The sequence below is a fragment of the Alligator mississippiensis genome, chromosome 2, assembly GCF_030867095.1.
Source record: "Alligator mississippiensis isolate rAllMis1 chromosome 2, rAllMis1, whole genome shotgun sequence".
NCBI lineage: Eukaryota > Metazoa > Chordata > Crocodylia > Alligatoridae > Alligator > Alligator mississippiensis.
In genome coordinates this window covers 271202694-271346872 of record NC_081825.1, presented here as the reverse complement: position 1 = coordinate 271346872, position 144179 = coordinate 271202694, and the positions used below count along the sequence as shown (strand labels likewise).

The 144179-nt window shown below is 43.3% G+C and overlaps 2 protein-coding genes across 6 annotated transcripts; one reads left to right on the top strand and one right to left on the bottom strand.

Annotated features, from left to right (window-relative positions):
• Window positions 1-30532: 30532 nt before the first annotated feature.
• On the bottom strand, window positions 30533-56730 carry GPR65 (G protein-coupled receptor 65). 3 transcript variants are annotated; one of them, XR_002088468.2, is made up of 4 exons: window positions 56647-56730; window positions 54162-54373; window positions 46881-47053; window positions 30533-30800 (listed from the first exon to the last, which is right to left on the bottom strand). XR_002088468.2 is itself a non-coding variant. In XM_006271973.4 (3 exons), exon 3 carries the CDS (start codon window positions 46983-46985, stop codon window positions 45909-45911), a length of 1077 nt encoding a protein of 358 aa, XP_006272035.3. In that variant the 5' UTR covers window positions 46986-47053; window positions 54162-54373; window positions 56647-56730; the 3' UTR covers window positions 41575-45908. The 3 variants fall into 3 exon arrangements, 2 of the variants coding, with proteins under 2 accessions (XP_006272035.3, XP_006272036.3); XM_006271973.4 differs by lacking the exon at window positions 30533-30800 and having other exon boundaries at window positions 41575-47053; XM_006271974.4 differs by lacking the exons at window positions 30533-30800; window positions 54162-54373 and having other exon boundaries at window positions 41575-47053; window positions 56647-56724.
• A 6969-nt stretch (window positions 56731-63699) lies between these two features.
• GALC (galactosylceramidase) lies at window positions 63700-135005 on the top strand. Of its 3 annotated transcripts, XR_002088470.2 has the most exons (18): window positions 63700-63995; window positions 65340-65408; window positions 72678-72741; window positions 74403-74516; window positions 77485-77624; window positions 79591-79629; window positions 92212-92342; window positions 98158-98313; window positions 98541-98665; window positions 100705-100832; window positions 101308-101397; window positions 103644-103733; window positions 104957-105101; window positions 107229-107409; window positions 112818-112981; window positions 114789-114865; window positions 131417-131481; window positions 134780-135005. XR_002088470.2 is itself a non-coding variant. In XM_014596399.3 (17 exons), the coding sequence occupies exons 1-17, from the start codon at window positions 63756-63758 to the stop codon at window positions 118154-118156; spliced, it is 2097 nt and encodes a 698-aa protein (XP_014451885.2). In that variant the 5' UTR covers window positions 63701-63755; the 3' UTR covers window positions 118157-121061. The 3 variants fall into 3 exon arrangements, 2 of the variants coding, with proteins under 2 accessions (XP_014451885.2, XP_019337235.1); XM_014596399.3 differs by lacking the exons at window positions 131417-131481; window positions 134780-135005 and adding an exon at window positions 118013-121061 and having other exon boundaries at window positions 63701-63995; XM_019481690.2 differs by lacking the exons at window positions 92212-92342; window positions 131417-131481; window positions 134780-135005 and adding exons at window positions 87266-87393; window positions 118013-121061 and having other exon boundaries at window positions 63701-63995.
• Window positions 135006-144179: the final 9174 nt, after the last annotated feature.

Genomic DNA, 144179 nt, shown 5'->3' with positions numbered 1-144179 from the left:
AAAAGCCATCTCTTAGCTTTCATTCAGTTTTGACTAAGAAAAATAATAGGTAAGTTTTTCCATGCAAAGAACTAGGAAAGACCACTACAGGTCAAAATGTTTTTGACACTATTTGAAATCTCTGAATGTTTCTTGTGAATTATGTCCATGGCACCCTGGTTGCAAATAACTGCAGTAGAGGCTAAAGTCACCAAGGTTTATACCTGCCTAACCCTCACAGAAGTCAGTGGGAGGTAGTATTCTGGTACATTATTACCATTATAGATCTGGGTTAGGAGTGTATCTGCACTCTCTCACTTCTTAATAGTATCAGTATTTATTACTTGTATTTTACTAACACCAAGGCCCTGAACAAGGCTCAGCTATACCAGATGCTGTACAGATAAGTATTAGGAGACAGTTGCCTTTCTGAAGAGGTCACAGTCTAGGCTATGAAATGATACCATAACAGGTATCTCATAGACACACAAACTGGTAGGATAAAGCAGTATTAAAGCTAGCATGTTGTGTTATGCTAAGTCACTCGCTACATCCTAGCTTTTGGTTCTTTGGAGGCCACTCAGTTGGGGTAAGTTTGAAGGTAGAGATGGCAGTGTCTCTGTGGATTTTTCCATTGGAGCCATATAGTAGTTTGATATCTCCACCAGTTCTGCTGTCCTCCTGTGTGATTCTCCTACATTCCCTGGATATATTTTCAGCTGAGTTCTGCTATTCCATGATACAATGCTTTGGGAGCCATGATAGTGGCACTTAGGGCTAAATTCATTAAGGGACTTAGGAATCCTATAGGTCAATGGAGTTCCCTGTCCTGACTTAGATGCACAGATGTCCCATATGGTTCAGGGGAAGAGTTAAGCAGCTGAGAAGAGGATCTTAAGAAACCAACAGATCAAGTGAAATATTCATTGTCACAGGACTTGAACCTCTTCCATGTCAGTGCACTTCAGTGCCAAGTCTCCCTGTAGACTCTCTTGCTCCCCTCTGGGAATGTTTCATTATTTTAAAACAGCTGGTACAGCTTCAGCTGGAGAGACTGAGGGGAAACTCACACCAGAATACCCACTAGCCTGAAGGTAGGGGCACTGCCCTAGGGGGATGGAGAGCTGGGTTTGATTGATTGCATCAAATCAAGCAGCACAGGTATTCAAATTAGCTCTTCTGCCTCCCAGCTGAGTGCATTGACTGCTGGTTTACTGGGTATAACACACCATATACCCAGCCAGCCAGCCAGCCAGCCAGCCAGCCAGGCTTTATCCCCAACTACTTTTTATGGAAAATCCAAATACTCTGAGAACGCTTATCAGATTAGGTGCCCCAAGCAAAATAGGTGGGGAGTGTCTAGTAAGAGAATGTAGTAGGTATTTAGTAGGGCTGTGCAAAGCTTCCTTTGGTGGTTCGATTCAGAGGAGATTTGGCCCAATTCGGTGGCTGAATCTCCAAATCCAACTTGAATGAGAGGACCAATTTAAAGGTCTGAATTGAGAGCTTTGATGATTTGGGCAGTCCCAGGTGGCTGCAGCAGGAAGCTGCAGCTGACTCCGAGCTGGTAAGTACTAGGGGTGGGAAAGGGGGGGCCTGGGGGAGGGGACCATGTGGGGGACCCCTGACAGTCTCCCCAGCCCCCATCACATGGCTGCCCCCACCCGCCCCAACTCCTGGTACTTAAAAAAAACCAAACAAACCCTGGTGCTCACCAGGTGCTGCCGGGCAAGGGGCAGTCCCTGCTGCCCCCCACTGTCCCACGCTGCACGAGCCCCCTGACCCCCCTCGCTCCCCCAACACCCCCACAGGTGCTCCTTCCAGGCCAGCTCTGGCCCTTTAAGAAAAAAACCCAAGAAAAGCCCTGGGACTCACTGCTCCTGCAGCAGCCTCAAGGCTTCAGGGGGCTCATGCAGAGCCCGTGTGGGGCAGCAAGGATCACCACCTGCCTGGCATGTAGAGCCCTCCTGTATCATGGGGAAATGCGAGGCAGCAGGGATCGCCCCCCACCTGGTAGCACACACTGAGTCAGGGTTTCTTTTTTAACAAGTGCTGGGAGACAGGGCAGCCATTGCTGGACTGGGAGGGGGTGGGGGATGGGCCTGGCCTGGCTGATTCAGAGATTCAGCAGCAGCCGAATCTCCAAATCAGATTCAGCTGAATCGAATCGGAGCAGTGATTCAAATCACTGAATCGAATCACTGTCCCCCAAATCAGCTGAATTCAAATCCAAAGCAAATACTAGCCACTTTGCACAGGCTGAGTATTTAGGTGTGAAAGAATTCTTAACAGCTTGAGGGATTTTGGTGTTTTTAGGGATGCATCTATGTTCTGGATGCCACCTGCTCCTGCTTGCACACTTAAAACTTGGAAATGCATTGGTGAAGCCATTCCAGGGATGTCCCAAGTGGCCACTCCTGAGAACAATGGAAACTGAGGTCTCAAGAGTCAAATGGGAGATGTGCCTGGAGCAGCTTTACTAGTGCATTTTGTGGTTTGGAGAATACAAGGAGGAACAGGGAGGTAGGGTACCTGGGGGCATCCCTGCCACAACATGCTGAGCATATAACACAGATGTACCCTATATAACTACAGGGTGTGAGGGACTCTGATCAACACTGACTTACCACACCTGACCCTGACTAATGTGGCTGACCTAGTTCTCTGCAGCAAGACTGACAGTGGAGGGCAATACACACCCCTTTAAACACTCCTGCAGCCTCAGGCTGCTGGCATGCCTTCACAGTTCTCAATCTGTTTCAGCAAGCCTCACATTGCTGTCTCTGTTTCTCCTGACTTCTAACCTGGCTTTGACTTTCCTTACCCTGATCTTGGATCTCCTCTGAAACTCAGTGCTGGTTCTGCTCTCTCTAGTTTTCCTGGTATCCTTACTCCACTTGGCTTACTTGACCCTGACCTCCAGTTTTTCCCTGGAACTTGACACCAGTTCTCTGACCCCTGGTTCCTGACCTCAGCTTATGTTTTGGACTGCATCTCTTGGATCTCCCCTCTTGGCTCCGGTAACCTGTGTCTCTGCCCTGCTAACCTCCTAGCCTCTCCCCCCCCCCCAGCACCTATCCACAGGTCTGGCTGCCTACATCCCAGCCAAACCCTCACACAGGGTTAGGCAACAGCTGAGTGGGGATTTGGGGGATCTCAGTAATGCCTAAGTGTTGGACTCTGCCTAGAATGGCAAGTAGGTGCCTAACTCCTTTTGTGTCATTAGTCTTAGATGAAGATGGAATAAATTGCCTACACACAAAATGTGTGGGTCCAAAGCCTTAGTGCTTGCTGACTAATTTGTTCTCTTCTATGGCCTTTCCTGCCCAAAGAGATGATCTAGACTTGTATATTACTCCTCAGACTGACTGCAGTCAAATATCCCACACTTCACACCATAAGTAACTTGGTTCTTGACATTGTCAAGAAATTGGTTATTGATGTCTTCTGTGAACTCTGGTGCTAATGCACATGCCATTTAATCTAGTGTATCAGACAAGTAAACAGTGCCAGAATAGCTTGCCCTGAGACAGGGTAGAGCCTCTTTGCCATGCCATTATGATTCATGTGGAATCTGTATGTTGCACAGGACTACATTTGATCCAACAAGAGGGGCAAAGCCTCTGAGCATGAAGAGGCTTCACTAGCCTTAGCAAGCTGTGCAAAATTAACCCATTCTTTTTAATGGCTACTTTTTACCAACAAAAGACTATCTTGTGCTCTGTTACCAAATTTGCCCTTCACTTTGGGGTGCGTTCATTTATTAGGGATACTTTTCTAGGGTCCTTGTAATTCTATCAATGTGCTACTTGTGTTACTTGTGTTTCTGTATGGAGCTGTATCTCTCCCTTCTGCAAGTCCTTACCCCCAATGGAGCTATATTGCAGGACTTGGTTTCAGTGGGGCTGGGTTCCTCCAGTCACCACATCAGTCACACACACACATATATTAATGTGACACACCTGACCCGGCTGGGTTGATCAGCATGTACAGGCTGACACCCTCATGTGCCAGGAATCAGTTTATTAAGGTAACAATAAAATGCAGTCAGACACAAGCAACAAGCACACAGATGAACAGAATACTTCTGAATCCAGCTGGGTGTCCAGCTGACACCCTCATGTGTTACCAAATTTGCCCATTACTTTGGGGTGTGCTCATTTATTAGGGATAGTTTCTAGGGTCTTGGTGATTCTGTCAATGTGCTGCTCGTGTTACTATATGGAGCTGTATCTCTCCCTTCTGCAAGCCCTCACCCCCAGTGGAGCTATCTTGCAGGACTCAATCTCAGTGGGACTGGGTTCCTCCAGTCACCAAATCAGTCATACACACAAACACACACACACTAACGTGACACGCCTGACCTGGCCGGGCTGATCAGCATGGACAGGCTGACACCCTCATATGCCAAGAATCAGGTCATAAGAGCAACAATAAAATGCAGTCAGACACAAGCACACAGGTAAACAGAATCCCTCTGAATCCGGCTGGGTGTCCAGCTGACACCCTCATGGGCCAGCATTCAGTTCATAAGGGCACGTCTGAGTCAAACTGGGTCAATCAGCCTGTACAAGCTGATCCCCTTATGTGTTTCAAACTCAGCACGTCCCAATCTTTGGCCTCTTGATGAGCAGACCCCACAATAATTTGGGCTTCACAGGGATCTTTAGCATAGGTAAAAGAAGCGTTGCGGCAGAGCACGGGAGGAAAAAGAAGCAGAGAAGGAAAAATATACCCAATTACTACAAGTTTGACCATAAAAGCTATTTATTGCTAAGCATATGAAATATATAATAGTACTAGTAGTAATAGACATGCAAAAGAAAAACAAACACAAACAATGACAATACTACCCTGGTTTCACTAAGTATTTGGGGAAACTTAGCTCAAGCTTAACTAATAAAGTTCAGGTTCAGAAGTTTATGCCTAGACAGAAGAGAGAAAACGTTGGGGTCTCACCTAGTCCACGGTACTCAGGCTGCAAAGCTGACAGGCACAGTCCGTAGCACAATCCTTGAAGAGAGAGATGATCTGTTCTTCCAGCGTCCCAAGAATGACAGGGGATGGTGTCAGCACAGGAGTTTGCTTCTTCTTTCCTTTTCTCCCTCTTTCCTCCTGCTTCTTCTTTTTCTTTCTCTCTTTTCTTTAAGCACACACACTTACAGATTTTTATACCCTCAGTTCAGCTGCTTTGAAGCACCCTCAGTAGTGTAAATCATTGTCTTTTCTATTGACAAGGGGTTATCTGGTTTGGACCATCTCAGGAAACTGATTGATAATCAGGAAACACTTAAGATTAGGGAGTAACCCAAATACTTGCGAGCCAGCTTGAGATTCCTATGGATGGCAGATATACTGATGGGATATCTCATGGTTTCTTCAGGAACTATAGATAGCTTGCAGCATCAGGATTTGGGATTTTTACTTGTTGTGCACAAGCCTCAGCTTAGCATGACTTTTCCAGATCTTACTATAGTCTTTTAACAGACTTAAAGCAATTATTGGGGTGCTCATAACCTTTTGTGGAGAGGACTCCCACCAGTCATCTCGGGAAAGATATGACAACACCTGTAATTAGGGCTCCAGCAGGCTGGATGCTGTGATGAACCCTTAACCATTGTTCAAATGTTGCCCATACCCCCTCGGACTCGGTCTCTTGCCTCAGCATTCCCTAACCCGGCAACCGAGTTTTAGTCAATCAAGTTTAAATAGGCCTCCCATAGTGGGACTGGGGAATGTACGGCCCGAGATGCCTATTAAACTTAGAGCTGTGTGCGTGTGTCTGGGGGGGGAAAAGTCCTTAGCAAATCCAGATTAGAACTGGTCTGATAAATGCTGAGCTGGGTGTGTGTGAACATGGGTTGATTAACATTGGAAGCACAGATTCCCCATCATGCAGTGCTCTCCTGCTTCTCTGGTCCCAGAATTCACTGCAGTCTCTGCTTCAGGCTTTCTGTTTTCCATCTCTCATGTAAATGAATGGTCATCTGGTTCCATCTTGCATGCAAATGAGACCTAGGGCAGTTGTTTCACTCTTATCACCCTTATCTGGAGAGTTTTAGGTGCGTCTCTCACTGCATCTTAATCAGTTTCGTTTATGTAGAGGAGGGGAGGAAGGGGGGGGGGGGGAGTCCTTTGTGAGTCAGACAGACTGCATCTTGTGCCAGGGTTGCCCAAGAATACAGAGCTGAGGCGTAACACATGGGCCAGCATTAAGTTCATTAGGGAACATCTGAGCCAAATTAGGTCAACCAGCCTGTACAAGCTGATCCCCTTATGTGTCTCAAACTCAGCACATCCTAATCTTTTGCCCTAACTGTCCTAGTAGTGATAGCCTCTTGATGAGTGGACCCCACAGTATTTCTGGGCTTCACAGGGATCTTTGGCTTAGGTAAAAGAAGTGTTACTGTGGAGCAAGTGGGGAAGGAGAAGTAGAGAAGGAAAAATATACCCAGTTACTACCAGTTTGACTATAAAAGTTATTTATTGCTAAGTATATGAAATTTATAATGATACTAGTAGTAATAGACATGCAAGGGAAAACAAACCAAAACAATTACAATATTATTCTGGTTTTATTGAGTATTTGGGGAAACCTAGCTCAAGCTTAGCTAATAAAAGTAGGTTCAGAAATCTATGTCTAGAGAGAAAAAGAGAAAGAGAGAGAGCGAGAGCTGGGATCTCACCAGTCCAATGCACTCGGGTTGTTTGCTGACAGGTAAAGTTCTTAGCTCAATCGTTGAAGGTTAAAAAGACAACGGAAAGAGATGATCTGTTTCTCTCAGCTTCTCAAGAACAACAGCGGATGGTGTCAGATTTTTCCCTCTTGAAGCACACTGTTTGCTGCTTTTGCAGCCATCTTATACCCTTAGTCCAGCCTCTTCAAAGCATTCTTTTCATTGTGTAAATAATTATTTTTCTTAGTGACAAGGGGTTATCTGGTTTGGAACATCTCAATAAACCAATTAATAACCAGGAAAAACTTAAGGTTAAGGAGTAACCAGACACTTAGGAGCCTGCTTGAAATTCTTATGAATAGAAGATATACTGGATGGAATACCTCATTGTTTCTTCTCAGATGGCTTAGCTATAGTTGCAGCATCAGGGTATTTTACCTGTTGTGAATAAGACTCAGTTTAGCATGACTTTCAGATCTTACTTAAAGGGATTGATTACTTGGAGTGTTCATAAACTTTGTGTGGAGGACTTCCACCAGTCATCCCAGGAAAAGTATGACAGCATGTGTGGTCAGGGCTCCAACGGGCTGGACGCTATGATGAACCCTTAACCTTTGTTCAAATGTTGCCCATAACCCCTCTGACTCAGTCTCTTGTCTCAGCAGTCCCTAACCCAGCAACGGAGTTTTAGTCAATCAAGTTTAAATAGGCCTCCCGTACTGGGACCGGGGAATGTATGGCCCGAGATGCCCATTAAACTTTTCTTCTGCTTAGTTCTGGTTAGATGAGGTATATATGTGTGTGGGTGTGGGTGTGGGTGTGGGTGGGGGGAAATAGAAAAAGTCCTTTGTAAGTCCAAGCAAGCCGGGTGCCAGGCCTCCCTCAGGAAGACAGAGCTGGCAGGTAACAGCTCTCTTGCATTTTGCTGAGAGGAAGAAGCATCTTTTTTTTTTTTTTTTAATAATGGACTGTTATTGATGCCTGACAGAGCTCACCGGCAGGCATTCATGCTGTTTTTATTATCATACAATTATTAATATAATGTAATGGATCAGCTGTATTCCTTTCCATATATTTTCCAAACGAAAGTCAAATGAACTGTCAGAGAGTTACCAAAGCTAATATAGAGTGCATGGGACCAGTAAGGTGTTGAAAGCTTAGGCATGTGTACTACTCAGTGTCTATGTTTTTATACATTAAAAACTTGCTGGAAGCCCCTCTCCCCCGGATGATCGATGATATGATCTGGCCTTTAACGAATGACTCATATCTTACTTCTCAAACTGACTGGGGTCAAACTTCACTACAGTAACTTTGTTCTTGCTACTAAGTGAGGAAATTTGGTTAGTGCTGTTTCCTGTGCACTCTAGTGTTAACATACATGCCACTTAATCTGATGTATCAGACAAGTGAACAGTGTCCAAATAGCCAGCCCTGAGACAGGGTAGAGTGTCTCTCCCATGAACTATCACCAAGCACCTAGCAACTCTCCCAGCTAGCACTCATCCTGATGCACACTTACTGGCATGCATGTACACACACGCACACACGCGCGCGCGCACACACGCGCGCGCACACACACACACACAATTAGAAGTTTGATGTTTTCTGAAGTAATAGCCTGACAGTGTGTTGTGAGCTGGTGGGACAGATTGGTATTCTTAGTGGCAGCAAACAAGGACATTATTATTAATTGGTTGGATCTACAACTAGTGTAAAGTGTAAAGCTGCATGATTCCATAGTCTTCGGTGAATCTATGCTACATTTTGAAATGCCTTTAATACCTCGTGCAATGAGGGGTCAGATTTTCACCTGATTGGTCATTTTTAAGTGGCTTGCAGCCATGCACTTGTGTTTGATTACAGCTTTAAACTGCTTTCTATGGCTAGATTGGGTGAATGTTTTTACTTCTGTCTGCACCCGGAATTCTCATGTGGGGAACAGATTCTGGAACTGTTCAATTAGACTGGAATTGCTTGAATACAATGGAGCTCCAGGTCAATTTTTCCTCAGGAGGCAAGGGCCTAGTACACATCCTAAAAGGATTATTGAAGGTCTCGCGTAAATCTGGAATGAACTATTCTAATATCTTTCAGAATTGCTTCAAGTCTGAGCTCACAAAAGGTAGACTGATATATATTTGTGAAAGAACCACCTTCCCAAGTGGGGTTGGTGGACTAATTAGGTTAGACTGCAAACACTTGAAGCTAATATCTTTGGTGGTAGTTATACAAGTCGCTCCACAGGAAACAGAAGTTTATCTAACATATTAAGTATTACATTTATTGTACTTGAATTGCATGGGTGACTGCACAAAAATTTGTATGGTCTTCCTGGAAGGTGTGACACTAAATATTAAGCAGGTGAGTGCTGTCAGGGCTTGCCACTTATGTAAATGGACTTTCTTTGGAACATGCATAATTACAGAATTATTTCAACAGCCAAAGCCTGAGATATCTAGAAAATGGAGGGTTTTTTAAAAAAACGCACCAAAACAAAATACCCTCAAGTCTGTTGTTGAAAATCTAATGATTAAATGAAATCAGATCAAGAAACCAATTAAAGTGCTGAAGCTAAACAAATGACTTCATTTGAAGAAGGAAGTAGCTGTAGTATAGTTTGAGGGAAATAATTGGGTGTTTATACACATGCTTTGGGAGGTGGCAAATTGATATTTTTGTGGACAGTGGAGAACCTCAGTAATGTAAAGGAGGGAAGGATTTGGCTTTACTCATCATCATCATCTTATGCATCCTCTTGCTCTGCTTTGCCAGTTTACACTCTGGCCATTTTAAGATTGGTATGGTTTAATTTAAAGGTCTATACTTAGAGTTTCTACTAGATCAGGCTTCCTGACATTACTCGACACAGCCTTATCCTTCTGTGATGACAGGCTCTGTGGATAAAAGGAGAGCAATGAGCGTGATATAACTTGACTATAGCAAGGATTTTGAAATGGTCTCCCATAACTTCTCTTTAACAAGGTAAGGAAATACAAACTAGATGATAGTATTATAAGGTGTGTGGCAGGGCACTGTGTGTGCCTGCCACTTTAAGGGCCTGGAGCTGGCAGCCACCAGGTGCCTGATGAGGGCAGCCATTTTGGAGTCAGGGGCTGTCTATATAAACAGGGCAGTTTGGCTGCTGGAGGCCAGGCAACAGCATCGCCTGGCTGGAGGGTTGCTGAGATCATCAGGAAGTAAGGGAGGTGCTGTAGGGGATGGGAAGGAGGCTCCTGGTCCTGGGCATGACCTAAAACTGCACCCTGCTGGGAGTGGGTGGCTTGGTGGGGCTCTCAGTGGCGCGGGAGCCCCCAGGAACTGCCAGGCCAGTTACCACCCCGGTGAAAGGTGGGTCGGGGAGCCTTAACCCCTAGCCCCCACCACCGGGTGGGTAACCCCTGTGTGAAGGGCCCAGAGGGCAGACCCTGGGAGAGAGTGAGGGGCTAGAGACCTGACCCGAATGAGAGAGTACCCTTGGCTGGCCCATGCTGGGGCCAGGACCAGGACGGTCAAAAGGGCCAGGGGCCCACCGCGAGGGATGCCCAAGAGCCTGGGGTCCCGACTGGCCTGGAGGTGGGCCAGGGCTGGTAGCCAGAGGTCCCGGGGGGACCACACCCGAGAGGGGAAAATAGTTTTGTGGGGCTAGGTAGCCTGAATGAAGGCGGAGAGGCCGTCTGAGTGGAAGGATCATGGAGGGGTCCTGTTAAGATGATTCTAGGGGCCAGCGTGGGGGCTGGTGATTATTTGAACATCAAGATGCTATCTGCGAGGCTTGGGCTGCGGTATAGGGGAGGAAAGGAGCCGCAGAGAGCACCCCCTGGCATCGGGGCACCAAAATGGGTAGCCTCCCACTTAATTGACATCAATGAATGAATCAATTAACATCAAGGCGTGGCGGACGAGAAGGAGGGTGGTTGGCCCAAGAACAGGCAGGCAGGCCACGGAGATCGGCCCCGAGCAGGCCCCCTGTTACAAGGTGGTTACAAAATTTGTACATCATGTTCAATGAATAGTCATCAATAGCTCAATGTCGAGCTTGGAAGGTATCAAGTGGGGTTCTCCAGGAGTCTGTCCTTGGTTTACTATTAGTATGTTAATTAAGATTTGGATGACGGTATTGAGTGCACGCTTCATAAATTTGTGGATGAACCAAGTTGGGTGGAGTTGCAGACACTTTGGAGGATAGGGATAGGATTCAGAATGACCTGGATAGATTAGAGCAGGGGTTCCTAAACTGTCATACATGTACCCCTGGGGGTATCCAAGACATCTCTGGGGGAGAAATTGCATAATGGCAGATTTAATTTTCATTATAATAATAATTGGCATTTAAGGGGTTAAAATATAAACCATATGCTGGTAGGGGTGTGTGGGCAGCTGGTTAATCTGTAAGGGGGTATGCAATAAGAAAAATTTGGGAACCCCTGGACTAGACAAGTGCTCTGTAATGAACAGATGAAATTCAACAAAGACAAGTGCAAACTCCTGCACTTGGGAAAGAATAATTGCATGCACAAATATAGACTGGGGAATGACTGGCTGGGCTGATGTGCTGCAGAGGACCTGTAGGTTACAATTGACCATAAGCTGAACATAAGCCAATTGAATGGCAAAAAAAAAAAGCCAACAATGTACTGGGTTGTAGAGCTGTGTGATGCTTCGGTCCTTGATTTGATTCGGCCTGATTTGGCAGCCAAATTTATGAATCGGAATTGAATCAGGAGACCCTTTCATCTCTCCAAGTCAAATTGGAACCCTCCAAATCAATTCGGAAAGATTCGGCCATAGACATAACTTTAAATGTTTTTTCTACATACCTCAAGGTAGCAGGTGGCTCGTGAATGCTGAGATACTGAGGTGGATGGAGTGTCCCACGGGAGCTCGGGCATCCCCAGTGTGTTTGGCAGCAGACCACCACCCTCTGGGTCCTACTGCGGAGCCAATTCCTCAGCCAGCGGATCATGGTGAGGTCAAGGCCACAGTTTGACAGATTTGCCAAGAGGTGATCATGGGATACCAGATCAAAGGTTTTTTTGAAGTCAAGATATACAACATCAATTGTATATTGTCCAGGTGATAGGTCACCTGGTTCTAAAAGGAAATGAGATAGGTCAAGCAAGACCTACCCGCAACAAACCCATGCTGGGTATCCCTCAGGATATTGCCGTCAGCTAGTCTGTTAAGAATGGCCTCTTTGATAATCTTTTCCAAGACCTTCCCCAGGATAGAGGTCAGGCTGATGGGCCTGTAGTTTGCTGGATCTACTTTCCTCCCTTTCTTGAAGATAGGCATGACATTGGCCCTCTTCCAATCTTCGGGCACTTCACCAGAGCACCAGGAGTTCTCAAAGATCCGTGCCAGGGGCTGAACTATGATGCTTGTCAGCTCCTTGAGTACCCTGGGGTGTAAACCGTCAGGGCTGGCTGACTTGAAGGTGTCCAGCCTGTCAAGGTTTTCCTTTATGAGGTCAGCTTAGATGGGGGACAAGGAATCTCCCTCACCTGGGCCTTCCTGACCCACAGTGGGCAGGGGCATCCCATGGGACTGGTGAAAAACTGACGCAAAGTACCCATTTAGCAAGTTTGCTTTTTCATGGGCATTGGTTGTCAGTTGTCCCATTCAGTTTAGCAGGGATCCAGTGTTGCCCTTGCTTTTCCTCTGGCTCCCCACATATCTAGAAAGGGACTTTTTATTATCCTTGATATTTGTAGCTAGCTGGAGTTCCATCGCAGCCTTGGCTTTCCTGGTTTGCTCTTTGCAGGTCCAGACCAGAGCAGAGTATTCCTCTTTGTTGGTGGTTCCAGCCCTCCATCCTTTGTAGGTCTTCCTTTTAAGACACAGGAGGTTCGCTAGTTCCCTGGAGAGCCAAGGGGACTGCTGTGCCCTTTTGCTGCCTTTCCTCTGAGATGAGATGGATTTTGCTTGTGCATCCCAGGTTGCTTCCTTGAGGAGCAACCACTCATCATGAACTCCCCTCCCCTTTGGGTTGTGGCCTTTAGGGCCTCACTGACAAGCCTCCTTAGTTTGTCAAAGTCAGCTTTCCTGAAGTCAAGGACTTCTGTATTACTGACTGACTTTCCAGCTTTACAGCAGATGTTGTAGGTGATCAGCTCATGGTCAGTGTCACCCAGCTTCCTTTCTATCGTTAGGTCGCAGATTAGGTCGTCCCCAGTTGCCAGTACGAGGTTGTGCAGTGTCTTACCTCTCGTTGGCCTGTAGCAAGAAACCCTTTTGTCTGCCCCCCTCTCAAATGTGAAGCTCCTCCATATGGCAAAAGCCCCTCTTTTAGTATTTTCCCCCTTTTGGGGATGCTTTCTCTTTTCTACCTTTTCTTCCTTCCTCTCTCTTTTTTCTTTTATTATATTATTATTATTTTTATATAAGGTGTATTTGTAGTGAAAATAGAGCTTGTAGATGCTTTTACAAATGAACTTTAAGTTTAAAAGTAAGTGGTACCATGTAACAATGTTAGCAAGAGCAGGAATCTCTGTATGGAGCAGGTCCCTGAATGAATCATGGTTGATTGTGTAACACAGTAGCTAATCTGGATAAGTATGTTAATGAGCGACAATTAACATGTACAAAATCAGAGACCAAAGAGAAGAAAGAATCAATAAAGAGCCAGGAATTCCTGGAAACTTCATTGTTAAAGGTATGGAAGCCCCCGTTTGAACTAAACAATGGTGGAAACAGACCCTTAGGGCTGAAATAACCCCTGATCAACCACTTCCAGAGCTCTATTCATTATGGCAGTAAATCAATCAAAATTCATCAACGGACTCCCGAGACTGCACGTACATGCAGACGTGACCCCTGTGGCTGACAGCTGCCATCCAACAGCTACCAAGAGGGGCATCCCTCAAGGTCAATGACCCCTGGATTGTGTAAGCCCAAGAATTGGGAAGTCACCAAAGTCTGCCGGAGTGGGATAAAAGGCAGTGAAGAATGACCCCCAATGGTGCCCTCTTTGACCTGACCAGCACCCTGCCTGTCCTGCCAGAAGGACCAGCTGGTGATCCCCTTCTGCAGCAACATCGCACTGAAAGAAGCCTCAACTGACCATCGACAGAGGACTCCAGTGCTTGGGGATAGGTATATCTTGACACCAGTGCTTAGTGTTCAGATCTAGCTACTGTGAGTGTGTGTGTGTGTGCGTGAATGTGTGTGTGTTTGAGGGGATCAGCAACAAGGTTTATGGTCTGACTTTTGCATCCATCCAATAAACTAGAATTTTATGATGATCCTGTGAGTTGGTGCTTTGTAGTCAACAGGCCCGTAGACTTCCTGCATCAGATAGAGGTAATCCACGCATGAGAGACAGTTTAGTGACGGCTCGGATTTGGCTGAGCGCTCCTCCCAGGAGATGTCTGGGTATTTAAAGTCTCCCATGACAATCATGCACCAGGAGCGCACGGCCTCAGCTAATTCCCTGGCAAACTCCTGGTCAAGGTCTTGACCCTGGGTAGGGGGTCTGTAGTAGACTCCCACCATAGTATCCCCAGTGCCGTGTTCCCCATGGATTTTAACCCAGAGGGTCTCAAGTCGCCACTGTGGGTGCCAGTGTTGACTTGCAGGGACACATAGCTTTCCTTGACATAGAGAGCTACACCTCCGTCCCTTTTGTCCACTTGATCCCTCCTGTACAGGGTATAGCCATCTATACTTGTGGTCCAGTCATGGGTGGAGTCCCACCAGGTCTCCGTTATCCCTATGACATCATAGTTATTTGCGTTTAGCAGGAGGACAAGTTCCTCCTGTTTATTCCCCAAGCTCCTGGCATTTGTGTATAGGCACGCAAGTGTCCCCTTGGGGGCCCTTGCCTTGCTTACAGATTGTTCCAGGGCTGGGGCAGGGGTGGGATCCCTTAAATGCCTTGACCTGCTGGATTTGCAAGGGTTGCACAGCAGACCAGCAGTGGCAGTTATCCCGCCCCCAAGCTCCCCATCCTACCACTATAAGTAGTTATAAATTAAGTTGAAACCCTGTGTACATAAGTCCCCTTTTATAGTAAACATGAACTATTGTAATAGTGCTTTGCCGTGCATGTTGCATTACTTTAATGTTTTACACCATACGGTAATTGTGTCTTAAGTGTCTACATGTTAATACGGTATGGTTTAGGTCTGTGTCTGTAAAGTAATGTCAAGTAATTTCAAGTTTCCATCTTGTAATGTCAAACCTCCATCTTGTGTCCCCTGATGTTGTAACCTATGACTCATACCTACCCCTTCTATGTAAATTGGTTGCTGAATGAATGGGGATGAATGAGGGTGCTTGAGAGACAATGGCAGTAGGTCTAAAAATAGCTCCCTCTGAATGACCGAACCATCAACTCTATGACCCAACCATCACCCTGCATTGACCCTCCCTGGCTCAAGATTTGAAAGACAAAGACTACTGCAGAAGCCGCGCAACCCACCATTACAGACACCTGAAACTGCATGTCCTGACCTGGAATGCACATGCTTAGTGCACCAGGGGCTGTCCCTTGCCTGGGCAGGCCCCCTGCCACTGGGGTCATAGAAGGTCTGCCCCTATAAAAGGGGGCAGTGAAGACAGACCCAGTGGGAATGCCATTTTTCATCTGGACCAGACCAGCTCCACATCACACCGCCTATCCACCCCAGAGGCCCTGCTGGTGACCCCTTCTGGACAACACTGAGCTGAAGGAGACCTCGACTGACCATCCAGGATCTACTTTCAGCCTGGGATAGGTAGATATTACTCACACACTTCCTCCTACAATTTGGACCCTCTCCCTCTTCTGGACTTCAGCCCCTGCACCAAGCCTCTTTAACCCCTACTGCCACTCTGTGTGTGTGCATGTGTATGTGTGTGTGTGTGTGGGTGCAAAGGAACCAATCAGATATTGTGTCACCATCTCCCCTGTTCAATAAAACCACTGTCATTTGCAACCCTGAGTTAGGTCGTGTTTTACTGAATCCCAGTCCTTTCCCTATCTTAAATTACAATCTCTCTCTCTCTTGGCTCCAGCAACCTCCCCACCAATTTCCCGATCTCCTCTCAATTCCGTCTCCCCTTTTCTGCCACCTCTCAGCCTCTCCTGCTTTCCCACCACTTCTGCTTCCTTTTAGCCTCCCAGCCCCGTTCCCATCGCCCACCACCTCCTTCTTTTGTCTTTCTGCAGCCTCTCCTGCTTTCCTGCCATTTCTACCACCTTTTAGCTTACTGGCCCTGTTCCCACCATCCATCGCCTCCTTCCAGTGTCCTTCTGCAGCCTCTCCTGCTTTCCTGCCATTTCTGGAACAGGGCCTTTCTGCCTCCTGCCACCTCTCCCCACTTTCTCTTCCTGACCTTTCCTGCCCTCTCTCTCTCTCTCTCTTTCTCTTCTCTGGCTTCCACGCCCTGCAGCCCACTGGCCTGCTACCAACTTCCCCGCAGCTCCTCTGGGCTGCCTGCAGTTTCCCCGGCAGCTGGAGTCTTTCTCCAGCTCCTGGCACCGGCAGCCCCTCCCCTGTAGCTTTCTGAGGTCCCCAGCAGTCCCCCTCTAGCACCCACAGTTCCCCCTTAGCCCCTCCAGTTCCCCCCAGCCCCAGTTTCCCTCTCCTCACCTACCTTTTGGCTCCCCTGCAGCTCCAGCTTCGGTCCCACCCTGTGCCAGCTTCTCTCTGGCATGGCTCCCCTGTTCTGCAGGCTTTGGGTGTTGTCCTTTAATCAATTAACGTCAATTAACCTAAAGTAACCCCAAGCCTCAGTTCCTCAGCCAGCTTCTCTCTAGTCTACCGGTTCTAATCCTGGTTCTAGCAACTTTTACTCCCTACACTTTAACTCTCTCTCACCTTAACCTTCCCCCAAGTATCCCAGGTACCCCAAGCACACACATATACACTGTACCATCCAAGTTAGGAACTTACCTGTGTGTATGTGTAAGTGGGTGGTATCTGTGTGAACTGGTGAAATATATATGTTGTGTGCATGATATATGAATTAGTGATCCGTGTATGTGTACTGAGTGTGTGGGTATTGACAACTGATGGAATTGGTAACAGGTGTGTATATGCCTAGGTTGGTAATTTTGGATGTGTGTGTGCCTGAGTTGGTAGTGTGTGTATGCATGCCTGGTGGGAGTGTATGCACCTAGAGTGTGTGTGTGTATGTGTAATTGTACACCACACCCTCCTGTCTAACAGCATGATACTGAGATCCTGAGAGTTGGCCTGACCCCACAGGGCAACAGAAGGGGCCCCCATTTTTTTGTTTGCCCAGGTCCCCAGTAAATCTTAATCCACCTCTGCCCCGGAGACTTGTTATCATCATCAAGACATCATGGAGATGGCAAACAGAAAATGATCTTGCACTGAGTGATCACAGGTTGAATTCATTAAAATCTAATGGAAGGATAAATGTAGGTCTGAAACTAAAAGGATAGTAAAAGGGCAAACTCTGAAGTAAGAACTATTTAATTAAGTCATCTGGACTGAGGAACATAGGGACTTGAATGTGAAGGAGGCCTGGGATTTCTTCAGTTAAAAGTGGTTAAAGCTTTCAGGAATCTGTATCTTAAGAAAGGCAGAAAAACTTGTAGAAAGGGGCTCTAAATATAATTGGAGGGATAGTCATTGTTAGGGTGATGATATTTGGATCTTGGGGAGCACTGGGTTTGCAGCTGAATAAAGGCTTTTTCCTTTGTCTCAGCAAAAGCTGCTGGTCACAAGGTAGGATGATATATTAAAAGTAACTAACTTTGCAAATGCTTAAGTAAGCAGTTCCCTAACAATGGGATAGTGTGCAGGATACATGATTTCTTGTGTAAGAAGAACAAGATGCAGCCTACCAGCTATCATCAGGAGATAAAGCAGAAGCAAGACCATGGAGATGAAGGAGGAGTCAGCAAGAAACCAGAAAGAACCAGCAAGTGACCGAAAGAAGCGGAGGTCAAAGTCTTATGCATGCGTTTTTAGCAGAGAGGCATGTAAATAAATGAAATGCATAGGCAATACCATGCTAACAAAGCAAACAGTAAACAGAGGCGGAGTTTGAGATGGGAGGAGAAAATGTGTGGAACAGAAGGTGGAGTGAATGTTAATAAGCATGAACCAAGGTGTATAAAACGTGAAGAGAACTAATGTTCACTGTGGCTCCCTGGTTTGTTGTTTTTTTTGGGAGCTAGTCCAGAGCTGTCTCCATTCTGAATAAAGCTGTTGTGAGCAATTTGTGCTGGTGTTTGCTCCACGCTTGCTCTGGCTAATGAGTAACAGGATCCATGAGCAATTGGATCATCATCTCCTTAGTTGTTGGGCGCTGCATGGAATTGGAGTCTAACTGTCATCTCAAGAAGGACTGAATTGGCAGAATTGGCAGAGCAGGGAATGGAAAAAGGATTGATCCCCAGTGCAAGCTATGCCTTAGAGTTCACAAAGTTTAAGGATAAAGCAAGAATTGCCAGAAGTTCAGATGATTTAGATCTAGCAAATTGAAGCAAATAGCAAAAGGTTTTCCATTTCTCTAAATCACTGGCTGGCAACCTTTTCAGGCTGGGGGCTGGAATGACCCATCCCAGGTCAATGGTTGAGGACAGGTGCTATGACCTTCCTGCTGCTGCTGCTTCTCCTCACAGTGGCATGGGGAAGAGTCTGCCACCACCATACTTTTGCAAGCTGGCTCCAGAGGTTCTGCCAGCTGAATCCAGCCCATTGCTGTAGGTTGCTGATCCTTGCTGTAAATAACTAATGAATGAGGAAAGAAGAAATTAAGCCATCATGCAGTAAAATTAATCTAGACAATAGTCAAAAGAACTAAATGAATACTTATCTCAGTTTTTGATAAGGATCATTATATTGACTCTGTATAAAACCAAAGGTGGGGAGCATAATGAGAATGGGGTAAGAAAATGGAAATGACCAGAACAAAGATAAAAGCAAAATGTAATGTGTTTGTGCTTGGGTTAGGATGACTGCATAATCTACACTTGAGAATTCTGAAAAAAAACCCAGCACATCCTTTAGATCAGGTAATGGCCACTTTGAATAGCTATCCCAAATAATTAGAGAATAGCAAACGTAGTACTGTGATATATTTAAGAAAGGAAAAAAAAGATTCACATAATTACAAGTGTATTAGTTTGATTTCTTATCATATGTATATACTTATTAAAAGGACAAAGAGAAATGTATTTAAAGACATGAAGATAAATGGAAATAGACTAAAATGTAAAAGGGTTTATTAGAAGATGGTTGTGTTGATTTTGTTTGATCGCTTGGTACAAAAAGGTGTGGACTTATGAAGTTCACGATAAATGCTTGGAGGCATTGTCACAAGAAAAGAGGACAGGGATATTATAGAGGAATGAATAATTTTAATGACTGGAGTAAAAGGAATGTGATAAATCTGAGTGGAACAAAATGCATGGTCATTCACTTGGGAATTAACAACTAGAATTTCTGCTTTAATCTGACAGCCCATTAGCTGGAAATGACTGAGGGAGGGCCTGAGTGTGTCAGTTGATCACAGGGTGGTTATGAACTGCCAGTGTGATGTATGTGTGGAAAACACAGATGCGATATTGAAATGTATTAGGTGAGGTATAAGAGGTAGGAAAATAGTAATGCCATTTTACAAGGCACTGGTAAAACCTCATCTGGAATATTGTATACAGTACTGTTCCAGTCATCCATGTTCAAGAAAGATGAACTCAAAATGGAATGGATTCTGATAAGGACTGGTAGGGTGATTAGGGGAATGGAGAACCATTCAGAGGAGAGAAGACTAGGAGAGCTTGCCTTGTTTACACCACAAAACGGAAGCTGAGTAAAGATATGATTGCTCTCTAGAAATCCATCAGGGGTGTAATCATCAGGGAGGAAGAAAAACTATTTTAAGTGAAAGAACAATGTTGGCACAAGAACAAATGCATATAAATTGAGGTTAGAAATTAGATTAAGGTTTCTAAATATCAGAGCAACAAAGTTCTGGAATAGCGTCCTAATTTGAGAAAGGTGGGAGGCAAAAACTAATTAGCTTTAAGGTAAAGATTGAGTTTATGAAAGGGGCTGTATGACATGGTTATCTGTGCGGACCCTTGACTCAACTCAGGAGATCCCTGCAAATCCTGTGACTGGTTCCCTTCCAATCCATATCCCTCCTTTGATTTATGTAGTAATTGTACCTGTGCATCATGAGGATCTTATTACAGAGTGGACTGGGGTTTTTAAGACTGATAAATGCAGGACTAAAGGCTAGCCTGTCTCTTTCTACCTTGTCCCTGCCATTTCTGCTTGACCCTCTATCAGCCTGCAGTGACTCAGGACTGAGTGGTGTGGGATTCCTGCTCCCCATCCTTACTCAGAAACAAGGTGCACTGCACCAACAATGTCTCCAGATTCTGTCCTGGGGTGCACTAAACTCCTGTTTACATTTTCTGCCATAGTGGTTTTCTTCTTTTAAGGTCACACCTAATTCTATAAAGTTGTACTAAATGGAGGAAAATTGCCACCTAGTGACTGCAGTATCTCAGTTCACTCATTTCAGGCCTTTGGCTACAGCAGCATATTTTCGAACAGAGGACAATTGTCTTTACTCATGTTCTATGACACCTCGCAGAGACAATACATTGATTAATGCTTGACAATAATGAATTAAGCATGATAAATGTCCTAAATGATAGAAAAGTAGGCATTGCTTTTATTAAACAGGAAGTGATATGTAATCCTAGGTAGAGAGAAACTGCACCCCGTCCCTCTGCAAAATGATATTGGCCCATATTTTTTAAAGGTAGATCCTTGCACATATATTGATACTGCATGTGAAGACCTCCATTTGTTCTCAGATTGAGGACACCTGCTGAGCTGTCTGGAAAGACTACCACCTACCTATGTGTATATATGCACAATTACCTGATTTTAAATATTCCCACTGTTTTGCAAATTCCACTTTTGGCACTAGTATTGGCTATTTCTTGGAGATCAGAAAGTGATGAACAGTCTAGCTGCTCATTTTGCTTTAATGGTCAAAAGCCATCCCAAAACAAACACCCTAGTAATTAGTGTGGTTAAGACACACCAGATTATGTAGCCAATGTTCTGGAAGGAAGTGATGCAGCTAGGATCATGGGCGGCCACCTTTGACCCCTCAGTCTGAATGGTGTCCATTATAGCTGTGTCAACTGGGGGTAGCTTTGGCATGAATCCTGAATTGGACTTGGCCTCAAACTCTGCCTCTGGCAGCAGCAAGAGGCCTAATCACTTTGCCACTTCACCCTCTCATGTGGCCGGCATGGCATTAGAATAACTAGCTAGTAGGCCTGTGCCAAGTGGCTAGTATTCACTTCAGATTCGGCAAATTGGGGGGACAGTGATCAGTTTGGTGATTCAAATCACCATTGAATCAATTGATTCAGCCAAATCTGATTCGGAGATTTGGTCACCACCAAATTGGCTGAATCTCTGAATCGAACAGGCCCATCTCCTGCCTGCTCTCCCAGCCCTGTCAATGGTTGCCCTGCCTGGTCCCAGCATCCTGGCATTAACAAAAAAACCCAAAAAACCCTGCACTGGTTTCACTCACTCAGCTGGGCTGCCTCTATGGCAACCTCTGCCTCAGGTCTTTAAAAGTCTGGAGGCATTTTGAGCCCGGGGGCACACCAGCAGGCAGTCTGAGGCCAATGCAGACCCCTGTGTCCCCCTGGGCAGGCCATAGGCCAGCTGTCCCAGTCTGCCTGCACCCCGGTGTCACTGCCTGGCACTGCAATGCTGCACACCTGCCAGGCCCATGCTGTCCAGGCCTGCAGGCTCCTGCAGGCTTTAGCCAGGCCTACTAGGCCCAGTTACAGACAGCTTCTGGATGCTGAGGCCCTCTCCACCTGCCTGCAGCCCACCCTCAGCAGCCTGCTTTGAGCCTACAGATACTGTAGTGCATTGCCTCAGCTGCCTGGCTGCCAGTCCCATGCTGAGCTCCTGCACTTGGCACTGCAGGTAGCTCTCCAGGCCCAGCAGCACAGAGACAGCCATGCAGAGGCCCAGAGAGCTGGTGCGGGACGGACGTTCTCACACCCTGGGACCCAGGCTGCAGCCATGCTGTGTATAGCGGCATGGGCAGCCTGTCTGAGCCTCTGCTCCAGCCTGACACCCATGATGGCACATCACTGGGAGAGGGCCCCTCAGGCATCCAGCAGCTCGTCCTGCCAAGCTCCCTTGCTGAAGTCTCCACCAGCAGCTTGAGGAGCCCAGACCAGTACCCACCGCACCAGCTTCACAGCCCCAGCCCCCGCCATGAGGCTTGGCTGGCCATGTCACTCCCGGTTGCCAGCAGCACAAGCTCCTTCCTGGGGTGTGGAGGGTGGGGGGATGGCCAGATGCCTGCCTGCCACACCCTGCTATCCAAGGACACTGCCTGGAGCCACCCGCCATCACCAACAGCCAGGACTGAGTGGAGCCGCCATCCACACCAGCTCCGGCCATGTGGTTACGCCTGCGTTGCAGGGAGGGTCCTCCCTGCCCCAGCCCTGGCCTCTGCTCCTAGTCCCTGCCACTGCTCCCCCGCCCCACCTGGCCTGCCTGCACTACCCTGGCCCTGGGTTCTCCCGCCACAGCATGCAAGGAAATGGGAGACAGTGGAAAACTTTATTGAGCAGCCCATGCCCCCACAGCTAGGAGGGCATGGGCCTTTCACATATTGAGGAATGTGTCGATGCCCTCCTCAGCAGTGGGAGGCAGGGATGTGTAGAGCAGCCACAGGTAGCCCTCAGGCAGTGGTGGAGGTTGCAGGGCAGCCTGGAATTGCCCGCTGCAGCATTTTAGCTCAGGGTACTGTGCCAGATGTGCAGATGCACCTGGGACACCATGGCCATCAGCAGCAACAGTGTGAAGTGTGCAGGCCGGGAGCAGTCCGAGGCCCTGTTTTCGTGCGGCGGGCTGTGGCCAGCAGCCTGGACATGCCGGGTTGGGGAGGGCAGGCGGCATGCTAGAATTAGGCACGGAAGTTTAGCGGTTGATTTAAGATTATTTTACTTACACCGAAGATGGTTGCAGTGCAGGCTGGAAAACTTCCAGGAAAACTTCGCTTACGTTGCAGTTTCAACTCGACTCAGACAGAGCTCTGGATACACTCACACGAAGTTTGCTAGGCTTCGTGGAACTTGCACGCAGGGAAGGGTACGTCAAGGGATCAGGCGGCAACGGGGAGAGGCGAGAGGCTGATCAGACCCCTGTAGCCTTCTTGATATACACGCTGGGTCCAATAGGCTCCGCAGCGCTTAGAGATCTTCACGAGACGTGAAGTTCTCTTCCTCCTGATAGTCGTGGAGTCCTCCAACTTGGGTGGAAACCGCTCAAGCCTCTTATATGGCTAGCAAGCCAATCGCTAACCGCCACGTGGGAATAATTTAGAAACAGCCAATAGTGGGACACAAATCCGCATACGAATGGTGGGAACTCTTTGCACCGTGCATTTCTCTTTTGCAACCTAGAAATGCACCCTGCAAAGAAAGCTACGAGTGGCGGGAAATAATTTAGCAGTGCCGAAGCACACACAAACAAAAATCACACCCTTGGGTTGTGACATGAAGTAGGTCAGGTACTCTTTGGTCTGCACAAGCAGCTCCACATGCACTGCCTGGGACATGTGCAGCAGGGGTACACTCGGAGCAGAGCAAAGGTGTGTGTGTGGGGGGGTGGGGGGCGGCTGGCTTCAGGGCATCTCCCTGGAGAAGACCCCTGTGTGGAGTGTGGGGGCAGAGGAAGCTTCTCATCCCAAGTTATCTGGTAGTCCCACCCCCTGCTGAACTCAGGAGCTGTGGGCAGGGAGGGAAGGGGGACAGCACAGAAGACAGCCTGCTAGAGAGTTTGGGGGGGAATCAGTGGGGTCTGGAGCCATGGCAGCAGGTGCTGCCAGGAGCCTGGACTGTCCTGCCCTGGGAATGATGTGGGAGAGGCAGGCTGTCTGTGGCTAGCACCCAGTGGCCCGCTGGCCCCTCTGGAGTGAGCAGGAACAGGGGGCTGAACCAGTGGCTGCCTGGGCCTGGGCCTATTTACATGATTTACTATGGTACCTAGATACTCCTGCATACCTGATCACCTGTGGCTGGGTACCTCATGGCCTGTGGTACAGAGCTTCTTATCTATGAAATGTTGCAAACTCAGGCAGCTTTTCTCTTAGCTATACAGGGCCTGCAGCTGCACAAGGGGAGAGGCTGCACTTGGCAGCTGGGATGCAGCATCAGGATCACTGCCACTCACAGCCAGGGCCCTATGGATGTGCCAGCTCCAGTCGACCAGAGGAGGACCCTGGACAGGAACCTTCCTACCAAACTGTCTGGTCATGGCATTGGAGGACTGTTTGGTGGATACTCAGGCTTGGCAGGTGGATGATGTGACCCAGATGAACAGGTGGCAGGTGGATGACACAGCCCACCAGGACAGGTGGTGGGTGGAGGATATGGTCTGTAAGGACATTTGGCACCACGTGGACTGGTATTTCTGGGTGAAGCTCTGGCCCTGGAGCACAAGCAGATGGAGGTACTGTGAACTGGCATGTCTGGATGGAGCCTGCAGCCCTGGCTGGCACAGGCCTGGCAGGTGCATGGCAATGCGGTGCCAGGCAGTGGCACTGGGGTGCAGGCAGGCTGGGACTGCTGACCTGTGGCCTGTCCAGAGGGACACAGGGCATGAAGTGGCCTCAGGTTGCTTGCTGGTGTGCCCCAGGGCTCAAATTGCCTCTATGGCTTTTAAAGTCCGTAGAGACAGCCCAGCCCTGGGGCAAGAGAGGCTCCCAGCCTGGAGCACTAGGGCTAACCTGAGGCTGCCCCCCTAGTGGCACGGCTGACCTGGGAGCAAATTTGCTCTCAGGTTATGTCTACACATGTGTTACTGCATAGTAACTAATCGAGAGTAAATTTGATAACTGCTTTTGCATGTATCAAATTTACTTGTGATTGGGAGCTTTTACTGCATAGTAAGCATGTGCATGTGTATGTATGACCTAGTCGTATTAACTGAAACATGGTGGGATTCTATGCACAACTGCGCTGTAGACATTGTAGGTACAGATTGTATAGGTGAGACAGAGTGGGGAAAAAAGGCAGGGGTGTAGCTCTCTATGTTAAGGAACAGTACACATCTTCCATCATCAAGGCGGAGGTAGAGAAGGGGAATACCGAGGCATTGTGGGTCAGGATCTGGGGGGGCAGGGGAAAAGGACTTGGTAGTGGGGGTCTACTACAGATCTCCTCATCAGGATAAGAAGCTAGATGAGGTATTCTCCAGGCAGCTCTTAGAAGTCATTCAGGCGAGGGAGGCAGTGGTCATGGGGGATCTAAATTACCCGGACATCTGCTGGGAGGAGTAGATGGCCAAAACAAACTGCTCATGTAGGTTCTTATACTGCATGCAGGACCTCTACCCAACCCAGGTGGTGTCCAGTCCTACCAGGGGTAGCGCCTTGGTAGACCTGGTCTTAGCAACAGGGGACAATCTCGTGGGGAACCTGTGAATACACAGTAACCTGGGAGATAGTGACCATCACTTGGTAGAGTTCACTATCCAGCAAAGGGTGGGAAAAATATCTAGTGAGGCTAAAGTGTTAGACTTCAGAAGGGCCAACTTTAGTAAACTTAGAAAGCTAGTTAGTGAGGTGGTGGAACTCAAGAGCATCGAGCAAATGGGGGTCCAGGAGGGTTGGAGGTTTCTCAAGGGAGTGATCCTTGGGGCATGAAAGGAGTCTATCCCCTTACATGGGAAAGGGGGTAAGGGGATAAAAAAAGCCCCCTTGGCTGAACAAGGAACTCCAGAAGAGAGTGGGGCAAAGAAAGAGATTTGTAGGCAGTGGAAGCAGGGGGCAGGCACCAAGGAGAAATACACCTCCCTGGTGCGCTATTGCAGGGAATCAGTTAGGCAGGCCAAGGCAGGACTGGAGCTTAGGCTGGCTACAACAATTAAGGACAATAAAAAGCCCTTCTACAGATACATAGCGAGCGAAAAGAAGGCACAGAGTAACATAGGGTCCCTGCAGGACTAATCAGGGCAGTTGGTGCTTGACACAAGGAAAAATGGAGAGTTCTTCAATGAGTTCTTTGCTTCAGTATTCCTAAGTACTGATTAAGAGAATTCCCCCACCTTGAACATAGACAGATGTCCAAAAGGCACTGGACCACCAAAGGTTAGTGCTGACTTAGTTAACTTGGAAGGGCTGGACGGGTACAAATCAGCCAGCCTGGAAGATCTCCATCCATGGGTGCTGAAGGAATTGGCCAATGTCATGCTGAGTCGCTGGCATGGCTTTTTGAGTATTCATGGTGCTCCAGCCAGGTCCATGAGGATTGGAAAAGGGCCAATGTGGTGCCCATTTTTAAGAAGTGGAGAAGGGACGAGCCAGGTAACTTTAGGCCAGTCAGTCTTACCTCTGTCCTTCGGAAAATACTGGAAAAAATCTTCAAAGAGCACATTTGTGAAGGCCTAGCAGGGGATATGATGCTGAAAGGAAACCAGAATGGGTTCATCACAGGTAGATCCTGCCTGACAAACTTTATATCCTTTTATGACCAACTCACACACTACCTTGACACAGGAGCTAAGGCTGATGTCATCTACCTGGATTTTAGGAAGGCCTTTAACACAGTTTCGAAACTAGCAGGCTGTGGAGTGGACACTTACATGGTCAGGTGGGTGGCCAACTGGCTTAGGGACTGCATCCAGAGAGTGGTGGTGGACAGGTTGTTCTCGGCCTGGAAGGAGGTGGGCAGCAGGGTCCCACAGGGTTTGGTCCTTGGACCAGTGTTATTTAATATCTTCATCGATTTCGACAAGGGTGTGGAGAGCACCCTCTCCAAGTTCACAGATGATAGCAAGTTATGGGGCAAAGTTAACACACCGGAGGACAGGGAGCAGATACAGGCTGATTTGGACAGGTTGGATCAATGGGCAGAACAAAATAGGATGCAATTCAAGAAAGATAAATGCAAAGTACTCCACCTAGGGAGGAGGTATCCCCACCACACCTCTAGGTTGGGGGATGACCTCCTCAGCAGCTCAGTGGCTGAGAGGGATCTTGGAGTCAGAGTCATAGCTGACTCCAGGATGAACATGAGCTGGCAGTGCAACAAAGTCATCAACAAGGCCAATCACACCTTGTCATGCATTAGCAGATGCATGACCAACAGATCAAGGGAGGTGATGCTCCCTCTCTATGTGGCATTGGTCAGGCTGCAGTTGGAGTACTGTGTTCAGTTTTGGGCGCCACACTTCAAGAGGGACGCAGAGAATCTGGAGAAGGTTCAGAGGAGGGCCACTCACATGATTAGTGGCCTCCATGAAAGACCTTACAAGGGAAGGTTGAGGGATCTGGATCGCTTCAGCCTTCACAAGAGATGTTCAAGGGGAGACCTTATGGCTGCTTATAAGTTTATCAAGGGGGGATAACAGGGAATTGGAGATGTGCTATTTACCAGAGCACTCCTAGGAGTAACTAGGAATAATGGGTGCAAATTAGTTGAGAGTAGATTCAGGTTAGACGTTAGGAAGAAATTTTTTACAGTAAGGGTGGCCAGAATCTGGCATGGGCTTCCAAGAGAGGTGGTACTATCACCTAACTTGGAGGTCTTCAAAAGGAGGCTTGATAGTCACCTGGCTGGGGTCATCTGACCTCAGTCCTCTTTCCTGCCAGGGGCAGGGTGTCAGATGTAATGATCTTTTGTGGTCCCTTCTCTACAATCTATGAAACAATCTATGAATCTATGTGCACAGTTACTGTCCAGTAAACTATGCTACTGCACAGCTAAGTGCCTTATGTAGTTGCACCCACTGTAAAAGAAATTCAGTGCTCAGGACAAGTAAAAAAAAAAGACATGGTTATAATTAGAGATGAACTCAAACCACAACCTGAAAGCCTTAACAAGAGATTACTCACCCTCAGACCTTGGAGGTGACTGGAGCTTAGGTTCAGTTAACTTTTCAACAAAGACCTTCTGAATTTTAATCTTAGATGCTAGCTGAACTGATGTCCCATTCTGGTCCTGTTAAGATCCTGCTGTTCAGTCAGTCACAACATTCATTCTCTGTTGCATTGTACAGTTGCTTAGACCTGTGCTAAATGGTAACAACAGTGTAGGGAATTTTTTATATTTCCTTTTCCCACTTTATTGGGATAAAAGAGTGAAGAGCAGCTGACATGTAAGGAGAGAGAGAATTTGAGGGGGATGGAAGGGAAAAAAGAGGGAGTAAATATAAAAGATTCATAAAGGGAAGGAATTAAGAAAAGGCAAGAAAGGAGTCTAATGCTCAGATATAGCTCATAATTGTTTGGTATGCAATTTTGATTTTTTTCCTATTAATTTGGGCATTTTTATTGTATATATTTAGGTTTATCAGACCATAGGGTAGTGCCAGATTCGTGAAACCATTTTGGCTACGAGGGCACCCCAAGCCCTGATGGTAAAGTTGGGGTCTTCCATATTCTGTTGTAAGAAAAAGCTTGGACAACAGGGATCTTCAGATGATGATAACATAATTGTTTCAGTGTTAGAGTGATGTAGCTGTGATGATCCAGGAATTATGTGAGAGACAAGGATTTCTTTGGGTAATATCTTTACTGGACCAACCATAGGTGGCGGGAGAAAATATTATTTCGGGGGGGGGGGGGGGGCCTGGGCATGGCCTATGGCAGCGGGGCGTGGTGGTGGTGCTGGAGCAGTGGAGCTGCAGAGAGCTGAGTGCATGTGCGTGCTGGCTTGGCTGCATGCAGAGCAGCACCGGGTGCTGTGGGATAGTGGTGCCGTGCTGCTTCTGCTGTTGCCGGCCACCACAAAATTAGTTTGAGGGGGCTAAGCCCTATTAGCCACAGCCTTCTGCCACATATGGGACCAACTTTATAGTTGAGAGAGTTAGACAACTTTCAAATGCAAGACACTCTTTCTCAGGTCTGACCAGAAATGCCAGTATACCAATAGCCATCTTTATAATATTATTATAATACTATATAATTATGATGATTATAATAATTATATTGTGTAGTTATGAATAGTATGCTATTATGATATTTAACATAATGTTTAACTGAAATATTTGTTTTTCCTATATGTTAGTTACACTGACTTTATACCAGAGGTTATATTAACAAAATCCCTTGTAGCAGCTTGAGCAAAATGTCCTAGTCTCTGCCTAATGCAGCTGGGGAACTGAGTGTGGTCAGTAAGAAACAACTGGCCAGGGCAGTGCAGCCCATGGATGATGACTGCCAGATACTGGACCCTGTTCTGGCCCTGATGGTTGCCTTCATGCTGCCTGCTGCCCAGTTTCTGACCTAGCCCCACCAGCCCACTGGCAGCCCCCTGCACCACAGCAGCAGGCCCCTGCCATGGCCTGGGGAAAGGTCCTGTGCAGCGTTTGGCAGCCAGAGGCCCCTGGCCCTTCTTCTGCTCCAGGTCCTGTGCCACCCAGCCCCAGCCTCTGTTTCCTGCCCCGCCTCCTCAGGTGCAGCCCCCCACTCATCACAACTCCATGTGGGTGTGGAGCTGGAGCTGCCCACACTGGGAGTCCTGGGACTGCACGCTGGCCCTGCTGGCTGTAGACAGCAGCTGCCAGAAGGGGAGCCACCACCACCAGGGGAGCACCAGCTGTTATTACCCTTGGGCGGGCCCCCTGTCCACCACATTTGCTGTGGCTTGCACACCCATGGGGGAACAGCCAGGCTAGGGACAGACATTAAACATAAACCAATTTAAATGATCAGAAACTGTTTTAAGACTGTAGTAGAACAGATGTTCAGTGCACATAAACTAGTTTGAAAATGGGTGAAACCAGTTTGAAATAAACCTGGTTGAATGTAATATCAGACTTAACTGATTTGGCTCAAACAGATTTATGCAATATCTGTCCCAGACCCCTTGCTAGTTTAAGATAAACCAGACTCCCCCAGCATCCCAGTATGCTCTCTGGGCTGGGCAGAGCTTTCAGCTCCACAGCTGAGCTGGCTCCTTCCTTCTGCTCCTGGCTGGAGCTCCAGCAGAGACTACAGGTACAGTAGGGTCTGTCTGGCTTCCCCCTGCCCTGCCCTACCCACCCTTTAGTGCTCGCTGCTAAACCAGGAATCCCCCACTCCTTCCCTCCCATCTCTCACAGGACGGGCCCCAGCCCCATGGACCCTAGGCATGTGGTATGCTAGCTAATGCCAAGAGGTGTCTGTGTCTCTCTCGAATTTCACTGGGACAGGCAGACAGAACAGTGGCCACATAGGGTTTTTGGAGCTAATGAACGGGTCAGCTGGTAAGCAGTTTAAGAAGAATTTGAACTAATGGAGAGAGGCTATTGTTTTGCTGATGAGATGATAAACATTGTTATCAGCTCCCTGCTTTCTTACTTTACTGTCAGTTTGCTGCAGATGGTATGAAGAAGCAGGGAGAGGGAGATTGAAAAGCTCCGTATCATCAACAGATGCATTCACTGCACACCCCCCCCTTTGTCCCAGAGTGCCAGCAGGAGTTTGGGGTCTGGCAACATGCCCGCTCCTTGAGCAGCTAATGGGGAAAAGCTTGGGACAGTGCAGGCAGGGTGGGAGTTTACACCCCTCCCTAATCAGAACATCCTGCTGGGGCCTGGCCACCTCCTCCCCCCTCAGCTCAGCACTCTGGAAGGGAAGTGGGGGCTGCTCTAGCACCCCCATCTTCTAGCCTTAACCACTGCAGACATGTGCCTTAATTTCCTCATTCCAGAGCAAATGTCTGTCTGGTTACAAACCGGTTCAGCGTAGCCAGGTTAGACTAACCTGTAAAGGTTGAATCAATTCAGGCTCAGGCTTTTGAATGTCTATCCCTAGCCCCAGAGACCAGGGTGCTGGCAGCCTGTCCCTAGGCTCTGCCCCCTAGGCACCCCACACCATGGCACTCCAGGATGTCACACAAAGGACATTGTACGTAGTTTTCACAGGGAATAAGTTTTTTTATTGTTGGTGGGTGGGGTGGGTGATGGAGGGGCTTTGTTTGTTGAGGATGGAGGGGGGCTTTAGTTGATGTAAGGGGAAAAACTTGTTCAGAACTTGAATGAGAAACGTGTTCAGTTTGGCTTAGTATTTTTCCATCTCATTCCCATTCATGAGGATGTATTAGCCACTGCGGAGCTTGCCTCTCAGCTCAGTTTCCTCTTCTGGGGGGTTTATAGTGGCCAGTACCCTTGGAGGCTTTAATGACAGTTGAAGAAGCTGCAGGCAAAGAAAAAAACTGTCTCAATTTCACACATCTCTATTGAGTATGTCACTGGAGAGCTTTATCAGCTTTGTGGACAGAGCATATCTTGTAAACCTAATCTGGTCACGCAAAGGGTGACCTTCCCCTTTCACCCTTGATGGGAAAGAAGTGAGGCAAGATTGGTGAGGTTGTCTTTGGTGACCAAGATGCAGACACCATCGCTGGGCAGAAAAGAGGCAGGCAGACAGCATTGGAAAAGCTGACTTCAACAGATATGTCTTCCTCCCCCATTCCCATGAGGAGAGTGACACTAGAAGAGTGGAAAAATTACATCTAAGTCACTAGGGCCCACATCAGCAGTTACATTGCCATCTTAGGTGCTTAGGCAGATGTGAGCTCACACTTTGCCTTCTCTTGGGACATGGTTGGAGGGCATCAGACATCACAGACACTGACAATAGCAGAATGCAGCAGAGTTTTTGGACTTCGATTGCTGCCACCTTTGCAAAAGAGCTCCTCAGAGATTCCTTGGTAATACCTCCAGTGTAAGCCCATCTGACACAAGCAGACTTCATGTAGTGGACAGAGGCAGATTTGGTAGACTTCTGGGCTTCTCAAGGACAATAGACTCCTCAAAGAAGGCCATTAAATGGGAAGGGAGAAAATAAACCACCTAGCTTCTTTGGTGGCAAAGTGGGCTGTGATAACCTGGAGCAAGTCCTGAGACTCAGTTTACCTCCCGCTCATATGGTCAAATTTCTAAAGGGGAAAAAGGGGTGTTGGTTGTAGCCATGTTGATCTAAGGACATAGGCAGACAAGGTTATATAGAGGCATATAGAGAGTCTGTCTCTATATATAAAGGGGAAAAACAACTTTTCAATGAACAGTTCCCTTGCTCACGTTCACAGAGTGCAGCATGACAAATAAACCTTAGTGTCTCATTTCCCTGTGCTCTTGTAGAATGCAATATGGTACATAGACCCATGATGTGTTCTTTTCTGGATCTTAGCTTATACCTCCACAGCAAACCCTACATAGACATCCTTGTCTGGCTACTCAGACAGTGATTCTATATATACAGTTCCTGTGTGGTTTAGGTAACTTGGAAGGCCTTGTACAACCCTGTATTGTTTGGCCCTTACGTTTTTGCTCGCATCTTTTTTTGCAAAGATAGGCAAAGATAGCCATGCTGTTACATAAAGGGAATCAGAAATATAGGATACAATATACAATTTCCTAGGCATTTACCTTGATGTACCATACTGCAATCTTCCTTTCCCATCTGCACAGAACTTTATTGCATTGTGTCAGTCTAATTCATATGTTGCTATGGGAACACATGAAACAGTGAAAGTGATAAATTCTGCACTGCAGTATGAAGGCATTGCTGCTTGGTCCATATTTAAAGTTGCACACATATATAACTATGGTAGGGTATTATCTCCCTTGAGTATGCATTTCATCACTGAATTTACAACTCACTGCAAAGAAAGAATGAGTTTTGGGAAAAGTAACGAATCACTTTGGGCAGTAGTTCAGAAGCTAGCAGTTTAAAGTGAGCTCCTTTTAGAAAAGTAGGTTTTGGTCCTAACATTTTCTTTGGTTCCTGGCTTGATTACAACAAATCCGTGTTTAGGCTATGGATATATGAATCTTAAGGCATGAGTAAATCTCACTGTAGGAGCTATATACCAATGAGAAAGTTGTGCATGGAAAAGCAATCATTTGAACAGAGGACAAATGTAGCTGTCTTATCCAAGAGTAAATCTGCCACTACTAGCCAAGGCTACATTGTTTTTAGAGGTTGTATCATGTGTTCACAGCTTTTTTTTTACACCAAGACTGCTTGACTTGCCAGGGTGAGTGCTTCCTATTATCTATGGACTAAAATTCAACACCTGATTTTAGAGAAACCCCAGGTATAGGTTTTTTAAAAATCAGTTAATTACATGTATTAGCAATTTCTAACAGTTTCTGCTAACATAAACCAATAGAGATTGTTTTCCCATAAAAAAGCTATTTGTGCTGGCACCATGTAACTAACTCTCATGACGTTATCAGGAGTCTTGAAATATCTGTGTCATATACCCTGACTCCAGATGCAGCCTGGGTGCATCTCTAAAACAAACATTCACTTTCAGTATGCTCTCATACTTTTAGGTTGCCCTTCTGCCTCAAATCCCTTTCGGCTATGTGCTGAAACTAGCTGAGACATGCCAGAGGCCAATTCCTTGGCCTATGGTGTCTCAGCCCTGTGCCACTCAGGCCTTGCCACAGCCCTTGGCTGAGGGGATTTTGTCAGCTAGAAGGATTGCATCCCTCCCCAGTTATGGTCACAGAAAAGATGGACCCCCCTTTCCATAGAATTGGCAAGCCTGTATGGTCAAATACTCTGGAATCACAGTTATTGCTGACAACAAGTGTTTTGTATAAAAGATAATAAAAGATTTTTATGAAAAGAAGAACAAGCATAAGAAACCAGTAACTGTATGTTGAGAAACAAATAGCTATGAGAATAAACAAAAGAAGAAATCAGAACAATAACCTGTTTTACCCTGCATCTTAAAACCAAGAATGCAGTCTCCACCCAGCTCACCAGTGTTTTTCCAAACCTAAGAAAAACTGAAGACCAAGTAATTCTCTCAAGCAAGCCTCAAGTATAGCTGCTTAGGTAGCTAGTCATATATGTCACCTCTTGGATTCTTGTGGGGCTCCAGCTATGCATAGGATTTGCAGGGACCTCCTGAGTTGAGTCAAGTGTCCACACAGATAACCATGTCATACAGCCCCTTCCATAAACTCAATCTTTACCTTAAAGATAATTAGTTTTTGCCTCCTACACATCTCAAATTAGGAATCTATTCCAGAACTTTGCTGCTCTGATATTTAGAAACCTTCATCTAATTTCCAGCCTTAATTTATATGCATTTGTTCTTGTGCCAACATTGTTCTTTCAATTAAAATAGTTTTTATTCCTCACTGATTACACCCCTGATGCATTTCTAGACAGCAATCACATCCTTACTCAGCTTCCATTTTGTGGTGTAACCAAACTCTCTTAGTCTTCTCTCCCCTGAATGGTTCTCCATTCCCCTAATCACCTTAAGGCTATCGACAGACATTCAAAAAGCCAGAGTCTGAACTGATTCAACCTTTGCAGGTTAGTCTAAACTGCCTAGGTTGAACCGGTGTGTAACAGAACAGATGTCCCCCTGAACTGAGGAAATGTGGGCACATGCCTGCAGTTGCTCAGGCCAGGCGTCAGAGGGTGCTAGAGCACAACCTCCACTGCAGGGGAACTGTGCTGGAGGGGCATAGCCAGTACTGGCTGAACTGGCCAGAGAGGGGTTTAATTCCCACCTTTCTGTCCCACCAGCAGGTACCCGAGCTGGGTCTGCCAAGTGCTTCCTTCTCGCTGCTGCATTGGAGGGCGCCATGGTTCCTAAGGCAGAGGGGGCAGTGAGGGGAGTTATTCTCCCCTCTATCCCCACTGCCCTGTGGGGACCACAGCTGGGTCTGCCCGCTCCGACTGCCGCTGCTGCCTTCCAGCGGTGGAATAAGCCCCCTCCTGTCTCGTCTGCTGGACACTGGAGGGAAGGGGAATAACATCTGTCCCTGCCCCACCAAGGGGCCCTGCCAGCTGGTGTCTGGCCCCACCAGGTGAGGGCTGGTTGGGGAGCGGGCTTCCTGGGCCAGCTTGGGGGTGCCAGCAGGCCCTGAGCCCGGCAGCCGACACTGCTGTGCCCCCTCCCCTGTGCAGTACCCAGGGTTGCAGCTGCACAAGCAGCTGCAGGCTGGCTGGGGCAGGGGGCTGTTCTGTTCCCAGCTGCCACTGCCATGGCCACACCACACTGTGCTGTGGCCCCAGCCCCGAGCGGTGCAGCACCATGTGGCAAGACCTGCAGCTGGAGGGGAGGGGAGGGGAGGGGAGAAAAACAGCCCTGCCGGGCCAAGCCAGCTTCCCCTCCCTGCAGCAGTTACTCCCCCTCCCCCTCCTGCTGCTTCTGAGCTGCTTCAGGAGGTGGTGGGGTGCAGGGGGGAGCTTCAGCCCAGGCAAACTGTTAGCCACTTAAAGCCGTTAAGGATTGAAAAATTTATCTGAAAATCTCTGGAAAAGAGAGTTAATTCTGTTGCTGAGGAGACAGAACAAACTGAAAGGAACCCCAGGAGTGTGTGGGGCATTCATGGCTGCCAGCGTCTGACAGGTCTGGTTCTGACCTAAGCAGGCTGAAGTCCTATTGTTACTAGTCAACAGAACTTAGCATGATGAAGAATATCAGCATCATAGCTGGTGCCAAGCAGCACCCTCACTGGCAGTTTCTGCTGTAAGACCAAATTTGAATGGTCATGGATACTGCCATTTCAACTGTGGACATGGATGACTGGTGCCACCTTAGTTTGGGGGGGTGGGCATATGTGCCCCCCGCCCCAGCAACAAGTCAGTGACTGGTGGGGGGGTTCCCCCTGTGGCTGATTGCAAGATGGCCGATTGCTGCAGCCGCTTCTGGGAGTGCAATGGTGCTCCACTCCCAGGCCAGCACTTGCGCCGGGGGGGGGGGGGGGGGGTGCTGGCACTCCCACCTGCACCCTCACCCACTGCCTAAGTGGGGGGTACAGCCAGTCAGGGGGTGCACTGGCACTCTTACCACTGACTGTGGAAGTGACAGCACAGGCCTGAGGCATATTTGCAATGTCTTGGCAGGAATGCTTGTGCTCACATTACCTATCATGGAATGAAATGGGGTGCCTCTGTTTGTATGGTGCTGTGAGTTCTGCTCAATTCAAAATTTATTTCAATACTTTTGAAAAGTGAAAGAGTACAGTCACTCTACAAAACAACAAATTGGGTAATAGGAAGTAAAGCAACCACATGTTCTTGCAGGGAGAGATATCCTGTGATGTTTCCTGTCCCTAATCACACTTAGTGATAATAGTCCTGGTATCCTGCCCATGTTGTTGTTGATCAGAGTGTGTTACTTTGACAGAGCCAAAGAAGTGCAACCCAGTCTTAGTCTTCAGCTAGGTATATTGATCCAAAGGTGTGTACCCGATGAGGAGAAAGGGTCTGGATCCAGTGGGAATATGTTCCCCTTCCAGCAAGTTCAAGCGAATAGTCCCTCATGTCAGGACCCATCCCTTGTCAATGGAGTAATGAGTTATAACTACTCAATATTAAGCTTCAAGGGGATTTAAGGACAAACAGCATGGTTGCTCCAACTGGAATTTGAGCATGATGGTAGCATTAGTCCCCCTCCTCATGATTAAAAAGCAAATAAATGAGGCATTTAGTTATAAAAAATTAAGTTGGTTTTATATCTTACCTGAGAGACAGTACAATGTATCAGCTCTAATGGGAACCACTCACCATCCCAAGCCTTGATGGTGCCCTCACACCACCTCTCTCTCTATGTACTTCAGTTTCCATGTATAATGAATGTAGCGTTTAGTGTTCATATCTATATTTATGCATGATTAGATGCTGGCAAATTGCATGCGTTAAATTGCCATAACTCAATCTGCTATCTAAATTTCCCATCCAGAAACACTTCCTATTCTTGTAAAAATATATAAACATGTATATAAAAAAAAAAAGACATTTTGGTCCTTAATAATGGATCTTCCAGAAGTCGTTGCTATAAGCAATATTTTATCTCAAAATACTATATTTAAATAGTCATTTCCTAAGAGCTGCTTCAATTCCTGTCAAGCTTAAGATCAGGGTTTTTCTTTTTCTAAACATTTTACCCCATTTGGGGAAGGTGGAGCTGTTATCTTTACTCACTGCCTGCACCCTCACATCCTTCACATGAAAGCAAAAAAGAAAAGCTCTGGGTTCCATGTTAATTTCTCTTTCTTAATTTTAAGATCCCCTTGCATGATTAGTATTATAATTAAAGTGAACAACTTTCAGGGAGCAAACACTGGGGCACCAGTTCTGGATGTTCCACAGATGCTATTAGCCCTTGTGAATTTGATGGCAGCTAGTCTGTTTTAGGGTCCCATGGAACTGCATAGTTTGTGAATATTATCAGGTGAATATGACCTGAATGTCTGTATGAGGCGTTAGAAAAGTCTAGCACCATATACACCCACTTTCCGTTTCTCTTCCAAGAGACACATAGAAAGATAACATCTCAGTTGTTGATATCCTTTTAGAAGAAAATATGTCACACTATATTTGTATATCTGCGTATTTGCACCACTAAATCAGTATAACAAATACATGTGAACTTAGGCAAACACCCGCTTTCTTTTAATAGCTCACACCCTTACATTAAAATAAAGAATCATGCTCAAGATATTAAAAAGGTTTTCACTGATGGAGCTGTAATGACATTACTGGCATGATTCTTTGTGCAATGGAAAGAAGGAAGTAGCATATTTAACCCTTTTAATTCAAAATCATATTTTTTTTTCCTATCTCATCAAAAGCTAGACATATTTTGTGAGGGTTCAGGGCATGGAGGTATGCTAAATTTGGAAACAAAAACCACCAAGTCCTTTTGCACATGTCATTCAAGAGTAGTGAAAGGAGAATTGAGCCCAATATTCCTGAGAAGAATAAGTCAGGTTACTTTTAAAATCCTAAATGGTTTCTTATAAAATGTTAAATATGAAATGCAACCAATCAGCTGCAAGGTGGCCTAGGTTACTGGAAAATGTTACTTACATGGATTTGAGCAATTGCTTTATGTGGCAGGGCACTGTTGGTGGCTGCCACTTTAAGGGCCGAGCCAAGCAGCCAGCAGGTGCTTAATTGCTGCAGCCATTTTAGATCCATGGCTGCCTATATAAACAGGGCAGTTTGCTGCTGGCAGGCCAGACAGTAACATTGCCTGGCTGCTATGCTGAACACAACATCCTGGAAGTAAGAGTAGGAGCTGTAGGGGATGGTTTGGAGGCTCCTGGTCCTGGGCATGGCCAAAAACTGCACCCTGCCGGGAGTGGGTGGCCTGGTGGGGCTCTCAGAGGTGCAGGAGCCCCCAGGAAATGCCAGGCCAGTTACCAGCCTGGAGGAAGGTGAGTAGGGGAGCCTTAACCCCAGCCCTCATTTTCAAGTGGGCTATTCATACCATCAGAGCAGGGAAGGCCAGGTAAGCTTCAGGAAGCACCTGAGCCTGCTGGGGGAGTGACCCCTGTGGGGCCAGGCACACTTCAAGAAGCACCTGAGTTGGGAATGAGGGACCCCGATCTCTCAGTGCAGGCAGGAGACATAGACCCAACTGAGGGACTTGACTGGCCAGTGCTGGGGCCAGGACCGGAAGGGTCAAAAGGGCCAGGGGCCCACTGTGAGGGACGCCCATATGCAGCAAAAAAGCTTGGGGTTCCGACTGGCCTGAGGCAGGGCCAGGGCTTATACAGAAGCTGAAGGTCCCTTTGAAAGGGGCCACAGCTAGTGGGTGAAGGGGACGGTTGAGTTGACTGCCTGAGATGCCATGTGTGAGGCTTGGGCTGCAGTGTAGGAGTGGAACAGAGCTACAGAACCCTGTCTCCCCCCCCCCCCCCCCCCCCCGCAATATCAGGGTGTAAAATGGGCAGCCTCCTTCCTTAATTAATAACATAATAAATTAATAAGGCGTGGCAGGACAGGTGGGCAGTATGCCCAGAGGCACGTGGGGAAACTAGTTCTGTGGCTAGTCAGGGACCCCCCCCACATTGCCACACTTTATTAGATCTTTATTTGGTATTGGGATCATTTAGGAAGAAATTTAACCCTTTGGTCAGATGTGTACAGAGTATGGGGGTTTTAGTAGGAAGCATGATCATCTCTTCCTTGAATCTCTCAAATGTATTTTAACAATCTACTTCTTGTCCCTGTAGTGGTAGGACATTGATAGCATCTAGCATTCTTAATGTTCTAGAACATTATGCCTGGAGTTAAGCAAGAGGGTGTTTGTGCAGTTGTGTTTGGAATAGGCTAGACAGGCTCACATATAGTATGATTGAGATAGAGATGGAATCATAGAAAATTAGGGTTGGAAGGGACCTCAGGAGGTCACCTAGTCCAACCCTCTGTTCAAAGCAGGACCATCCCCAGCTATATTATTCCAGCCAAGGCTTTGTCTAGCCGGGTCTTAAAAAACTTCCAAGGACTGAGATTCCACAACCTCTCTGGGTAACCTGTTTTAGTGCTTTGCTACTGTGACAGGGGGCCTCCTGGGACCGAAGGTCTGTGGCCCGCCTGCCTGTCACCATGACAGGGGGGGCCTACTCAGGGCCACACTCTTCGTGGCCCACCCACCTGTCTCTGGACAACTGCCCGCCTATCTCGCCCACCACGCCTTTGATGATAATCAATTCATATATTGATGTCAATTAAGCGGGAGGCTGCCCATTGTAATGCCCCAATGCCGGGGGGTGCTCTGCGGCTCCGACCTCCCCTAATACAGGTACTCCTCATTTAACGACCGAGTTCCATTCCTGCGACTCGGTTGTTAAGCAAATTGGTCGATAAGCGAGGAGCCGCTCTGAGCAGCAAAGTGGTCCCCGCAGGACCGTGTGCTGGCAGCCGCATCCCTGGGGCGGGGGGCCGAGCTGCTCCCTCCCCCCCCTCTTGCCAGCACCAGGGCAGCATTTGGCCCTGAAGCCAGGGCTGGTGGGAAGAGGATGCTGAGAGCGGGGAAGGAGCTGGCACCAGGGAGCAGGAGGGAAGCTCGGCCCCGGCAGGCAGAACTAACCACCGCCCTTAAGCCCACCCTCCAGACCCATGCGTGTGGCTGCTCTGCGCCCTGCCGGCTGTCGTTGCGTGGGGCCGGGGGCATCATGCCTGCAGGCAGGTGGAAGCCGGCGCAGCTGCCCCGGTGAGGAAAGCTCGCTCCGTGCACCCCGCCTCACCCGGGCCGTGAGCGCGGGAGCTGTCTGCCCCGCCGTGCTGAACCTGCAGTGCGCCGTTTCCACAATACTGTACAGGTACTCCTCACTTAACGACCTACCTGCTCGGAGTACCGACTGCTCGGAGAGCTGGTCGTAAGTCCGCGCGGTCGTTAAACAGGTAGGTCGTTAAGTGAGGAGCACCTGTACCGCAGCCCAAGCCTCGCAGATGGCATTACGGTGTTCACATTGTCACCGTCCCCACACTGGGCTCCAGAATCATCCGTACAGGACCCCAGTATGATCCTCTCCTATCAGGCAGCCACTCCGCCGTCCTCCGGGCTACCTAGCCCCCCCCGAAGCCATGTTCCCCTCTCGGGTGTGGTTCCCCCAGAACCTTCGGCCTCTTGCCCTGGCCCACCTCAAGGCCAGTTGGGACCCCAGGCCCCCGGCTCTTGGGCATCCCTCGCGGTGGGCCCCCAGCCCTTTTGACTACCGTAGTCCTGGCCCCAGCTTGGGCCAGTCGAGGGTACTCTCCCCTTTGGGCTGGGTCTCTCTAGCTGCTCACTGTCTCTGGGCCTCACCGTGCCACTACTCCCCATCATCTAGGGGCAACTGCAGCACCACGCCCATAATCGTTCTCACTCTTGGGGTCCACCCTCTCTGGGCCCCTCACAACACTGGCCCATCTGGGCCCCCCAACAAACACATGGGTAACCCACCCAGTGGTGGTGGGAGCTAGGGGTTAGGGCACCCCAACCCGCCTTTCACCAGGGTGATAACTGGCCTGGCATTTCCTGGGGGCTCCCGCGCCACTGAGAGCCCCACCAGACCACCCACTCCCGGCAGGGTGCAATTTCAGGTCATGCCCAGGACCAGGAGCCTCCTTACCATCCCCTTGCAGCTCCCCCTTACCTCCAGGTCATTCACAGCAGCCCTACAGCCAGGCAATGTTACTGCCTGGCCTCCTGCAGCCAAACTGCCCTGCTTATATAGGCAGCCCTTGTGTCTAAAATGGCTGCCCTAATCAGGCAGCTGGAGGCTGCCAGCTCTAGGCCCTTAAAGTGGCAGGCACACACAGTGCACTGCCACACACCTCCCCCCTTAAATGGGGGCTCTCATCACCACCCCCCTCTCTTGGGGCTGCTCTCATTAGTGCCCCCTCACACCGGGGCTACGCAACCCGCTGGTTGCTCTCACCACTGCCCCCACTCACTGGGGCCGTCCCCTCACTGGGGCCGGGGTCATCGTACCCCGCACGCAACCCACTGGTTGCAGCTACCTTCCTGTTGTGAGTTTTTCCTTATATCCAATCTAAATTTCCCTTGCTGTACCTTGAGACCATTGTTCCTTGTTCTGTCATCTGTCTTGATGATCCTACCTAGAGCAGAGATTGGATTAGATGACTTCTAAAGCCCCTGCTAGCCCTAGTTTTCTATGCTTCTATGACTAAAGAGAATTTGGGCTGTTGGGAGAATGATTCTGCCCTCATTGAACTTCTGATGTATAGAACCAACTCCACTGTTATCATGCTGACAAGAGTACTATTACTGCCATCTTGAAAAGCTGTGCAAATATTAAATAACTATTTCTTAACACACACTTGTTGCTTTAAATGTTCTTATTGCATAGCGTAGGACATTCAGATAATGAGAGGGTAAATGACTTACTTTGTTTACCTGGTAGCAGCAATTCAGCATGTGCCAAAGCTGTATTCAAGTCACTAAGAAAGGCAGGATTACACATTGCACATTCCTGGCTCATGATCCTGTATTTAGCCCAGTCAGAGGTATAACAGGTCAATGTGGTGGCAGCTATTATTGTGCCCCTGCTCTTCAGTTATTATATTATGAAGCCCATTACTACCTTGTAATTAAATAGGATTTTTTACATGAGCTTTTGATTTTCTTTTTAAAAAGGAACTTCCTTCCTAAGGGTGTGTAGGTTGTAGCTGTGTTGGTCTAAGGACATAGGCAGACAAGTTTCCTTGGGTGAATATGATATCTTTTATTAGACCAACCCAAAAGGTTCCTAAGGGCAAAATTCTTCTCAAGGAGGTGTCCTGGTTCTTTGACTATAGTGTCATCAGGAGTTCAGTGCAGAATATGAAATAGCACTGTGTTTTCTCACATACAACATGTACCTCTTTCCCCACAATCAGTCCCTGAAACTGGGGTGCATGTTTTTAGCAGGAAAGTTGTTTCCTTTACTGGAAATGGAGACATGGTTCATGCCATGCAGCTACCAAGTTGGCTGCTGTTGGGTCTGCTCAGCAAACTGAAAGGGCTGAATCTTGAATTAACCCTCCTACAGCCATATCTATTGGCTGAGCACTGTAGCTTGTGCCCAAAGGAGCAAGAAAACTGTTGGTAGTATCTTGATGAAGCTCATGATGTAGAAACAACACTTTATTTACAGAAACTTATATAAAGAACTAACAGTCTTGCTATTGCCCTTTGCAAGGATCTGGGGCCACTGCAGGAGATAGTCAGACATATCAGGAAGTTCCTAATGCAACATGTCCTAGACACTCTGGCACTTCCAGGAGTCAGCCATTATTCTGAAAAATCTTTTTTCTCCATTCTGACTTCCAAAAACAAGAAGTATTTTATTTGGGTGTGCATTTTATGCAAGAAAATACAGTAATTGGCAGTGTTGGTAAAAAGAATTGCAGCATCAATCCTAGAGGAAGATGTTTATTCAGTTATTTCTGTATGCAGCACCCATCAGTGAAATAACCCCTTGCAATTATATGTTGAGCACAAGACTTGCAACATCCTTTGCTAAATGACAGTTCTCCAGGCAAACTCACCATCATGGGGATGAACAAACTTGATGAGACATTGAAAAATGTAGAAAAAATATATTTTCTTATTACATTTTTTGTTTTCTAAAAATTATTAGACAAACACAGAAATGATGCAAGGTACAACACGTAGCTGGCTGTACACCTTCAAAACTTCCCTGTAGCCCGATAGAAATGTAATTTCAGGCATAATGTCTGGGATTTTCAAAGTAGCTCAACAGAACAGGCATCTAAATTTCACTAAAATTTAATGGAAGTTGTGCTTCTTGCTCCCTCACACTGCTTTGAAACCTACATCCTATGTCTATTGTAAGCACAGCTGTGTCTTCAAACAACTTGAAAGATGATTCAGAAAATGTAATCCTGAACAAGATTAGACATGGGATCATGTGAGCAGTTTCAGATCAAGTTATTTGATTGTCATCTGGGGAAGTAAAAGCTTTATAAAAGCTTAGGACCTAATTTAGACACAGTATAAGTAATTCTCTTTTCATGCCACTAAATGAAGTGGAGGTATACTTACTCAAAGCTGAGCTAAATGCAGCCCTAATACAAGTAATTTTTTTTGTTTTGATTTTTCCCCATCTGCTTTTTAAAATAAAACATTTATACAAAAGAACTGTAATTTGCCATTGTAGTATTGTGAAATACTTTAAGGAGATAGGAGCAGTATCACTTCCCCATTTTATAGAAATAAGACACATAAAGATTTACCATGGGTCTTACACTCAAAATATATGAAGATTTCCTGCAACTGGTCATGCCGACACTGAGGTCTGCATGTGCAGAGCTTAAACCCGGACTAAGGCCATCCAGAAAAAGATGTATGGCAATGTCTATGTGGTAAATGTACTATGCCTGGCATAAGAGCCCTTAAACATGCTGAGCTGTTCTGTGTGGAAGGGTCCTTAAACTAGAATGAATGTAGTCACATCTGTGTGGCACTTCAGATGGGTTGATTAGTTCTGCTGAAAGACAGGGTCAGTTAGCTTGCCTTGGTACAAACCTGTCTGGCATGTAGCATAGGCACAGCTATACGGCTTCCTGTTTAGGAGGCAGCCTGATTGGTCACGTGCTTAAGAGTGTTGCTGACAAATAGAGTAATTTTACTGTGTAGATGGGACTTCAGACATCTAAAATGGGACTTAGATAGATTTTAGGCATGAGAGTCCAAAGTTATAACCTTGAATACCCTTGCTCAATAACCATGTAATACTGGAGGCACATAAAGCTCAAAACCATTTTACGTTTTGTTTATTTGTTTGTTTGTTTTTTGGGGTTTTTGTTTTTTTTTTTTGCTTTAAAGTTTCTTAGATACCCAAACCTGCACTGTACCTATTCTGACAGGGCTGAGCAGATTGATATCTTGCTCGCACAGTCAATGTCAGTGTTCCTTCACTTAAATCCCTTTGGTCTGGTAGGCATTGTCTGGACACATCCTACATATACCAGCAGGATCAGAGTCCATATAAAATGTAGTTGCAGTTCCTGTTTCCTTGTTAGTGTGTGGCTGGAGGAGGAAATGTCTGCTTTTTATATGATGGCTTAGTGGTTAGGACATTTGCCTTGGAAGCATGAAGGCTAGGTCCAATTCCTTCCTCTACCTGAAGAGATTCAGTGCGATGTCTCCCATGGAAGTGTCTAGGTATTAGTCTAGCAAGTCAGGCTCACTCTTGCTCTCTCTCTTTCTGGCCTAATCGATCTTGAATTCTTTTCTGTACTGTGGCACAAGGTAAGATAGGTTGGTGGAGAAGTCCCTCACTTGGAATAGGCAACAACATAACCTGGGTGATAGGCGGTTGAATCCCCTGAATATGAGGTGGGCAAGGAATTCAGGTCTCTCATTTCCTGGGCAAGTGACTGACTTTTTGGCTATTATATAAAAAGTAGGTACTATTTTCACCTGTCCTCTTATTTCTGTTTGAGTAAAGAAGTAAGCTCAGAGCTGTCCTTGATAAGAAAAAAGGTGCAGGTGCTTATCAGGAAAGGATGGGGAAATGTCTTTGAAACACTGAATAAATCATTTGAGTTGCAGAGGACAGGGTTTAAGATATGGGCCTAGCTAGTACTACTGGCTAGCTCTGTACAGCTGCCTGCTGACTGTGCTGACTTCAGTCTTCTTTCTGGCATCTATCTTGGACTCCATTCTAAGCGTCCTAACTCCACCCATACTTCGTGGACAGCCTCAGCTCCTAAAACTGGGTTCTGGCTTGTATTCGGGGGAATAGCTGCTTAATAGTTGGGTGATGCATATCTGACTTCCGGGTACAAAAATCCTTTAATAGATCTAGTCCATAGTGATTTGCTAAGCAAGAGACTGGAAGGCAAGGAATGAATGTCTTCAATCCCATTCCAATATTTTATCTATGTTGTGATGGCTAGAACTACCTTTTTGCTGCCAAACATGTATTCCCAGTTAAGGTCTTACAGTTAGGCTGATTTTCTTTCTGAGGGTATCTCACAAAGGTGTTGAGATACCCAAGTACAGCACTATTCATAGTGTTGTACTTCTCTGAATGGAACTTTTCAGGAGCCAACAGGCACTGGTACACTAAACTGCTTCAAATTCAGTGGAAGTGATTTCTTTATTATTCCAGTGTGGTGAAATTAAACATCTGCTTTTTAAACATGCTATGTGCCTAGATCAGGTTTGTGATAAGACAGCACAACTTGCATTGCAGTTTCCTATGTTGTTTGTTTCGTAGTTTAAATGTTGTGTGTGTGTGTGTGTGTGTGTGTGTGTGTGTGTGTGTGTGATGTGTATATGTGTTTAAACTATGAAACAAACAACATATATATGTGAAAAAACAAATGACCATAAGAATTTGTTGGGAAGATACTAATATATCATGCAAAAAAAATAGGCCAAAAGACAGGACCACTTAGATGTGGTCATTACAACTGAGAATAGTGAGAATCTTTTTTTTTTTTAATTTAGAAAAGTGTCTGAGTATCCGATTCATGGATGATATGAACAGGCACAACCAGTGGTATTTGCCAGGATCTATGTGATAGGGACATGTGTAAATTAAATGCACAAACATATGCTTTGACAAATCTTTCTATATAGCTGTCTAAGACCACCGTAGGTAGAGAACTTTTGCCTGGTGGTTCTCCATCGTGCAGCCCGATCTAGAGGTGTGCTACATAGGTTGGCTGAAAACATTCCATCAAAGATAGTACTAGGCCTGATTTACCGGTTCACTTGGGCTAGGTGTAGGTTCCATTGATTTCAGTGACTTGATGTCTCTCTGTGAGATCCCATGAGAGAATTTGGCTCCTATTTATCACCTGTAATCACTAAAGTATGCATTCTTCCTTGTATATGAAAAGCTGTTAAAAAATAGTCCTCAGCTACACCCCTGCAACTCTTCTGATTTCACTTTTCTCAGGATTGTTTAATTCAGTTTTAGTGGTGTTTACCGGATGTAAATGAGGGAACAATTTGGCCTTTCTGTATTTATTATCAACCCTTGCTTTGACAATTCATTATTTCAGGTCTTTTTAAAGGTGGTTCAGTTTCACACAAAGGTCCCCACTGGTCCCTCGTCTACTGCTCTTGGAAATAGTACTAGACACAACAACCGTCCTGGGCTGGCTTAACTCAGTGTGCTGCATAGAAAAGCAGCATTTGAACAAATTCAGGATATCTGTCCTCCCAGATTCACTTACAAAGCAGTACAGAATTGGGTCAGTAATACAGTTCAAACTTGTTAAAGCCAGTATGATCCTGTAAACCGTATACATATGAAGGGAGTCTTTAATGCTGCGAATGAGCAGCACAGCATGGTAGGGGGTGAAGCAACCAATGAAAGTAACAGTGATGCTCAGTAACAGCTTCTTGATTTTCCTTTTTTCTCTGTCCTCCGTGGCTTGATTACGTCTTACAACTCGATAAATTTTATAGTAGCAAAACAGAATGATGGTCAAAGGGATTGTGTGTCCTGTAATTATCCTGAATATGTTGAATCTGGCTTGCCAAGGTTCCATGGGGTATTTATCATAACATATTGTATAGTTCCTGAACATGCAAACGTTAGTGAATGTTTCATTATGGATCAGAACTAAGAAATTCAAGATGATTTCCAAAGCCCAAAAAAATATGCTGACAATCAAGGCGCATCTTCTTGAGCGCAGATGTTGGAACCTTAATGGGTAAACTAAGGCTAGGTACCTGTCAGCAGAGATGCAGGTGAGGAAAACAGCGCTAGTGTAAAAATTTGTTTGTATAATGAAGGCAGAAATCTGGCAGAGCAAGGAAGAGAACTGCCAGTTGTCTCCCCTCGATGTGTAATCAATCCACAGAGGTAGAATCAGACAGTAGAAGAGGTCAGCCAGGGATAAACTGAAGAGGTAGATTGCTAACTCATTTTTCTTCCTCACCTGCATGCAGGATACATAGAGGGAAATACAATTGACAGGAATACCAATCACAATCACAATGCTGTAAACAACAGGAAACAAATACTTATCCACCTGGTTATTTATATTGCATGTATTATTATTATCCATTGTTCTCCTGAGAACAATTCTTGGGCTAATTCCAGCCTGGGTACAGAAAAAGAAACACTCTAGTCTCATGGGTCACCTTCTGCTAATTCTCCAGAACCCAACGAAAAAGCTTCCATCCAGAACACTGAAATTTCTTTCTGTTACAAGAAAAAAAATTAAATGTCATTTGATTATCATTCAGTTAGCCTGATGTATCAACCAATACAAAACTAAAGGGGGGATCTTGATTTTCCACCCTGGCAATAGCCATGGCTTTCTGATTTAGAGCTGTCTAATTCTGGCATAAATTATAGTTATACAGAGACTGCCCTAATTTATGCTAGTGAAGGTTTTCTCTGACAGCCTCTCTCTCTTCTCTTCAAAGCATATATTTGTGCATTGTCCATGTCTCACCCTCAGATCAAGCTCAACATACCTTTCTTCCTTTGGTACTGGGAACTGAGGCTGAAGACTCCACCCCTGGTGGAAAGTGGTCTTCTGCACAGGAGACATTTTTCCCTGGCCACTTCAAAGCTACTTTGTACATTTTACCCAGCAATGTAAAGAAATAGCTAGCAGAGTTATCATTTCTTTTCTCATGTAACACCTGTAGTCTGAAAGAACTATTTCAAAATATAAAATGATAAGCTGTCTTTATGCATGGGACAGGCTTCTAATCCCTACTCTAAAAACCAGAATATTTTACTCATTCAGATCCAAGAATTCCTTTCTGCCATGTTGCCTACACGTCTTTCTGTTTATGTCACTGAGCATTGGATTAGGTTGACTCTGAATGCAGTAGTAACCTCCAAACAGAAACTGCTGATGAAACTGCAAAATTTTATTCTTACACTGTCTTCCAACATCGGTCTTTCATCAGCCCCATGGGACGCCCATGCCCGCTACAGGGCCGGGAAGTCCGGGTGAGGGTGATCCCCTGCCCTCCATTAATGCTGACTTCGTGAAGGAACATCTTGAGAAGCTGGATACCTTCAAGTCAGCCGGCCCTGACAGTCTTCACCCCAGGGTACTCAAGGAGCTGGCGAGCATCATAGCCCAGCCTCTAGCGCGAATCTTTGAAAACTCTTGGCGCTCTGGTGTAGTGCCCGAAGACTGGAAGAAGGCCAATGTGGTGCCTATCTTCAAGAAAGGGAGGAAAGTGGATCCAGCTAACTATAGGCCCATCAGCCTGACTTCTATCCCGGGGAAGATCTTAGAAAAGTTTATTAAAGAGGCCATCCTTAATGGACTGGCCGACGCCAACATCTTAAGGGATAGCCAGCACGGGTTTGTTGCGGGTAGGTCTTGCTTGACCAATCTCATTTCCTTCTCCGACCAGGTAACCTATCACCTGGACAAGGGAGATGAGATTGTTGTCATATATCTTGACTTCAAAAAAGCCTTCGATCTGGTGTCCCACGATCGTCTCTTGGAGAAACTGGCCAATTGTCGCCTTGGGTCCTCCACGATCCACTGGCTGGAAAACTGGCTCCGGGGTCGGACCCAGAGGGTAGTAATTGATGGAAGTCACTCATCGTGGTGTCCTGTGACCAGTGGGGTCCCCCAGGGCTCTGTCCTTGGACCCATACTGTTCAACATCTTCATTAATGATGTGGACACTGGAGTCAGAAGCGGACTGGCCAAGTTCGCCGATGACACCAAACTTTGGGGCAAAGCATCCACACCAGAAGACAGGCAGGTGATCCAGGCTGACCTGGACAGGCTCAGCAAGTGGGCGGACGAGAATCTGATGGTGTTCAACGCCAATAAATGCAAGGTTCTCCACCTTGGGAAAAAGAACCTGCAGCATCCTTATAGGCTCGGCAGTGCTATGTTGGCTAGCACTATGGAAGAAAGAGACTTGGGGGTCATCACTGACCACAAGATGAACATGAGCCTGCAATGCGATGCTGCGGCTAGTAAAGCGACCAAAACGCTGGCTTGCATCCATAGATGCTTCTCAAGCAAATCCCGGGACGTCGTTCTCCCCCTGTACTCGGCCTTGGTGAGGCCACAGCTGGAGTACTGCGTCCAGTTTGGGGCTCCACAATTCAAAAAGGATGTGGAGAAGCTTGAGAGAGTCCAGAGAAGAGCCACGCGCATGATCAGAGGTCAGGGAAGCAGACCCTACGATGACAGGCTGAGAGCCCTGGGGCTCTTTAGCCTGGAAAAGCGCAGGCTCAGGGGTGATCTGATGGCCACCTACAAGTTTATCAGGGGTGACCACCAGTATCTGGGGGAACGTTTGTTCACCAGAGCGCCCCAAGGGATGACGAGGTCGAATGGTCACAAACTACTACAAGATCGTTTCAGGCGGGACATAAGGAAGAATTTCTTTACTGTCCGAGCCCCCAAGGTCTGGAACAGCCTGCCACCGGAGGTCGTTCAAGCGCCTTCATTGAACACCTTCAAGATGAAACTGGATGCTTGTCTTGCTGGGATCCTATGACCCCAGCTGACTTCCTGCCCTTTGGGCGGGGGGCTGGACTCGATGATCTTCCGAGGTCCCTTCCAGCCCTAATGTCTATGAAATCTATGAAAACATGCTTGATGAAGGATGATCTTGAGCATGTCTTGTCCAAACACTCCCATTTATATTGCCAAACCTAAAAATGTGGTGAAGCATGTGGAGTGACTTTCCAGTGACTTTCAGGAACTTGTTTTTCAGTGTGCATGAGGCGTACCCTGCAAATGGCTTCAATGCTACATTTCTAGGTTTGGTGCCTGCAAGTAGAATCAGGTGAGTAGGGCATCCTCAAGAGTGATACTTCTCAAGAGCACCAGGGACATGGCGTAGACATGGTGTAGCCCACCACCATTTCGATGTTTATCTTGCTGGGATCGTTTGGTCCCTGCAGGCTTCCTGCCTTTGGCAGGGGGGCTGGACTTGATGATCTTATGAGGTCCCTTCCAGTCCCTAATGTCTATAAAATCTATGAAATCTATATCTAAAGCACAGGTGTAGCAGGGCATCTCCATGCCCAGGGTAGTCACTGCACACAGGGAAGCATTGCCTGCTGTACAGCTAGTGGTGGCCATCCACCCAGCCACTATCTGCAGTTATTTTTCTGGTTCCTCCTGGCTCTCAAAGGAAGCATTTGGTGCTGCTGTCCTGGTTGCCCCCTCACCCCACTACCTCCCCCAGTTACATCACTAACCAAAGATGCAACAAGAAGAGTAATTTAAAGTGGTTCCTGGTACCATGTATAGTATTCCCTTTTGCTGCTAACGTGTTTCAATCCTGAAATTCCAGCTCAGATGAATTTCTTTACTTCTCACGTCCTTTTTTTAAAAACTCTTGGAGGAAAGTCTCACTTCTCTGAGGCAGTCAATCTTTATTAATATCTTAGCCATGTTTAGTGAGAATATGACAGCTTCATGAAATCATCTTTCCAACACTGAGTCTCTTAAAGGAGATAGAAATAGCCCTCAGGAGAATGCCACCTGGGCAGAGGTAGTAGAAACACCTCCGCCCCCTCTTCATCTCACAAATCACCACCACTATAGACTTTGACTAGGATATGGGAAGGGAAAGATGGGAGCGACTGGAACATTCATTGTTCTATTTGGGGCTTTAGAAAAGGTGCTGTAAATTATCCTAGCATTTCGGGTGGGACCTAGCATATCCTAGCATATGGTGGGACTATCTGCCAAATCTATATCTCAACCTAGAGTTCAACCTGAACATTTCTGATTTTTTTCTCTCTCTTCCCCATTAATCAAAACATTTATATTTGAAGGTTAAATTTAAAACATTTATCTTTTGTCAAAATATGTGTTCCTTTCAAACTCATCCCCTGTGTTATTTTTGCTATTTATAGAAGTTATGTGAAATCATGTCTCTTGAATTTTTATCCTGGTTTCCTGTGCCAAGGCTAACACCTCTGTCCTGTGAAAGCCTCGTTGAGCAAAGTGTATGCTATTTATTCAGTCTGACACCCCCAGATTGCTCTGTCCTATCAACCATGCTAGGGCTTGAATCTTTTGGAAATCCTACCTCTGTATTACTATTTTCTTTTACTCAATTTCCTACTTTTGCAAACAGGAAGACAAATGTTGTTTGTAGACATTAATGATCATTCAGGCAGTTGTAGCTAAGAAATTGTGAGGTCAAGGATGCCATGTGATTGCATTAAATGGTTGTGCATTAAAATTGGAGGGTGTAGTTGCTAGCTGGACTTATAGGAGAAGTCATGATCTAGACCTCGGTGTTTTGACAGTTTTATTACAAAGTAGTTACAGTAATTTTAATCATGTGGGTGAGGGTGTGTGCCTATTTCCTTCTCAACCTGGTTCCACTATCTTCTGCATCTTAGAGCCTCTCCACCACAGTTTAGTTTTGTAGTTTCTGGTTTTTAGAGAGAGAAATTTGGGTGATTGTGAAGCACTCCCATCTCAAGCTCTGACTCTTGGATGCAAGAAGCATTCCTGTGTACCCTGACATGCACAGGAACAATGAAGTAGGCTTACATCCTCAAGAGCCTCCAAGAGGAATAGGATCAATGTGATCTCAGCTAATGTGGGGAAGAGCAGAGTGATAGTAAGACATATCTCTACAGGGGGCTGGAAACAACCATATCCTGGTTTTGCTGAGGGAAGACTGGGGAAGAGGCTCAAACAGGGCTCCACAAGGTCTCAGCTATGATAAGAGATGTGGGAGAGGGCCTCAGATATTCCCAAATCCTGGCACACATGCACGGAAGAGGAGAGCCTAAGGCTGACGGGTATTGGCACTTAATATTTCTCACTTATCTTGTCAGCCTTTCCAATGTCATCCATACCCATCCTCTCACCCTGTTCCCCACTGACTGGACCTCAGCCCTGCCATAAATTTCCTTTTTGAAAATAGTTTGATTACTGTTTTTAGTACTCAATTTGATTTTTCCAAATGCAAAAAACACACTTTGTCAGAATCAGGTACCTTCCTTCCTATCCCACCATCATCTTCTGCTAAGAGCTGGATTCTAGACAACTGGATAAGCATTAGCTTAGTCCAAGGACTACTGAATGTTCCCAGAAGCCACACCATGAATGTGAAAAATAGCAGGCAAAAACCCCTTTTTTCTACTTTGTACTGACTATGCGTAGGCTGTCTGGCTCATGATGTAGACTTACGTCTGTTTTGAATGCTAGCCTTTTTTGCATTCTGGTTTTTGTTTTCCTGCCACAAAGGTTTGCTAGTTTCACATTCAGGCCTACCATGGGTAAAATGAGAACCAAAAAAACTCAGAAAGCAAAATCAGAATGACAACCTTAAGAAAAGCTCTTTGTTGGGGAGCTATCACTTGGGAACACCTTGCTCAGATGGCCCCAAATTTGGATGCTAAGCTTGTCCTATGTTCCTACAGAAGTGTGAATGAGTAAGTGGGTTATAGAGCACTTACATAAAAGAAGGCATTCTCTATTTTTGTTTCAGCAAAGTGGGCATTTGACTGTAATGCTACAATTCCGGCTTTCATTGTTCTCTTACCCCCAGATTTGATAACTAAAGTTCAACAGGTGTACAAATAGGGCATTTTGGTTGCCATCTGGTTTTCTGATACAAAGAATGAAGTGTCTATAATTCATCTGTGGTTAGTCTTTGACTGTAATTAGAAAAAGAGAGCTTATGAAATGAGTGTGCTGCAGGGACAAGGTGGCAGAACCACTAAAGGGTAAATGAAGAGATAACTATAAAGAAATGTAAAGGGATCAGGTTTAAGTGAAGGTTGGGGCAAGGGGATTTTCTACCAGAATGAGCAATCTTATTCCGTGTTCCATGGAGTTCGCATATGTGGCCTGTGGTTTGTGCACATCAAAGAGAAACTGTTACGTAGATGTGTCTCCAATTCAATGTGTGTTCACCACAGGGAAGACTTCCTCTCTCAAGAAGGAGATAAAGGCAAAGAAACAAAGGAAGTGGCAGTTTGTGCAATCCTGTTGTCTCACTCAAATCAAGATTAATAGTTCCTTGCTATTAGGGCCACTAAATTCATGCATACATTTGAAAAACTTATAAGAAAACCTTGTCCAGCTATGCCTCTGAGGACATTATATTTTAAAAAGACAGATGGAGTGCACCACTAATTAAAACCAGGAATCTAGATTTAGTGGGAATGGCTAAAAGGCTCCTTTCCAATGTGATTTGCTAGTTAGACTTCATGGATAATAGGGGACTGTTACATTTAGGTCACATAGTGTTACTTGAAGCAGAAAAGCTCAAGCTGAATTTGTATCTTTTCTTTTACAGTCACTTTTCTGTTGGCCTTCATCTATTGTCATGCCTTGCTTCTGGACCTGCCTCCCGATTTCTTCATGCCAAACACCATCTTCTCTTTCCAATCTCTTAGTTGACCTTAGTGCTCCCTCAAATTTCCCTGTGCTGATTCACCTGGCTAGGAGTGTAGACTATAATCATTGTTGTAAGTATTGTATTTGTTTCTATGGGTTAGGGACCTTTCTTTACACTTATATGTAAAGTGACTTATGCAGCAAAGATCTGAGTTTGATACAGCTTTTTATGCAGAAGCAATGAAGGAGAGATTCAGAGGGCCCAAGTGGCATTTTCCTCCTCAGATGTTCTTTATGCCCTTTTTTTAATAGGTCACTCCACTTTTTTGGTATCTGTTGACAGCTACAAGGAGTACACGCTCTTGTTGCAGACATAGGGGTTATTCCAGGAGGCAGTTTCCTGTTCACTGAAGAACTCATTTCTAGTCCCTGACGATGTATTGGTGTTATGCTTGTGCTCTCAGTGGGAGAAGCCCATTAGAAGGGTATCATTCTGGAGCTGAACAAACCTCTGAGTGAATGACCTTCACCACAGTGTATGCAAGTCAGCCAATGAACTTCATCAGCAGCAAATGTTTTAGGTAATGGCCCAGATCATATAATCACAGAAGACTCAGTTCTTCCCTCACATATACTCTGTACTTTTCTGCAGTTGCCTGGGTCATCTAATGGAAGACTTTGTCTATAATGTTTATTTCTTAACCAGTCCTTTCTGCATGAATGAATGAAATAGACCCATAGCTTTCCTCTAGTAGGGTGGCTAATTCTAGTTTTTTATTATATTTTCTTACCCAGGAGCTTGTAAGCACCCTATGTAGAGTGTTAAGTTCTGCTAAATATATCTATATATTGGTTGAGCTGTTTTCAATTGCTCTGTTATCCATACTAGAATAGTCAAAAACTATCCTAACTATAGGGTACTGCTGTGTAAGCACAGATTCTGGGGCTGTTTCAGACTTGTGTGGCTGAGGGTAGAGTTTAGCCCCTCATACTTACATTCTCATTTCTGAATCAGAAATATTTCCAAAACAACAGAAGTGTGTAGACAGACAGGAGCTCAGCAACATTTCCCAGTTGGAGGGTGGTGGGGTAGCGGGGGTGCAGAGGCAGATGTTCATTAGTACATGGCCACTGCCACTTCTCCCCTCTGCTCAGCTGTGACATGGTGTGGTGAGGCAAAAGCCACCTTCTGCAAGAGCCTGTGCTGCCTGAATGCAGAAATTTAAAATATGCAGTAATGATTCAGGACAACATCTGGAGAAATGGACTAGAAAACTACACATTTCTAGGGCTCAATCACCAGCCCACAGGCCAGATCCAACCTGTGGAGCCATGGCATCCATTCTGCAGGGTTCTCTCCCCCTCGCCCTCCCTTTGGTATTAAAATTTGGCCTGGGGGAAAAGTGGCAGTGTTAATTGCCACTCCCCTGCTCCCAAATTTCTGGACCCACGAGGAGCCTGGTGGAACAGATAGCATGACCCTGCATGGTAGATTGGGTGTGCAGGGCTGAGGCTGATTTGGGCATGCAGGGCTGGGGCTACATGGCCCCAATCTGGCCTAAGGACTGGCCCTGTGCCACTCATCTGGCCCACAGTTGGAGCATGCTGTTCTAGGGTATTGCGAAGAAGCTGATAGGGGCCTTTCTAATCATTGCTGGAGAAAAGTCTATGTTATCTATGGTGTCTCTATTACAATCATTCTTGAAGTATTTGTGTTCTAAACACACTGTAATCTAGAGCCAGAGAACATTATCTAGAGAGCACTTGATGGATTCTCTTTGTTTGCTGCAATTTGAAAACAAAAGAATCAGCACAAAATTGCCCTTTCATTTGACAACAAACACAAAATGAAGGTTCCAGTAATGCTTTCTTTATTACTTTTCCTGAAGGGGCCAGATTGCCCACCTCAGTTGAAAAGGGATTTTTTTTTTATCAGCCAGGGGAATACTGTTGTTTTGGAAATTATGTGAAGACCAAGCAGACTCTGGGTAATGATTCTGTTTTATGAACAACGTGTTTTATTCAACAAATTCAGCTTTAACCACTGTTAACTGGTTTAATTTTTTTTTTAAACATCTGCAAAGGACACGTTTCACTATAAATACTACATTTCCAAATTCAAGATCTTAACATAATGTTTGTTACTGGCAGTTTTTAGCCTTGTGTGTGCTAAGCTGCTTGTAAAGTGTTTAGCTTTGTTGATAAGACAAAGGGGGAAAGAGCAGTGTTGGAAAAGCTGGAAGGTCAGTGAAAGCTGCACTTACAGCAGTGCAACAGCAAAACATCAGAAAAACAAGCAAAAGATACCTTGAACTTTCTCCTACTATACCCATATTTTGAATGGTCAATGGGTGATTCACATATATAAAATAATAAATGGCCACAAAATGAATCCCTCTGAAAGAAACACCTCAGTTATCTGGTTCTTATTTATGATGACCTGATCCAAAGCTCAAGTCTGAATATTTTCAAACCTTGATGCATTTGAAATCCAGGTCTGAATGGGAATTTTTATGATGATGACCTTATTTACTTACCATTTTTCAAAGCAGCGTGGTTTCTATCTACCATAAACCTACACTTAAAATGAACAGCACTTTCTTCTTTGCACTGTCACATTTTACTCAAACGTGTCACAAATTAAGTGAATCTTCAATAGGGATCCAAATGAGCCTACAAGAATGCCATCTTTTGTTAGCTAAAATGAGCTTAGCAAACTATTTGACAAACCATTAAAATAATCTCGATGAATAGTTCATATAAACTAAGTAACAGCACTTATTTTACCTAGCTAATACATAAAGAACACAAAATACATTTGTGAGGATGCAGCCTGTTACAAGTACATTTTTTTACCTTAGTAAAATATATTTTTGGTTTTGTGGATATACAGAGAGACTGTGAAAAATAACATGTATATAATGACAAAAATGTAATAAACTACTTTTCAGTTCATTTTATCTTTCCAGTGTTTCTCTTGTTTAGCTTTCACAATCTTTGGGATTTGGACTATAAGATTACTTCAGAACTGTGCCCTTTTTTGTGCAGAAAAAAGTGAAGAACAACAATCAGCTGACTTATAATTGCCCCATGGCAACATCACAGTGATAGAAACACTATAGCCTCTTTGGAAAATCCATATGAAAATATTTTAATTAGTTCTCCACTCCTCCATAATACACTAGAAGTGTTTCATGTGGTAATTCTATAAAAGTAGAAAACCAAGTCCACCAGATAAGCATGCTGTTTTTACACTTCTCTGCCTTCTGAAACACCCACTTGCCCTTCTGCTTCATGCCCTATACAGCTGTTATGTAGTACATGATAGTCTTTCTCCATGCCTTTTTGTCTCATTGTTTAGCAATATTATATGATGTTATCAGCATCACAGTAAGGGGGAGTCAACATGAGCTTTAAAGCAGCAGATAATACTACTATAGCAGTTAGATCCCTGCAGATTTCTTGGATGTGCTAAGCTTACCTCAGAAGCCATTGATTCCAGCGTTGGAGTTTCTACTGTGAAGCCATCATGCCAATGAACTGTAGCTGGTTTTGAGGAAGGAGATGGCTAAAGCAAAAAGAACCTAAAAACAGGAAACTACAACGCAATATACAGTGAAGAATGCACCAATGAGAAATCAGATTAACAGACAGGGTCTAAAATGTTCAGATTTTGTGTTTCCAACTATTTAGTTGGTCTAATAAAAGATATATTTACTCAAAGAACCCTGCCTGCCGGACTTCCCAAAAAAATTAATGGAAGAGGTTCAGCTCTGAATCTTTTAACAAATTATCCTAGATGCTATGAGACTAGGCATGGCTAATAAATTTGGAAGAACTTTCTTTGGTAGTTGGACAAATTATTTTTACACACAGTGATTTTCATAATTTCTGGGCTTGGTTAAGAATGATTCATTTCTGCTTTTGGGGGATATTGCTACACGCAAAGAAATGTAAAAAAAAAAAAAAAATCTGGCCTATTTGTCAGCCTAGGAGAACTGAAGTGGAATTGCTTATTTCAAAACTCTAAACTAAGATAAGATAAACAGAAAATTTGGGTTCTGTTGAATCAAAAGACAATACTAGACAGCCTTTTCTGTTTAAACATCTGATTTAAATACTTGGGTATTTTTTATGCAGAGAGGACAAGACAAAAAAGTTTCATCCATAGTGTTTACAGTTACTAGGCGATTACATTAAATCTGAAATCACTGACCAATTTTAGGGTGGAGAATGCATGCAAGCTGGGGTGCAGTTCTTAACCCGCAATGTGGTATTTGGCAGGTTTTTCTGCAGCTGTGGCAGAGAACAGATTAGACTCTATTTTGGAAGAAGTCTCAGTCCAATTTGCATCCTTCTCACTGACAGAAACATGACCTAGCCCCAGACATACTATTTACATTTATTTGCCTGTTCAATTCAGTGGCTAATAAGAATAAAGACTGCAGAGGTAGATATGTATCCGTTTTGCAGTGAAAAAGTAGTAGTTACTATCATATCCACACATTTTGCTCACCTTCAGAGAGCTAGCAATGGGCAAAGTGTGACTTGATGACCGTATGGAACAAATTCATCCACGGCAAATGCAGACATAGTTCTTAATGCCTTGTTCAAGTGTTGAATTTATCTAGAGGATGTGGAGAAGCTTGAGAGAGTCCAGAGAAGAGCCACGCGCATGATCAGAGGTCAGGAAAACAGACCTTACGACAACAGGCTGAGAGCTATGGGGCTCTTTAGCTTGGTAAAGCGCAGGCTCGGGGTAATCTGATGGCCACCTATAAGTTTATCAGGGGTGACCACCAGGATCTGGGGGAAAGTTTGTTCACCGGAGCACACCAAGGGATGACGAGGTCGAATGGTTATAAATTACTGCAAAACCGTTTCAGGCTGGACATAAAGAAGAATTCCTTTAGTGTCCAAGCCCCCAAGGTCTGGAATAGCCTGCCATTGGAGGTGGTTCAAGCACCTACATTGAACACCTTCAAGAGAAAATTGGATGCTTATCTTGCTGGGATCCTATGACTCCAGCTGACTTCCTGTCTTTCGAGCGGAGGTGGGGGCTGGACTTGATGATGTTCTGAGTCCCTTCCAGCCCTGATGTCTATGAAACCTAGTGTCTCAAACTATCTGCCGCCCATCTTGAAGTTGCTGTCACCATTGGACTGGGCCTTAGCACTAAGAAAGAAAACCTGAAAAAAGCCCTTGCTGTGTCGAAAAAAACACCATTATAGAAAACACCTAGAGAACATATTTTAAGTCTAAAATGTGTCATTATTTTCTACCTTTTAATTTATAAAGGGGCCCTGTCAGATGTTCCTGGCTGCATGTACAAAGACTTAGAGATACAAACATAATTTACCAGCAGACACCAAGCCTAAGATTTCCACCCCAAATCAAGATCTCTAAGAAACTTTAATTTTCATACAAAAGCACTAAGTTATAGGAGACTGCACAGTCAACTCTACTGAGCATGGACCTGAGCCCAGGAAACTGGCCCTGCCACTGACTCACTTTGGATGTTTGAGCAAGTCATGTAAACCCTTACTGGTCTGCAAATAAAAAGTTTTTTGCAAATGGGTTTACTCATTTCAATAGGGTGTGTGAAGGCTAATTATATTTTGTGATTTCAAAGCACAATATAGGTTTTAATAAAGGTTCACTGGGGTTATTAAAGAATAAGGAAGAAACAAACAGGAAATGTTAGTCAGGAAATTATATCATTTAGACATTCCAGATTTTTACCGTGAGGAGCAAAGCTAGTTGGCAAAATACAATTAGTGATCTATCTTACAGGACTAAATATACAGAGCCTGGTTTTCTACCTCTAGCTCTGATTTTGTCTACCTATGTGATCATGGGCAAGTCCCTGTACTTCTTTGTGCCTCATCTTCTCTGTATGCCAAAGGCAAACCTATTTTTGTAAAGTGTTCTGAGAAGAAATAGATGGAGTACCGTGTCAAGTTTTGGGCCCCCCACTACAGACAGGATGTAGACTAATTAGACAGAGTCTGGCAGAGAGCAACAGAAATGGTGAGGGGACTGGAGGACATGTCTTATGAGGGGAGGCTGAGGTAACTGGTCTTATTTAGTCTGGAGAAGAGAAGATGGAGAAGGGATGTAATAGCAGCCTTCAACTACCTGACAGGTGGTTTCAAAGAGGATGGAGTTAGGCTGTTTTCAGTGGCAGCAGATAACAGAACAAGAAGCAATGGTCTCAAATTACAGCAAGGGGAGTTTAAGTTAGATATTAGGAAAAACTTTCTCACTAGGAGGGTAGTAAAACACTGGGACAGGTTACCCAGAGAGGTTGTGGAACAGATTATCTAGAGAGACTGCTAGAGAAAGCCCTGGCTAGGATGATCTAGTTGGGGATGGTCCTGCTTTGAGCAGGAGGTTGGACTAGATGTGACCTCCAGAGGTACCTTCCAGCCCTGATTTATATGATTCTGTGAAAGCTCTATATAGGCTTATAGGCAGACAAGGTTCTTTGGGTGAATTTGATATCTTTTATTAGACCAACTTAAATAGTTGGAAAACAATTTTTAAGCAAGCTTTCGGGTTCAAAAACCCTTTGTCAGGCTGAGGAAGTTTCAGCAGTTGGTGTGTGCTCTTCCTGGATGGAATGAAAAGTAAAGAAGCTAGAGGCTGGGCTGGTATGCATACAAGATAGGCAGTCAGTGACGATGTAGATTGAGGAGTTAATGGGTGAGAGACAGGCTGGGTTGGGGGGAGAGGTACCTGAGGAGTCAGAAGTTAGGCAGGTTATAATGTGTCATAAATCCAATGTCTATATTTAGTCCATGATTTTTAGTATCCAGGAGGTTGATGAAGTGGAGTTCATAGGCTCGTCTCTGGGAAGTTTTGTGTAAGTTTCCTTTTGAGGTTCAGGACTGAGAGATTGGAGAGAGAGTGGTTTTCTTGTGAGAAATGTGCCCCCTACAGGAAATTGGGTATTTCTGTCTTTGATAGATTTCCGGTGTGCGTTCATTCTGGTGCAGAGTTGTTATTTGGTCTCTCCTACATATTTTCCATCAGGGCATTTGGTGCATTGGATGAGATATGTTACATTTCTGGAGGTGCACCTGTAAGATGCAGGACTGCTGATGGATCTGTTGTGGGGGGTAGTAATTGTGGGGGTGGTGGAGATGTGTTGGCAGGTTTTGCATTACTTGTCATGGCATGGTCTGGATCCATGCCAGGTGTGTTCTGGGCCTGAGGAAGTTTGCTTCAGGTGATGAGGTGAACGAAGTTTGGTGCTTGTTTGAAGGCTAGGATGGGCAGCTCTGGGAAGATCTCTTTAACAAAAAGGTCTTGAGTATTTATGTTTAGTTATGTACTATTTATATTTAGTTATTTATGTAGTATTTATTTTTTAGTTATTTATGTACCTGCTATATACAGTACACAATCACAAATCATGACAAATATTTTTTGTAATAAAATTAAAATATAGTAGGTGTTTGGCTTGTAGTGTATGATTTGGTTTTTATCTGTTTCTAAGATGGCAAGCCCCAACTCCCAAAAGGAATATTTGGGGGGAGGGGGCAGCAAGGGGAGCGGCTTCTGATGGCATGGTTAGGGGGCAGGACTTCTGGTCCTAATATGGTGACCAGGGGGTGGGGCAACTGTCAAGGCGGGGTGGGGTGGGGGGGCTACCTATGCAGTCCCCAGCAGCCTTCCGCCCAAAATATGTCATTGCCTCTGATCTATGACTAGTCCTGACCCAGTGCCCCTCACTCCCAACCCACTGATCCCTGCCTCCAGACCCCAATGTGTGGGGCAGGGTGTGTGTATGGGGGGGCAGGGTGCCTCCCAAGCAGCCCCTTGCAGGCTGGAACTGTAACAGCCTGCAAGGGAAAAACCATGGTTTCCAACATTTTTCTTTTAAGAAGAGAATCCATGTTTAAAGTTTATTGATCCATTTTTAAAATTTGTTCGTGATCCTTTCATATATTCTTGCCACCCATGGGTTGGGGAAGGCGGCTCTAGGCCTCTCCCCAGTTGGCCTGGATCAGACTCACTGACCCTTTCCCCATTTGCACTCACTACCACCCTGTTCTGCTTACTTATGGCTGCCCATGGTGTCTTGGGGAGGGTCAGGAGCAGGGAGGGGAGCCTACCCAGTTATGCTGCTGCTTTCTGGGTGGATTCAGACTGAGACCAAAAGCATCCTGCCAGCTGCTGATGGGCAGGCAAGTTAACCTTTCCCTCCCTGCTCCCCTGGGACAGACAGCCTGGCAGCTAGAAGAAGGGAGGGGGAGAAAAGGATAAGGAATGAGGCTGCAGTTGGTTCCTTATTCCCAGTTCTTCATTCCCAATTTCCAGTTCCTTATTCCCAGTCCCTTTTTCAAAGCTAATCCTTAGACAATTACAGGTTGTTAGTAATGAATTACATAAGCTGAAGAGTGAGAATTTAATCAACAATGTATATTTGCTAATTAAAATGTAAAATAATATAATGGATCAAGGGCTGGGATTATGGGTGGAAATCCTTTTGGGTCTCCCCAACACACGTCTCTGCCATCCAGGGACTCTCCCAAAAAGGCCTGGGCAAAGTCCTGCCCAACCCGAAGATCGGTTTCTGCATGCTTCTTCATCCCCTGCCCAGTCATGATCACATGCTGTTGCTCAGTCCCCATCCACACAACTGCCCCATTCCCCACCTGATCCTTATATGCACTGCTTGCTGATCCTCATGCAAGATGCTGCTCCATCCACCACCTGATCCCTGACCTGTACTACTGTCTGATCCTATGCCTAGCTGAGAACAAGAGTGCTGGTACTCAGATCCAAGATGAGGCATGTTTTTCCCCATGTTGAACAAGGGTAAAAAATTCATCTTGGAGTCAAGTAAATACAGTAATAAAAAGTTAATTTTGGAAAAATCAGTGAGTTTCCATGAGAAAAAATGAAGGAAAGAACATTTTTAATGTGGTTTTTCCTGTCAGAAAACAATTTAAATAAATGTGCTTTATTTTACCTTAATAAATAACAAATAAATAAAACACAGGCATAAAGTAGAACAAACTAATTTCAAATACATAACTTCACAACATTCATAGTGAAAAGACATGACAGGTGACTGCTTATCCAAAAATCCTCATATTCGCGTATATTTCTGTCTGAGAAGACTTGCATATTTAATAAGAAAAAAATAAAGAAGAAAAATATGTATAATTTTTAACATGGCTTAAACCTGAGTCAAGAAGTCAGTTACTGCTGTTATGTCCCATCATCCATGCTCAAAGTGATATGTATTCAAAAAAATCCTGTGCATCCCTGATTATGTTCTGCATGTTTGACTAAGGTTATGTTCCTTAGTGAAAACTTTGTATAGTCCTTATCTGCATTCTCTTATCTGCATTGGTATGCAGAGGGTAGGAAGGGCTACTGGCGCCTGTTTTCACTGTGTGTAGTCTTGGGTTATATGGTTTGATGTCAAAGTGCACAATTGTAAAAGGCAGGTGTGAGAGTGTAAAGTGAGGGCCAGGTTAAAAGGCAGATGGGATTCAGTGTCTACCAGCCTGACCCAAAACTTGGCTTTTGCATGCCAGATTGCCTACTGACAGGCCCCAGGGGCCTGAGTAAGATGGGCTTTAGGGCTGCCAATCCTCCCGGACTGGCCGGGGGTCTACCGAAATCAGCATTGATCCGGGTGACTAGTGAAAGCAATCTAGGGGACTGATCCTGTGAACAGGCTGAACAGTAAAATTAATGACATGATGTCATGTTGGGAAAAAACCCTCCTGGAATAGCTTCAGAGTTGGCAATCCTGGTAAGGACCAGCTCTGAAAAAGGAACCAGGAACGGGGAGCAAGAACCAGGGAGCAAGAAGCCAACTTCAGCCTCCTGTGGGAGCAGGGGCTGGGGGACCCTGCCAGGCCCCTGCCCGCCTGAAGGGCGCGGGCTCCAACCTGGAGCTGGCACGAACAGCCGCACGCGTCTCTGCGCCAGGTGTAGCCAGGCCCTCGCCATTAGGTTGCTCTGGCTATAAGGGACGACCCTCCCCTGCCCCCTAGGCAAGGGGCAGCCCGCGCGGGTGGTGGGCAGGGCTGGTTTGGCTCCAGGATGGTCAAAGAAACGAAGGGTGAGGCCAGGGTTTCCTAGCGCTGAGCTAATCGGACCAAGTAGCTGAATCCAGGTTTCGGAGACAAGACAGTCACAAAGCCCGTCAGAGGCAGGGCTCCTGCGGCCACATACAACCACGGCCCAGCAGCAGGAACCCGCGGCCCCGCCCCTGCCCTGTGCGCGCGCAGCCCCGCGGGCTCCCGGCGTCCAGCACCCAACATGGGTCCTCTGCAGCTTCGCTCTCCCGACCAGCCCGGGCCCGACGCGGCCGCCTCGAAATGTTCCTTGCCCTTACACAAGATGGCAGCTCCTGACTTCACCCTCCCCGCTTCGCCTGCTCATGAGGCACGTGACTGTTCCATAACGCTCGCGCTCTCTCTCTCTCTCTCTCTCACCTCCCCGCCCACAGGAGGGACGGCGGTGATTGGCCGCCAAGCTCCTCCCCGGTCAGGTGACCTGTGGGACGGTTGTCACGTGACACAATGGCTTGAAAGACGGCTGCTGAGGGTCTGCGGGGACTTGATGGCTGCGGGCGCTGCTGGCGGGACGGGCATGGCCGGGATCGGCATCGGGGCCTTGCTGTGGGGCTGGGTGCTGCTGGGCTGTGTCTGGCGCCCGGGCCTGTTGGGGGCCGACGCCGGCCACGGCCACGGCCGTGGCCGCGGCCGCAGCTCAGCCCGCGCCGCAGCCACCTACCCGCTGGACGACTCGCACGGGCTGGGCCGGGAGTTCGACGGCATCGGGGCCGTGAGCGGCGGAGGGGTGAGCGGGGCGGGGCGGGAATAGCGGCTGCTTGGTCCTTGTCCCAGCCGTGGCTGACTCCTGCCATGCAGCCCCACTTGGGCTCCCATCAGGCAGGGAAATGAGGGGGCTGGGGAAGGCAGGGAGATGCTCACCTTGGGGCATGGCCTGGGATCGTGTGCATTTGTCAGGTGGCTAATGGGGCTGCAGTCGTATCACTGTGGAGAGAGCTTGGTTCTGGGCTGCGGCTTGTAGCCCTGTGGAGCTTGTGCTGCTTCTTTGGTGTTTTTTTGAAGGCAGGGGTTCATGGCCAGGTGGTATGGTGTCCTGTCAAGGGTGGCCTGGGGTGTCCCATGAAGGTAGCCCTATGAGGTATGCAAACAGGACTTGCAAGATGAGCCCAAGGATCTTGAACAGGAACCCATGGCGTTAAAAACCTGTTGCAGTCTCTCCAAGTCCTTTGCAGGAGAAGAATTGCTCTTTCCAGAGTTGATGAGCAAGTGACAGTAAATAGGGCACTTTCTGAGAGGTGTCTCAAGTCTGAAGATCTCTGATCTGATTGGATCTGACCTGATCCAAGATTGAGAATCACTGATCTAAGGCCTGAAAGATGTAGGGGGGGTGTGACTTGCTCGACCTGGGGGAGCTGAGGTAGGTAGGTAGGAGACTCCAAAGGGGGATTCCTACTCCATTGGAATCCAGCTCAGTTCTATTGTGGATTAATTTATCTTTTTTTTTTATTTTACTTTTTATTCCTGAAGATGCCCCTCTAAATTGTTTAGAAATGAGTACCCAAATAATCCAGTGAGTTTTTGGGGATCTCCACTCCTGTAAGCCAAGTCCTGCTCTCCATCCGCTAGCTGAGCTCTGCCACAGCACCTAAACATAGCTGATTCAGAGCTTATCATTGGGCACATGTCTTTCTTTCCCTGGCCTTTGTTCCTCATAAACCCAAAGGAGCTTTGTTTCATGGAAGAAAAACACCATTAGAGTGACTACTGTTTGGCTGGGGAAAGGCTGCTGTCCTTATGTGCCTTTGCTCTCTCTCCACCCCCGCATCCTATCCCAGTGCATACTATCCTGCTGTTGCAGGCAGCTGAACAACAGTAGGCTGTGAACGTCTTGTGCTACAAATATGATAATTTGTGGTGACTTGTAGGAGTGGAAAACCATTTGTGTAGGTGGCTGGCAGGCTGAGCTCTTGGTAATAGGCTTAATTGCCAGTAGTCCTTGTGGGATTTTACTGTGGTGTTGTTTTAGGTGTCTAGAATCTTTACTAGGTATTAGTTTTATTTTCATACAAAAGAACAGCCCCACTCTCTAAATGATCTTTTTTCTCCTCTATGTACTTGTTCTCTTTTTCAGGCCACCTCTCGACTTCTTGTGAATTACCCAGAGCCCTATCGTTCTCAGATCTTAGATTATCTGTTTATGGTAATGTATATATTTATATTTAACTGATGTACTTCTCTAATCTGAGTCTTGGTATTTACACCTATTTTTAATGGCACAACAGTGTAGTGCATTATATTTGTGTGATATGGTTTTCAGTCAAATCTTGCAAATGTTATTTAACACTTTTATAGCACTCTTACAAGATTCCAGTTGATTAAATGATTTAAATAGTCATAGTGCTAAGTATATTCCTGTTTTCCTTTGTTATTTTCTAGTTGATGTGTCATCTGGTGGGTTATATCAGAAGAACTTTCAGTCCTAGCTTTTTCATTGATTCACTCTAACTTGAGCCACTCGGGTCTTGATTCTGTAAGCAGTCCTGCACGTGCTAACTTTCATGTACATGTGTTATCTCATTTGTGATGACACTCTTTGGTTGTGTAGAATTAACTGTTAGGGCGGTGTGAAGCTTCAGGTGGTAATTCGATTCGGTGGCGAATTGAATCTGTACCAATTAAAAGGTCTGAATCCATTTTTAAAGGTCTCTGAATCTTTGGAAAAGATTTGGAGAGCTTTGATTTGGGCAGTCCTTGGTGGCTGCCGCAGGAAGCTGCAGCTGTACTTGGAGCTGGTAAGTAGGGGTGTGGGAAGGGACCATGGGGAGGTGCCTGCCAGCCCCTGCCCACCTCTGCTCCTGAGTTTTTTCTTTTTAGCACTTGGTGCTCACCGGGTGCTGCTAGGATGAGGGGCAATCCCTGCTGCCTCCCACTGTCCCATGCTGTATGGGGGTGCTCTGCATAAGCCGCCTGCCCACTGAGGCTCCAGTCCTTTAAGAAAAAAAGATGGAGAAAAGCCCTGGGAATAACTGTTATGAAGAGTCAACGTCCTGTGAAGTTATGATGGAACAAATTGTACTGAAATGACTAAACAGTTGAGAGCAGCTTGGTAACTCTTGTAAGGATAATTCATATCTTGCCTTCTCTTGGAGTTATAGTTCTGGAGGTGATTACAGAGACCTCCTCTAATTGCTAAAATATTTGGGGATCCTGAGCTAGACATACAAGTTGCCTTTTAGTCTATAAAGTAGATAAAATGAAGGATTTGGTTAGCTGCCTCTGTAGATGGTAAGTCTTGAGCAATGGTAACATAAGAGTGTGGAAGGCCTTGTACAATGTGTGACTACTGAAAGCCACTCTAGTTGACCTGGGAGCTGTAGAGTATCCTTGCTCTCCAGCTTGCTGAGGGAGTTCCATCTTCATAAAATTAATATTCTAGAATACAAGTTTATGTTAATGTCCTGAATTCGTTAGTTAAATTGATATCCACTCTATTGTACCAATAAAGCTGCCCACTCTAAACCACATCAGACCCTGTTTATGTTAGTTTTGCCAGTGGAGCTATATTGGCTTACGCTGTTGGCAAGGGCTAGCTGCAGCTAATGTAACACTGCCAGTGCAAACCCCTGAGAGAGGACCTGGCTATGTTGACAGACAGCTTCTGTTGGTGGATCTTCACATATCTGGGGGAGCTGAGCTAAGTCTGGTGGCAGGACTTCTCTTGCATCTGTGTAAGGCACCTGGCTCTGGTAGTGCTGCTGCCAAAATGAAAGTGCAAGAGGTTCTGTAATATACAAACAAACACTTAATCTAGTATAGTCATAGAGTACAAAAATGGTTCTAAACACCCTGTAAGGTTGCACAGGACAACTGCAATTTGTGTTTCTTTAGCACAGTAAATGTGTCATCTTTGGGATAGCAAAATGTCACTTAAACATTTGTTCCCTGGCTTTAGCCACCTGGACCAGGGGTGTCAAATTAAAATTGGTCTACCTTGCAGGTACCATAATTCTTCACCAGGATCTCTTAGTTGGTTTACACTTTGTGACACCTTTTTGACATGCTAACAGCCATTTTCATTGCATCTATTTTTAAATTTGTGGACGTGTTTTTAACACACAAGGTATGAACAAGCTTCTGGCTAGCACAAAACTGATTTATCCTCATAAAAAAGAGGAAAAATTGCTTTTGTTCTCAAATGGAAAATGAGCAGAATATAAAATGATTTCAAAACACAAAAATCTTTTACACATGCCAATATATCACGAAGTGGTAGTCTTGCTCTCAGCACCTGGCACCTCTTTGCAGCATCTGGCTTGTCAGTGTTTGTTTGTAGTGATTCTGAGGCCAATTTCAGGATGATGTTCAGGTGCTTGTGACTGTCACTGAGTCCCTCATCACCTGATAAGATTGGTAAACCCATATGTGCTTGCAAACACACATTGCTGGATAGTTTCTCCCCTGCCCCCCCCCCCCCCCCCCCCCCCCCCCAAGGTATCAGTAACACTTGCGAATCATCACTGCTGAGAACTTGTCCTTCTGCGCAGTGTCATACTGAAGAAGAGTGCGTTCCATTTTCAGCTCTGCTTGTGAGGGGCATCCTCCACAGGGGCAGAGAACAGGGAAAAGTCTGAATTCTGCTTCATGGATTTGAATTTGTCTTGGAATTTGTAGCCAAGATCAATAGTCGTTATCACATGCGTTCTCTAAATGCTCTACCTTCAGTTCCAATGCCACTAACCTATGGGGAAATGTGTTACATTATACTGTAAGCTGTTTGAAACAAAGCTGTCAGTTTGGGAAAGAGACCTGCAAAGTATTGTGATACTTAGTCACAGCCTGGTTTCAGCCCGATTTCTCATGTTCAACCATATTTGGTGCCCTATTATGTCTACCAAGAAGTTGGGGTCCTGTACCCATATTTCCATCTTGCAGATTAGCCAAGGGTTTAATCTTTTCAACTCAAATACTTCACTCATGTTGCAGTTTGAAGTGTTTTAAGACAGCTCCATGAGTCAGCCAGGGCACTTCAGCACAATACAGCAATCCATGCTGAAAGCTACCACCTTCTAAGAGCCAGCTGAACTGCTGACGGTTGAAAGCTTTGGCTTTTACTGTGTTTTATCACAGCCTTCACCACATGGTCCATGCCCAGAGTTTTGGCATGGAGAGCATCCTGATGCAGAATCCATTGAAAAATGCAGAGCTTGTAGGCTACATCAGCACTTTGCTCTTGAGTTTTGCCACAAATCCTGCCTGCCTTTCCATCCACAACATTTGTTGCCCTTTTCCAGTCCACACCCAGTTTATCCAGAGCTGTGCTCACATTGTTGGAAATGTCCTTTCCTGTCATTGTCTTTCTTTGGTGATAGCTCCACAAACTCCTTTCTTCATCTACACACCAAAGGAACATAGCTGCCTATGCAACATCATTCGCATGCACTGTTATCAAGTGCTATTGAAAGAGAAGCAAACGCTAGTCTGGAGTGAACTCTGTAAATTATCTGATGAGTCATACATTCTATTGGCTACTGTGTTTTTTGAAGAGGCTGCCTTTTTAATTTTTTTGGTGGGGAGGGGCAAAAGCTTGCTGCTTCTTCAGGCACATCATGCCTGCAGCTTTTGCCATGCATTTTGAGGACTATAGGAAAGTAGCGCTGGAAACAGCCCACCTCTTAGGGTCATCTAGTCTAGGCCCCACTCAAGGCTGGATCATCCCTGAATAAATTATCTCCAGCAGATGTCTGTTTAACCTGCTTTCTGATTTTCAAGGATGGAGATTCTGCATTTTCTGTAGGTAGCCTGTTTGGTGTTTGACCACCCTTATAGTCTGAAAGCTCTCCCTAATCTCTAGTTTAAATTTCCCTTGCTGCACTTCGAAGCCATTCCTCCCTCTTCTTTCCCTTATGGCCACAGAGAAAAGTCCATCTGCAATTGCCTTTCACATATTTGAAGACTGTTATTCAATCCCAGCTCAGTCTTCTCTTCTCCAAATAACCCTAGCTCTTTCAGCCTTTTCTTAAAAGTCATGTTTCCCAGGCTCCTAATAATTTTTTGGGTATCTGTGCTGCACTCTTTCCAAGCTGTCCACATCCTTCTTGAAATGTGGGGCCCAAAACTGAACATAGGTGAGGCCTTGCCATTGCTGAATAAGGTAGAAGAATCGCTTCCTTTGATTCCGAAGAGACACTCCTGTTGATACAACCCCATATGCTGTTGACTTGTTGGAAAATGGAAAAAAACAAATCCCAAAACCTCACTGTTGGTTCATATTCACTATGTGGTACACTGTGTTCCTTTTCCCCCAATTCCTCTCCCAGGTCCTTCTCTTCAGGACTGCAGGCGAGTCTGTCATTCCCCAGTCTGTATTGGTGCATGCAGTTTTTCTGTCCCAAGCACAGGACTTTGCATTTGTCCTTGTTGAATCTCATTTGATAGACTGGAAAAATGGTCCCAAATTAATCCAGATCATTCTAGATCCTATTGCTGCTCTCTAGAATGCCTGCAACTCCACCCAACTTGGTATCATTCACAAATTTGTCACACGTGGACTCAATCCCATTGTTCAAATCATTGACTTTGAACAGTACTGGACCTAGGACAGACCCCTGGGGAACCACACTTGATAATCTCCAGGTACACGTTGAGCCATTGATGAATACTTGTTGAGCACGATGATGCAACAAGTTGCATATCCACCTTATTTCCTTTCATCTAGCCTGCATTTCCTTAGCTTGTTAATGAGAATGTTGTGGGAGCCTATCAAAAAGTTTGCTAAAGTTGAGGTATATCACATACACCTCTCTTCCCCCCTCCACAGTGCGTGGCACCTTATTGCTAAAGGAGATCAGGTTGGCCAAATGACTACTTTTTGATGAATCCATTCTTGGTGTTCTTGATCACCTTTTTTTCTTCTAGATGCTTCACAGTAGATTACCGGAGGACCTGCTCCATGATCTTTCCAGGTATCAGTGTTAGGCTGACTGGTCTGTATTTTTCGCTCATCTTCCTTCCTTTTCTTAAGGGTGGGTACTATACTTGCCCTTTTCTAATCATTTGGGACCTCACCTGACCTCTAGGGCTGCATACAGCCATACGTGGACATTTGGTTCCCCAGGGACAACTAGCAGTGGTGCACCTTGTTCTGCCAATACTTGTCCTTGTGGAATGCCTATGCTACACAAGCTCTGGCATGTGGCAAGTTACCCTGGGTGTGGTGGGGGGGGGGCTGGGGCTAGCACTGGGCTGGCCCTAGCAGCCTTATCTGGGGTCATGGGGGCTCGCCCAGGCTGCAGCTGCGTTACTTCTGCTGTGGTTGGCAACGGAGCACGTCTCTGGCAGGTCACGCTCCGGCTTTGGGCAGTGCGCTCTGCTGCCACGTGTGCTGCTCTGCTTGTTTTCCAGTAGGTTTTTCTGACCCCTGGATATCCAGGGGTCATAAAACACCCTACGCACTGCTCCCTTGCAGCTCAGAGAACAATTGACCATGCTATATGTAGCACTGCAGACATGTCTGTGGTGCCACATATCACGCGGCCTAGGAGTCCTCAAGGAGAATAGCTAATGACTCTGAGATTATGTTAGTCAGTTCCTTTAGTATGCTAGGGTACATTCTGTCTGGGCCTGCTGACTTAAAAGTAGGCTGTTGGGTCCCTGTCTTACTGCCAACTATGCTGGTCATTTGGCAGCTGCCCCTATTTGTGAAGCAAGTGAAGGCATTAAATATGGTTTCTCTGGTCTTTCTCTTACTTTTGGTAACTGTGTATTGCCCCTTTTTATTGCCTTTTTATGTCCCTTGCCGTCCCTTGCCAGTTGCATTTGAAATTGTGCCTTGAGATTCCTAATTTTCTCTGCATGCCCATGCAAGACTTGTGTATTTTTCCCTAGTACTATGATTCTTCCCTAGTACTAGCCGGCTTGTCTCCTGTTGCACTTTCCCTTCTACCACATCGATATAGCTTGCTTCTGCATCCTTAAATATAGTACAGCCAGCCAGAGTTCTTCAAGAAGTCTCTTTCAGCAAAGTACTTTGAAGAATCATCTATTTCTTCAGAAAGGACAGAGTAGTCTGTTGTTGCTGTGTCACTTGCATGATGCATTTATGTTGTGTTCCTTGGAACAGCCACTGTATGAGAGCTTCCATTTCTTTTAAAATGCACAACGCTCCTTGTCCACGTTCCTTGTCTAAGTTGTGATAGCTGGTGTACAGTTAACTCAAATATATGAGATGTGACATGTGCTTGTTATGCCACAGATGACTAATATTGATAAAATTGGATATGTCTTGTAAATAACAACACCATTACTGTTTCCAAATCCTTTCTATTCCAACTGCTGTGTGTTGCACAGTGTCACCTTACACGCAGAGTGTCAACTCTTCACGCATGCCAGCAGCTTGTCAACAACAACCCTGCGAGCTCTGTCACTTTTGTAGCACTCTTGCTATGTCTTAAAACATTCATGACATTCAAGTGTTTTCCTTTCTGGCCATGTTAGCAAGGCATTGAGAATCGGTGGAGATAAGGAGCAGAGAAATGGAAGGGCTTACAGAGAGGTGAGCCATGTTTGTAACACAAAACAAAAGGAGGAGGAAGGAAGCTGAGAAGGAGAGAAGAAAAGATGAGAGAGAGCAGGCAGGCCTAGGGGGAGATGCCCTGGCCTGAGAACACAGTTGTCTGATTTACAGCACTCGAGGAGAGTGAGGCCACCTTCCAGTTATCTTTGATGTTAAGCTCATGGAAATTGCTGAGAAACCCAAGAGGAAATTTTGAGGAAAAAACAGTGGATCGTATGATCCATCTCCACAGGCTGTATTTGGCCCGCAGGTTGCATATTTGATACCCCTGATCTAGACCATAGCGTAGCACAGAATGGCTCTGAAGATTAGCAAGTGGGGAGAAGGGGTGGATGATATCACGTATCTGTCTTTCCCTTTTGCACGTCCAATCTTCTGTGGATGCACAGAAGTTCCCTTTTACAGCTGCTTTTGTAAATTTAGAATATGACCTTTTCCAGTGGAATTAATTCCTTACTACAGATGTGGTAGCTAGAACCCTTCTGACTTCTAAAATGATGATACTCTTTTGAAATCTAGTCATATTAAAATTAACATGTCCCATGGGGTTTTGCCTTTTTGACACTGCTATTTTTTACACTTTGCTGTGCTAAAGAGCCATGCAGAAAAGGGAGAATTTACTGTGTAGGAGTTACAGTGAAACCGAAATTGAGAGCACTGTATTTGATGGGTAAAAAAACTGAAAAGAGGAGCAGGGTTGTAGGGAAAATTTCGCAAGGGATTATACTAGTGATGGTGGTAGTGGTACTAACAGGTAAAAATCTCCATATAGAAGGTAAGCTTCTGGTCCCTTCAAACTGGCATATTCATTTTTCATTGTATCTTTTTACGTCTACAGTAGAAATATATATTTATTGATGTTTCTTTCTCTCTCTCTCTCCCCCCCCGTCTCCCAAGCCGAATTTTGGTGCCTCTCTGCATATGCTCAAGGTTGAGATTGGAGGTGATGGTCAGTCCACGGGTATGAATGCATGGTTTGCACTTTAAACAGTTTGGTGATGCAATAGATGAAATACTCCTGGTTTAGATGGTACTTGTCTCTAAAATGTCAGTTCACTTGAAGGGCTAATGCTTGCCATGGTGCATATGGGACTCCACCTCAGAAACAAGTCAGTTGTTTAGCAAGGTTCTACTCTCATTGACATTGGAAAATCTGCCATTTTCCTACGAGCTGTGGTATAGATTACAGTTTTCATATTTGCCTGGGAGTCCTGCTTGGGGGATGGGAATGTAAACTTCCAGTTATGACACTACATTTTAGTCTACTTGCAACATAATCTGCCTTAAAATTCCATAAAATATTCTAAGGAATGCCTCACTTCTATTAACAAATGGTGAGAATTGGCCGTTTAAGGAAATGAAACCAGTGTTCAGATTGCCATAATGATTCAAGGGTTATACTTGACCTCATGTAATCTAGGTGTGCAGCATACTTGGACTATTAAAGAGTAGTTTATAAATTTAAACTTGTGGTAGTTGATGTCTGCAGGTTTTATCTGTGGTTGGTTCTTTCGTTCATTGCTGGGTTTCCCATTTTCTCCAAATACCTTCCCTAATTACATCTGCTGCTTTTGCAGCTCTTTTAAGATGTAGATGCAGAATAAAACTGAAGATCAACAGATGTGCATGCTTTTGGGTCCTTTGGGCCCAGGGTTTGCATGCATAATTACTGTAGTGAGTCTCCCAGTGTTTGAAGAAGAGAGTTTGTGCCTGAAAGCTTGCAGTTTTTTTTTCCCCCAACTACTTTAGTTGGTTTAATAAAAGATATCACATTTACCCAAAGAACCTTGCCTGTCTATGTCCTTAGACCAAAATGGCTACAACCAACAACTCTAATGATTGCAGTTGCATGCACAAATAGTTAACCATTTCTGTACATAGCTAGGTGGCATTGTATATACAGTGGTGGTAGTCCATTATGTTTCATTATGTTTCATTTCACAGCTTACAGTTTTGTGAAACCAATGTTATACATGTGAATTCCACAGTCTCCTCTAGGAATGGTAAAATGCCATAGAAATTGTAATGCAAGGTCCTACAGAAAAAGGGAACTCCCTTTGTCTATGAAACAATGTAACTTTAGATAGCTTCTCAGTTTCATAAAAATTCCCCACTCTTTTTTTTTTTTTCCCTTCCCCAATAAGCAAACATGTTTGAAACCTCTGTTGCACTGTTTCAGTTCCAGCATTTCTTATGGTGGTGAAAATGCTTTCTTCCTTTTCCTGGTTCAGTAATGTTAATGCTGTAATTGCTCTGTCAAAGGAATATTGAATATAGACTCAGCTTTTTTTCTGTCCCTCAATATTACTGTGGTAACAGAAGCTACAAGAACAGGTTGGAGTCCCTTTTGGAAGGAGGTGTATGGAAATACTAAACTGACAGTTTACTTAATATGATTACTGTACTGTACCTTATTTTTGACTAATAAGCTAAAAGTGAACAATTGCTAGACCTGCCTGTTCAGTCCGATTAGTTTATTTTACTTCACTCATTCTTTGATGTGGATTGAAAAGTAAGCTGTACTTGCATAATGTAGTGATAAGCAACATGGAAAACGCTGATACGTAAGAGTCTGTCATGGCACAGAGACAAGTTGCTAATTTATTTTCTTTCTCTATCTAGATGGTACTGAACCATCTCACATGCACTATGAAAATGATGAGAACTACTTCCGAGGCTATGAGTGGTGGCTGATGAAAGAAGCTAAAAAGAGGAACCCCAATATTAAATTGATTGGTAACTGCTTTAAGGTTCTGGTTTCTGGATGCTCTGTTTTTAAATGGGATTTAATACTTGATTCTTAATGTGCTTATTAATTTTAATGAAGCAAATTGGCCAGCTTGTCTTGCTCTTCCTGTTGAAGGAACAATATTTCAGCAGTAGATGTAGGACTGTAAACATACCTTAGGCACTGACTTCATATATGGACTTCCTGGGCCAGCTAGTGACTATGCTCAGACTTAATTACCAAACCAAAGCAGCTGGTGTGAGAAGCATGTTAGATAACTAACACAAGAGCTGAGTGTTTGAGCAACAAGTTAAAGTCCTACATTTGTCTAATGTATGTTCCATACTACTCTTTTACAGTTCCCTTGTTACGAGGCAAAGATGTGCCCTTGCAGAGGGTGATGGGGGTTTCTGCTCTGCTCCCTTGCTTACCTTCCCCCCTCACTCCCATTCTTCCTTTAGGGGAATCTTATCACAGACGGCCTTGTGGAAGGGGGACCACTGGGTAGGGTGTCCCTGTTTGGTAGCCAGCTATACCTGCTGTAGTTATCTGGAGCAACAGCATGGACTCTGGTATATGGCTACCCTTGATAGAGGGGCTGTCATGGAGCACCTAGACAGCATTGATTAACCGCGTGGGCTTCTTTTCTCCCCCGCCCCCCCCCCCCCTTTGCCCTACTTCCCCTGGTGCCCCTCATTCTTCATCCTCTGCTAGCACTGTGGGATACTAGGGGAATGATTTAATGTCCCCCTGTAGCAGTGCACCATGTGTATATGCTACTGAGCACTACAGAGAAGTTACTGTTTCATCCAGGTATGCCTTTGAGGAACTTTGCCATTTCATAGTGGCATTGTGGGGGAGGGGGTGAATTACACTTCTGTCCTTTCAACTTTTGTAATAATATAGAGGCTTCTGTAGCATTCCAGATGTAACATCTCACCACAGCCACAGTCATCTTCATATATCTGCTATATTCTCTCAACTACTGACTTTAGGAAATATAACTTGTTCATCTCAAGTTTATAGAAGTGTTGTGAGTGTCTGTTCAGTACAGACTGAGGTACCCTGAGTTCTATGATTTAGACAGTAATGGAACGATACACTGAAGCTGCAGTGAAAAATGCGTTACACAAATGTACGGTGTTATAATTGGTTCTGGCTAAATTTTAGTTTATCTGGGCACCAATTTTTACCGATGCATTGTAGCAGCAAGATGATGATGCCTCTTATGGCATGTGACTTGATTCTTGTGTATAACTCATTCATTTATATACTATGCAGTTTCCAAATTGAGCAGTTTACAGCGCTGCCCAACTGGTGACATGTTACAAAATGAGGCGTATTAATTGCCGATCTAGCCAGAAAAGCCACAAGTTTAAAGTGCATACAAATGTTCTAGATTTCTTTAAATACTAAAGAGCTATGGTTTACTGTTTTAATCCTCTTAAGTGATAAAAAATCCTTTTCCCAAACTATTGCAAAGCAGACTGCCTTTTCTGGTTTTTCCTGTCTGGTTTCTAGATTATTTGCTTCTGTCCATTAACTTCCTACTCCTAACAAATCTAGCTTACCCAACTCTCTCTTCCTTTTTTCACAACCTCCTTTACTATTCTAGTCCCTGGGCCAAAGTTGTCTGTTAAGTACTTTTTGCAATTGAGTGTTGCTTAATGATTTATAAAGTCTGCAAAATTTGAGAGTTATCTTTTGGAGTAAGAACAAACAAATGATCCAACTCTTTGTCTGAAAGGGGAACTGAACCAGAGAATGCAAGGGAAAACAGAGTAGGTTATTCATTTTGGAAGTGCCTCTGAACTGTAGTGTGGATCAGGATTTCATTGGTACTGAGACTTACGTGAACATGAAGTAGAGGGCAGGTCTTTAAAGAGTGCTCAGGAAAACATTTGATATAAGTGTGTATACTGAGCAGAGAGAGGGAACAGGATTGGGATCACTTTGTGCAGTAGCCATCATATGTAATAGTGTCAGAGAAACAGTGTATAGTTTTAGGCAAGAGTGTTCAGGCTTCTGTCAGTACCAGGATGAGGAGATAGCAGGTGAGGGAGATAAAAGGATTTAAAAATAATCACTGAGATGGAGTAGACATTCCCTAGAGGCAGACAGAGAGGTGGAGGAAGAAGGTAAGGGTTTAGATGTGGGCCTCTGGCAGCAGTGGAGGTGGTGGTTGTGGTATGAATAGGATTAAAAGGGAGGGAAGGAGAATGGCCAGATCTATGATAAGGAGGAAGAAGTGGATGTGGAATTTGTTTTTAAGGATAATTGCAGAGGTAAGTGAAGAAGGTAAAGGTGGTGGATTGTGGGGGTGAGATTGGAAGAAGAAAGAGGCAGGGAACATGTAAAATATGATCTGTCACTAACCCTTACTTACTGCTTCTAGACCATCTTGAATATCCAGTTAATTGACTGCTCTTTTCTAATGATCAGTGTTCCTGCATTGAAGCTGTTAGTAATCAAAAACTCAACAAATAGAGGTTTACCCTTGTCCAGCTTAGGTTCCTTGAAATGAGGCAACAATAATATAATAAAACTGTTCAGTGATGTGTTTTTTTTTTTCTTTACTTATGAGAGGTTGTATTACTTTTTTTTTTTTTTGAGGGGGGTTAGCCATAAGGATGGGTGCTGAGCCTCATTATATTTAAATAAGTGCTGTGAGTTTTACTGGACACAACTCTGACCTCAGCCAGTGAGGATAAGATCTATGACAGACAATGAATAACAGTTACAGGTTTCTATAAAACTATAATTATTTTTGCTAAGGTTGTGCTTGGGGTAGTCTCAACTAGTAGTCAGCAAAACTATGCTTTTTTTGTCCAATGGAAGTGCTGTTCTTTGCAGTGGGCATCTGACCCTGTGTCTTTGAACAGCATGTGGGAGAGGGCTTGTTCTTGTTGCATATTGATAAGTACAGAATACACATTTAACTGCTTTTGTTCATTTGTATTCTGTTTTCTCTTTCAGGGTTACCGTGGACATTTCCTGGATGGATAGGGAGGGGTGAGAACTGGCCCTATGATTATCCTGATGTCACTGTTTACTATGTTGTTTCCTGGATCTCGGGTGCAAAGCAATATCATGATTTGGACATTGATTATATTGGGGTTAGTAGAGCTTAAATCTTGGGTTTATTTGACAGTCTTTTTGTCAAGAGCTCAGGGACCAAGATTTGATTCTGTGTCCCTCTCCACTGCCTCCTATCTCCCATCACTCTTTGGCAGACAGTTAAAAATCCTCCATAATCAGAAACTTGTGCTATTACTCCTGGCTTTTAAGAGAGCATTTATGTGGACTGGCATTGTTTTACTATAGATGATTGCAAAGTTTGTTTTCAGAATTTGAGGGTTTTGGAATCCTATGGAAACTGTATCAAATGACCACTTGACCTTGACTTGTTTCATTTTACATGTTTTATGTGAAGGCCATAGGTTACTTAATCAAAATGCAGTAATTGAGGTGTGAGAATTTGCCAGGCTCAGGTTGTGTGACCTATCTTGCATATTGAGGTGCAGCCATTGCTTGGCAATGGACAACCACATTAGAATACACATCATCACACACTAATGTATCTATATTTATAAAGTATTGTGGAACCATGGAAACTGCACTTATTTTCCAGTTTAAAGAAATATTCTTATTCCTTGGATTAAGATTAGAAGCAGCACCATCTAGAAAACTGCTCTCAGATTGAGATTTCTTAGAAATGCATTTTAGAGGAGGTCTAAAAAATTCCAAGCAAACTGTATCTGCCTGATCTCAGCCCTAGTATATTTCTGTTGAAACTTGTGGGTTTTGCTTCTGATTTATTTCAAATTTCATCTGCTACAGGGATTGAATGCATTTCACTGTTTTATGGCAGGTGTTCCACATTTTAACTAGGAAGATGTGGAAACCAGGTTAACTATAGTTCTCTTACTAGTCCCTGGGCTCCAGTGAGTCTGTAGCATATCTTTCGTGATTGCAGCAGGGTATATATTTGTCTTCTACAAATCTACAGTGCATCTCAAGCCTTCAGTATTCCTGAGTCCTCAAGTTGGTAAATAATGAAGATGCTCTTTGGGCACATCTTACACAAGATGCTAACTGCTCAGTAGCTTAATAATACTGGCCAGTAGTGTGACACAGCATGGACAGTGCTAATATGCTACTGCACAGTATTATTAGGCTACTGTGCTGTAGTGTCACTTAAAACATTCGCTGGCCTTACCGTGCAGTAACTCCAGTTACTGTGTGATTATTTTGTACTTGCTAATACAAGTACTAAATAAATGTGTAATAACCACTGCACAGTAGTGTCTTGCGTAGATGTGCCCTCCTAAGTTTTTAGTTTAGTTTGTATCTTGCTTTTGGAATATTCACCTTGCTAAGAACAGCATGGAGCCTGTGGTTTTCAAAACTTCTGAGAATTATTTGGGTCATGCAGTGTCTAGTTTCTGTACTGAATACCATGCACTATGCAGTGTTTGACCTTTAAAAAGTTTATTATGAATAGTTCTAAGAAAGGAGAAGTTCTGTTTTTGCTGATGATGCGTTTTGTTCTCTTGGCAGTTAATCTCGAATATAGGGAAGTAGCAAAGATTGTGCAGAGTGCCAGTTGGTACTACCCCCTATTTGCCAGACTACCACTTACTTGCTTATAATTTTCTTCCTTTCAGAATTGCAATTTGTATTGCTCATCATTTGTTCCTTAATGTATGATGAATGACAGAAGCTCTTTCCTTCCATATTTTGATGGGTTTCCTGAAGAGACTTCCCATCAAACACTAAATTTTATATCTGCAGTCATAAACCTTTGTAATGATCACCTAGCCATAGTAGACCTCTGGCAATATTTGGTTATTTCTCTTCAGAAGGAAGGAGGTAGGTTTCTCTAGGGAAATAAACGGTTGTTTTGAATTTTTAGTAAAAACTATTCTCTTGAGATACTTGTAACAAAAACAAGTTGGAGCTGTGCACCTTAAACCTGGGGATTAATTAGTGGCTTTGTAATCATGTATAGCAAATCTTTCCTTTCTTGCATTGATGGATTTGTGTGTGTGTTCTAAACTGCTTGTCATACTTGTTTTACAGATCTGGAATGAAAGATCATTTAATAGCAAATATATCAAGGTATGTAATAGCTTTCCCTGCATCTCTTAAGCAATGAAAATGTCACTTATGTTTCAAAAGTCAATTACATATGGCTGTAAAAACGAAGGTGTCTGGGCTGTTGTATGTGGAATAATCAGTCGTTGGAATTGGATTGAGTTAGGGGTCCACTTTTTCAAGTACTTTTGTCTGGTGAATTACCCATCATTGTCTAGAGTGGCTTAAGGCTTGAAGTGCTTAAATGGATATGTTAATTGGCTGAAATTTTAAAATTGTTCTGAACAGAGTAGATTGATTTAAACCAGAAAGCCACAAGCCTGACTTCAAATAATTGATTTTTAGCAACTTTCTCTGTGTGAGTTTTATTTTTATTGGTTGATATAACAATTAAACCCTGTTGATTTACAGCTAAATACAGGTTTTGACAGTAGATTTGGTACATGTATCCTAGGTACAGTGTGTGTAGCTTAACGTATTTGGATTGTTAGAAATCCTACATTTTAGTAGTATGCTATAAAAGGTAAAATATTTCTTATTCACTAGATTAACTTTTTTTTGTTTCTATTTGTATCAAGCTAAGATGGCAACTTGAATTTAATTAAAATGCACAAAACCAACACTTCCAATTATTAAACACAAGTTTAATATTTTAGATACAGAAGTTTTTTATCAAAACATGGTATGCACTTAAAACTACATTTGTTAAGCACTAATTTTACCTGTTATACTATAAAAAGTATGAACTGTGGTTAGTGAATTAAACCAATTTTTTCAGCTCACCTTGGGGAAATTTTTCTCAAAGCCTAGATGAAAGTCATTTGAGCTTATGTTCATACTTGCCTACTTCTCTTTAAAATGAGATGGTCAATTTTTTACCTAGGTCATTTTGAAAAAAATTATGCCTTTTCTTTCAAGTTCTTAGAAGTCAAATCTCATCCTACTCTCCCTTTGTATCCATAGTCTGAAAGAGAAAAGCAAACTTCCTTGCTTTTTCAACTCCAGATCAGTTTCACAGCTTTTGAATGGAGTGGTAGTGATTGGTTCTTTTTTCCAGGAGCCTCCATTATGGACTGCAGAATTGTGAATATTTATTCTTGGAGAGCTGAGCTAACTAGAGCTCAGGTAGAGAAAATAACACAGGAATTTGATACCCTCAAGTGCATAATTCTGATCAAGGAGCACAGGATGGTGCCTGTTGGAGTTAGAAGCCAACAGGTTCCAACACGTGCGATGGCTTTGCTGATCTTTTGCAGCCAGTAGTATAGACCTTGCATCCCTTGCAGGGTCTGGCCCCTAATACATGAACTCTTGTTCCGTTATTTTTAAATCCTGACCTCAAGTTCCTCACCTCCCCCCTTTCCTCCCTCCCCCCTATTCTTTATATAGAAGAAAATCAGGCTTTAATTCCCGTGTGTTTGGTAGAGGCTCATTGAATCAAGATATTTTTTCATATAAATTATTTTAGTAGATCATGTTAAATTTATACCTTGACACATGCTGCATTTAAATTCAAATTTCATTCTAAAATGGCTTATTTTTAAAAAGGAAAGCTTATTTGAAGTGGATGTTTTTCATTTTAATTAAAAAAAGCTGATTGGCTTTTATCTGCCCTGGTTCTAAAGTTGGATTGGGCAGCCTTAACTGCCTCCTGTTTAAGTTAACACATGGAACTCTTATCCCTAATAGAAAATTTGATAGATGCTATTGGGGTCCTTCACTTTGATTGTATTTCTGCCTTCCTCCATGCCTCTGGCTGAAGGGCCTATAGTTTAATAGACACATGGCACTGTTAAAAAAAATCTAGCTGCTAATTGGTACTAATCTGGCAGTTCAGTAGAACATTTTCCACTAGGAATGAAAATATTTGTTTCTTATTTCCATAGAACTTAAAAACTCCTGTTATGTGTTTGATTAGATTCTTAGTAGAGTACAGGCCATGTGTCTCTTTCTGTTTGTATTGGTTGAACTGGAAGTTTCTGTGTAAACTTCCAGATTTTTCACAGTCAAACTTCCCCCACCCCCAATAATTGGTAATTAAAGCAAATGACTTACTCTGTTCTTGACATGGTAATTCCAAACCAAGAAATTGCACTACTGACAGAAGATGGGCACTGAGGCATCTAACATTTGAGTAGAAATTTTAAGTTTAGGAGTCTCTTACATTATAATTCTACTCTTTTTGTTGCTCCATATTAATCCATATGAAATAAAATTTTAAAAAAAGAATTATTTTTAATCCTAGATTACTTCTGTTTATGAAATTCAAAAGGGATTGGATCCCAAATTACATTACTCTGTTTTAGTTATTGAATAATCTAAGCATTGCTTGCCAGTTTGAAGTTGTTTGCAGAATTACATTGGAATTGAGGCAGGCCATTAGTTCTGGTGCTAATTCAGTGCTTTCTAAATTCACTTGTAGAAATGAACCATTGATCAGATAAAGTAATATGGGAAACAGTGTTTGGGATTCCTTTTTGATATTATTATTTTCCCCCCTTCCCCCTCCACACCACTTTAATACTATGTCTGGAAAAACTTGTCTGTTTTTCAAATCAGCACTCTTTCTTTCAGCACATCCATGTTCACTTGATCATTACATGGAAAATTTCCTTTTCCACTAATGTCTATCCTTTAGTTGTCATAATGACTTTGATTCTGAAGAAAGAATTTAGACTTCAGCAGTTAAAGGCTCTATTCAGTAATACATGCTTGCCATCTCTGAGGTGGTTTGACTGGCAATTTGAATGGACTTCCATTTATTTGGATATCCCTGTGTTTTGCAATGTGTGAGTTCAGAGTGAACTGAAAGTCTTTTATTTAAATGAGCCTGAGCTTGCACGCACTAACAAGAGAAACCTGTTTAAGCTGCCTCTCAAATATAGGAACTAGCTACTTTTTCATGAATCGTAGTTAGCAAGGAATTTTCTGTCTGTGCTATGGAAAACTAAGGAGGTACCTTTGGATTCAGTTTATAAGCCAGGTTAAAAAAGGAGCTGAGTTGAATTTGGGTAGTTATGTGCTTATTTTGAAGAGGACAACCCATGCAAACCCACCTGTTTGGATCTCTGGGTCCATAGGTACCACAGTTTTCGCCAGGCTATTTATTTATGCACCCATTCTTCTGATATAATACCGGATGGTACCATTTCTGGCCATCTAAGGTGAGCAACTTGGTGTTGCATATTGCAGTGTCCTGCTTAAGCCCCATTTTGGATATGTGCATAATAATATTCCTTGAGACCATCTCTTAGCTTAGCTCTATCCACTTTTAATGATAATATATGCTATGCTAGAAATAAAGGCATGTAACAGAAAATAAAGCTGGTACCTGACAGCCAACAGTGGATTTTCAATTTGTTCCCTTTTTGGTGATTGATTGGAAGGACAATTTGAATTTAGACCATCCTAGAGAGGCATTTCTAAGCAGAACAGCTTTTAAATTTAATTACAGTATAATATTGTCCTCATTCTAAAGGTATTCTTGGTATTGTACATGCAGTTTGAAGGAAGTGCAAACTCCTGTTTGCTCATGGACCGAGTCCTGCATACTACTATCTTGGGGCTTTTTCATCCTCTTCAAAGAGGCTTACTTTGAATCATTGACCTGGAAGAAGAATGAGTGCAAACAGTGATGGTGATACTAACGTTATATTCTTAAACTATCATTTAAAATGGAAAACTAATGAGTTTTTGAGTCAGGATTAGGCTTCTCAATAAGTTACCAAACTCCCAGAACTATGTATTTTTTTTTTTGTTGTTGAATAGAGTTCTTAATGTTAATTAAATTGCTATACTAATTATCCGTAATGCCTCCTGATTGTGTTCATTTGGTTGATAAATAATTTCTGTTCAACTTGTTCGCTGTTCATTCTCTCCCCTTGTACTATGTGGTGATGTACCTGTTTGCCAAAGCACGTAATAGTGCTATTTGCAGTCAGCCATTACAAAAATACTTATTCATGAATGTTCATTGTTATCGCTGGTATCTGCCACTTGTAATAAGAGAACTTGCACGTTTATTAGAGTAAGTGTTAACATTTTTGTGATCCTGCTAAATACGTTTCAGAAGGCAAAAATGGTAGTGGTCCGCCCTCCTACCTTAGGCCATGTACTATGCTAATTGAAGCACTCTGGGCACCTCTACACAAGACGCTAAATGTGTAGTAGACTAGTTCTACTGTTCATTAATGCATCAGAGCAAAAGCCGTGCTAATACTCAGTAGAATTAGTCTGCTGCTCACTTAGCCCCACCAGGAGATTGTGCCCTGGCACTACTGTGCAGTACTGTTATTACAGACTTAATGTGCTGTAGTAACAGCACATTTAATGCATGTGTAGATGTGTCCAATAAGTGCCTTTGAAGTGCTTCAAGCAGCAAGGATGCAGATCTTCAGCAGTGAAGAATTGTTTAAAAATAATCTGTGACAGAAGAGGAACATCTTTGAAGTGCTTCATTTCCTGAAAGTCTGTACTGTCCAGTGGTCTTCTAAAATGCTCTGTTCCCAACCCATCCCCTTATTGGGGTGGAGTGGGGGTGTGTGATAGGACAGGATGGATGATCAGTGAGAATTAGCCTGAGCATTTAGCTGTTCTTGGGAATGGCTGGAGGCTACCATCTTGACATGTAGCATCTTGCAAACCTCCAATGCTAGAAGTGGAACCTCTGTACTAATTGTAAGATAAGATTCCTAGCACTTTTTCTAACCCCAGAAGCATGTGAGAAATACATTTAAACTTACAATATTATACATGGAGCAATTATCTGAAGTCGGTGTTCCTTCTGCTCTCTGCATAGTTACAAAAGAAGTTTGGCTTTATATGTGGTAAAGAGTTTGTTTGGTGGTTTTTTTTTTTTAAAGCATCCTATACCATTAAAATGTTTGTGGGTGTCTGTGTAACCCATGTCATATTCATGATACAGTGGTCTGGTACAGTGTAAACACTTGTTTGACTGAGGTTAGAGCAACATGTCTAATGCCATTGTAGTATTGGCAAATATGAATAATACTATTTTACTGGAGTCAGGTTGATAAAATCCTCTGTATTACTATGCTCATGTATTCAAAACTTTTTTATGAGTGGGGAAGTGGTTTATTTGTTCTTTGTTAAGGCATATGCTTGGTTTAAAAAAAAAAAAAAATCCTGATTTGAAAAACAATTTTTTGATTTGAAGAAGCCTAAATTCCTGGCATAAAATTTCTTGAATTCAAATGCTAAATGTGTGTACCTCCCCTCTTCCCCCCCCCCACTCTGTTTTTAAAAAGTTTCTATCCTTAGGAAAAAATTAAATTTTACAATCTAATTTTTTATATAGATACTTGGATTCCTTTTTGAGAACTACATTGGTCAGTACACACAGCCTACAGGAAAAGTTTTTATTTTATATAAATATAGTCTTCTTAGAACAATGTGTATAAAACCCTCGTGAATAAAATATGATTTTACCCTCTGAAAATATGTAATTGAAAATAACTAGTCACCTTGGTACCATTCTTAAGCCTGTGAGGAAACCGGTGACTAGAAAGACGTTTCGATATTTTTTTTATGGCAGAACACCTGACTCTTCATTCCTCGTTAAGACGGAAAATAAACACATTTTACCCACTCGCTTTTGTATTTTTGCCTATTATAACACTGGATAGGGTATGAGGCTGAGCATTTTGATGTAGAACTATTTGGTGTTTAGAACTACTTGATGGTTTTTAGAATATGAAGTGAATTGGTTAATGACACTTTATTAATTCCATAGAAAAGGAAAAGCCAGATTGTTAGGAAGGTTAACTTTGGTATTACGAGCAGGAAGTTATTCAGTAGTTTGGTGTTTCTCAACCAGGCAGCTGTGGCACTCTGGGGTGCTTTGAGAAACTTGCCTGACACCCTGCAGTACACCTGAAATGCTAGTACTGTTAGGTGTGCAAACATGATTTAACCCTGGGATTTAAAATAAGAATGCATAGTGTTAAGAACATTCTGACCTGTTGGGGTCTTTCTGAGTATTTTGCAATAGAATAATTGCTCTACTGTTTTTCTATAGTCAAAAAAAACAAGTGAGAATATTTTCCAAGGTGTGCCTTGAGTCTAAAAAAGGTCAAGGACTACTGCTATAGCAATATGCTTCTGTCTTTTGAAGAAGGCAACTTGTTCTGGAAGGCAAATTTCATTTTGAAATAAGCTTTTAAAAACTTCCCTGAAAGATGGAAACAAAAGATGGAAATCTTTGCTTTTGTTCCCTTCTCCATCAGGAGAGGAAAATCACGTAAACATCAAATAGATATATTTAACCAAAGTAACTTTTTAAACGAAAAACAATTTTTGATGAAAATATGCCAAAATATTTTGGTCTTCTCTCATTCCAACTGCTGCATGATTCGCTTTTCTTGCTGTTGCACTCTTGATATTTTTTTATACTTTAGATCTAGTTTCCTGGCAGTTGCTAGCATTCTGAGACCTTGGACCACTTTATACTTTGTTTTAATATGAAGTCCCCCCCCAAATGTTGCAGTTTATTCTTGGTAAGGAGGAAGAAGCAGAAATTACTGTTACTACAATTCCACTTTATTTACACTTCAAATTACCTCAAGATTATTGGAAGAGAATACTTCACTAATTCTTCTAAACTAATTTTCTGATGACCAGATGAAGTATTCATCTAAAATAGATATGTTTGCAAACCTATGATGCAGCCACTCCAATGTACATGAGAGAGGAGGGTGGTTGGTAGTTCATGGTCCTAAGCCATCTTTATGCTCCTGAGTCTAATCCACACTTTCATTTAGGGAACCAGAGTGAGGCTGTGCAGGTGTTGATCTATGGCAATAGAGCCACCCTCTCATGCCACTCCAGACAGGGTCCTCGGTTTCATTATTTATAGCTTAGCTAAAGTTTTTAGGAGAAACGAAGAACTCAATCCTTTGGCAAAAGTATGTGAAGGTTTGGAAGATATTTGAATGGTTTGCTAATGTTTTAAGGTTTGCAAACACCAAGGAGCACCTACATAAAGAATCCTTCACTTGCAACAAGTTATAAGTGATTGGGAATAAATCTAGGAAGATGGAGAGAAATACTAATTGATAAGTCTTCTCTTTGGAATAGTTTATTGAAGGAACTTCTCAGAATCCTGATTCCCTAGGACATGAACAAAACACTAGAAAACAGCGTGTAGGGAATAATTTTGCATCTGCAGGGGGACTGACTGTGACAAATCTCTAGTGACCCATTTCCTTTGGGAGTTTCCTGCTCTCTCATACCCAAGAGAGTATTTTATTTTCTGACTACTGATATCGCCAAGTCCTCTTTTTAGATGAAACCAAATTCCCACTAAGCCAATATATTCATTGGACAAAGCATAGGCATGCGTGTGGGTTTATGTATGTGTCAGTAATACTGGAAACCATGAGGAAGCTTTTATGAGTGGACACATCTGATTATGCAGTAGTTTTCTGAATATTGAAGGTAAATGTTCTGTGTTTAAAACGAATGCTTGTGAGAATCTGTAACGCTACTGATCTTCACTTTCTCCCTGCTTAACAGCAAAAACCCTGTTTGATTCATCTGGCTCAGAAGGCAAATAGTCCCATTTTAATTGTTTTTAAATTTTATATTTAAACATATAAATCTGGTTGAAAGCTGTACTTTAAGTGTATTATCTGTTACTAAGGTGCTTCGCCATACTTTGGACAGAGTGGGCTTAAAGAACATTGGCATCATCGCTGCGGATGGAAATTGGAACATTTCAAGGGCCATGCTAGTTGATCCCTATCTTAATGATGCTGTTCAGATAGTAGGGTAAGTGTGGGAGCAGAGTGGAACAATGTTATACAGAACACTTCACTTCTATAGATTAGCCTTTACCTTTTGGTTTTAAAAAAAAAACTGAATAAGAAAAAGTGAGTTACTCTAGGTTAACCAGAGTCAAACTTGGTATTCTAGCACTACAATCATTGCTGACTACTATTCCCTCTTCCACTGTTTTTTTCAGTCCAACATTTTAGTCAGGGTCACTATTAAAAACGATCATTTATTTTGAGTCTAAAATTCAAGAACTGGCTTTGGTTAGCTGTCCCCCAACCCCCCATAAAGTTAGGACAACCCCCCAATTTGCCATGCATCCTAAAAGTTGGAGAAGCTTCTAAATCTGAACATGGTATTTGGAAATGAGTTTAAACTGAGTTTGGACTTTTACCCTTGGTTCGCTCAGCCTTGCAACGTTTTTGGTTATCTCTTCACAAAAAACCCTGAACCCCCTTTTAAGCCACTCGTCCTCTTCCAAAGCATTCCTTAAGCCTTGATTCTGTTGGTAGTTTGATGCCATTCCTCTGTCGTTACTTTCTTGGGACACTTTGCTTGCTCAAACCTCAAGACCTATAGTGTATGCCCAGTGTAAATGAACTGACAATGTCTGTTTGCTTAATCCTTTGTCACTTTTTTGCTGTTCACACCTGGGTCTCTCCCATTCTCACTTCTGATTGTCTCTTCCTGATCTCTGCTTTATTAAGCTTCTTGTTGAAAAGTGTGTGTGTTCGGTCTGTAGTGTGCCATTCTAAGATTTGAGAGAGCTTTTTCTTAATTCTCAATCTCCTGATTTGGTACAGGAGTTAGAATTTTTAAAAGGCTTCTCTTTAAAATGAAGAAAATAGTGAGGGTTGGGAAGAAAATCTTACTCTATATGTGTGGTAGGCAGGGAAGCATCTGATGTTAAATGTGAATATTTTCTCTTGGACAGCAAGTCTTCTGAAGAGAAGCATCTCAAAGCTATATGTGTTGAGTAAGCCTTTCTTGCTTTCATTTAACACTAATAATCTGCGTAGATGATCAAGAAGTAACCCCATTACACCAACTTCACTATCAGCTTCATAACACTTCTTTTGTTTAGTTGTGGAATTTCAAGATTTAAATTAACTTGACAGTTTTTGAGAAATGTTTTATTGCTTCTATTAAGTACAAGTTTTTACACTGGTGATGTGAAGTGCTTGTTTTTTGCCTCCTTTCTATCTTCTTGCTCAGTGTTGATTCTGAGGCCTACTGTGTTTTGTTTATAGATTTTAATAGTCCAGAAGTAGTAGCATGTTCATTACCATCTGGTATTCTGGTCTTCAAACTTCCAGCTTCAGTGCATTTTCAGTTACCATTTACATCTATTCCTGTATCTAGTTTCTTGCCACATTTGCTTCTTGTCCAGAATCCTTTTTTATTTATTTATTTATTTATTTATTTATTTTTTAAATGCTTCCTTTTTCTTTCCTGTCCGTAAAGTTTTTATTCATGGCTCAGTCAACTGTCCTCATTTTTTATCTAGTGTCGTCCTCTGATTGGCCCTCTTGCAAAGTCCCCTTTCCTTTCTGGCTGTCTGTTGAAATGGAACCATGGGGTGCAAACATTTGTTTTATGAACAGTCATAGGAGTTACTGAAGATGGCCGATTTGGTTTTGGCTTTGAAATGTATTAAGTAATTAGCCTTTCCCGTGCTGTGTTGATTTGCCCTTTGTATCATTGTCACTGTCGTCTTTTGCCTTTGTGACCAGTGTCTTGTCTTGCCGGACCGTACATAACTCCACTCTGGCTGTGGGGCATCTCTAAACTTATTTCCAGATCCACTACATATCATCTTCCCTTGCCCAGTCCACACTTGGTGTAAGAAGCTGAAGTATATCTGTAGTGGGCAATTTGAAGATTTCCCCACCTCCCCCACGTTGGTGCTTTGCGGTTCAGCATTTTAGAGTTGTTCTTGAAGAGCTGTCACAGAGCATTCTTTCAGCTAAACATAGTGATTTTCTTAGAGCATGTAAGTGCAGAATCACTGTCTCTCCATCTGAGCAGCTCATACTGAGCTGTCCAACAAAACAGCATACAAACTCCTAGAAAATGTCATTCAGCTTTTTTTTTTTTCTATTGGATGGTTTAACATTAATCCTTACAAGCTGCACCAAAATGAAGTGTAGAATTCAGCTAAATAGTAAGTATAATAAATCTTGTATTTAGGGAGGCACAACTGATTTTATTCCATTTGGATAAGTGCATTTTCACTACTGTCTCCCATCTTTTTTTTTTTTTCTTCCAAGTGTCCATCTATTTTTTGCCTGAGTGTTTGTAAACTCTGACTTTTGTATGCCTCTAGACTGTCTGGGTCCTGCTTTGAAACCCAGTGTCATGTGTTTAGGGTACACAGTTTTGTTTGCCTTGCTTAACGGGGCAAACATACTAGGCAGAAGCTTTTCTTGCAGCATTATGTGCTAATTTTACTGTTAGAAACCTCAGCTCTTCCAAAAAGAGAAATTTTATAGAAAGGAAAAATGATTAGCTTTCAAGAATGCTTTAAAGTAGTGGCGCTCAGTGTTTCAGCCCCATGGGCCAGATGAGTGGCCCAGAGCCTATCTGCAGGCCAGACTAGAGCCTGGGACCTGGCACCACCCCTTCCCTGCTCTGCGCGTGAGGATTGGGCCCGGGGGGGAAGTGTCTGGCACTGCCCTCTCCCAGCCCTTGACACTGAGCTGGGGCCCTGGGTCCTGGTACTGGCCCTTTGCATCAGGATTGGGTGCCAGATCTAGCATGTAGGGCCTCAGGCTCCCCATAGATCTGGAGACTTGGCAGGCTGGGGAGTGGTGCCACTGCTCTCCTGTCACCAAATTTTTGGACCCACGGGGAGCCCCATGGCCTAGATGACATGGTCCTGCAGGCCAGAGGTTGAACACCTGTCTCTCGAAAGCAGTGTGAATATGTGGTGCTTCTCTTATCAAATTTTGATTTTTTTTTTTTTTTTTTTTTTTTAAATAAAAATTGTCTTTAAAAAAACCAAGAAGTTTGTTTCTGGGGAAAAATATTAAAGCTTGAAGCCCTATTGAAGGAAATGGTCACAGAATTGGGCTGTTGAAACCAGATCATCATCTGTCCTCTAATCTAATACTTGTTATCCATTAATAATAGTATGGTGTGTTGTCAGTAAGGAGGATGGGGTTGTTCAAGGAGTTTTCTATCATCAAACCTGGATTTTATGCACTCATAACGACAGTCTGACTAGTCATTCAATGGGTATATTTTGTAATGTAGTTGGAACTGTTTTTTTCTGGTTTACCCATGATCAGATAGAGAGAGCTTTTTCTTTTCAACTAGAAGAAGTACACAGAAAGGTCATGTAAGATGGAGAAGAGCATGGAGACCTCTTATAAAAGAAGATTAAAGCAGTTTAGCTTGTTTTGTTCAGCAAACCTGATATTGAGAGGTGAGATTCCTCCATTAGAAGTATATTCATAGGATGAATATTAAGGAGAAGAGCTTTTTTTAGGTTGGGAAAGCAGTGTTGGCACAAGATCAAATCATTACAAACTGGCTACAAATAAATTTAGATTGGAAGAAGATCTCTAGCTGTTCCCAGGCAGGGTAGTAATGTTCAGCAATAGTGTTCCAAGCAGAGTGGTAAGGGCAAAGAACCTGAATCTCTTCTAGGCTGAATTGGAAAAGCCTGTACAAGAAATGGTATGCTTGTACAGAAACTTGTGGTTTGGCAGTTGTCTTGATTATGTGGAATTGTGTGTCTTGTTGATGTTTCTAGTGTTGTGTTGTAGCTGTAGATGAGGCTTTGAAGTGGTGATTCTGGGAGTTCCTTGGGTAAATGGTTGCTAGTGAACTCATGGGACTGGACTTCATGGCCCAGGTTTGGGTTTGGCTGCCTGTGGGGTGGATCTGGCCCTAGGACCATTGGATTGAGACTTTTGGATGTGGAGGTTGGGCAGCATTTGGCAATGGAGACAAGCACGTGCTGTGGGTTCTCTCCCTGTTCTGCCTTTGACTTGTAGGTTCTTATTCAAGCCCACAACTGGAAAAGGTTGCCTGCCCCTGGTCCAGATCATTCCTTTCAGTGTTATGTTTGTAATTCATGTCTAGTTTGAAGATCAGGTCCAGCTAATCATCATCTTTCATCCTGTGAGATAGGAAAGTATTGTTTTTACTGTCTTTTTCCAGCTACAAGGTATTTAAATGGCTTGTCCAAGACCAGACTAGGTTAGTGGCACAGTTGAGATTGGAAACTGGAAATTTTTGCCATCTATTTTGAACTGTTCTTTCTTGAACTTTTTAAAACTGAAATAGCTAGCTGATTAGCACAAGAACAGTCTCTACTTTTAGTAAGGTTGTATATTCAGATATTATTCTATCCTTCTGCATATTGGCCTTGTAATGCTCAAAGTAATAACTTTTTGTAAATGGCTGATCTGCAAATAGGTTATGTCATGATGTATAGCGTGCTTTGTCCTTGTTTAACTTTACATGGACTCTGTGTGAGATCAAGAACAATGTTTTTTGTTTTCCCTCCCTTGTATCCAATAGTTTAGGATTTGATGCATTGGTAGAACATCTTGCTCTTAAGACACTTTCTTTTTGGTATTATTGTTTAAGTACATCACACTCTTGGTATAACTCTTGTTCTTTGTCTCGGTTTAACAGGAAGAAGGAGAATATGAATATGGTGTGTTGTGGTACATGTATGAGTTTTTAAAGTCCAGTTAGTAACAAAGGAAAAATTGCTTTCTGTTGTTACTTATAATGCTGATAATTTAAAAAAAATATTTCTCCTTTTCCCCTTCTACTTTTTTCCTTTCTCTCTTTCTAAAGCTCTTAAGATACACCTTGGATAAACATGATCTACAGCATGTGAGGATCATAGCCAGCGATAGACTGTGGGAACCAATTTCCATTGCCATGCTGTTTGACTCTGAGCTCCATAGAGTGGTCGATATTATAGGGTAGGGCATTTCATTTTTTTTTTTTTTTTCATTAAGATGCTTTCTTGGTGGCTAGCTCTGATCTTTATTATGTTTTTTCATATAAAATCTTGGAGTGGTTTGTTGAGAGGCTTGGCTTTCTTAAACTGTCTGACATTAAATGGGGAGGGTTTTTTTTGGTTTGGTTAATGCAGCCTTTTCAAGTCAGTTATTAGTTTTAGCAAAGTCTGGTAGAGGGAGGTAATTGCCCGCATCAATGAAATACACTGGTTCTGTACACACTTTCAAATAATCTGGGAGAATTCTCCCAGGTTTGTTCTTCTGGTTGAAAAACTTACCCAGAGTTATGTGTACAGACACATTTGTCTGCTGAGGCCCTGATAAGTGGAGAGCTCACAGTGCTGACACTGTGCACACATCTCTGGAGGCTTCTTTAGTCTTCTGGTGACTGATGGCAGCAGTGAATAGAGCAGCCCTTACTGGCTGACCCAGACTGCCTATGGTTAATCTATATTTCCCTGCAGAACAAAGTGGGGCCTCTGAAGGGGACGTGTTGTGCTTCCTGCAAGCAACACAGTCTCCATGAGGAGTGGGGAAGCGATGCTGAAGGACTTTGTTCTCTTCTGACGGAAGTGCCATATTCATTTGCTCTCCCAAGAGAAACTTGCCTGGGAATGATTTGTAACCCTAGTTATTCCCTGGTTTTTCTCCTAGAGTGGCTCTTCTTACTCTGGGAGACAAAGTCTGAACATCAGTATATTCATGGTTTGTTCTGGGAGAGCAGCAACTTACTGTTAAGAGACTCTAAGGTTAAACATTTGCCTTGACTGTAAGTCAGACTCCTTTGGTTGCCTTGACTGTTTTGGACTGCTGGAGTAGGTGCACAAAAAGAACTTCAGCTCTAGCCTTGCAGACATTCTGCTACTTATAGTTTCCATACAGGGCTGCCCTGATAAAAACTGTTTTAGTGTTTGAAGTGAATTTAAATCCTGTGGCTAGTTATAATTCAGCAAAGTGGTGCCTGATTTTAAATCAACTTGCTGATTCTCAGTACTAATTTTGTTAAGTAAGTGAAGTTTATTTGGGTAGAATCTGATAAAAGCCCATGAAACTGCCTGACTTGATTTTCTTAGTACTAGATTAAATTGGATGCTTGTGTGCTTTTCACAGAAGCAGTAATCTAAATTTCAAGTTTTGAATATAGCCTTGTAATATCTGATACTTATCTAATTACTGATGCTTTTAACTCTTCTCCTCTTAGCTTGGCTTATTGGGATCTTCCAGTTTGCATACTTTATTCATGTTTGAGGCCTGCATTTGTATGTAGTATTGAGAGGCAGGTGAATCTGCTGAAGTACATCTGTGGGAGGAAGAGTTCCCTCTGTATCCCTATATATAACTCTTAAGCAAACTCATTTTAGAGAAGGAAAAAAAACCCCTTAAATTGTGAGAGAGAGAGAAGAAGGAAATCTAGAAAGTTTTTTTGCGAATGGAGACTTGATGGTGAGGTAACTCCAGGAAAGAAATTTTATGCAAATGTGGCAAATTCTATCTCTGGTTCGCTAGTTGAGTGCCCAGGCTGCACTAAGGGCCATAGTTTTGTTGCACCTATTGGGTGTTTAGGTGGGCTTAGGCATTTAAGTGCAAGTCTGTTCCATCCTATTCAAGTCCCTCAACTTCCATTAGTGCCTCTGCCCCTGTAACACAAACCTCTGACTTTGAGTCACAAAATCAGCCAGAAAGAGGATCCACCCAACTTGTATATCAATACCACTTTGGCTGATTTTGGGACTTGAGGGTCAGAGGTTTGTGTTACAGAAGCACTAATGGAAGTTGAGGGACTTCAGTAGAATGGAGCAGAATTGCCCATTTGTACCTGAGGTCCACTTATTAGGTGTGCAAGTGGAATAAGTGGGTGCATCTACATGTGCTGTTCGCATGTAGCAATAAACTCCAATGCACAGTACAGTTGATTGTTCTCGGGTGCCATATTTCAATGCGTGTCTGGGACCACAACATGTTGAGCTGAGTTGGAACAACCCCAAGTGGCAGGGGCCTCAGGGGTCTGTGTCAGGCTGCTCTGGCCCAGCTCAGCGTGCTTCAGAGGGGCTGGCTGGGTCACGAGGGTGGCAGGCAGCAGCCTCCACATTGTGAAGCACCCTCATGGCCCAGCCAGCCTCCTTGGTATCTACATTTGCATTGTGTTGCTGTGCACGTGTAAATACCAAGATGCTTACTACAGAGCTAATTAGGCACCTCTGCAGTAAACATCTCATGTAGACATGCCCAGTTTGTACAAGCCTAGGGGACTCTTCCTTTGCTGTGATGTCAAGTTGGTACGGCCCTGGCAAAGCTGCAATTCATCATCATCCCCTTCTGTGGGTCCACCTAATAATAGGTCCAGTCAATATTAAAATGAATTCTTTAAAAAATTAAACTGACACTTTTCTATTTTGATGAGAAACTAAAAAACCTCTTTCTTCCATGTGAAAAATGAGGGTTGGATCAAGTAATTCAAAAGTAAGCTAAAGATTTAAAGAGTTTTCTTATGATAACTATGGCAAGCAGGATAGAGAAATGTTTCCTAATAATGACTGCCTTGATTGTCAGTGTCTCTGACATACCTTGGACCCATCTTTGTCAGGCCCCAAAGAACCGACCTTATATGGAAGTTGTACTGCGCCATAGCATACTATATACAATACACTTCATGTTAAATAAATGCTATACCATAAAAATGCATGGATATGTTGGACACTGGTATTGTTACCATAGCAAATGGGAAAGATAGTGATGAACTGAACTGGACTTTAATTTATTGGTGCTATATGAACATAGAACCAAAAGGTCTAGTATAGTTAAAATTCAGGATTTGATATCTAGCTCTTGCTTGAAAGTTTGAAATGTGGAAGAAGTAGTAAAATTTTGGCAATGGCAGTAGAATAGACAATGAAAAGCAGCCACTGCTTTTATTTTATTTAATAAAATGGCTGTGAGCATTATTCAATATTGTTCCTGCATGGCACTTCCAAACATGTTTCTTCTGATGATGCTCCATGTGGCTCTTCCTTCTTTTCTCTCTTCCTATATCCTATGTCTTCTCATATCCTTCCTCATTCTTTCCATTCCACATACTAAGATGATTTATTCTAATCACTGGTCTCCACTACATCTGATTAGGTCAATGATTCAGAGAAGAAAGCCACTGCAGAGTCCCAATGTTTCTGAATATACCAGGAGTTGTCCCATATGGCACTCTCACCTATTCCTTGTTACTTGGTCTCTCCCCAAAACCTGCTGACCTCCATTGCCTATTCATGACACTAGTCCACTGCTTCTTCCAGGTAAAATATTCCTAGTTCTCTTCTCCAAAATAAGTCTAGAAGTCTATTGAAGGAATTTTGCTATAAAAAGCTTCTTAACTTCAGCCTGGGAAACACATTCCCTGCTACTTTCCATCTCCTGGTGTGGAAGGGCATCAGGGAGCCTGATAGCTTTTTCCTGATGCATTGGTCAGCGTATGCTCTCTGCAGCACTTAAACCCTACCAGATGCAGTGCTCCCAAAAGAGCTGGGGCTGGAACTGTTCTAGCTGAAAATGGCTGCAGGGCACTGTGGTTTGCCCACTCTCTTTTACTGGGTCTGCCAAAGGATGCATCCCGTGTAAAACAAAAGCCATGTAACTCTAAGACCGTCAGGGAAACCCCAGCAGGAGAGGCCGCTAAATGTAGAACAAGCTGAAAAATATGGGCTTGCTTTTTTCTGGGAAGAGAACTTGTTCTTTGCTTGCTATAATGTATCTCCTGTCTTTTAACATCATGCATCTTGTTTTCAGGTCAAGGTGGCTTAAGCTGCCAGGGTACAAAAATGTTTTGTTTTGTTTTTTCTTTTCTTTTTAAAGAAGGCTGAAACTCAAGCTAAGTTTTAAATAATGATTGAGTCAGTAGACTGAAGGCATATATAAATCTAATTGGATACGGATTCCTCTAATAGTGAACCCTTGTTTGGTACTACTAGTTTTAAGAAATGCACTCTTTAACACTGTAGTAGGAATATGAGTGAATCAGGTAATTACTGGAACTATTTAAAAAATAAAACAAAACAAAAAACCTAACTAGTAGCTTGTGGAGTAATGAGGCTTGAACACTTGAGCTATGTTCTACTCTTTGTGGAGTTATTTGCATGTTAGAGAGAGACCGCAGAAGATCCAGGGGATAAGGAATGCTTAAAGAGAAGCAAATCATATGCTTATCATCATCACTGTTAATTCACTGACCTCTGAGGTGGCTTGCAGACATTTAAAAAACAAACACAAACAACAACAAACAAAACCCAGCGCTTTACTTTAAACTTGGCGTGCTCCTGTGCTGAGCCCAGCACGTGGCCAGAAGAGGCAGCGTGTTAGACCCAGATTGCCCAACATCTGTATAGACTGTGTGCTCTAGTGGGGCTTTTTTGGTGCGTTTATCTAGTATCTAACTGAATCAGCTTTAGCTAAAAGTGCCAAAAAGCCCCACTGAAGCGCCTTATCTATAAGATGCCAGGTTGAAGTAGTGTGCCACTGGTAAAGCACATTGTGGGGTTTTGGGTTTGTGTTTTTTTTTTTTCTCCATTTTTTCTAAGCTGTCTACAAGCAGCCTGACTGCTCAGGGAGGAAAAAAAAATGTATATTTTCTGGTGCAACTGTTTCATTTAAGCACAGACCAGTGAAGTCAAGAGAAATGGATGTCTGACAGTACACACACTGTAAATGGAACAAAGTTGATAGTAAGGTGATACTAAAAGTCTGTTTTTGATTACTCTTATCTCAGCTGGAAGAAAAAATATCTTTCTGAGATAATACCCTTTTGATAATGATTTACTTTATAAGATTGACATACGAGAGTGAGTCGGTGATAACCAAAGCACCATGTGTTTGTGATCAAGTCCTTTGAAAGAGGATATCTGCATTAGCAATAAAGGAAGAACTCCTCACAAAGAATTATAGGCTTCCAGCACGTTAATTTTTCTATAGCCTCTGCCTGTTGCACCTGTCTCAGACCTGATGCTTTTTATTGTGGCTTTAACTTGAAAACTCTTTTTAAAGTTCATGGAACCAGTTTATGAAAAATGAAAAGCCTAAACAGGAAGAGAAGATCATGCTATATGGGACTTTGAAGATGCCCAGTGCAGATTTTTACAGTCTAATTATATGAAAGGCATGAGTACTCAGATTTATTTAAGGTGGAGCATAGAATAATTTGAGGATAAAAAGAAGTTATTTAGGCTACGGACTAGGAGAAAACTTTGCTGGGTAGGTGTGAGAGTTTAAAACTAGACAAAATATATTAGGCTCCTGATAGATATGGTGGGGAAAAAAACGTGCTTTACCAGAAGAAGCAGCACATTAGTTTAGCCTGGCTCTGCAGCGCCTGTATGGATCGAACACTTGAATGGGGCTTTTTGGCACATTTTTTATCTAAAGCTGATTCAACTATTAGGTAAAAGCACCAAAAAGCCCCACTCAAGTGCCTGATCTGTACAGATGTTGGACATACTAGGTCCAACTAACGCAATGCTTCCTCTGGGCATACAGAGTTTAAAATGCCATTTCTTTTTTTTTTTTTTTTTTTTCCCTCCATGTCTGCAACTAGCCATTAGGAACAGTTTTATATTGCTGCAGATGGCTAGATATTGTCAAATCATTTATTGCCAGAGGTCCCTTGTTGCTTTAGTTTTGGGGATTCCCTGGAATAGAATTCGTAGATTGTTCTGTCATCAGACTTTGGGCAGTTTGGGTGTGGTTCAAGTTTTCCATGTGTTAAATGTTGTCTCATTTTTCCATAAATGTTATCCAGGGCTCATTACCCCGGTACAAAAACCGTGGGTGCAGCCTTGTTGACTAAGAAGAAACTGTGGTCTTCGGAAGATTACAGCACTTTCAATGATGAAGTGGGTGCAGGCTGCTGGGCTCGGGTCATGAACCAAAACTATGTGAATGGGAACATGTCTGCGTAAGTGTGTGCAGTCGCTTTTTCTAATTTCAGCATATCCTATCTTGTGCATCACTTTTATTTAAGATATTGTGCACCCCACTCATTTCCTGGATCAGTTAATCTTGCTGTTGTTTCCTTCCTAGTGTCTGTAACTTCTTCATCTGAAGTTCTTAGATGTGTGCTCTGTTTTTAAATTTATTGCATAAAATCTGTTTTGGACTTTAAAAAAAAAATCTATTTTCCAGCACCATTGCTTGGAATTTGGTGGCCAGTTATTATGAAAAATTGCCTTTTGGCCGAAATGGATTAATGACTGCCCAAGAACCCTGGAGTGGCCATTACAAAGTAGAACCTCCTATCTGGATCACAGGTAAAAATTCAGATGGGTGCAAATAGAGGCAATGCAGTTTATGTATAAAAGGCTACACTAACCTTGTACAAAGTACTTTTATTTTGTGGTGTTTAGTAATTTTCATCTTGTATTTCATTAAACATTCAATTAAAACTGGCTAACTATGGCCTCGGCCACACCAGGATCCGCTGGCTGGGGAATTGGCTCCGTGGTAGGACCCAGAGGGTGGTGGTTGACGGAAGTCAATTGTTGTGGTGCCCTGTGACCAGTGGGGTCCCCCAGGGCTCTGTCCTTGGGCCTATACTATTTAACATCTTCGTTAATGATGTGGACATTGGTATCAGAAGCGGACTGGCCAAGTTTGCCAATGACACCAAACTTTGGGGCAAAGCACCCATACCTGAAGACAGGAGGGTGATCTAGGCTGACCTTGACAGGCTTAGGAAATGGGCGGACAAGAACCTGATGCTCTTTTGGCACTGAAAAATGTAAGGTTCTCCGCCTTGGGAAGAAAAACCTGCAGCATCCTTATAGGCTTGGCAGCGCTACTCTGCCTAGCACTACAGATGAAAGGCACTGGGGGTCATGATTGACCACAAGACGAACATGAGCCTGCAATGTGATACGGTGGCTAGTAAAGCAAGCAAACCGCTTGTTTGTATCCATAGATGCTTCTCAAATCCCAGGACGTCATCCTCCCATTGTACTCGGCCTTGGTGAGGCCACAGCTGGAGTACTGTGTACAGTTTTGGGCTCCACAATTCAAAAAGCATGTGGAGTAGTTTGAGAGGGTACAGAGGAGAGCCACGTGCATGATCAGAGGTCAGGAAAGCAGACCTTATGAAAAAAGGCTGAGAGCCATGGGACTCTTTAGCCTGGAAAAGTGCAGACTCAGGGGTGATCTGGTGGCCACCTTTAAGTTCAGCAGGGGTGCTTACCAGTTCTGGGGGAACGTCTGTTTACCAGAGTGCCCCAAGTGATGACGAGGTCGAATGGTCACAAACTCCTCTGTGACCGTTTCAGCTAGACATAAGGAAGAACTTTACTGTCCGAGCCCCCAAGGTTTGGAATAGATTGCCGCTGGAGGTGGCTCAAGCATCTACTCTGAACGCCTTCAAAAGACATCTGGATGTTTATCTTGCTGGGATCCTATGATCCCTGCTGACTTCCTGCCCCTGGGGCAGGGGGCTGGACTCATTTGATCTTCCGAGTTCCCTTCCAGCCCGAATGTCTATGAAATCAATTATCTTGGCACTGGGAAGACTATTACTCTTTTAACTAGTTAGAGCAGGAAAACAAAGGTACATAGCCTTTTTGATCTATTATATTTCTGTGAATAAATGAAACTATAGTATGTCTTTGGCTATTGCTATAGCTTTTGTGGCTAAAGTAGTTACAGCTGCCTGAGAAAATCAATACTTTTTTTTTTTTTTTTCTAAAGACAGTACTTTGATTCAGGATCTCCTTTTAATAGCTGAGTCTTTGGACTTGGATTTTATTTCTTCTTATGTTCGTTTAAAAAAGGATATAGTTTTTCTTCCATTTTTTAATTTGTAGTGCTTGTTTTTTGCAATCATAGAAATTTGCGTGTGTGTAATGCATATCATTTTACATGCATGCAACATATATATTTAGCCAGTGGCCACTCTGACCAACCCATAATTTTTTCATGTTCCTGGGGAAGTGGTCACCAGAGCAGGTGGCCTACATAGCCTGTCCCTTCCCCGTAGTGATAGATCATGGAAGTACCCTGACCTAGATCTTCTGCTAGACTCCACAGACCAAATAATTTTTCTTTGTAGCAAAATGTTCAGTTACTAGGGGGGAAAAAATCAGTAATGCCTACCATCTTGATTCTTTAAAATAACAAAAACGTTTCCTGGCACTTCTGTTGTCCTTTCTGTCCCCACTCCCACTCCCCCCCCCCCCCAAAAAAAACAAAACAAAACCAAAAAAACCAAAAAACAAAAAAAACAAAGTAAAGTGTACTGTGGATTGGAAACTACAAAATGGAACCTGGGATTAAGTTTTAATGCTTTCTTTCCACTGTCACACAGCACATACAACCCAGTTCACCCAACCAGGCTGGACCTATCTGCAGGCGGATGGACACTTAAAAAAAGGTGGCAGCTATGTAGCTCTTACCGATGGCCTAGGCAATCTTACTATCATCATTGAAACTATGGTAATGTTCTCAAGTAACTCTAAAAAAAGTAATTATGCTCTAGCGAGTGTTTTATTTTGGGAAAATTGTAATGCAGAAAATTCTGTATTTGCGAAATATTATGATACTAGCAGATAGAAGCTCTCTTGTTTGTCTTGAATAAAGGTAGTTATCTAGATATTGTGCTTAAAATATAGGTTAGCTCACACTTGTAATACATAGTGCAGTGGAACACTTGTTCAGCGAATGATTTCCCCCTTCATTTTTGCCATTTTAAACAGTGTACCAAATAAAGAAATCAGCCAGCAATAATATAACTTCCAATACTTCCAGAAGAGCATTGAACTTTGAAACAAATAGGCTTTGGTAACTGATCCCTTGTTGCACTCCTATTGTTTTTTCCTTTTGGCAGATAGTTTAAGGTTTTCATCAGAGTTGGCAAATGATCAATTTTTAGTGTTGTTTTTCGATTTGTTGTCATTCATGTTACTTCCAGACTCATAACCATTCTGAATGCATCAGGCCCCGACTACTTCCTTTCAGTGTGTCATCTCAGAAAGCAACTTTCTACCTCAAAGGAACCTTTGTAAGTAAATACTTTCAATAGTAGCATATTGACATACTGACTCTTGATTTGCACTCAGGTTGCTGCCATGTATAATTAACTGTATGTACTCCAAGTGCTTATAGAAAGATGACAAAAATAGAATAGTTTTTTGTGTATGTGGATGGTGGGTTCTAATGATTTGCTTATGTAGCAACTACTGCTACCATTGAGGTACCTTTTTTTTTTTTTTTTAATTTAAGTGACAAAGGCCCTACATATTGGTACTGAAAGATGAGCATTTTTTAATACGTATTAGAAGCACCTACCAACAGCAAGTTGGATTCTATTTGTTCTTAATTTCTTTTTTTTGTGATAATAGCTTAAGTGGTGTGCAGCTGAAAACCATTTTCCTGCAATTGATCTAGATATCTGTTAGACTTTCCCTTCCCTGTGGGACTGATTAATATGCACTTAACACATCTGTTAACCACACATTAAATGGATCCTCTTCTCTGTGAAACACTTGTCCACGCTGTTCATCTAACCCAGTCTCCCATCCAGTTTTAAACTATAGCACCTCTACTGTCCCTATGAATCTGCCCAGGTTTGGACTTGCTAACTTGCCAAGCTGAGAGGTGGGTGACAACCCATGCTACAGCTTTAACTCTTTTGGAAGCTGCTCACCCTTACAGTGAGGAGGTAGGCAAACTTTTTTGGATGCTGATGGTCTTTCAGTGCCTGTTACGTGGTTATTACTAAAAGGCAGATATGGGGGTCTTGTAATGGATGTAACTGATTAGGAAAAATTCTAGAGCATCTGGGCAAAAACACTATGGCATACATTCCAGATGCATATTCATGGGCAAGTAACATGAATAGAGCTTTATGTTGTAGGGATTCTTGTTTCTATGCAAGGCTAATATTGGTGCTCACTTCTGAGTGCTAGTTCCTCAGGTTATCTGCACAAGGTAGACCTAACTTATCCCTTCCCACCCCCCAGCTAGATGCTATGCGTATAGCAGCTATTCTGCTAAAGAGTAGAAGTCTGTGTTTGAGTTCAAATAGTTCTTCCTGATGGAGAAAATACTCTACCTCTTTCTTCAAGAGTGTCTGTTGAGTTGGCTCTTTTCGAGTGAAATGTGAACAGTACAGCAGTAGCCTCCACTAACACCCACAGTATCCGGAACAGTTTATAAACACTTGGTTTTAATTTCTAGTAGGGTTGGTTCTTTTTACCCCTTCACAGCTGAGCAGGCTGTTGTATTAATAGGTTTGATTTTTTTAATGCCTTACTTGTAACTGTAATATTGAAATGACAGACTTCGGATAGTACTTGTGCATTATTCCTGGAACCCAGCCCTGCTTGGGGCATGTACCAAGTAATTACTTTTAACCATATATAGGTTGCTTGGCAAACCATAAGGTAACTTTTTCAGGAAAAGTGTAAAATACTTCTTTGAATTTGCTGTAATTTTTAATTAAAAGACTTGTTGAAGGCTTGTGGTCTTTATTACAGAATAGTTAATCTGCCACATGGTTGACAGAATATGAGCCAGTTCAAAACCATTTTATTTCCGTTTTTTATTATACTAATTGACTCTATTAATCATTCTAATGTAACCAAATCCTGCCACTTATCTGCTGTCCAAATGATTCGGTGAAATGCATGTAGTGGTCTTAACCCAGCTGCTGTCAGGTGTAGGAACTGCTCTCATGCTTGGCACCAGTGCATTGTCATCCGTGAAATGGAAGCCGAGAATTTAATGGTAGACTCGGAAGGAATTCCACTCTTTAGAAAGGCTTTTTTGACATGGGGCAAAGATCCACTAACAAGACGGAGGTGTGAGCTGCACTGACTAGCCCAGTGATTCTCCCCAGGGTGCCATGGCACGTTGTAGTGTTTTGAAATCCTGTCGAAGGTGCCATGGGATGTCATGCCTTATTAATGCTATTAGGATTTACAGGATAAAACAATATTTAAAGTAATTCATAGTTATGGTCTTTTTGAGTTCTTTGCAACAGAACTGCAGTTTTTCTTTTGCAAGAACTTATTTGTCTGTAGTCAGACTGAAAATGAAAAGCTGGCATTTTCCAAAGTGTGTTATAAGTCTATCTGGGGGTGCTGCATGAGAATCACTGTGCTAAACTGTACCTTTTTTGTTGAGCAGCAAAAGATGTTTTTTTGGGTTGTTGGTCCAGCATCTTTTCACTGGAGCAACAAAACTATAAAACCTCATCATTTCCTAAGAAAAATCTTCTTACAATTTTCATTTGTTTCTTCCCAGAGCAAAGTAAAGGCACTTCAAGTATGGTATTCGAAGCTTGATTTCGAATCTGCAAATTCCACCCTGTTCCAGCCACTCAGTCCTATAGAGGTGGGTTAATTACTACTTGATCAATATCAGTTCTCTGTAAGAACCTTTTGCTTTTTCTTATTAGTCCCAGATAACTATTAGGGATTAGAAGAGATTTGGTTTGTAAATGAAGATCTTTTAAAGACTCGGTTCGCTTGATGTTTCTGTTTTGCTTGAGCCACTAGCGAATGTTCTTTGTAGCCTAGATGTGCATTGTTACCTTTACTTACAAGGTATGAAGTGTGGCTACCCAGGACTTAACTTCCTGCACATAAACAAAATTTGGCCTATGGACATGGCCACACACAGTACAATTAGCTTTTTACTACAGGGAAGTGCTGAGTAAGAATAGGGAGGACTGGTGATGTTTCTGCTACTGAGAGTATGTTGCTCAACTACCTTGTTGTTCACTTCTGCTGTTTGTAGCAAGAAGGCCTGAGTAGAGAAGTAAATGATTTATTAGCATGACAGTGTCCTACTAGACACCCTTGTCTTTCTTGCCATGTATCCTTGAAGCGTAAGGAATGGGTTTACAGTCAACCTCAGTCTTTTACCATGAACCTTGCTTAAAGGTGCCTTTGTTCCTGGCACAGCAACAATTTTACATTCCTAGTTGACTAGGGATTTGCAGGATCAAGGCCTCCTTTCTCTGGCCAGGAGATGATTCACTTAACTTCACAACCTCTACTCTTTGCCAAAATTACTGGCTTTTGAAACCTGCATGGGCTTTTAACACATTTAGAATTGGTAGTGTGCTGGGGAAAGGAACCCCTGTTACTAGTATATCTGTTACAATCAAAGTAATGGGAATGTGAGTGTGCAGGAAATTCTTCAAACTGGGTGCTTGATGGCCCAACTTCTCAGAAGCAGAGTTCCACAGGGTGTGTGACCTTGCTTAAACCCTGCTGTAACAAGTGTTTCCAGATAGATCTCTATGCTGCCAGGTACTGCTTTTACTGTTCATTGCAATTCCAATGTCTTTCCCAACCTGAATGGACAATTCAGGCTGTGAATATTTCTCTTTCAAGTATAGTCTGCGGGAGGCTATAGTATAGCACTTTTTGGTTGTGTTTCAGGTAATGGGGGAAGAACCCCTCTCCCTTCCCCCTCCCCCCAAAACATCTTGGTAATCTTGCAGAACTATCAGACACTGAGGCAAGATGGTATGATTTTTGTATTTAACTTGCACATTTAAGAGAATCCTGCAGGATTGTGATTCTCTAATTGTACCTTTTTCATTTCAGGTTTTTGAAGGAACATTTACTTTAAATCTGGACGTAGATGAAGTCTATACTTTAACCACCCTCAAGACAGGCCAGAAGTATATGTACAGGGAACCTCCCCCATCACAGCCTTTTCCTTCAAATTACAAGGATGATTTCAATATCCGTAAGTTAGCTCTAATATCTTGAGGTCTGGGCTGCCATCTTTGTGAGTAGAGGAGTTAAGTTGCTCAGAAGGACAAATTGTTAATATAGTTAGTTTCCTCTACAGTCTGAATGATGTGTCTTTTAAAATTTGTAGCCTAGCCTCTGCTTGTTTGTAGACAGTGGTGGACTCAGATGCATTAACACTGAGTAATTAAGCAAACTGAACTTTAAGCTATATGTGTCTGTGCACACACCTCTACTCATAAGTGATGAATTATGCTGCTGTTAAGCTTTTAAATGGTGGCTGGTGCTTCTTAATTTGACTGAGAGGCTATCATGCAAAGAACTATACAAAATAAGTGGAAGCTTCTTCTAACATATTTTATATCCTGCACAAATAATCACCCCTAGTTTTAGGTTTTTTTCCTCCTGATTAGGTCTTTGCGTGGCTGTGAGGTACCACTCCCTCTGCCATGGGTAATAATAAGACGGGTAATAGGGCAATGGGTAATAATAAAACGGGTAATAGCCAGTGTAGTGTTGAAGATACTACCTTGTGACTAATGATTGGTTGCCAGATTGGAGTTAATTTATTTTGTACAAACTTACATTTAACACTTTCCTGCCACACTTGAATCAGGCATGAGGTTCTCATGCTTGGGTTACATCTAGTGTCACTGCCAAGGATGTGAAGTACTGATAGTGAAAAAGTCGAAAACTTACACTTTTTCTTTTTCAGATAGTGCTACCCCCTTCAGTTGCTCAAAGTAGTGAAATGCAGTTTTAATAACATTCTTACACAAGATTTTTACCATGCTTTTTACATGCCACATTGCTCCATGCAAACTGTCTCCTATACCAGAAGACAGTGTCATTCTGATTCCTAATTAACATGGGGTGAGCTAACCTTTCAGTTCCATTCATTGTTGTTAATTAGCCCATCCATAGTCACGTGTGGACACTGTTACATTACTTCTAATAGAGTGAAGCAATGCGGCATGGTTTGAGTGCTGCTGTCGGGTACCAGAAACTTACTATGTCTGGTATGTTTTACTATGGTACCTACTATGTCTATTATGTTTTAAAATGATGCTTTAAATCAGTGGTCACCAATCAGTCTATTGCGATGGACTAGTTGATCACCACTGAACTAAGCCACACCTCCTGCCACGGGCTGGGCCAGGTGAGTGGGACAATCCCCCTCCATGCCCTGCTGTGCCCTCTACTGCCGGGTGAATGGGGCTCGGGCTGGGCCGGGTGGTTGGAGGATCGGAGCCGGGGCCGCTCAGCTAGTTGTGTGGGGTGGCTCCTGCTGCTGCACACTCCCTAATTGAGGCTCAGGGGGCTTGTGTGCAGTGGAGGCAGCTGCTGCTGTGCAGTAGATTTTGTCCTGAGCCTGGCTGCAGCTGCTCCCAGGGCAGATGCGGTTGGTTTCAGGGTGCAACAATTGTGGGGGGGGGGGATGTGCCACCTGGGCCTCTGCCAGGGTACATACAGTGGCTGGAGACTTGGTGTGCCTGAACAAGCTGCTCAGGCTCTGATCCTCCCACAAGCCAGCCCGGCCAGGGCCCCACTCACCCCTGCCCCTTCCTTGGCCCCACTCCCTCCCTCATCCTGCCCCTTCCCTTCTGCACAGACTGACTTGGTGTGTGGGGAGTTGCACATGATAGATCCTGGGTTGCACTTGAATTCAAGAAGTGATCTTGTACTTAAAAACAGTGGTCTCCACCCTTTTTAAAATACTTGATTTGTATGTCTAAGCCAAGGGAAGTCAAGCTCCTGCTCCTAGTAGGGGCAGTTTATAAGTGTAACTTTTTTTTTAAATTGAAGTACAAGTCAGAGTTTGTTGGCTCATAAGAAACCTCACCAACTTTTTCACCTGTGAATCACTTATGCTCAAATTTATCCCTCTAGCATGACCTTGTATTTACATACTTAAAGGCCTGATATAAAACCAGACTTCAATTCTTTAGTGATACTAGTTCTTGAGCATGCATGCTTTTAAACAAATCATCCAGATGAAGAATCTTTGGAGGAGAATTTATGAAAATATGGTGCAGGCAGAAATGAAAGGAAACTGAATGCTTTAGTTATGCAAGTTAAATGATTTAGGGTTGGGTTTTTTGTGTTTTTTTTTTCCAAATAGGTAACCCAGCTTTTAGTGAAGCTCCAAATTTTGCGGACCAGACCGGAGTATTTGAGTATTTTGTCAACACTTCTGACCCTGGGGATCACGTCTACACACTTCGCCAAGTGGTGATTCAGCGACCTATCACTTGGTCTTCTGATGCAGACCAAACCATCAGTATCATTGGAGACTCCAACTGGTATGTAAAGTTTTTTAATTTAGTTCCTGAAAAGATATTATTCTTATACTGTTGGGCTGCCAGTGGCTAATTCAGGGGTGGGTCAAATCTGGCCCGCTAGGCCCCTAAAAATTTTAGAAAATTAATATTTATCTGTCCTTTGGATCCTGTAAAAGATGACAGGAATTGGGAGCAGTAGGACCTAGAGGAAGCTCTGGCAGGCTCCTGCAACAGCAGGGCCTGCCTGGCCCTGCCCCGCCAGCTGGCCTGGGACCATGTGGCTTCTTGTAGCTGCACTGGTATGGGAAACTCAGGTAAAGGGCAGGGGGTGGGGGCAGAGGAGGACTGTGGGCAGGGAATGAGCTGGTGGTGAGCATGGGGGGAAAAGCATCTCCTCCCTCGCCCCGTGGCCAGTGCTCCCTGCTGCAGCTGCTCGCAGCCCACACAGGGCTGTCCTGAGCAGGCACAGGCATCCCCACATGGGTGGCAAGCGGCTGCAGTGCGGGGCCGCTGGCCATGGGGTAGGGGAGGGGCCACTTTTCCCCATGCTCAGCACCAGCATGTAACCTGCCCCCACTGCCAGCCTGGGCCCTGTGCTGGCTCTAGGCTCGCCCATTGGGTCTGCGCCCCGGCGGGAGCAGCTGCGGCCCCCCTGCTTGCCATTCTGGGCAGTGTTTGCTGCTGCTGCTGCTGTCCTGAAGCTCCCATGGTGGGCAGCACAGGCGGTGGTGGCAGCCGCACTGTAGCCTACCATGGCGTGAGCTCTGGTGGGCAGCAGCAGCAAACGCTGCCCAGTGCAGCAAGCGAGGAGGCAGCAGCTCCTGCTGCTGCCATGGTGCAGCTCCAACGGGCAAGCCCGGAGCTGACGCGGGGCCCAGGCTGGCAGCGGGGGCAGGTTACAAGCTGGTGCTGAGCACGGGAAAAAGCGGCCCCTCCTGCTGCCCGTGCCTGCTCAGGATAGCCCTGTGCAGGCTGTGAGCAGCTGCATCAGGGAGCATCGGCCATGGGGCAGGGGAGGGGATGCCTCTCCCCTGTGCTCAGCACCAGCTCGTTCCCTGCTGGCGAGTGCAGGGTTGGGGCTGTGCACTGCCCCCTGCCTGTACCACAGGGCAGAGGAGGGCACCGAGAGTGAGTGGGCATGGAAGCCAGCGGGGGCGTGGGGCCCACACCAGTGTACCAGGGCCAGTGGCAGCGGGGCCCAGAGCAGGGCAGCAGGAGTACAGGGTCCCAGTCAGCAGTGGCTCTATGGAACCAGGCCAGCTCCCCCCTCTCCCTGCTGGTGCAGCCCAGCCTGGCTCCACAGACCTCTGCCAGCCTGCGCCTTGCTCTGAGCCCTGCTGGCACTAGCCCTGGCACATTGGTCCTAAGACAGTAGGACATTGGTCCCAAGATGGTGACCAGAGGGTGGGGCACCTGTCAAGGGGCAGGAACTACCCATGCGGCCCTCAACAGCTTGCCAAAACTGGGTAAGCAGCCCTCTGCCTGAAATAATCATTGCCTGCCACTGGACTAATTTTTCATCCCAAAGCTCACCTGTTTCCAGTCTGTCTGTATCTGGGCCTCTACTATATTTGTAAATTATGCAAACTGAGCAAGTCGCACTGTGACACAGTGGGCATGTCTATATGTGCATTAACATACTTTAGTTTAATGTACATTAAATCTAATACCTCTGGATGTATCGACACATGCACTTTAATGCGTATTAAAGTGTCACTTAAAGATGTGCTTTTTACTTAATGCGCATTAAAATAGGCCAGTGCACATTAAGCATCATGTTAAAAGCATGGCCTTTTGTTAATGTGCGTTAAATCATTTTCCTAGTACCTGTACAAAAGCATGGAGGCTGCTCCAGTGCACTGTAATAGCAGATTGCAGATTAATTGAGTCTGCAGATTTGATTGAGTCATCTGGAGCGTGGTAGTTACCACACTCCACCAGCCTCCTGTCTCATGTATCGGTGTCCCTGTGCTTCAAAATGGTGGTGGAAGTGCTTGAACTAAAGCAGGTCTCAGAGCCGCTCTCATTAAAGCACCACCTCTTCCCACCCCTGGAGCGCGTGTACAAGTGCTTGGAGGTACTAGATTCAATTTGAATCAACTGAAGTGTGTTTAATGCACATGTAGATGCACTCTCCATTGTGAGGTACAACCTAATGTGCATTTCCCAATTTTAACTAAAGAGCATGGCGCACTTTTACACATGCTTTGGGGGCTGAGGGTGGTGCTTTAATTAGAATGACTCTGAGAGCTGCTCTATTTAAAGTGCTGTAGCATCTCGTGTATCAGCATCCAATGTGTTGTAATTAATGTGTCGGAGTAACTTCTGCACTCATGTACAGGCACCCATTGTTTTTAAGTGATGCTTAATGCACGTTGGCCTGTTTTAATGCACGTTACATAGTGTGGTTTTTATGTGATACTATAATGCTTATTAAAATAGGCTATTGCGCATTAAAGCACACATGTAGATGTGCCCAGTGACGCATGGAGTTGAATACCTTTTGGTGTAGGTGGCTTATTTGACTTGGATTGTTTCCAGCTCTTCAAATATAGAAGTATTTCATATGTGCAAGGTCAGACTTTTGGGTATTTTAATAAGTACCTGCTGATGTGCCAGGAAGGACCAAATGATTTCATGTATTGTGTACAAATATGCAGAGAATCTTATGTGGCTTTAAATTGGATGAGCTAGATTTTATTTATGCTCACTTTTTGCTTCTGGTTTTTGAAGCTCAGTGTAAATGTGTAATGCTTTGTCATGTTTTGTGAATGTGAAGAAGCAATACAGTTACAATGGTCTTGGAGTGTCACCTTCTGGCTAATCCTAGAATTGCATGGATTTGATCTACAGAGCATGCACTACTTGTCCATTTCTGGTAAAAATGCCTGGATTCATCACTCATGTGATACCTAGTAAAAGAAAGTAATCATCTAAACAAACTAAGAGAGAGTTTATTGCAGCCCTATACGTGAATGGGAGTTTTTATTGCTTGTGAAAGTGTGTATTGTACTTAAGTAGTGGTTTGCTGTCCAAAACCTGCGGAGTATGTGTGGGTCAGAAGTGCGTGTGGACAAAATCCCAGTAGGATGTTTTAGTGCAGTTGTGGATGGGATTGGTTAGTATCTCTTCATTACAAATGTCCTTTTTGAAGTTAGTTATTGGAAGAACTGCCCTTCTGATCGTTCATTGAACACATCCCATATGATGTCTTTAGTTCTTACCTGGCTTGAGAACCACATAATTCTATCTCACTTTCAGATGAGCTCCTGGGTGGTTGGTGGTTACAATGCGATTGCCAAAGCAGCAGAAACCTAGCATTTTACCTTATGGTTCAGGGAGCAATGACTATGGTAATCAAGTCTTAAACCTATCTTTCAAGCATAATATTTACTGGAACAAGAGCATTTTCAGAGACATTTTAAATCGGTTTATATACCTACCTACTGCTTTTTTCTCTAAGACTTGCTGTTGCTTTGATCTGGGAGGATCAGATTTCTTCAGACTTCCTTGCTAGCTAAGCCTGCCTTCCTTATCACTGTGGCACAGCTTAGTGGCCCTTGTTGCCTCTCTTCTGAGAAGTATTTTAACCATTAGCTGATCTCTAATTCCCTGCCTAGCAAAAGAGCAGTGACGCTGTTTTAGAGCTTGGTTGTACCACTTGTAATTGGATGCTGCTTATCCTAGGAGCCATAGCGTTGCCACGTTTCATCCCATGGTTCCCATTAAATTGGACCAGTATTCAGCAAAGTGTGTGGGTTTGGAGGGGGGTTGGGGGGTTGTTTTTTGTTTTTTTTTGGGGGCGTTGTTTTTTGGTTTTTTTTGGCGGAAGGGTTGTGGGGGGGGTTTAGTGTGGTTTTTTTTTTTTTTCTTCTTCTTCTTCTTCTTATGACCCAGTATAAAAACAACTTCACTTCACTGACCAGGTCTCTTATAGCATCCATAGAATTGATGCATCTCAGTGTTCTTTCATGCCTATTCCTACACTATAGTGGTACTGCATACCAGCCCTGCTTTCTTCTGAGTCCTTACTCCTTATCATTCGTCTTGACCCTATCAGGTCACAACCTCAGATTCTTGTCCTACCATTCTCAGGCCAGCATCTGACTGCTCAAACTAGCTTTTTCATAGCTACAAGCTTCAAATTTAATGGCCATTTGATTTGCATGTTTGATCCTCTGTTGAAGGCCAGTCTTACTCTACTTGATTGATTATCTGCCCTCATCCCATGCTATTGCACTGTGAGTTGAAGCATTGAATTAACTCTTAATCTTTTCTTGATTTAAGTGGAGCCTGCAGCTGTAGCCACCAGTAGAGTTTATCCTCACTGTTCTCTAGAGTTGGCTTTGGCTCAGTTTTGGAGTGCTGTGCCTTACTTTCCCAACAGCATTGCCAAATTTGTCTGGCTGCTGTGTATATCTTAGCAATCCTCATTTCATTGTAGTAGGTCCAAGACGGGATCAGTCTTATTTCCTGTGTTCATAATAATTCATATGGTAGTTTCAGAAAGCATCTATTTTCCTGCTTTGTTTTGTACTTGGAGTTACTCTGTTCTCTTTGCTAAAGTGCATGTCTGCCTAAGTCAGTGTTATGAAATCTTTGTAATGAATAAAATATGCAATTGAAGAACCCTATCCTTTAAATGTTACAACAGTGTCAGACAATTGTTGGCTTTTGTTATTTAAAAGATAGTGGAAAAAATGAAAGAATGCATTTTACCAACTGAAATGGGTTGTGGCTTAGATACAGTGGAAACATTGAGTGGAAACCTGTGTAACTGTGCACTGTCAACAGCTTCATGTGCCAGCCTGATCTAGATTTTACAGATATCTTCAAGGCTTCTTATTGAGTTCTTAATTTTTAGCAGGAAAGAACCTTGCATTATGTCTTGCATGTTATCAGGTGCTAGTGTAAGCTGCTTATGCTGATGCTGTAAAAGCTGGAAAACCTGTTACTTTACATCACACCAAGTATATTTGATTTGCTTTGGGTTCATTCAGTACAACTGCAATGCTTTTTCATAGTTTTCTCCTGATCTTGGTATTCTGCAGAGATTGTTAAGACTTGCATTCATTTTAACATGGAAATCATGCCGCAGGCAAGCAAAGTAACTTGCCTCAAGTTGCGTAACAACTTGATGGCAGTTGGCCTGTGTAAGAAGCCCTATATAAATGGAAGCTAACCTTTCATTTTTAGTAGCTATAACAGGAAGACATGAAATTTTGGCTCTGATTTCACCCATCTAAACTAATTTTGAGACATTGGGTGAGAATAAAATTTTCTGTGAAGCTACCACCAAGAATAGCAGTTTTGTAGATGGAACTTCATGTTAATATCACTTTTGGAAAGGCTGCCAAGGAAGAGGATTTTTGGTGTTGTAAATTATCTTGAGACCTGTAGCTCCTTTTAACACTAACTTTCTCTTTCAGGGTAAATATGATAATAACTTGTGACATCTATATAGAACGCCCACATGATGGTGGTGTGTTCATTGCAGGAAGAGTAGATAATGGTGGAATATATGTTAGACGTACCAAAGGAATATTCTTCTGGGTGTTTGCAGATGGTACATACAGAGTCACTGGTGATCTTGGTAAGTAGCTTGTTATTAACAAAGACACTGGGGGGGAGAGCCATTTAGAAAAAGCAAGAAAACCGTGAATGATGCCGAAGTTCCTAGGAGCAGTACTTGCGGTGTAAATCCGCGATCTTGTAATGATGGTCATTTTCCATTCAAGTGGAGTCTGCAGGCAACTGGCTGGCATGTAGCTTGTTTTGATCATTAGAAACATTAATGTCCAGACTAATTGGCTCCAGGCCCAATTTCCTCTTGACAAAGGTATCCTAAACAAATTCATTCTAATCATTCTTACATCTGTGTAGATAGTGAAGTATTATAAGGATGCCTGTAGAGAACTGCTTTAAAAATAAAAATTGTCATATTAAATGCAATAAATTATACATAATATAAATTATACATACATCCTACATAGGTAGATGTAAGTTTTGCAGTATCTGTTGTTACATCTTCATCAGATATAGTTAGATGATGTGTTCTACTTGCAATTTCATACTAACACACAGGTGCCTTCACCAATACAATGCTTGCTAGACCTGTGAGAGGGAGTATAAAAGTAACATGATGGAATTGGACTGAAAGCAACTTTTAAAGTTTTTCAGAAATAGTGGCAGTGTTTGTTCCTGTCAGTGTATTTCATACTGCTTTTTGCATATAAACTGGCTTTTCAGTAAGTTCTAGAAACTAAAATGCAGTTGCAAGGTACTACAGTATAAATGATATACAAAGGGAACTTAAAATAGTACAGTTCTTCATAGTAGTGAACCTTAAAAAATTACCCCTTCTGTATGGCAGAAGTCGCTTTATATTTGTGGGCGTTTGTATCTTTTTCCCTGTTTCAGATCCAGCTAGAGTTTAAAGTAGAAATGTAGGGAGCGTTCCTTTGTCCTAACCTCATGCAGCATTGTGCAAGATCCAGCAGCTACCTTTACTTTACTTTAATAGGAACCTAAACAGTACTTGCTGCTGAAATTTTATTCCAGAAGTGACTGCATTCCTGATTTTGTTAACAGTTCACAGCAACACTATCCAACCACTGTGATACAATATTGAGAAAAGGATTCATCCAGATGATGAAGCCAAGGGGGTTTTGGTTGGCATGACTTTTTTTAAACTGGAATTTGGCAGTTATATTTAATACCCTTGTACTATGGGAAAATATTTGCTATTTTCAGTTGATCAGTAATAGTCAGGTCAACAGTTTTCCATCTTGTCTAGAAGATGTTTCCAGGTGAAAACTAAAGCTTAACACCAAACCCAATGGTTCAGTTAAAATTCACAGGAAGGAGTGCTATGTATTTGTATCATTTACCCTTTGAGCACTTGGACAGGAGTCTCAGGAGACAACCAAGTACTTGCATGTAAACCCATCGAGAAGCATATCTTTGTGATCTAGATAAATATCAAACTGACATTTTTAAAGAACTTTATTTGAACACTCTCTTCCTTTTTTAGCATATGATTAGTAAGTAGACACTTACATTTTGACAGCAGTGGAATTGATAGCAACTTCTACTGCCAACCTACTTTGATTGGTAATATTGATGTATCCTAATCTCAGGTTGTGTCCCTTGAGACAAGTGAAACCTTCCCAGGTTAGGCTAGCCAAGCATGATTGTTTGGATGTTTTAAACTTATGGTAATCTATTAAGGCCTTGTTTCGTTTTTTTTTCTTTTCCCATACCTCATTGCTCCAGTTGAAGTCCAATAGAAATTGCAGATTCTCAACATCTCTCAAAAACACACATTAAACTCAAGCCTTTTGTACAATGTACCTATGCATTTTCATCCCAGCTACTGTAACACTGTACGTTTATTGCAGCTAGAAAAGTAGTTCTGATGAAGGGGCTCGCTGGTGTCCGAGACAGAACTTGGCACACACTCACTCTGGCTCTCAAGGTAAGGATGAAGGAGTTGCTTACAACTCTATTTGCATCAATCAGACTGGCGGTTCAGTAACGGCAATCAAAACACACACGACAATACTAGTATTTTACATGTACAAACTATGAGTCTCCACAATTACCCTAGTGAAGGAGATGTTGAACTAGTTTTGTAGGTGGCTGTGCTGAGTCAGAGTGGTATGGCCAGTACCAGACAAGGGAGTTGTTGTATATTGGGTTTGAACTATGCAGTCTAACTCCCTGAAGGGAGCACTCTTCTCTAGACTGTATTGCATGACATTCCTGGGTGTTGGAGTAATTCTGTATTGTTTTCCATATCATCAACTGATCTGCCATCACCTATATCACAGGCCTTAACATTTCTCCCAGTTGTTCTGAGTTGACTAAGGATCTGAACACACTTACTCCAGTACAGTTTTCATCTTTTTGTATGCCACTAAAATATACCAGGACTGAAATGAACAGACAAATTGTGTATTTCATTGTGACAGCTTGTTACAGCATCTTGGCGCTGGTGGTATGAATAATAGCCTTTTTCTGCATTAAATAAAAATTTACCCTGAAGCATGCATTAAACTCGACCATTATGCTACACGTAACTTGGGTAATAGGATTGAAGTGGTGGTGTAGCCACAGTAGTGCAAGAATATGTAGGAAGCACTTTTTTTTTTTTTTAAGGCAATATCTTTTTATTGGACCAACTGTATAATTGGGAGACCTGAAGTAGAGCACTCTGTTCCTGAAAGTTTGCCGTCATCTCTCCCAACTATGCACTTGATTCAATAAAAAAAAATAAAAAAAAAAATCGCTGAAAAATCCCCAAGTTCCCATGGAACTCCTTGATTCTGTCAGGAGTAATACTACATAAGATTGGGTGAAATTACATCAGCATGTGCATTCACATCTTATCTGCTCCTTCTTTATTCCAGTATAAAGATCACCCTAGCTAAAATACCATGCGTTTGGGCTCTAAAATACTTTTCAGGAAAGCAGATATTCGGCCTTGAGCTGAAGGCTCCAAAAGATGGACAACCCACCATTTTCCTGGGTATCTTAATCCAGTGGTTAAAGCCCTTTTACCTTTTTAAATTCTACTCTAGAAATTACTCTAAGCTTTAGCTTCCAGCCTTTAGGTTCTTTATTTTTCCTGCTAGGCTGAAGAACTCTTTAGCATCTGATAAATTTCCCTGTGAATGTACTTAAATAATGTGACAAGTCACTCCTTTTGGGTCTGCTAAAGCTTGACCTCTTAAATCCCTCATGGCAAAGTATTTTCTCCAGAGTTTGAGGTATTGTTACAGCCTGCATGGCCTTTGCATCCTTTCCAGATTTTCAGTTACTTTTTTAAATATAGACATGAAAACCAGATTCAGTTAGTAGCATAACAAAGGATAGGGGAGACCAGGGCACTGGTCCCATGCACCAACCCTGATGTTGGAGGTACAAAAATAGCAACAGCTGCTCTGGCTGTCACCACTGCCATTAGCACAGCCACTGATGGCACCCTATGTGCTGCACTGTACCAAGTGCTTAAGCATCCAGTTTCATCTCTGGATTTGGTATTCAAATACTAGTCTCATTGATGCTATAGGCAGCTGAAGGGAGCCTTTCTGGTCCCCTGTTATATGTCTGCTTGTAGCATCAAGCAGGGAACCTGCCTCTCTACCCATAACTGTTTCTAAATTATCCTTCATTGTGGGAAGCTAGCCATTTTGAAGCACTCAGTAGATATTACTGAATGGGATGCACTGTTCCTGAATAAAGGGGTCATTCAGCCAAGCACAGAAGGAAATCAGTTTGACTAGAATTCACTACTCATTTTTTAATAACAAACTAAAGATTTGGTGGCACTTTTCCTTATCTTGCTGAATCATCAGCATTTCTTTAGACTGATGCAGTCAGTTGTGTGGTTTTGATTCATCTTCCCAGTTAATTGCTATCAGCTTTTCTCTGTAACCTGTAGCAGCAGGATTTTTGTCCTCAGACTTTTGTCATTATACCTGGCCTATCTCTGGGAAGGAATCTCTTTAGGTAAGCAATGCTGGAAATGAAGCCAGTCCTCCTTAAACTTGTTATAGTTGTCCATATGTCAGCATGGTTTACTCGTAATGGAGTAGACATGTTTCACTTTGTGGGTGTCAAAATCGTAGCTTATCTTCAGTCTTTAGAGTTAGAGAGAAAGGGATGATCCTGTGGGTAAGGGAGTGATTTTTGAGTTCAGTTTTTGCTAAGCTACACTTAAATCTCATACAAAGTGTTGTTACAAAACCACAGGCAGGTCTTACCCATGGTTGTATTGGCCCTTTTGGTTAGCAAATATGAATGTCAATTCTTGAGGTACTTGGTGTGAATTTTCTTACTATTGTCTAGTGGGAAAATGGTATCAGATAATACTGATTTTTACATGACAGAGAACTTGGTATTAATGGCACCATCCTATTCCAAAGCTCATGAAGTTTGAATTAAAATGGTATCCACTCTTGTTGTTTTTTCTATTTCAATCTGTAGAGCCAACATAGTGCTGGTGAAGTAAGGTGGATTTTTATTCCTCTGTGTCGCCAGTGGGAATTGTTTGCAGTTGGTTCTGTCTATGGACTTTCACTGAAGGCAAAGGTTTGCTTATGGGAGGCTGGCCGGCAGGCTTTTGCCCAGCACAGTGCACTCTTCTAATGACTTTAGAGGATGTTTCAGGTTAACTTGGAGCAAAGATACACCTCTAACTTAGTCTGTCAAGCATTGGAATGATCCAGTAGGCCATGATGTTCTGCTAGCTGCCAAACTAGGATCACAATGTTTGCCTGATACTATGGGTAGGCTAATTGGCACTTCCAGGAGGGCTGAATGGTAGGTGTGGACATGTACAGTCAATCTAAAATCCAAGGATAAGGCTGCAAATTAGGAGCAGTATGCAAGACGTGAACATGTGATTTGGAGCTAACTAAGCAGATAAACATGGAAGCATATGGTGAAGCATTTCAAGTTGTTTGCAGTGGAAGACATGATGCTTCACACTTCCAGAGTGCTTTGGAAAAACGGTCTGACTCCCCTAATGTCTTTTCTAAAGTGATATTTGGGCTTGTGTATTTAAATTGACTTGCAAAACAACTTCTTTAACCCCCTCTCACTACTTTTTTTTTGACAGGGGTCTTCTGCTTCAGGGTGGCTGAATGGCTATCCTCTCTGGGAGAATGTCCCTGCATTTAAACCAAGTAACGGATGGGCAGCTATTGGCACACGCTCCTTTGAGTTTGCGCAGTTTGATAACTTCCACGTTGAAGCTAGTTGATGTTTCTGGTCCACTTAGAAGCTTGTTTTCCTATTACTACTTTTTGGAGCCAATTCAGATTGAAGGCAATTTTTTAAATTATCATTTAAAATGCTGTTTTGAGGTTTATCTTTTGGCAGGGAATCTGAATTTTGTCCTGTTTTCTAGGAATATGCCTGCGTAGGAGTAAGCATGTCAGTAAATTAATCACAAAGGTTCTCTGATTTTTGGCTTGGACTATCCAATAGTAAATTTTGGTTTAAGATAGAGATGAGATCCGATCATGGGTGCAAATCTTTTTGAATATTGACATCTGAATTTCCCAGCTTACTCAAGCTTTTTTAACAAGTTAAAATGCAGTACATAGAAGTCTTTTTAGAGCTTCAGTTTTAAAATATTGATATGGTTATGGCACCAACTCCCTTCACCCTCCAGATGAGAATCAAATACTAGAATAATAAAATAAAATGAATCTTTGTCAAATGACAGGGTTGTTTCCATTTTCCCTTTCAGCAAAGTACTTGGTTGTATTATAATATAAAGACACTTGTATGTGTCCCCCAAAGGTAGTCTGAGGCTGAGGAAGACATGACTCAAGTGCATTAGAAGTAATTTTCACAGCTGTAGATGAGACAATAAAGGCTAGAAGTGAAAAAGTCTAAAGACATCACCTTTAGCAGAATGAAAAACACTGAACAGGCCCTTTAGGAAGTGCCTTATTTTTAAACTACCTCTTCCACTTACTTTCAACTCGCTACATTTTCATTAGTAGAACTGTCAGTCTACTGTAGATGGCTGGAACCTTTCCTTTGAATCTTTGTTTTGCTTCTTAAATTACTTTTCCCTTACACCCACCTGGAAAAGCAGATTTCTTGATGTGTGCCAGGTGCCCAGATAATATAGGGAAGATCTCATATATAAATACAGATGAGGAATTCTCTCAAGTATTTGACTTTGGAAAATGTTGGTCTACTGGGTGATAGGGAAAACTCCCCCTATCATACTGCCAAAGCAGTGTGAAATGAAGAGGTCTCATTTCAGAGGGAGATGATATGGCTCTGGATATTGATAAATGTAACACCTTTTTTTTTTTTTTTTTTTTCCTTTTCATAGAGTAGGACTCTGAAGTAGGTCACCTGAAACAGCTGCCTGTGGTCCTAAAAGGGTTTTCAAGCATCTTTCACACATAACGTGGGGCTCTAAAGACTGGACTTAATTTTTACTTTGTTTTACTTGCATGCATTGCTGGTGTTTTTGTATTAGCATTGTGCCCATGAGCCTCAGTCATGCATCAGGACTCCATTGTACTAGGCACTGCAAGCTTAGAACAAAGTGAGCTTCTGGGCTGGAAAGCTTACAAAATCAGGTCTGAGATGGCAGATGGATGAAAACAGACCAGGGACAAGGAAACAATGGGACAATGCTTATTTGCATATTTAGCAGTTGTATTGGCACAATAACAAGTAAACTTAAGTTCCATGAGAGATTTGAAGGAAGTTTTTCTTGAGGGAACAGACCTTAATTATGCTTTAATATTTCTACTTTCCAAGTTACTACATCAGCTGTGGAGTTTATCCTTTTCAGGGTAGACCAAATCCTGAAGTATAGAGTGAGATGCTCATATTTTGCTACTCCAGGCTGTGTTGTTTCTGGCATTTTATTTCTATTTGTTGTTCTACTGCAGTCAGTTGATTGGAAGGGACTTCAGGTGTCATCTAGTCCAAACCCTACACAATTCCTAAACCATCCCAGGCATACCTCTTTGTCATCTTAATACCATGGGGAAATGGACATTTGTCTTGTTATGCTATGAAGGACTGACATTTCATATTTCACTTCTGTTCTAACTGACAAACTCCTGAGTTGTTAAGGTGCTGAAACCTGTGCAAGCTCACTTTCACTAGGACCATCTCTTGTCTTGAGAGGCAGACCTAAACACAGAGGGCATTTCTGATCTACTCTTTGCTAAAAGATGCATTCTGCTAAACAGTTGATTGTTCAGTCCCTGAGTGGTCATTTAAAGCGGGCCACTTTTCAGGTTCATATTTTGCAGTTTGAAGGTGGCAAGTATTTTGGCAATTGCTTTTGGAGAAAGATCTCATGATTCATCACTAGAGCTAGAGTGGTTATACTGACACTTCTGGTTGCTAGGTGTATGTAAAGCATTGCTTATAAAGAGTCTCATACATTCAAGTAACTTTTAAACAATAAGCTAGGACATTAACCTTAAAAAAAGGTAAAACAGTGTCTCTAGTTGTAATCGCACTCCTTATTTTAAATGGGTGAAAAATATTAAGTTGAAACTAAGATGTAAATAATAACTGTCCTATTCCAGACAGACTTAAATGGGAGCTCAAATTTTTCAGCTCTGAAAAATTGGATTGCTTATGCCTAAATGTATTTTTAAAAACTTAAATTGAAAAATGTTCAAGCCAAACTTAAAAGGGAACTAGAAGTCTTTTTCCTGACAGGAGATTTGTGACAGATTTCTTGGCATCTCTGGCTAAAGGCTCAGTTTGTGAAGATGAGGGACCATCAATAATGTAACTGTTCCAAAGAAAGTAGATCAATTTTGGAGTCCCCCCCCCCTTTTTTTTTTTTTTTTTTTGCACTAGTTTATGACCAGTTGTACTGTCTTTTTGTTGTGTGCTAAATGTATCATACATTATAACTGGGAATATTGTTTTTTATAGTGTTTATTTATAAAATGAAAAATTAGGGAATTCAAATGTTTGATTTTCATGAAAACTGTTTTAGTGAATTAATGTTGCATACTCATCTTGCACATCTTTGCCCTTCAGTGGACTGCAATACACTTGGCAATAGCAGATAAGCTGTCAAATGTTGCAGTGAGGGGCAGATTTATGTGTTTGATTATGAATACTAATCCATTCCAAATGAGCAAATAAAGCACTTTAAAAATCTTTATCTGTGCAGAGTGAGTCTGTAAGTAGGTTTTGGTATCCTTCAGTGAGAAGGTTGATAATATTTTATATGTGATTTCCAATAAAGATGCTTGTCATCAAGTTAACTGGCCTGGAATATTCTGCTTCTTACACTTTTTTCTAATGACTTAACAGTCCTCATTAACAAATATCTCCAGAAGATACTTACGGGTTAGTGCTTGTATTATTGATGTGGTATTCTATAAGCAAAGTGCCATTACTCAATGACAGTGAGGATACGCTTAAGTAGTGCATTGATGTCTTTCTAGCTCCTTGCCAATCAATATTAAAAGTCCTTGGATTTCATAGGGTTAACCATGATTTACTCACAGCTTTCACATTTTGATTCAAGGGAGGGTAAAAATATCAAACTATAGCTTTTAAAGAAGAAGAACAATTCCTTGAAAGGCTTGACAACCCTTTTTCCAGGATATCAAGTCAGTAGTTTGCATTATATTCCAAATAAAGCACATTTAAGATGGCTGGATATTCTCGGCCTTCTTGACAAAGTTACTATTGGAGGTGCAGCTGAACACTGTCATAACAAACATCTTCATTAATACAAACTCTGGATTGAAAATCGGTTAGTGTACCATTCCCAGTGACCGGCACTGGGTTGATGGACTACAGGACCTGTATGAACTGGGGTGGGTGCACTCACTATGCATCAGAATCATGGAAAATTAGGGTTGGAAGGGACCTCAGGAGGTCATCTACTCAAACCCCCTGCTAGGTCATCCCAGCCAAGTTATCTCCCCAGTTTTTGAAATCCTCTAAGGATGGACACTCCACAACCTCTCTGGGTAGCCTGTATCACATTTGGGATTTTCAAGTGGTCTAAGGCAGGTCAGTAGCCTACAGCTTATGGGCAAAATTTGGCACATGAAGAGATTTTTAACTGCCCTGTGAAGTATGTTCTGTCATTATAGCTCACTAGTTAGTTTTAGGTGGTGAGACTGTGCCACCTGGTGGTAAAACATCTTAACTGCTGCCTCTGGCCCACCCTAGGAGTGAACTGTACCATTTGGCTGCTGTTAGTGAAAGGCTGCTGACTCCTGGTCTGGGTCTGCCTAGAATGCTGGTGTCGCATCTTAGATGCTTTCATGCTACCATTATATTCAGATGTTTAACTATCAAGATCAGTGGTTAGCAACCATTTTAGCTTGCAGGTTGGAGTGACCAAGCTTGAGTTGGGAGTGGGGAGGGCAGGGGATGCTAGGCCCAGCTGAGTCCTCTGCTTTTCCCCATGGTGGCATGGGGAATGCTCCCACTGCAGGTGCTCTTCTCTGTGGCAGCACGGGAAAGTAACTGACTGCTGCTGAAGTCACAGTTCGACAGAGTGTGATAATGATTGGGGCACAAACACTAAAGTTCTTTGTAGAATAGATTGTGCCCACACTGAGACAAAATGGCAATTTTAAATTCCTGGACTTACCAGAAGTAGAACATGACCGATGCTTAGCTAGTATCCTGACAGTCAGTGTTATAGGTTCATTCTGGAGGCAATCTGTATCTGCAGTCTGAAAACTTCCATTGTCCTGCTTTCCTTCCTTCCCCTCCCACCCCAGCATACTCCTTCCATTTCTCATTGGGCTTCATAATAAGTATGTTTAAGTGTCCTGACAAAGGTCCTATTCTGTAGAATCAATCTTTTTAAAAGAAGGCCAAGAATAATCCTATAGAACAAATGTATAGCATTTAATGCCTTCAAGTGCTAGTCATGTGCCTAGCTGTGCTAAGTGCTGTGCAAACACAGGACTAAAACAAGTCTTTACCTCGAACAGCTTACTGGCTTGAGAGATGCTGGTTTATCCCTTGCTTGAAGATAAGCAAGAGATCATCAATGGATGTAGGGTCCAAACATCAAATTCTTTAAGAGGAGTAAAATAACCTTGCAGCTATCACATGACAGCACAAGTCATTCACCACTGTATACCTGAAGTAGGGCTAAAATCCATGAAGAAACTTAAGTCAGTAGCAAAAATAATGTACACGTGATTGGCCTGTGTGTGTTTTTCATATGCTTGTTTTCCTTCATCATCCTTTCTGTTATTGGTGTGGAGTGTACAGCTCAGATATGCAGCTTTCCCTGTGGGGTGGGAGGTTGTCTACTTGCTGCTTTTGTTTTATTTTATGTTATGCGCATGGGTCTCAGCACCTCAGGAATGCTACAGGTTGAGCAGTGCCTCTGGCAAATCTGGATTACAACTCAGGCCTGTGCATTCTCCATTGTTCTGCAGCTATAAACTAGCCCACCTAGAAATGCTTAATTAATATGTCTCTGTCCTGAAAATAATCTTTCAGTTTCTGAAAGTGTCTTCTGCGCTAGGACATGGCAGGCTTAGAGGGAGAAGGCAAACTCATTTTCTTGTCCTTCCAAGAGTGACGTAGTTTAAAAGTATATCGCCAGTTGTGAGAGCTTTGAATGAAAAGCTCTATGGCAGATGCAGCCTGATTATATAGTGTTGTTATACGAGGCAGGTTGAAAGGAGCATGCCGCAGTGACAAACAGCAAATCCTATTAAGGATGTCCATGTTCTTCTCTAATGTGATTGCTCTTGTAGTGGGAGCAATAAACAGTGGTGTTCACAGAGCTCTAAAACAGCAAGAGATCAGTCAGGTTTTGTGCTGAGTTGAGGTGCACACTAATGTCGGAGTATAGGAGATCTATAAAGCTGCACTGGGACAAACAATGTCTCTGCTCAAGCTGCCTATTTCCTATTCACTCTGATGTTGCTTGTTAATGGTTCAGCTTGAATTTCCTCTCATCTCTCTGCTGATGCTTTTATTCTAAAATGCACTTTGTTAGCAGTGTATGAAATTCACTCACCTTAGCAGGGCAAAACCTGTAGTAGAAGATAGAGATGGGGAAAGGCCTAATGCATCATCCCGTTCATTTCTCTTCCAGGGCAAAATTATTCTCTGAATTTCAGGTTCCAGCCTCAGGCCCCATCTAGCTTTTTAAAAATATACCAGGCTGGGAGAGGGGTGCTTTCAGTCTCTATCATGACAGATTATTCCACATCTTAAAATCTCACAGCTGAAAAGGCTTTGCTGATGTTCTGACCACATTTCTGTTACTTTTACCCTATTACTAAACCTGGGTGAAATTCTCCAAATACTTTCAAAATTCTTCAAGTAGTTTGTTCACCAAAAATATATTTTGTGCCAAGCAAGAAAAAATATCCTCTGAAGAAAAGGGTAAAGATGCTCTACAAACATGTTCCCTTTGCAGGTCTGCCTTGCCCCACAGGCAGGGTGGGGGATGTGTGCTGCATGAGGCTCCTGTTCCGCATGGTCTGGTATAAGTGTCGCATGCAGCACTCACCCTGGCTAATCTGGGACGTGTGCTGTGCACAGTTATGTGCTGCACAGCATCCTCTCACGTGGGTCTGGGACCCATGCTACATGCACCATGGGTCCTTGACTGGCGCTGCATGCAGTGCAGGTCCTGGATCAGCTGGAGCGGGTGTTACATGCGGTATGTGTCCCAGAGAGGCTGGAGTGGATGCCACATGTGGTTGATCTGGCATGTGAGGGAGTGGGCTGGGAAAGGGGGAGGGGGACTCTCACCTCATGCACAAGGAAACTGTTGCATTTAGTTTCCACTTCCCATGGGATTGACTAGACAAACTGGTGTTTAACAGGTGTTTCATTCAGGAGTGAACTTCCCTGCAAAGCTTCCAGTGGCTATGGGATAGGAGGAAGCATATAACTGAAGAACAGTTTGTGTGGGATTAATTCCTGTCCCCTAACCCCCCGCCCCAACTTTCAAAATAGTATACATTTTAAATTTATCCATACCTCCCCTCCCCCACAATACCTTCCCCCCCCCCCCCCCCCCTTTTCTTTTCCATTAAAATGAACTGCTGGATTTTGAAGCACACTTCTCAGAAAAATCAGGAGATAGAGGTGTTAATAGTTTTCAAAGTTTATTTTTACTTTCATATCATGTTTTTATTTTTTTCATATCTCCCTCTACCACCACCATTTTTTTTTACAATTGACTTCTTTTTATGAAGCCTGATGCACAGAGGGTGCTGCCTTGCTTTTATCATTTCAAAGACGGATTACTGCAAGTCTGTGCTTACCACCTTCCTTATGAGTCTATGCAGTAGCTGCAGGTGCCTTTGAAGACTTCTGCTGGGGTTACTCAGCGGTACTACTCAGCGATCATCTCAAAAGACAACTGCTTCACAGAAGTTTCTTCGGCTTCCAGTAAATTAGCATGCTGATTAGAAACTTTGTAATTTTTTTTCTGGGTGTATGTGTGTATTTCTCAATACGTTCATGTGTGCCTAGCTTTACAACATCCTACTGAAGTGTCTTTCACCGCTACTGTGTGTTTATTTATTGAAAAGGTTGTGGGTCACGTTCATTCTTTAACCTCCTTATTGAGCTGGCTTCTTTGCAGGTGTTAACTGATGCCCTTTACTTTATTTAATCTGGACTGTCTAACTGCGTATCACTGGCCCTGCATTGCTAAAAGGGAATCCCTAATAATTCTTACCTCAAAGTTAGTATTGCTCAACACTGCCTTGAGTTAAGAATAACCATAGTACTAGCTATATTCCTATCATCAGGTCTAGGTTCTCCCCCACCCCCAGCTGTCTCACCCATTGACTGCCTCATTTTCCATCTTCACGGTCTGGCTCTCTCGCATGCATACTGGTCTCTGGCTTCTTTTCTGTTTCATTCATGAAGGGCACAGACCGACTGCAGATGCTTCCTCAGCCTGATGAAGGGTGTTTGTACCTAAAAGTTTGCAAAGAAGAATTTTTCCAACTATTTTAGTTGGTCTAATAAAAGATAGCAAATTTACCCAAAGAACCTCTTGTGCTTATGCTCTTAGACCAACACAGCTTCAACCTATACCCCTGAATAACTGTATTGATACTTGAAATAACTCCCGGGCACTATGTGGTGGTACTGAATTATTGCAATGTAAATAAATGGTGGTGGTATTGTATAAATTGCAATAAATTGAAATTGGAAAGCTTATTAGAGCATTTAAATGTCTTGGCTGTTCATCTTGAGATTTGGAGCATGTCAATCAAAGGAGGAAAACTCTAAATCAAAGCTCTTGTTCGTTTTAACTGAGGCAATGTAAGACTAAATGTAGAAGCCAAGTCTTCAGTGTTGGGGTGTCTCCATTTGTGACACTGTCATGTAACTGGTCTTGTACCTCCATTTCCTCACTAAAAGTGGATGCAGGTACTGTAAAGGCTCAAACCATTATTTCTTAATGGATCTAAAGGATGTCTGGCTGTCTCCTTTTTCTAATGAGAATTAGTTTAGTACATGGAAAGGCTCTGGCTTAATAGCTCAAAATCCATTTTCAATCCAAATTAGCAATCAGATGAACATACTTCAAGTTTCTGTCTCAGTGCCAATGTACCTCAGCTCTGAGTCTTTTATACTGTATGGACAAAGTCACATCAGATGTCACACTTTTTCTTTTATATATTTCCCTGAAGGGCATCTTCATGACAGATTTGCTTCATGACAAAGACCTTTAAAAATCCTTGGGGCATTGAGAAGTCTCTCCTACTACCAAGAGTCATGATATGGGCACAGAGCCCCTTGGCATGGACACGGAGACTCATTTGACTCCATACACCAACTAGTTTTCCTTTGAAGACCACTAGGTCTTGCATTCAAGCATCATGCCAGGGGCAGCTATAGTAAGACTCAGCAAGCTGAAGTACCTGCACATCACCACCACTTACTTTTGTCCCCAAAGCGGTTCTCCAGAGAAGCTAAAGTAGCCAAGGTGATACTTTCCTTTACAGAGCCTCTTCTCCAATGGAGCTGTGCAGAAAACTCAGGGAAGTAGATAGCACTGGAGACCATATCTGGCATTGAGGCTTGTGGCCCTGGACACTTTGTCCCCTGGGAATCACAGGACACTATTCCTTATAATAGAATTCAACATAAGACGGCGAGTGGGTAAGGTAACTAGTAGGGTAAAAGTGCTAGACTTTAGGAAAGCTGATCTCATTGCACTCAGGCGATTAGTCAAGGAAGCACTGCAGAGTAGGAGTTTTGATGGGATGGGTGCCCAAGAAGGGTGGCTGTGCCTAAAGGAAACGATCCTTTGGGCACAAAGCAAGACGATCCCCGAGCGAGGCAAAAGAGGGAAAGGGGCCAGGAGGCTTCCATGGCTGACCAGAGAAATCCAGGGCAGCTTAAGGGCCAAAAGGGGAGCACATAAAAAGTGGAAACAGGGTGAGATCACTAAAGATGAATATACCTCCTCTGCTCGTGCTTGTAGGGAGGCAGTTAGGCGGGCCAAAGCTACCATGGAGCTGAGGATGGCAACCCAAGTAAAGGACAACAAGAAATTGTTTTTTAGATATATTGGGAGTAAAAGGAAGGCCCAGGGAGGAATAGGACCCCTGCTAAATGGGCAGAAGCAATTGGTGACAGATAGGGGGGACAAGGCTGAACTCCTCAACGAGTTCTTTGCCTCAGTGTTCCTAAGTGAGGGACACGACAAGTCTCTCACTGGGGTTGTAGAGAGGCAGCAGCAAGGTGCCAGACTTCCATGCGTAGGCCCTGAGACGGTGCAGAGTCATTTGGAAGAACTGGATGCCTTTAAGTCGGCAGGCCCGGATGGGCTCCATCCGAGGGTGCTGAAGGCACTGGCCGACGTCATTGCAGAGCCACTGGCGGGAATATTTGAACGCTTGTGGCGCATGGGCCAAGTCCCAGAGGACTGGAAAAGGGCTAACGTGGTCCCCATTTTCAAAAAGGGGAGGAAGGAGGACCCGGGCAACTATAGGCCGGTCAGTCTCACCTCCATCCTTGGTAAAGTATTTGAAAAAATTATCAAGGCTCACATTTGTGAGAGCCCGGCAGGACAAATTATGCTGAGGGGAAACCAGCATGGGTTTGTGGCGGGCAGATCATGCCTGACCAACCTAGTCTCTTTCTATGACCAGGTTACGAAACGCCTGGACACAGGAGGAGGGGTGGATGTCGTATACTTGGACTTCAGGAAGGCCTTCGATACGGTATCCCACCCCATACTGGTGAACAAATTAAGAGGCTGTGATGTGGATGACTGCACAGTCCGGTGGGTGGCGAATTGGCTAGAGGGTCACACCCAAAGAGTCGTGGTGGGTGGGTCGGTCTCGACTTGGAAGGGTGTGGGCAGTGGGGTCCTGCAGGGCTCGGTCCTTGGACCGATACTCTTTAATGTCTTCATCAGCGACTTGGACGTGGGAGTGAAATGTACTCTGTCCAAGTTTGCAGATGACACAAAGCTATGGGGAGAAGTGGACACGCCGGAGGGCAGGGAACAGCTGCAAGCAGATCTGGACAGGTTGGACAAGTGGGCAGAAAACAACAGGATGCAGTTCAACAAGGAGAAATGCAAAGTGCCGCACCTAGGGAGGAAAAATGTCCAGCACACCTACAGCCTAGGGAATGACCTGCTGGGTGGCACAGAGGTGGAAAGGGATCTTGGAGTCCTAGTGGACTCCAAGTTGAACATGAGCCGGCAGTGTGACGAAGCCATCAGAAAAGCCAATGGCACTTTATCGTGCATCAGCAGATGCATGACGAATAGGTCCAGGGAGGTGATACTTCCCCCTCTATCGGGCGCTGGTCAGACCGCAGTTGGACTACTGCGTGCAATTCTGGGCGCCACACTTCAAGAAGGATGCGGATAACCTGGAGAGGGTACAGCGAAGGGCAACTCGTATGGTCAAGGGCCTGCAGACCAAGCCCTATGAGGAGAGACTAGAGAAACTGGACCTTTTCAGCCTCCGCAAGAGAAGGTTGAGAGGCGACCTTGTGGCTGGCTATAAGTTCATCATGGGGGCACAGAAGGGAATTGGTGAGGATTTATTCACCAAGGCGCCCCCGGGGGTTACAAGAAACAATGGCCACAAGCTAGCAGAGAGCAGATTTAGACTGGACATTAGGAAGAACTTCTTCACAGTTCGAGTGGCCAAGGTCTGGAACGGGCTCCCAAGGGAGGTGGTGCTCTCCCCTACCCTGGGGGTCTTCAAGAGGAGGTTAGACGAGTATCTAGCTGGGGTCATCTGAACCCAGCACTCTTTCCTGCCTATGCAGGGGGTCGGACTTGATGATCTATTGAGGTCCCTTCCGACCCTAACATCTATGAATCTATGACACTTGAGAAGGTCAGAGCTTGGCAGGAACAATGCTTGGACTCCCAGCAGTTTGTTTTGTGGGAAGCTCTATACTGGAGTTTCCCACCAGGTCACAATTTCCAGCCTCCTGCCCATGGGGGAGGCAGTGATTTCCCCCTTAGCTGCAATGCACTGAGGGAAGATTTCATACTACATTTTTTTCCCAAAGGAAGGGGCAGTATCTGTCAAAGAAGTAGCCAGGATGGCCTGAAAGAAAAACCAAAGGCCTAGTATATCTGTTCATGGAAGTAGTTTCCTTTTTTAAAGTCCTGTTTCTTAAGTTAATGTATACCAGTCATGCTTAACTGTAGCTATGTTTTCCTCACTTGAGGCCTATTCTCCTGTGAAAAGCCTCTTAGTCCTAACCAAGAACAGATAAACAGCAATGCTATTCCAGTTCATTGAGTGTGACTGACACAATATTTGAAAACACCACTCGTCCCAGACAGTCAAAAAGGGTAGCTCATACTTCAGGCTACAAAAAAACCTCATTATAGCAAGTCTGATCTGTACTCAGAAAAATCAATAGCGGTATCACAAAGATTGGTTTCCAAATGAAAAATAGAGGTTTGACATGAACCTTGGACTTTTTATCTTTTGTGACAAGTTCATGGAGGAAGAGAAACTTGTGTTCCACACTTGGGCCACAAGATGGCAGTGTTACTATAAGTAACAAATGTCTTGCAGGGTCTGTGACCCATCGCCCTCAACAATGAAATGGAAATGTTCTTTGTGGGGAAAGATGGTGTTGAAACTATGGAAAGCTTCAGGTGCACACAACCTCTTGCTGCCTATACAAGGAATATTCATTCACCTCTTACTAATTTTGTATCTGCTCAAAACAGATTAAGCTAAACAAAACAGAGTGTTTTTAGAGGATCTATTGCCCATGCAGATTTGTCTGGCAAAGACTAAAGCCTTCAACTATTACCAAAAGCACACAGATGTAAATTTTAGATGTGCCATGAGTGCTATGTGCCCCCCATTCTATCTCCCACCCTCACATCTCTCAATCATGAAATGTATGATTACTGTTTCTATTGCATCAAAAGTTTGCATATTGCTTGACAAGCAATTAAGATGCGTGAGCCTTTCTCTGAAAAGCTTTATATTCTTAGGCTCTGATCTCAGAAGGGCAATAGTGCACTTCCACAAGTGCAAGCTCTGCAGCATGCAGGCCTATTTACTTTGAGGTTTTGTATCGGAGGAAGCAGGTATGCATAAGCAGATGCAGTTGCAAAACTGAGATTAGACATGACAACAAACAAGGACTTCAGGTAAGGGTTTTGCGGGAAATAGGGTCATGAAATTGAGTTTTTGCATTATGCATCTGGGAATTTGGGGGCTGTTGTTGTATTTCCTAGTTTGTTTGTAAACATAATTTTAACACGTTTGGGGCAGAAATAAGGGTCAGAGTCTGAGACACCAAAATAGTGGGTTTGGGTTGAAGGAAAAATGGTTGCCTCGTTTTACCTATGTAGGCTGTTGGATGTTCTGAATTTGGGCCCAGCACAGGGGAGTGGCAGAAAGCTGTGTCATTGGGGTTGGGGACTGGGATACAAAGAAAAGAAGGAAAGTAGACCTGAGGGGCAAGCTGGAAGGGAGGATAGGCCTAAGGGCCACTCAAGCAGCTCAAGAGAAAGTCAACACATGGCCAAAGACTTAGGGGAGAGAGATGGGCACCTTCTCTAATCACTAGAAAAGCAACACATTTTCAGAATATTTGAATGCCTTAAGTCTCGTTTTCATTCCTGAAGTACTTAAAATGATAGAATAAGACCGGGCTTTGGTGGGGTTCTTGGTTCCAAAAGAATCTCTGACTGAGTACACAGCCGGTCTCAGTGCCTTTTCCTTTGAATTGCTGCATAGAAAGGAGGGATTAGGTAATCACATCTATGGGAGTATTGCATCCCTCTGTCTAATGAAAGGATTGATTTCATTTGAAGAACTACAGAAACTTGGCTTATAGGCTTAAAACCTTAATATTGCTTGTTTGCTTGTTTATGTAATGTATTTTCTTGATGAAATCCCATTGAATTTTATTGGCTTGCTTTATAGTTCCTTAGACATCCTGCACACCTTGGTCACAGTCCTTTTTCTTATTGCTTGCCTTTAATTGATGGTATATGTCCTGAAAATGCTACAGATCTTCAATTTGCATTTCCCTCCTTTAGTTCCTGGGATGAGCTGGCTTCTGTTGCAAAAGGACTGGAACACAACCTTTCCATTGAGTAGTAAGGTAATGAAATATGATCATTAAACCTTGATAGGTTTTTCCTTTTGCTTGCAGTAATTTGAAGGCCAATTGCTTACCTCCAAAAAAGCTTAGCTAAGCAGAGAAGAATATACTGTAAGGTAGGAGAGAGATCCCAAGGCATCTTATGGCCTGTGGAGGACAGCAGTTATTTGCAAACATCTTTGGAGCAGGTGAGTTATATGGGTCTGTCTCAGTAAGCAAGATAACACCAGGATGCTGCTCCTGATTACTACACTTTTTGTGTAGTCAGCACAGGGATGCAGTTTGGCAGCATGTTTGTGATGGTTTGAGTCATTTTGAGATGCTCTGTGTGGATTATTTAGCGAATGAATTTACTTATGAAAGAACTTCAGTTCCTGAGAGAGAAGAGCCTGAGTGAGCTGCTTCTCTAAATCAGCGCTTGCCAACTGCGGGCATAGCTTGTACTTCTGGTTCCCCCTCCTTAATGATGAGCTCCTTGCTTGGCCCCAGTGCACCACTGCTGGCTAACACTTGGGCTGCTCTGTGGTACAATATTTAATGCAGAACATTAACTTTAATAACCAGGAGCTCTGGGTACATAGCCTAATGATAATCTGATGTCTCAGAAATCTATGCATAACATGTAGCCGAGAGCAAACTTATCTTGAAAGCTTCTGAGGGAAAATGCTGTAACATATGAAAGACTCAAACCAAACTTAAAAACTAGACTGTAAGTAGGAGCAAGCCTGCAGTAGGATGTATTGAAGGAATGAATAGATCTGATTTTTTTTTTCAGCTATTAAGAATCTGTAACTCTCATTAACTTTGACTGGTATTCAGTGTTCTTAGCAGCCCTGGCAATTAGATCCTGTGCAAGTTCAAGTGTCTTGTTCATGTTTCACTAGTTTAATTTGTACCCAAGTCGCACACCTTTTGGAAGGCAGCCTATTGCTCAGATGGCCACCAGGTTCAATTTAAGATGGTAGAACATCTTGAGAGAGAGAGAGAGAGATGGGCAAAATTCTACTGTCTTAGCCTGGTGCTTGTATTTAGGTCTCCATTTCACTTGCTGGACTTATCAATAGAGCTACATTCCTCATACAGCAATAGATTTTGTACTTTGATTTTTTGCACAGTGCTTCTGGCAATGGAAAATGACCTTCGCAGTGTACTGCTGTAATGGCAGTCAAACGATTATGATTTGCTGAAGGTGGCAGGGTTGTCCATCTATGCCTCGGCTTCCCTGTCTCAAAAATGGGATTAATGTCACTAATCCCATCTTTAGGTGCTTCATATCTAATGGTGAATAGTACTGTGCCACTGCTATTGTATTATTCCAAGTATAAAAATATGATTTTGTTGGAGAATAGAATATTATCAAAGTGTTTCACACAGTCCTTGTCCTTTAAAGCTACTTTGTTCTAAAAGAAAGGAGTAGCTTGTATTATATGTAGTCGGCCTTTATACAATAGAATTCACCCTTCAGGACTGTAGTTAGATAATGGTAGTGCAGCAATTATAAAACAAAATGCCACTGCCCTTTTGTGCTCAACAATACTTGAAGCACAGTTCTTGATACTCAAACTTGCTTCTGTGAAAGATGTAGATTTTTTTCACTATGATATCAAAGAATCCCTCTAATACGTTAATGGAATTATATACTTTTCATTTAGATGGTCCCAAAAATAGACTGAAAAGACCTCTCTCTCACATTTCCTGTCATAGTTAGCCCCTTATAACTGTTTAAGAAGAGCTGGGTGGAAAATAATATAACTTTTTGTGAAAATTTTGATTTCTTGGACATTTTTTTCCATCTGCAAATAGTACAATTATATATAATATTTATTTATTTATGGAAGGAAAAAGATAATTTTGGCCTCTTCCTGGGTGACTGACTTCCTATGGAATTTACCCATTCTGTCAGATCAGTATTTTACAACAAAAATGGTCTATTGGCAAATTTTGGACCACCTCTAATTTAGATGTCTTTTAGCAAGACACTGCAGTGACCATATTGGATTATAGGTTCATAGGAAGGTAGTGCTGGAAGGGACCTCATGAGGTTATCTAATCCAGTTCTCTGCATGAGGCAGGGTCATCACTGACTAAACCATGCCAGCAAAGGGTCTGTCTAACTTGCTTTTGCAAAATTCTGAGTATGGAGGTCCCACTACAACTCTAGGTAGCTTGGTCCACTGCTTGACCATCCTTGTAAGCAGAAGCTCCTCCTAATCTCTAGTCTAATCTTGTTCTGCTTCATCTTGAGGCTCTTGCTCCTATTTATGTTTCCTGTATATCTTCTGGATCCAGGCATCATCAGTCCCCTGTTTGCATGGATAACCATTTTAGAGTGTGAAGAGTGCAGGGTTCAAGTGGGTGAAAAACAGAGATGAGGCACAGCTTGAGGTGACCTGGAATCTTACAACTCAATGTTTATTCTTTGGAAATTTCCAATTTGTTGAAACCAAAATCTTTCCCTGTTGTTTTATATTAAACTGGTGTTGGGGAAAAAAAATCCTAGGATTCAATTTGTGGCCAGTGATGTGGGGGGAGAGAGATTCTTGGCAGCCCCAGAGTAGCAAGGGTATTTGGTGACTAGGGCACTAACTTAGCCTATGGGAGACCCAGATCCAATTTCTTGGCATGAAAAACAAGACTAAGAACCTGAACCTGGATCTGCCATGCTATATGTGAGCAACTGACCACTAGGCTCTTTGCTGCTTGGCTCTCTCTCCCATCTCTGTTTCTCTTGTGAAAGACTTTGAAAAGTTTTGTTTCAATGCAGAACAGAAAATTGTTGCAATTTCTCTAAGTTTTCTGAGGTGGAAAAAGTGTTTCCAAACTAGTTGTAGTCATAGCTATGATATTTGGGTACAAACTTCATCAAAGTTTGAAGTAGGGCATTATTTTAGGGATTCCCTTATAAAGCAGTATAGAGATTTCAGGCAGCTAGAAAACTTGGATGTGCAAATTTGATCCAAGGGATGGATCAGAAGGAGACAGTGAAGCTAAATTATGATCCACTAATTAACAGAGGAGAGCTAGGTTGTGAAGTTACCACATACATGTTGCACAGGATCCCTGTGAATGCCATGGTATCAATTTGTCTTTCTCTGTAATCTTGTCTAGAGCAATCTAGTCCTGACTCCATTTAAATCCATAGGAGTTTTGCATAGAGTTCAGGGGAGGTAGGATTTCACTCCAGGCAGTTACCTGTTATTCAGCACCATAACATGTGAACACTTTCTGAAATTGTGTCAATCTATGTAAGTCAGCCACAGACAAACATTGTTTTCCCTATTTTCTTCCTCTTTTTCAGCTACAAGAAGTCATGCGATGCTTCACTTCACTGATCTCCTTTTTCTCCTATATTCTAAGAGCAGGTAGAGAGATAATCCTCATTGTTGTCCTGGGGATACCATGCCCGAGAGGTGCAACTCATATGTTGCCCTGGTTTTAGTTGCATTGTGTTCATTTTCTCTTTTTATGGGAGGTAGTTCTAAACTCATTTAATCCTTTGCTAGTAAGAGATATTTGTTAAATACCATCTTTTGTACTAGAGCAAATTAACTAAATAAAATACCATGGTGTATTGAAACATGGTCTTTAAGATACTTTATTAAACACAATAAATCAAGTGCTGTACAGACCATGATTGAATTGAATTTTATGGAGTTATTCCATTGTCTTTACAATTCTCCCTGTCCCTACCCCCTCTTGCCTTTTGCATTTATGACTTTGAAATTCACTGCATCACTTATACCCACATGGCACTTTAATCTAATGTTACACTTCTTGAGGGTGTTTATATCACTGAACCACGTATGATCATTTTACGATCCAATTGTTTTATGGAGCTCTGCTCACCACCTTTAATTCCATGACCTCTGCATTCTTTTCTCCTCCAATCTGGCAAAAGTTACAAATAGCAGTTCTGGACAGCCTTAGTGGGAAGACTAAATACCTGAGCAACAGCAACATTTGCTTCCCTTTAAACACCAGAATCTGCTTGTTTGTTTGTTTTTTAAGACAGGCATGTTGTTTGAAGAAAAAAAAAAATCTCTGAGATCTGCCCTGAGCAATCCTGGTATTAGTATAATGGGCCAGGGAAAAATGTCAGTGAAAAGTCTCCTGCACCTTCACTATGCCCAAACCTAAATTCCATGTAAACCTTGCAGATTCTGGAAACCCAACACAAATCATAGTTTACCATGATAGATTAGATTTAACTGATGGGTTGTCTACATTTTAAATTGATGTATATCTCTGGATTGGATGAGGAATAGATGCCTGTCTATTTCCTCTGGATGCCTGTATATCTTCAGCTTCAACATTTTGTCAATATCCTTCCCTATTGTTTGACTTTTGGTTTCTTATAGTCTCTTTGGATCTTAGATTATAGGTATAAAGTGTCTTTTTTTCGTTTATCTTTTTTTTTAAACTGTGCCAGTCAGACACTGTTTAAAATTCCAGAGGCCTATCTTTCATATACCATGAGCCTCTGGGAAGTCAATAAATGTCAAAGAAATGTCAGATTATTTATGTATTTATTAGGTCTACAGTGCATTTCTGAGGAGGCTTTGTGGCATTTGGTCATCGCATTCTTAGAAGACATAACACAGAGTAACAGCGCTGTAAATATATCAAAAGAATTTCAACATTAGCTACAGGACAGTAAATCTGGATTGCACTTAAGACATCAGAGTGTTGAAGAAGTCACTTTTCTTTCAGGCATTTCTCTTGCCAAATGGCTCTCTCAGCTCTGTACTTTTTATTTTAAGTGTACATAAGCACATGTTTAGAAGAAAAAGGGACCAGGCTGGTCTTAGATTTAGCCTTTTCATTTCATAGGATCATTTTTATCTGATTTGCTTCCAATTCTTCAGAGCTTGTTGTTAGCGTATGTGAAGAGAGGGCTAGCATAAAGTATACCTAGTGCTTAGATGTGAATATTATGATGAAACCCTATCCAGGATTCCCAGGGATAGAATTTATAGCTATGTAACACTGACGGTAGTTTCATCCAGGCTGCTGTTGTAAAGGATTTTCTCCCCTATTTTTGACTGAATAGAGCAGGCTTCTTCCAGATTTTGCCTACTTGAGGGCAGCATTGGCACCAAAGGGCTGCGCTTATGTGAAATGAAGTAAATTGCAGCTGCCTGCAACTTTAGTAAGGATGTTCTTCCTCTGGAGGGCATTAGCTTGCAATGCTTTTAATGTTCTCACTGGAAGTCTTTGGAATGCAGACAGTAGGGCACATTTTAGAACTTCTTCAGCTGATTTTTGTCTCATGGATTGCCCTTGAATTGTCCCTCAAATAAGCAGTAGGATACTTTCCCTGTATTAGTGGTGCACGATGCAACATTTTCATAAAAATATTTTACATATACATAGTTCCTTTCATTCTGAAGCGTCTTCATGTGCTTATCAAAAGCTTATGTTTCTCTATGCATAGTAAATAAATACCTTGGCTTTTGAGCATGAACAAATCGAAACAAGAAGGTATCAAAATAAATTCTCCAAAGAGTTCACAGAATTTGTCTTCTTTCACAGTCTGCACTGAACTCTCAGAATATAATGGCACACAGAGGGACTGCTGAGAAATTTTAAGAAAGTCTCAGAAATAAAACACTTTGTGTCCTCGCTAGTGTACATCCATCAGAGGAAAACTGGGCAGTTCTGTGCCCAGGGTACCAGAAGCCGCAGCTGGGTTGCTGGTGGCAATGTGACAGCTGGGAGAATAGTGGAGGTAACTGCTGGTTTTTTTGCATCACCCTCCCCCAAATCTGCCGAGAGCTGGTGCCATGGCTTCTACCTCTTCTCAGTTTTACATTAGGGATCCATCATACGAACTCTGGGAATGAAAGAGAGAGTTCATCTGAGCATAGATATGCAGAAAAGAGATATTACATCCAACGATTCCTTTTTGACTAATTTTTGACTTTCAATAAAAAAGGTGCCATGTAACTTCAATATCTGTGCAGGGCAGTCTTTGCCTTTTCATTCTCATCTGAAACAAAAACTTTTAGCAAGCTCCCTGGAACTCAGTTATAGAGGGATGAAACATTGTGCTGATGTCAGAATTTAACTAATGGTTCAGGTGAATCTTGGCATTTCAGATGTGCTCTGCTTATACTCCATTTCTGTAGGAATGCAGCACCTGTTGCAGTTGGGTGGTTAAGGTTTGGCAAGCAAGTCATGTTTGTTAATGAATTTCCTTTTATCCCTGTCTGAATATTCTTTCAATAGATCCTGGTTTTTGATGAGTTTGTCCATTCATAAGTTTGTGAGCAACTTAGTCTTCTGTGGGTTATTTACAAACTATTCTTTTTGACTCTGTGTGTGTTGCCTTTTTGGTATGTGTTGACCACATAATATGCATGATTGTTTCTACCCACTTGTTTAATGGCCAAAGCACTTATAACCTGGAAGAAGGAAATCGAAGACATTTCAAGATGGTCATGCGAACATTTCTGGGCATCTTTCTTTGTATGAATACACTCTAACTTTCCATGAATTTTCCGGTGAACAAACAAATCATACAGGAATGTGAATTACAAGTGACAAAGTGTTGGCACAAAATTGAAGTGAATCTATGATTCTCATTAAAATGAATATTCACAAACGCTTTATTACTATTCTGTAGTATTTGTATAGCTCCCAAAAATAAGTGTCCTGCAGAGCGTATAGGAAGACATTGTTACAATGTGATCTAATCTAATTTAATCTAAAACATAACATCATGATGGAGTAACATTGAAAGCAGTAGGAGGACGGTCACAGCTACTTGGTTTAAGGTACGTTCACCTTGATGATTTAGTCATGTAGATGGGCATGTATGTACATGCACATGCGCATGCAGATATGTAAAGTGTCTTGTAATTTTCTACTGTTCCCATTCAGTGCCAACCTTGGTGAAGTGTAAAATGTTTCAATTATTTGTATCTTTGCAATGCAGTTTATTGTTGTGGTCAGTAAATAATAATGGCTATATCCAGGCTGCCAAGTGATGGTGGTGCCATTTTACGTAAGATTGAAGGTAGTTAATAAATAAGCTATAATGCAGTCTTAGGTTCTGCCTAGACAAGTATGTAATCAACTGGGAAAGAAGTTTATTGCTGAAAGAGTCTTTATTATGCTAGTTGTAAATGTATTAAGCACTATGGTGCAGCATTTGTGTCAGCATATTGTATCATTTTTTGGGCCATATAATAATACTGCAGTCTCCTTCTATAACACCTTCTAGCTGTACAGCTCCTCAGAGATGTACTCATTTTAATTAATTGCCATATCACCTCTGAGTGGGTAAGAAACTATTTTCATCCTCAGGGAATATCCAGTATTCTTTCTTGTGTACAGAGGTGAATGAAGTGACAGACCTATGGTCACCCAGGAGATATGTGGACAGACTGTGAAACAGATGAGAGAGGAGGTGTAGTATCTAAGGCACTAGATTCAGATTTGGGGGATAAGGATTCCAGGCTTGTCTTTGCCATAGACTTCTTTGTTTCCCAGACAAGTCATTTAATTTCTTTGTATGTCATTGTTCCAGCTACTCAGTACTAACTCCCCGCTCCCTTTGTTGCTGTCTCTTCAGTTGGACAGCCCTTTGGGGCAGGGTTTAGCTGTGCTTTAGAACATAGATGTTGGTTGGAGCTTTTGTGCAGTACCATAATACAAATGATATTATAGGCTTTCCAGCCCTGAGGCTTCACCACCAGGTCATCCTTTCTCCCACTGGAGATCATACAGTTTTCCCTCTGCAGTACAGCACATCTACAGTGCATCCCTGTGCCTGGTGGTGAAGTCAGAGGAGTACAGAACTGAGAGCTTTTGATTACTTAGGCATATGCCTGCAGCCACAGCACCTTGGGCTGTAATCTTGTCAGTTTTCATAAGCGGTGCAGGGTAAAGACTAGCCAGTACTTGGACAGGAAACCTCTAAGGAATACCCAAGATGCTGCAGGCAGTTAAGCTGGGTATTCAGTAAATGTCAGTCTTCCCTGTGAACCAGCAGGAACCAATGCCACAGCATGCTGTTAGGGGGCACTGTGGCACTGGAAAGACTGTCTGCCAGATGTGGTATAAAACTGGCCCTGGTCATTTGTGTATATTAATCACCACCTGACATGTTTTGCAAGTCTAGGGCTGCTAGCCCTGAGTATCCTGGCTGACTTCCAGCCCAGTTAATTGCATTCTGCTTGCCTGTCTAACACAATATAGCTCTTTGCATAGTGTGTTATGCAGTGTTGCTGTGGACTCTCGTGTGGCTGCCATTTTCCACCCCAGAAGTGGTAGTTTTTTGGTGATGAGTAAAATGAGTCCATTTTGTAGGGACCTCTGCGATTTAAAACATTTTACAGTAAATACCAATTTGTATTATACCATGCTGAGCTGAAGAAACAGCTTGACCCTGCTTAAATGCTTTCATTGGCCCTGGATCCTGGTCTTTTGTGCAGGTGATCAAGAGATTCTGGGAGCAAGGGGGGAACCTGGTTACACAATTGCCATAGCAGCAACTATTATTGCAGAAACTGGGGTTTCTGTGACATAGGAGGACTGGACCTTTGGAACCACAGAGTAGGAGATCTGTTAGTTGCTGCCCTTGATCTTCTTGCCAGGCTCCTGAGTTCCCTGTTTGTGACATACGGTCAGAAATGGTGGAACAGGGCTTCCAGGCATATTGGGGATAGATTCCCATCCGATGTCCTTTTGTAGTCTGCCTCTCCCAAGTGGTGCAACCACAGCAGTTCTGCTGCCTTCAGGGTCTTCTGGGCATGGTGGGAGTGTGTTTTTTGGAAGCGGAGAGGAGAAGGGGAGATTGGTATTTTGCACTCAGTGTGGAGAAGCTTCTGTTATGTTTACCTTAGGATGTTTTTACATCCTGCAGATGCACACAAAAGCCCCAAATTGTATAGCCTTTGTCCTCTTCAGCTAAAACATCATGATCTTTGCAGCTTGTTTGCTCTGCAAATGTAGCTGTGTCAGTGGGCCAGATCCCATCTGCACTACCAATTGTAACTGGTCAGGGGGCAGCTGCGTAGTAACAGGGTTACTGACACCATTCTGTTTGCAGCATAAAGGGGGCCTTGGAAGTGACCTACAGAAAAAAATAATTGAATTTGTGCTGTTTCTGTATCTATCATGTGTAAAGGAAGCCCAGCAGGTTTTTCCTCTAGAAAACAAGTTTTTTCCTTACACCATGTGAGGTTTTAAAAAAATACTTTTATTTAATATTAACATTTGTTTTCCCTGATTTGGCCTTACAACTTCTTGGAGGACCATTCAGTTGAAGAAGGAGCTTTCATGCCTCTTCGGTGGTTAATATGTTGACTCTTTTAAACAAATGTTTTCTTTTAACTGTGTCTCAGCCTTTTGAGTTACAGAAACTTCCAGAAGTTGGTCCACTGACAGCAGCTTTACTGATTTCATTGTGATCTGGAAGGTGTCTGGTGGTTTTGAAAGACATGTTAAGTTTTTTTTTTTAATTTACTTTTGGGATTAATCCAAGAAGATGCTATGCGCCCTCTGGTCACAACAACTTGGCATGACAGTTGTGGGGAACTCCAGCATCTCTAAAGTAAGCCCCCCATATAGTTAAAACAACTGTATAGCATCAAGCCCGTTCTATCTTCATATCAAGGTGGCTATCAAAAAATCTGCAAGAAAGTCTTTTTGATTACTTTTGATCAACTTTATGAAATAAGTGTGCATCTGCTTGGTTAGAGTTTAATGCCACTGTTTCCTAAAATACCACAGGTAGTGGGGGGGAAGAAGGAGGGACTGGTGAACTGGTGTGACTCTGCAGAGCAAAGAGTAGAAGTGATGCCTTATCCCAGAGCAGTGATTCTCAACTAGGATCCTTTCACAGGTGTTGCAGGATGCCATACAATGCTAGTACTGTTACATGTACAAATATGATTCATGAGATAAACCCAGACATTTCAAACAGGAATCTGTAGTATTAAAATCATTCTGACCTGTTGTGGTCTTTCTGAGTTTGCAATAGAAGAATTGCTGTGGTATATTTCTATGGTCAAAATACAAGTGAAAACTAAGACCTGGCATTTTCCAGGGGGTTATTTGGGTCTAATGAAGGGTGCCTTGAGTCCAAAAAGGTTGAGACCCACTGTCCTAGAGAGATGGAATCATTTTAATTTTAAATCTCCTCATTTTCCACAGCGCAGAATTCCTCCACCCTCTCAGGGGGAGAAAATACTCTTAGCAGACCACTGGGGTACCGGACTGAACAGAGCCTTGAGGATGGGACATCTGTACTGATGGGGAAATAGGTTAGGTAATGTTCTGCTTTTCAATTACTTTGGAGCTGTAGGTGCTGAAGCCTGCTCATTAACTGAGGCTGTAAAATGCCACATTTACTATGTCATTATTCTTTCAAATATTTGCCTGACAGCCTTGTGAAAGGTTTAGTCAGAACTTGTTCTTGCTGCCTGAACATCCCACTGGTTCTACCTAAGGAGGCTTCTCTGCCTGGCTCTGTACCCAGAGATGTCAAATCCTTACTTGTTAGTTCTGTCTCTATTAAAGAAGTTTCTAGTGTTAACATTTATTGGATGAATCCTTATATAGAGAAACATCATGTCCTACTCACCTTCCTGCTGACCATCAAAATTGCAACTCCAACTCGCCTCCTCAAGTTCATCCCTACTTAGAGGAACAAGTCATTGAATCCTACATCGCTCCCCCCCATCCCCATCCCTTTCCTCCTGCAACACTCCAATAGTCTAGTATCTTTAGTCCATCTTTTTTTATAAAATGAGTATGTAGCTGCTTGAGTTTATTCCAGATCCTGCCCTGTAGCTTCATTAATCAAACTGTGACTCTGTGTGCCTTGTACTTACTACTCTGCTTAGTTAATGTCCATCACTCTTCCAGCTCGTTCCTTAAAAGCAGCCCTCCCTGAACTGAGGTGGTTTTGTTAAGTTACAACAAGGGATATCGGGATTGCTCACTCACTGTAAGAGCTAAAATAAGGCTCTTCATCTGCTCTGTGCCTCGGTTTTCCCATGTATTAGAGAAACCTTGTATTTCCTAAACTCAGAGGATCTTTTGATGTTTGTTTCATTCAGTCCTGTTTTGTAAAATAATATCAGTTCTAACTTTAAAAGCTGGTTTCTTTAACATTTTAAGATATTTTTCCCATGCCCATAAAAAAATGAGTAATTCCTTGTGATATGTTGTACAGCCAGAAACATATATGCATTGTACATTCACTGTTGCAACTATTTGTTTAGAAATGTCCACTCTTTTCCATAGTCAAAATATCCTTTCTTCATGCTGATATTTTTGCTATTGTGAATGCTATAAATGAGCCGAGTGCTTTCCCCTCCTCCCCCTTTAGCCTTTAACAGTTGCCGCCTTCTGTGTGAGAGAGTTAACTGGTTGAATTCAAGCTTTCCCTTAAATGTCAGACAAATGGATCTAAACCTCTCACTGCTGCCTTCATGCATGACCTGCTGCTTTTCCCATTCTGATCTTTATCTAATTCACAAGCAACAACACAGAAATTGTCAAAGTTGTTGTGTGTGGCTGGTGTGAACTTTATTTTTCAGGTCATCTTTGGCACATCTTGAATCTGATCACCTGGCAGGCCAATTGATCATCTGAAGGTGTTTGTTTTGCTCCTGTGATTTTTGTCTGTGCTGGGGACTGCCATCATACTTCAGTCATTGTCATGTAACAATGCAGTGCATTTTCAGAGTTCATATGGGAAGGGTTGCTTTGGCTTTTTTCTTCAGCAATCTTATTTTGAATGGGTTGTGGGAGCTAACTGGTACTGGGAGTCTAGCATCCAGCCTCTTCCCTGAAGTATAACTGGCCAGTACTGAGTGCTGGACAGCGGTGACACAGAATGCAGTGGCAGTGGCTGGGTGTTTGCTGCTGCTGGGGGGAGATGTAACCTCCTTTCTTTGCCACCAAAAAGCAGAGTTTTATTGGCTGCTTGATGCATGTGTCACTCTGTGCTTCCCCCCACCACCATTCTAGTGCCCTTAGGAAGCACCTGGGACCAGTGCTCTGCGTGGTCACCTAATGTTATAGTATTTTGTCCCCACTCCTTCTCTTTCTCAGTCAATTTACCAGTAATAAAGGCTTTATTATTTATTCACCTTAGTATGTCTGTCTCATGCGAGTTCTCTAGTGGAGTGGTCAACAGGAGGACTTGGAGAGCTTTTGTAAGCCATGCTAGTATGGCAGCATATGATTTTTTATTTTAAGTATAAAGGGAGGGCAAAGTAGGAATGAGAGATGGATTTTTCCTAAGTTTTCTGCTTCTCTGCTCATGGACTGCGAGTCGTGCAGAGTACATGGTTAGGAAGGTAAAAGAGGCATCTCTTTGGGGTGCGGAATGCTGTGGCAGTTATGGGAGATGCTTTATCTTTGTGTCTGTGTGGGGGATTTCTGTTAAGAGCAAACAGTTTAGCAGGACACATGTATTACTGAACTAACTGGAGCTCTGTAGGGTGAGGTTATAGATAGGAGAATTGGAGATGGCTCTATCAGTTGAACAGCACTGGACTTTGGTGTGTTTTCAGTGAGAACTGCGTTCAGGTTGTCTGGAAAATGAGGATCTTTGGCCAGCTTTGCTGAGTTCATCCTGAAATGTTTGAATGGGAGAGGTGGTGTTGTCATGCTCCTCTGGCATAGTGGTGTCTCAATGACTTAGTTTGCTTTAGATGCCAGGCTGCAGAAACTGAGAG

Bases quoted from the DNA above. Each gene is read 5' to 3' on its own strand.
- GPR65 (XM_006271973.4), bottom strand. From the start codon at position 46,985: ATGAGACTAGAGTGTTTCTTTTTCTGTACCCAGGCTGGAATTAGCCCA.
- GALC (XM_014596399.3), top strand. From the start codon at position 63,756: ATGGCTGCGGGCGCTGCTGGCGGGACGGGCATGGCCGGGATCGGCATC. The intron at 65,409-72,677 runs GTAATGTATATA...CCGTCTCCCAAG, and splicing joins TCTTAGATTATCTGTTTATG to CCGAATTTTGGTGCCTCTCT. The intron at 103,734-104,956 runs GTGGGTTAATTA...TTTTCATTTCAG, and splicing joins AGCCACTCAGTCCTATAGAG to GTTTTTGAAGGAACATTTAC.